Source organism: Salvelinus alpinus, chromosome 7, assembly GCF_045679555.1.
Source record: "Salvelinus alpinus chromosome 7, SLU_Salpinus.1, whole genome shotgun sequence".
Taxonomy (NCBI): domain Eukaryota; kingdom Metazoa; phylum Chordata; class Actinopteri; order Salmoniformes; family Salmonidae; genus Salvelinus; species Salvelinus alpinus.
The window spans coordinates 38,502,586-38,646,764 of NC_092092.1; positions in this window are offsets into that span (position 1 = coordinate 38,502,586).

Sequence of the window (144,179 nt, forward strand, 5' to 3'; positions counted from 1 at the left end):
ACAGTAAAACGAGTCCTATATCGACATAACCTGAAAGTGCGCTCAGCAAGGAAGAAGCCACTGCTCCAAAACCGGCATAAAAAAGCCAGACTACGGTTTGCAACTGCACATGGGGACAAAGATCGTACTTTTTGGAGAAATGTCCTTTGGTCTGATGAAACAAAAATAGAACTGTATGGCCATAATGACCATCGTTATGTTTGGAGGAAAAAGGGGGAGGATTGCAAGCCAAAGAACACCATCCCAACCGTGAAACACGGGGGTGGCAGCATCATGTTGTGGGGGTGCTTTGCTGCAGGAGGGACTGGTGCACTTCACAAAATAGATGGCATCATGAGGTAGGAAAATTATGTGGATATATTGACGCAACATCTCAAGACATCAGTCAGGAAGTTAAAGCTTGGTCGCAAACGGGTCTTCCAAATGGACAATGACCCCAAGCATACTTCCAAAGTTGTGGCAAAATGGCTAAGGACAACAAAGTCAAGGTATTGGAGTGGTCATTACAAAGCCCTGACCTCAATCCTATAGAAAATGTGTGGGCAGAACTGAAAAGGTGTGTGCGAGCAAGGAGGCCTACAAACCTGACTCAGTTACACCAGCTCTGTCAGGAGGAATGGGCCAAAATTCACCCAACTTATTGTGGGAAGCTTGTGGAAGGCTACCTGAAATGTTTGACCCAAGTTAAACTATTTGAAGGCAATGCTACCAAATACTAATTGAGTGTATGTAAACTTCTGACCAACTGTGAATGTGGTGAAAGAAATACAAGCTGAAATATATCTTTCTCTCTACTATTATTCTGACATTTCACATTCTTAAAATAAAGTGGTGATCCTAACTGACCTAAGAGAGGGGATTTTTACTATGATTAAATGTAAGGAATTGTGAAAAACTGAGTTTAAATGTATTTGGCTAAGGTGCATGTAAACTTCCGACTTCAACTGTAAGTGTTCACACCCATGAGACAATAGTTTGTAGAAGCACCTTTGGCCGTGATTACAGCTGTCTTTCTGGCTAAGTTTCTGGCTAAGATTACAGAGTATTTCTGGCTAAGTCTCTAAAAGCTTTCCACACCTGGATTGTGCAACATTTCCCATTATTATTTTCAACATTCTTCAAGCTCGGTCAAAGTGGTTGTTAATCATTGCTTGACAACTATTTTCAGGTCAGCCACACCTCTGAGAAACATAGACAATTAGACTTTTAGGTCCCGTTGATAGGGTAATCTCGAACGGAGCTCATCCAGTTTGTTCTCCAATGACTGCACGCTCGCCAATAGAACAGAGGGCAATGGTGGCCTATTTGCTCGCCAATGTCGTCTTTTCAGGATGCCGCCTCGCCTGCCTCTTTTTCGCAGACGCTTCCTCTTTCAAGTCCCGAGGATTAGGGCCTGGTCCAGAGTGAGCAGAACTTCCAGAGCTGCCGACTTGTTGAAGTAGACATTTTCCTCCAAATCGAGGTTAGTGATCAGTGTTCTGATGACCAAAAAGCTGTTCTTGGTCATAGGAAATAATGGCGGAGAAATGATGTACCAAAAAAGTTAAGATCAGTGTAAATAACAAACAAAATATCAGAATTGGTTAGGATCCCGCAAGACAGCTACTATACACAGCAGCGCCATCTTTTTGGCTGGCCAGTAGTCAAACCAGTATTCAAACCATGATACAGTAGTCAATGACCATCACACCATAACAATTCTGATTTGCAGGTTTCTGATTTGAGTGTGTTACTACATATATAAAGCAATGAGTGTCAAAATCTGTGTCGGAAGCTCCAGGACCTTCTCTGTGTCTGGGAGATAGTTAACCTTCTATGAATTATTGCTGAGAAGCCGAGAATTGATCCCTGGTGGTGTCTTTGGGAAGTTGTGTCGGGATGTCTATTCTCCTCTGCCTGTCTTTTTCCTCTTCTCATGTGGGGCTAGACACACAGCAGAGCAGGCCAGGAGAGACCTACGGCCCGGGTTTGGAGTGTGTGTGGAAGGTTGTGTGTGTGTGTCTCTGTCTGCTGGTGGCCATGTCGTGACATCTCCGCTTGTTGTTTTATGCTGTTTTACTCAAGGCAGTCGGCCCTGACATCATCCATTGTTAACAGACACTCCCCCCTCACCTCTTCCCCTCGCTTCTCTCCTCCACTCCCTCTTCCAACTCTTCTCCCCTCTCTCCAAATATATGAATTCATCAAGACCTTCAAGGTCTAGGGTGCATCGCTCCTTGGTAACAGCAACGCCAGACGCTCACCTACACACACCTTGCTGTGTGGGTGTTGTCGTTAAATGTTGCTAGTGAGTCATTCAACAAACGTACATCTTATCAAATGAGCTCAGCCGAGGTCCTGGAGGAATGGAAGGAAGGGAGGAGGAGGACCAGGAGGAGGAGGAGGAAGAAGAGAAAGATGAGGAGGAAGATGTGTACTATTCCTCCTCGTCTCTTTCCATCTCTCCAGGACCTAGGCCGAGCTCATTTGCTTCACCCGCGATAACATCTGCAAAATATGTGTACACGACCAATATAATTGGATTGATGGCGTTTGATGTGTCATACATGTCTACTCCTGGGAAAGGTACAAAGTTCAACTTTACTTAATAAAAGAAAGATTCAGCCATTATGAATTGTTTTTTGTGCATCTCAGCAATCTTTACAACATATCGACATGCTCTGAGCTCAGGCACAACGAATAAAACTAAATAAAAGTAACTTTGCGAATACAGCTACAGTGGGTACAGAAAGTCACCACCCCCTTTCAGGCAACAAAAGGTGAACATTTTGAAAGGGGGTGATGGCTTAGTTAATTAGTTCGCACTATTATAAGATTACAGTGGGTATAATCTTATAATACTGCAAACTAATTAACTAATCAGAGATAAGTGTGTGTGTGAGTCACTGTGGAAGCTAAGTTTGCATTACTGACATTGAAAAGCATCCAGTCAATTATTTTATTGTTATTTGTCTCCCATTCTCTTTGAAAATAGCACTTATCACTAGGCTATCAGAAAAATGTCACGCTGTCACAATGAAGTGTCAGAAAATGCCATCGAGCTGTCCTACTGCTGTCATTATTCTATTATAGCGCTGCCTCCTGTCTCTACATAATCATTGCTGACAAGGTCAGAATGATGACAGAAATATCAATAGATCATTTAATTGCTAGGTAAGAGTTTGGTCCCTGTGGTACAAAAGTCTGGAGTTGGCAAAGAAGTGTGAAGTGAAGAAAACTCTTGACTCGCTGGTTTGCATACAACATCTCTAATGAGATAGACAGTTGGAGAGAAGGAAAGAAGCCGGGCAAACAGACAAGTGCATTTTCAAAGCGGTAGAGAAACATTTTCCTTAATGGGCAATAGGCCATTCTAGGCATGTTCAAAGGGCTGATGTAGCTGAGAAAAGATGCATATGGACTAAGTGCCCTAATGCATCAGCTATGAGGGATACACAGGTAACTAATTCTGAAAAATAATGGCATATGGTTTCCTACCAGCTCTCGTCACTCTGAGCTCTAGAGATAATGAGCACTACTTTTCCAGGGAGGAGAAGTTTAATTACCATTCCTGTTCCTAGTATTGGGAGGGAAGCACATGTGGGGAGAGAGAGAGAGAGAGGGAAAGAGAGAGAGATGTACAAAAACACACTCAGCCATGTATAGTAACTAACTCTGTTCTTGTCTTCCTGCGTCTTCTCTGTAGGGAAATAATATTGTTATATGTTTCCATGTTCGTATTAGCCAAGCTGTAGCTAATTGATGTGGGAATTGATGTGTGCCAGCGAGGGGCCTGGCCCGGATCCTTCGTCCAGAGTAGCTTATCAAATCAAATCTTATTGGTCACATACACATATTTAGCAGATTCCAGATGTAACAGCATGGCAGGTGTAACAGCATGGCATGTGTAGCAAAATGCTTGTGTTCCTAGCTCCAACAGTGCAGTAGTATCTAACAATTCACAACAATACAGACAAATCAAAAAGTAAGAGTTCTGGCTTTGAGATAGAAGCTGGGACTCTCTGTCCCAGCTTTGATGTACCTGTACTGACCTCGCCTTCTGGATGTTAGTGGGGTAAACAGGCCATGGCTTGATGATCTTCATGATCTTTTAACTTCTTATGGCTGCAGGGGCAGTATTGAGTAGCTTGGATGAAAGGTGCACAGAGGTGCCCATAGTAAACTGCCTGATCCTCAGTCCCAGTTGCTAATATATGCATATTATTATTCGTATTGGATAGAAAACACTCTGAAGTTTCTAAAACTGTTTGAATTATGTCTGTGACTATAACAGAACTCATATGGCAGGCAAAAACCTGAGAAGTTCCACTTCCTGTTTGAATTTTTTCTGAGGTGGCAGATTTTCAACCAAGCTCTCATTGAAATTACAGTGAGATATTGATGAGTTCACTTCCTACGGCTTCCACTAGATGTCAACAGTCAATATAACTTTGTCTGATGACTCTAATGTGAAGGGGGGCCGAAGGAGACAGGAATTAGTCAGGTCTGCCACGAGCTGACCATGCTTTCACATGCGCATTCACATGAGGAGGACCTCCGTTCCACCGCTCTTCTGAAGTCAATCTAATTCTCCGGTTGGAACGTTATTCAAGATGTATGTTAACAACATTCTAAAGATTGATTCAGTACATCGTTTGACATGTTTCTACTGACTGTTACGGAACTTTTGGACATTTCGTCACGTTATAGTGGACGCGCTTTGTGACTTTGGAATTGTTTACCAAAAGCGCTAACCAAAGTAGCTAATTGGACATAAATAACGGATATTATCGAACAAATCAAGCATTTATTGTGGACCTGGGATTCCTAGGACTGCATTCTGATGAAGTTCATCAAAGGTAAGGAAACATTTGTCATGTATTTTCTGGTTTCTGTTGACCCCAACATGGCGGCTAATTTGGCTATTGTTCTGAGCTCCGTCTCAGATTATTGCATGATTTGCTTTTTCCGTAAAGTTTTTTTGAAATCTGACACAGCGGTTGCATTAAGGAGAGGTATATCTATAATTCCATGTGTATAACTTGTATTATCATCTACATTTATGATGAGTATTTCTGTTGAAACGATGTGGCTATGCAAAATCACTTGATGTTTTTGTAACTAGTGAATGTAACGCGCCAATGTAAACTCAGATTTGAAGTCCTATGAGTGTCATCTGATACTGCGATTTTTTGATATAAATATGAACTTTACCGAACAAAACATACATGTATTGTGTAACATGAAGTTCTATGGGTGTCATCCGATGAAGATCATCAAAGGTTAGTGATTCATTTTATCTCTATTTCTGCTTTTTGTGACTCCTGACTTTGGCTGGAAAAATAGCTGTGTTGTTCTGTGACTTGGAGGTGACCTAACATAATCGTTTGTGGTGCTTTCGCTGTAAAGCCTTTTTTGAAATCGGACACTGTGGTGGGATTAGATTACCTTTAAAATGGTATAAGATACGTGTATGTTTGAGGAATTTTAATTATGAGATTTCTGTTGTTTGAATTTGGCGCCCTGCACTTTCACTGGCTGTTGTCATATCGATCCCATAAGAAGTCATTAAAATCCCCAGCTACAATAAATGGGGCCTCAGGATATGTGGTTTCCAGTTTGCACAAAGTCCAGTGTAGTTCCTTGAGGACCGTCGTGCTATCGGCTTGAGGGTGAATATACACAGCTGTGACTAACCGAAGATAATTGTCTTGGGAGGTAATATGGTCAGCATTTGACTGTGAGGTATTGCTTATTGTTTTATTTCACTGTAGAGCACTTAGTCCAGATCAACATGCCTTAGATAGCTCTTTTGGCCCACCCCGACACATGCAGAGACCTCACCTGGCTTAAAACCTTTCACGAGTCACAAACCCGGATCCGGGATCCCCCCCATCAAAAAAGCTGACTAGCATAGCCTAGCCTAAAGCGACAGGGATATCATATAATCAAATGTTCATGAAATCCCAAGTCCAAGACACCAAATGAAAGATACAGATCTTGTGAATCCAGCCATCATTTCCGATTTTTTAAATGTTTTACAGGGAAGACAAAATATGTATTTCTATTAGCTAACCACCATAGCAAAAGACACAACTTTTTTTTGTCCACCATTTTTTTACTCCATCAGTAGCTATCACAAATTCGACCAAATAAAGAAATAAATAGCCACTAACCAAGAAAAAACTTCATAAGATGACAGTCTGATAACATATTTATGGTATAGCATATGTTTTTTTAGAAAAATGTGCATTTTTCAGGTATAAATCATAGTTTACATTTCAGCTACAATCAGAAATTGCACCGAAAGCAGCCATAATATTTACAGACACCAACGTCAAATACCTAATTACTCATCATAAAACATTTCTGAAAAATACATAGTGTACAGCATTTGAAAGACAGGCATCTTGTGATTCCAGACAATATTTCCGATTTATTAAATGTTTTACAGCGAAAACACCACGTATATTTATGTTAGCTCACCACCAAATACAAAAGAGGACAGACATTTTTCACAGCACAAGTAGCATGCACAAAGCCACCCTAACTAACCAAGATCCAACCAAACAAACCTAGAAACAACTTCCTCAGATGACAGTCCTATAACATGTTACACAATAAATCTATGTTTTGTTCGAAGAATTTGCATATTTGAGCTATAAATCAGTTTTACATTGATGCTACCATCATAGCTACAGTCAGAAATAGCACGGGAGTAGCCAGAGTAAATACAGACACCAACGTCAACTACTTCTAATTACTCATCATAAAACATTTCAGAAAAATATATGGTGTATAGCAAAATGAAAGACAAAGATCTTGTGAATACAGCCAATATTTCCGATTTTTTAAGTGTTTTACAGCGAAAACACAATATATCGTTATATTAGCTTACTGCAATAGCTAACACACAACAGCATTGATTCCAAGTAATCGGTAGCGATAGCACAGTTCGACAGATATATGAAATAGCATCCCAAATTGGGTCCTTATCTTTGTTGATCTTCCATCAGAATGTTGTACAAGGAGTCCGTTGTCCAGAACCGGCTTTGTTTGGATCCAAAACGAACTCTTTCCCTCTTGAAATAGCATGCGCACTGGCCATGCGGCGCTAACCTCTCCTTCTTGAACAAATTCTTCCACCGCATCACGTCTAAAGTCCCGAATAAATTTCAATACTATAATTAAACTATATTGAAAAAACATACTTTAGGATGATATTGTGACATGTATCAAATAAAATCGAAGCCGTAGATCATATTCACCTATAACGACGGTTTTCCAGGAGGTGATTCCAGGTCCAACTTCGCGCCTTCGAAAAAAAAAATAATGGCGGTCCTCTCACTCCAAGTCCTCTCATTGAATACACCCTGTATTCAATCCCAGAACAAGATAATCAAGTCATTTCTGCTCTCACTTCCGCTTGACACCCAGGGGAAGGTGTATGACGTGTTTCTATAGTCCCAAGTGACATGCCCTTTTATAGACAAGCTCTTGAAGAGAGACCTCGCTTTTGGAAATCTCACTTTCGGATAGGAAATGGGCTGTAAAAAGAGTTCTGTTTCACTTAGAGAAATAATTCAAACGGTTTTAGAAACTAGAGTGTTTTCTATCCAATAGTAATAATAATATGCATATTGTACGAGCAAGAATTGAGTACGAGGCCGTTTGAAATGGCCACCTCTTTCCAGGTTACTCGATGCTGCCCCTTCAGCCATAAAAGGTTAACATCAGAAGCCTCCTTCCTAAGTTTGTTTTATTCACTGCTTTAGCACACTCCACCAACCCTGATGTCCTAGGAGTCTGAATCCTGGCTTAGGAAGGCCAACAAAAACTCTGAAATTTCCATCCCCAACTACAACATTTTCCACCAAGATAGAACTGCCAAAGAGGGTGGAGTTGCAATCTACTGCAGAGATAGCCTGCAGAGTTCTGTCATGCTATCCAGTTCTGTGCCCAAACAGTTCAAGCTTCTACTTTTAACAATTCACCTTTCCAGAAATAAGTCTCTCACTGTTGCCGCTTGTTATAGACCCCCCTCAGCCACCAGCTGTACCCTGGACACCATATGTGAATTAATTGCCTCCCATTTATCTTCAGAGTTCGTACTGTTAGGTGACCTAAACTGGGATATGCTTAACACCCCGGCAGTCCTACAATCTAAGCTAGATACCCTCAATGTCACACAAATCATCAAGGAACTTCACAGGTACAACCCTAAATCCGTAAACACGGGCACCCTCATAGAATTCATCCTGACCAACCTGCCCTCTTTAACTACACCTTTGCTGTCTTCAATCAGGATCTCAGCGATCACTGTCTCATTGCCTGCGTCCGTAATGGGTCCGCGGTCAAACAACCACCCCTCATCACTGTCAAACGCTCCCTAAAACACTTCAGCGAGCAGGCTTTTCTAATCGACCTGGCCCGGGTATCCTGGAAGGATATTGACCTCATTCCGTCAGTAGAGGATGCCTGGTTATTCTTTAAAAGTGTCTTCCTCACCATCTTAAATAAGCATGCCCCGTTTCATATGTAGAACTAAGAAACGATATATCCCTTGGTTCACTCCAGACTTGACTGCCCTTGACCAGCACAAAAACATCCTGTTGCGTAGTGCATTAGCATCGAAAAGCCCCCGCGATATGCAACCTTTCAGGTAAGTTAGGAACCAATATGCACAGGCAGATAGGAAAGCAAAGGCTAGCTTTTTCAAACAGAAATTTGCATCCTGTAGCACAAACTCCAAAAAGTTCTGGGACACTGTAAAGACCATATAGAATAAGAGCACCTCCTCCCAGCTGCCCACTGCACTGAGGCTAGGAAACACTGTAAGCAATAAGCTTTTTTCTTCGGCTGGCCATGAATTTATACATGGCTACCCCGACCCCGGTCAACAGCTCTGCACCCCCCACAGCAACTTGCGCAAGCCTCCCCCATTTCTCCTTCACCCAAATCCAGATAGGTGATGTTCTGAAAGAGCTGCAAAATCTGGACCACCACAAATCAGCTGGGCTAGACAATCTGGGCCCTCTCTTTCTAAAATTATCCACCACAATTGTTACAAACCCTATTACTAGCCTGTTCAACCTCCCTTTCGTATTGTCTGAGATCCCTAAAGATTGGAAAGCTGCCGCGGTCATCCCCCTCTTCAAAGGGGGAGACACTCTAGACCAGGGGTGTCAAACTCATTCCACGGAGGGCCTAGTGTCTGCAGGTTTTTGGTTTTTCCTTTCAATAAAGCCCTAGACAACCAGGTGTGGGGAGTTCCTAACTAATTAGTGATGTTAATTCATCAATCAAGTACAAGGGAGGAGCGAAAACCCGCAGACACTCGGCCCCCCGTGGAATGAGTTTGACACCTGTGCTCTAGACCCAAACTGTAACAGACCTATTTCTATCCTACCCTGCTTTTCTAAAGTCTTTGAAAGCCAAGTTAACAAACAGATCACCGACCATTTCGAATCCCACCGTACCTTCTCCGCTATGCAATCTGATTTCTGAGCTGGTCATGGGTGCACCTCAGCCACGCTCAAGGTCCTAAACGATATCATAACCGCCATCGATAAAAGACAATACTGTGCAGCCGTCTTCATCGATTTGGCCAAGGCTTTCGACTTGGCATTCTCAATAGCCTTGATTTCTCAAATGACTGCCTCGACTGGTTCAACAACTACTTCTCAGATAGAGTTCCGTGTGTCATATCGGAGGGCCTGTTGTTCGGACCTCTGGCAGTCTCTATGGGGGTGCCACAGGGTTCAATCTCAGGCCGATTCTTTTCTCCGTATATATCAATGACGTCGCTCTTGATGCGAATGATTCTCTGATCCACCTCTCTCTAAGCAGACGACACCATTCTGTATACATCTGGCCCTTCTTTAGACACTGTGTTAACAAACCTCCAAACGAGCTTCAATGCCATACAACACTCCTTCTGTGGCCTCCAACTGCTCTTAAATGCTAGTAAAACTAAAAGCATGCTCTTCAACCGATCGCTGACCGCACCCTTCCGCACGACTAGCATCTCTACTCTGGACGGTTCTGACTTAGAAAATGTGTACAACTAAAAATACCTAGGTGTCTGGTTAGACTGTAAACTCTCCTTCCAGACTCACATAAAACATCTCCAATCCAGAATGAAATCTAGAATAGTCTTCCTATTTCGCAAATAAAGCCTCCTTCACTCATGCTGTCAAACATACCCTCATAAAACTGACTATGCTACCGATTCCTGACTTCGGCAATGTCATTTACAAAATAGCCCCCAACACTCTACTCAGCAAATTGGATGCAGTCCATCACAGTGCCATCCAATTTGTCACTAAAGCCCCATATACTACCCACCACTGCGACCTGTATGCTCTCGTTGGCTGGCCCTCGCTACATATCCGTCGCCAAACCCACTGGGTCCAGGTCATCTATAAGTCTTTGCTAGGTAAAGCCCCACCTTATCTCAGCTCACTGGTCACCATAGCAACACGCATCCGTAGCACGCGCCCCAGCAGGTATATTTCACTGGTCATCCCCAAAGCCAACACCTCCTTTGGCCGCCTTTGCTTCCAGTTCTCTGCTGCCAATGACTGGAACGAATTGCAAAAGTCACTGAAGCTGGAAACGTATATCTCCCTCACTAACTATAAGCATCAGCTGTCAGAGCAGCTTTCCGATCCCTGCATCTGTACACAGCCCATCTGTAAATAGCCCACCCAACTACCTCATCCCCATATTGTTATTTTTTTGCTCTTTAGCACCAAAGTATTTTTACTTGCACATCTATCACTCCAGTGTTAATGCTAAATTGTAATTACTTCGCCACTATGGCCTATTATTACTATATATATTACTATTGCCTTACCTCCCTAATCTTACTACATTTACACACACGGTATATAGATTTTTCTATTGTGTTATTGACTGTACGTTTGTTTATCCCATGTGTAACTCTGTGTTGTTTGTGTCGCACTGCTTTGCTTTATCTTGGCCAGGTCGCAGTTGTAAATGAGAACTTGTTCTCAACTGGCCTACCTGGTTAAATAAAGGTTAAATAAATGTTTTATAATAATAATAATCTAGGTCGGGTGAACAAAAGGACTTGAGTTTCTGTACGTTACCACAATCACACTATCATGAAACATACACCACCTCCTTTCTTCTTCCTGTAGAGATCTTTTTTCCTGTCAGCCCATTCCTGCATAATCAATGCTTGGAGTTTGTCAGAATTTGTGGGGTTTTATTTGTCCACCCGCCTCTTGAGGATTGACCACAAGTTCTCAATGGGATTAAGGTCTGGGGAGTTTCCTGGCCATGGACCCAAAATATAGATGTTTTGTTCCCCGGGCCACTTAGTTATCACTTTTGCAAGGTGCTCCATCATGCTGGAAAAGGCATTGTTCGTCACCAAACTGTTCCTGGATGGTTGGGAGAAGTTGCTCTCGGAGGATGTGTTGGTACCAGTCTTTATTCATGGCTGTGTTCTTAGGCAAAATTGAGAGTGAGCCCACTCCCTTGGCTGAGAAGCAACCCCACACATGAATGGTCTCAGGATGCTTTACTGTTGGCATGATACAGGACTGATGGTAGCGCTCACCTTGTCTTCTCCGGACAAGCTTTTTTCCGGATGCCCCAAACAATCGGAAAGGGGATTCATCAGAGAAAATTACTTTACCCCAGTCCTCAGCAGTCCAAACCCTGTACCTTTTGCATAATATCAGTCTGTCCCTGATTATTTTCCTGGAGAGAAGTGGCTTCTTTGCTGCCCTTCTTGACACCAGGCCATTCTCTAAAAGTCTTTGCCTCACTCTGCGTGCAGATGCACTCACACCTGCCTGCTGCCTTTCCTGAGCAAGCTCTGTACTGGTGGTGCCCTGATCTCGCAGCTGAATCAACTTTAGGAGACGGTCCTGGCACTTGCTGGACTTTCTTGGGCGCCTTGATGCCTTCTTCACAACAATTGAACCGCTCTCCTTGAATTCTTGATGATCCGATAAATGGTTGATTTAGGTGCAATCTTACTGCCAGCAATATCCTTGCCTGTGAAGCCCTTTTTGTGCAAAGCAATGATGATGGCATGTGTTTCCTTGCAGGTAACTATGGATGACAGAGGAAGAACAATGATTCCAAGCACCAAGCTTCCAGTCTGTTATTCGAACTCAATCAGCATGACAGAGTGATCTCCAGCCTTGTCCTCGTCAACACTCACACCTGTGTTAACGAGAGAATCACTGACATGATGTCAGCTGGTCCTTTTGTGGCAGGGCTGAAATGCAGTGGAAATGTTTTGGGGGGATTCAGTTCATTTGCATGGCAAAGAGGGACTTTGAAATTAATTGCAATTCATCTGATCACTCTTCATAACATTCTGGAGTATATGCAAATTGCCATCATATAAACTGAGGCAGCAGACTTTGTGAAAATTAATATTTGTGTCATTCTCAAAACTTTTGGCCACGACTGTACAGTTGAAGTCGGAAGTTTACATACAGCTTAGCCAAATACATTTCAACTCAGTTTTTCACAATTCCTGACATTTAATCCTTGTAAAAATTCCCTGTCTTAGGTCAGTTAGGATCACCACTTCCACACTCCGACAAAATTGAAACTAAATTGACGCCTTGTAGCATGCATGGCCTTGTCATGATAACATTGAGATATACCAGGCTAATGGTGTGTAATGATGTGTCTGTATGTGTATAGACTATAGTTTGTTAACAAGAAGTTTGTGGAGTGGTTGAAAAACAAGTTTTAATGACTCCAACCTCCAACTTCAACTGTATGTGCATGGTCAGGCACAGATGCACTCTTACACATACACACATGTACATCTATGCTCAAGCACACACACACACACACACACACACACACACACACACACACACACACACACACACACACACACACACACACACACACACACACACACACACACACACACACACACACACACAGTCAGCATGGAAAACAGAGATGTAGAGGAACATGAGAGAGAATACTCAGGGAAACAACTGAGTGAAGAAAAATTATTTAGATCAAATACAAATTACCTTCCAAACAATCTGTATCTAAGCATGTCTCTTTCAGTGTCAAGCACAGAGTAAACATGAAAACATTGCTTGGCGATAAAAAGAAGAAGAGACTATACACCTCAGAGGGCTAAATCCCAAAAGCTCTTATAAACATGAGTGCAGATTAAGCTGAGCAATGAAGCTTTAAAGAAAAGGCCACAGGCCCAGAGGACAAGCCTACAGCCAACCACTGTTGAGCATCGCCAGAGGGGGGGGGCTTTGTTTGGTCCGCTGAGCCTGGGGCAGAGCCTGGAGCTGGGCCACTGGACCAAAACGAGCTCATATGTACTCATCCTCTCACTATCTGTGTGTGTATGCGTGTGTGTGCCTGCGTCCGTGCGTGTGTGTGTGTGGGATCCGTATCCCCAACCGCTAGTGACCTCTCAGGGGGACTGTATTCAGCTGTCAATCGCACAGTCAAATGTGTTGCACGCCTTGTTGGTTAGTCAGAGAAAAGGCTTGCTTGGTAGTGTTCTGTGGCTTGCCAAGCTTCTATCATGTAAATGTGGCACACACACACAGCCAATTCTCAGGGGAGGACAGGGACAGTCAGAGACAGCAGCATGGCTTGGTGGGCTCAATGTGGGGAAGCTTAATTAACAGTGGACTGGTGAATGGCTCAGTGGGCTGACTACTGGGAACTGATAAGCCTAGGGAGGTTTCTGTGTTGCGGTTCAGATCAGTCCAGTCCACACCAGCCGAGGTCAGGAAACATTATACGATGAACAGTCATTTGTGTGTGTGTGTGTGTGTGTGTGTGTGTGTGTGTGTGTGTGTGTGTGTGTGTGTGTGTGTGTGTGTGTGTGTGTGTGTGTGTGTATCCATCTATCTCCACAATTATGTCTATTTGGGAAATGTAAATATTAATGATCTATATCAGAGAAAGTTATGTCGTCTAGGTCTAATTGCTATATATGTTGATTTTTGTTGTTGTTGAAGTGACTGGTAGCAGATATACATAAATACTTATGGTAATATACTAATGGTAATATATACATGTAAACACAAGTAATAGTGACCAGTAGCAGGATAAATAGATACTGTACACACTAATGCTCATGGAAATGAATAATCAATGAACAGCGGCGTAATGGTAGTAATACATCTAGTCAATAATCATTGATGACCAGAGAAGCATGACGATGGCTCTGGGAGAGAGAACTGGGGTCCGGTAGTATATTTGTACGCGTTCCAATGCTATCACGCTAATCCTCAGTAAGTTAAATTATGCCTTTGAGTGCTCCCATACCTGTCAGCTTTGAGCTGTTGATTGATTACATTTCCCCTGTCCCTGATCCAACACGATTACCAGACACACACACGCACAGACACACACACAGTCTTGTATAACTGACCTTGTGGGGACACTCAATTCAGTCCCATTCAAAATCCTATTTTCTCGAAACCCAACCTTAACCCTAAACCTAACCTTATCTCCTAACCCTAAAACTAACCCTAGCTCCTAACCCTAACACTAATTCTAACCTTAACCCTAAACCCCCTAGAAATTGCATTTGACCTTGTTTGGAAGAGCAAAATGTCGCCAGTTGGTCTGTCACAGCCGTTAAATGAAGAGGACCAAGGTGCAGCGTGGTGAGCGTACATTTTTCTTTTATTAATAAAAATGACCCCGAACAAAACAATAAACACTACAAAAACATACCGTGAAGCTAAAGGCAATGTGCCCTAAACAAAGTCAACTTCCCAAAAAGACAGGTGGAAAAAAGGGCTACCTAAGTATGGTTCTCAATCAGAGACAACGATAGACAGCTGCCTCTGATTGAGAACCACACCCGGCCAAACACAAAGAAATAGAAAACATAGAAATAAAGAAACTAGAATGCCCACCCTAGTCACACCCTGGCCTAACCAAAATAGAGAATAAAAGCCTCTCTATGGCCAGGGCGTGACATGGTCAAATATTTAGTTTGTTTACTATTCTTGTGGGGACTTCAGTTGAAGTCGGAAGTTTACATACACCTTAGCCAAATACATTTAAACTCAGTTTTTCACAATTCCTGACACTTAATGTTAGTAAAAATTCCCTGTCTTAGGTCAGTTAGGATCACCACTTCCACACTCAGACAAAATTGAAACTAAATTGACGCCTTGTAGCATGCATGGCCTTGTCATGATAACATTGAGATATACCAGGCTAACGGGGTGTAATGATGTGTCTGTATGTGTATTGTAATTGTCACTACGTTCTGTTTCAAATGACTACGTTTCACCAGCTCTGATATCCCCCCCCCCCCCCCCAATAAAAACTGCACTGAATTGACGCCTGTAACATGGCCTTGTCATGCTAACATTAAGACATACCAGGTAAATGATGTGTCTGTATAGTCTATAACTCATTGTTGCTATGCGTGCTGATTCAGATTACTGTATTTCACCAGCCATGATATCACAGACGGTACGTGTCACCAATTCATATGGATGAGCGTTCATCCGCACTTCCTGGAAAACACCGGCATTAAAACTCTGAGGTGTAATTCCCCCTAGGTACAGATCTAGGATCAGCTTCCCCTCCCCAACCCTAACCTTAACCATTAGCATTGAAAATGTAAAACTGACCCAAGATCAGCGTGTAGGGGCAACTTCACCCGAACACTGTCATTAAACTATGCACATCTGTTCACGTGGAGTTAAGCCAGACTGCCCGTGAACACAGGAATCAATTAAACTTCTCACGCTGACTTTTTCCTCCAATTAAAAGGACCACACTTTGGGGCGAGGCCATCAATTAGCTAACTATGTTTGTACATTGAATTAAAGGACAGTTTTTGTTGTTCTCATCCATATTTCACTAACACATGTGAAGTGACACAGGGATGCTCCTGCATCCTAAGCCGGTCACACTCTTATGACCACGGATCACACTCTCCCCCCTGAAACCTCTGAAAACACTGCTATCGATTCTCCCAGTTGGCGCAGGTCTAATTACGGTGAAAACACAGATAGGAGCAGACTTGCCTCAACAAGCAGGGGACGCCTAGCGGTAAGTGCATAGCCCCTTCAGGAAAGCACAACTCATTCTCATCAATACTCCATCATCAGTCAGACTAGTAGGGTTGGGCGGTATCCAGATGTTCGTATCGTCATACCGTCCTTCTCTCATCCCGGGATTTCAGTTTTATTACCGTTTTAGTACACAAGGCGGTGTTATAAACACAAAAAGCCCATTGGCCTCCTTATTAATTCAGCCACTTACTTTCCGAACTAGCAAGTTAAACCAAATACACAGCTGGACTCACCAGCTCCCGCTTTCTTCCGTGCTTTTTACAAACAAACACGTGAGTGGGTCAACAGTTCTGCGGAACTACTGTAAGCTTCATAATGTAAGATAACGTATTGCAAAGGTTGACTGCAGGTATTAACTTAAAAAGTGGCTACAAATATTCAAATTGATTGAAAAACCTCAAAGACATTGTTTTGATTATATTGAAAAACCATCCCGTGGCTTATTCCAAATACCCCGGTATACGGTATATACAGTATACCGCCCAAGCCTACCAACTAGAGGAGAAAGCTATAGCAAATGGTGTGTTAGCTCTTCAAAATCACTGCTACAGATATATCTTTAGCTATACTAAAATGACCCCTACCCACTACTCCCTCTGAGAGGATTGCTGAGGTGTAGCTTCAGTAATATGGGGAAAATTCCACAAAGGGAATCAGCCTGTTACCATATTACTGATCCTTAAGAACCTAACCTATCCAATTCAGATGTTGATGAAAATACTAGGGAAATATGATAGGGGCTAGGATCTAGAAGTTAGGGTGTAGGGGTTGGTTTGGGACTGAGCAACACAGACTGGGCTATGGTGGGTTCTTCTTCTCACCTGGGATGTTGTGGATGGTGATGGCCAGGATCAGGAGGACGATGCGCCTCCAGCTGCTTCCTGTTTGCCCTGCACCATCCTGTTGCCGACTGCCCACTTCCTGTCCCTCGGAGTCTGAAGAGCCAGCATCGGCATAGGGGCCTTTCCTCCTTTGGTACACGTCTCCTCTGTTCTCCAGCTTATCTGTAAAGAAGAAAAGACAACATTCAGACAACATTCCTACAACATACTGCGCTTGCCAATCAAGCAATCTTTCAGATTAGAATATGATTAATCAATGTTAGAAGACGATTAAGCAATGGTAACCATTATTTCAGCAAATGGGATCTAATGAAAAGTCCAAGTGAGACAGAGGTCTGATGAGAAGCTGATGAGTATGGTCTTCGTCACTTGTATTATGTTTTCAGTCTAAAGGCATGAGCACAATTCCATTATTTAGCTAACAGTAACAATTTACAAACAGCATGAATTTAATATCATGAAATCTCAGTTAATTAACTAAAACAATGTCATTACGGCAATTGTCTGCTTGAATCAGCATAAACAATACACAAAGAGAACAGCACTGGAAATGATCAAATGACTGCAAATTATTGTTAAATTGTTCGACACAAGAATAACGAGTGCGTCAATGCAATTAGCAAAAACAAATTGAACAAACTACTTTAAATTCAGAGAGTAAAGTGACTGCACACTCTGGAAATGACTAAATGATGATAATAAAACTGTTCATGCTGGTACATATGAAGAAGTGTATTACTGTAGTTATTTTGGTTGTTTCATTTTTGTCTTTGCTTCAATAACAAATCTCACCAGATAGGGTCTGCTGTATGGTCGGGATTTCTCCCTAAGGGTTAGCCCTCTAACTCCCTGACCCGGTAACTCTGCGGTGTGGTCACCAGTTTGATAAGGAACTTTAAGCCAATTTGCAAAATGGTTTCAACAGTGCGTTGGTATACCCTTTGACGTTTGTCTTAAGACATTTTGTATTAAAAAAAGTGTGGAATGTAATAATTAGTCATACGGGGAAAAATCTGTCTGGATTTCCTGAATCAGAAATGCATTCAACTGTTGTTCTGATCTGTCCTCTCTCGAAGTTATGGCGATAGTGACTACAGCCGGTATCTAGATGCATGGAAGGAATAATTCGACCGAGAACAGTGTGAGCCTCACCCCCTCTAACCAGCTGATGTAATGGCGACAATGTCGTTCATTTCGGCCCTGTCCTTCAACACTTCTACCTGAAGCTGAGTGCGGCATGTCCTGAGACCGTCCACGTGAAGTGCGCATGGAGAGACACCACGCCCAAACTCCAACGCTAGCCAGTTAGCTTGGGTGCTTGACTGCTGTTGTTAGGTCAGCTAGCTAACGTTACGTGTATGATCTGTGTTATAGCCTAGTTATAGCCTAATGTTAGCTAGCTAACATTGAACCTGGTTAGTTAGCTACCTGCAGATTTATGCAGGGTAATAATGTCATGAGTTGGGATTATAGTTCATTGTTTACCTAGCTAACTAGCTACATGTCTTAACAAAAGATTCTACTATGCAAGTAACCATTTCAAAAGAATGTCACTGCGACAACTGTAAATTTGCTCTGGCTATCTATTGCGATTTCAGAGCCCTTTCGTCTGAGTGTGCCAGAGTGCAGAATAACTGCCAAATTTCCGAACGTTCATCACCCGTTGAATACGGCCGGTGTCAGTAAACGTTGGCAAAAATGCATCGATTGTTGCCAGCAGCATAGTTGCATTCACCAACGCTCTGGATAACATAAAAACAGCCTAGCCAGCTCTGCTAGGGAGGAGTAAAGTGGATAGTGAGCTGTTTTCTCATTTGTGTCTGTAAACAGATAGCAAGCTAGCCAACGTTAGCCAGTTAGCTTGGGTGCATGACAGCTGTTGTTAGGACAGAACACTCGGAACAACCATTAAAGAGATGGATGGGGCTAAAACTTAAGAGGGCTCCAGAGTGGCGCAGTGGTCTAAGACACTGCATCTCAGTGCAATAGTGCAGCAGTGCCTGGTTCAAATCCAGGCTGTATCACACCCGGCTGTGATTGGGAGTCCCAAAGGGTGGTGCAAAATTGGCCCAGCGTCGTCCGGGTTTGGTCGGGGTAGGCCACCATTGTAAATAAGAATTTGTTCTTAACTGACATGCCTAGTTAAATAAAAGTTAAATAAACAAAAGAGGGTGTGAATGGGTGTAGACAAAGAGGAGCCCTACAGTAGGTACCAAGTTATTCAAAGACCATTTTCTCAAAAGCGAGGATAAAAGTTTATCAACTTTCCTATTGTTCCTCAACTATAGTGTATGATATATCATTTTCTAGCTCTGAGTCTCTACTTTTATCCAATGTAAAAAACACAATTTCACATTTTGTTACATAAGACCGAATCGAGCCGGTCGGTCACATAACTACTATGAAGTCAAGTGGAACGTCACACATACCCAGATCATGGTGGGAGTAGCAGAGATAGTGTTGTCATTTCAGACAGTATTGTCAACTTTCAGTGAGGGGTTCATTCAAGAAGGTAAAACACTTGTAAGACTAGCTACAGATCCCTGTATACAGGAGGCCACCTCAACGGAAGGAAAGTTCGCTGTAATTATAGCATCACATCTCCTGCAGAGTGTGCATAGTGTGATTATAGATCAGAGGCCTTAAGTTTACATACAAATCAACTGAGAATGTTAAGTATGTTTTATTTTCTGTTCATTTATAAGTAATTTCATAGTTTATATAATGTTGAACAGTATGGGGCTACTATTCAAAAAGGAGGGACTGTTGGATTCTAGCTTGAAATACTTGCTATACTAGAAGTTAATTATTACATGTATAAGGAATGTATATGGCGGGGTCAATGGAGGGTGGATAAGAGCTAGGGGTATGGAAAGTTACTGAGTGAGGAAAAAGACAATCACTTGGTTGCGGTCACTGATAAGGTTGAATAGCTGTGGATTAGGGAGTAAGGAATTTGGGCCGAGGTCAGGTCAGGTCAAATGAAATGAGACGGAACAGTTTTATTACACACATCACTTAACTTCCTGCCTAGCAACAGAGATGTATTGGCTGTCTAGATATGCAAGGAGTTGTTTCCGCCTAATGGGAGGGTATAAATACTTGTTCTGGTGGAAATATATCTTTGTTTTTTCAGCTGTTTGACACATTGGGTGAATGAAATTGGTTTGAGGTTTACTAGTTGTCCTGAGTTTTACTCTGTTCGTTTAGAACCTAACAGTTGGCATTGTCGGCAGGATTCACCACGATTTACAGTCGAACTAGAAAGTCTGAATCAGTGAAACAGGAGCCGGCACCAAAAACAAGCTAGCCACAGTTCCTATACCTGTTATCACTCATTCTGACTTATTGGGGAGATGAGAGTCGTAGGCTGAACAAATGATAGGATATTGACCTAGAAAACCAGAGCAGGGTAGTACCTGCAGAGGGTAAATCCTAGGGGGTAAATCCTGAGTGGGTTGGTTCCTGAGAGTACCATAAAGTATAGGGTAAGTCCTGGAATGTTATCCCGGGCAGGTTAGTCCCTGCGGTGGATAACTCCAAGGCGGTAAATCCCAAGTGGGTTGGTTCCTGCTAGCTTCATATAAGCATAGGGTAATTCCTGGAAGGTAATTAGGTTGGTACCTGCAGAGGGTAAGTGGGGTTAGTTCCCTACTAAACCCATAAAGGGGGGGGGGGGGGTAGAGTGTGTGTGTATGGATAAATTGTTATCCTTGTGAACTAGTACGGTAGGTTGTAGAGAAGTAGTCCATGGAGAAGGACAAAAGGAGGGAATGTGGATGGTTATAGAAGGTTGAAACACATTCATGGTTAGAAAAGCAAAAATGGTTAGAAAAGCAAAAAGATATTTGAACGTTGTTTGAACTGTAGCAGTAGCAATAAGGAGAGAGGTTGGTTTATGCCCTATTGGTGCGGACAACTGTGAATAATTTGGGTAATGTGTGTTGTCAACAACATTGATATTTGAAATGTGACACTGGTGTAAAGACATTAGGGCTCTGGTATTCTCCAGCATTAAATTGGCAGACTCTTCAGTTTTGGTTCTAAGGTATCAGGTGCCGTGGCCAATTAATAGGCACAAATACCATAACTACTCGCCGAAGTGGGTTTCACTAACTTGGAAAATTGTTAATAGTGGCCGTGTATCCGAGCCATGAATGAGGAAATTTGAACACCCTAGACACCGTCGCGAGAGGCACAGAAATCGATAAAATTGGGTACCTAAGAACATTATTTGTAGAGTTCTGAAAAGCAATTCTGTCAAGCGACAGCATTGGGGTTACCAAACTCCACAAACAATTACTCACAATATTATCTCCACTCTAATTTCTCGTGACCTCTCCTCCCTTTCGTCAGTTCTATAAAGCTATTTCAGAAGAAGACGGAATAAAGTGTCTCACGAGGTTAAAAAAAACGCCCAAGGTTCTCTGATTTTGAAGGAGTGCTTGCCCGTGCCAATTTCAACTTGTTACTTTTTAGAATCCATTCCCCTGGCATTTTGCATTGATTATCCAACCCCAAAATTGGTTCCACACCCGTCGCCATGTAAAATGATCCAGGTATTGTTACTGGTCCTATGGTCAGAGCCATGGGTAGTAGTTGTATCGCTTTCGATGAACCCCTCACTGAAAATTGACCATTGTGTCTGAAATGACAACACTATCTCTGCTACTCCCACCATGATCTGGGTATGTGTGACGTTCAACTTGAATTCATAGTAGTCTCTGTACTGTGCACAGTTAGCTGGCCTTCCTCTACTATGAGCTATCCCCTGTATCACTATACACAGATGAGTGGTATCGCTCCCCAGAGACTATTACCCACTTCCTTAATCTATGAGCCTCACAAATCTCCGCCCCAGTCATATTCAATTCCGCTTCCCCAATTCCCTGTAATGTTAACACTTTTGTTTTTGGGACTCCATAGAATATACTTATGTCGGTCCTGACAGACTCTGCAACTAACACCCCGTATGAAAATATTCTGTCTCAAATACTGGCCCCTTATGTACTTTGCCTCCGGCCTCAAATACATTTGCACCTAGATCATTCCATCTAAACCATAACACAATAATCACTACTGCGAGGCTATTTTGGACACACCTACTCATTCCAATGGTTCTTCTTTATTTTTACTACTACAATGAATGGGGTCATTTTTGTTTGTCTTTGCTGTTCTCCAAATAGAGTTTTAGGGGTTTTAAATTGTGTAGAAATGTAACAAATGAGCTTCAACTTTCTAATTTTGAGGGGATTGTTCCCAGACCTCAAAAGTGGCCTCCTGATGTGGTTTAAGCATTGTTGTGGTCTTAGTACATTCAATTGTTTTAGTTGTTCTACAAAAAAAGTGTGATTTCATAAAATAAAAACTAGGATACCTGGGAAAAATGAAACCGGGAAAAAGGAATTTACCATAAAGAAAACAAGCAAAAAGACAGGTGAAACAGATCAGGGCGTGAATGGAAAGTAGGTCATGATAGGCTACTTGCCCCAGCCCGCAAATTAAAGATAACATTTAAATTATGCATGCATCATCCACTTTCCCAGGCCAGTATTTTTTCATTTGGGCCAGTTGCTTTCAGTTGACACTGGCCCGGTCTGCCACTGGCAAATTTACCTGAATGTCAAGCCTTGCAAGGGCATGCTAATTTAAAAGATCGCTAGTCATTATAAGCCTGGATCTGTATGTAATGAATGTACATTATGGGACACAGGGCAGGTCATTATTGCCACGCAGCGGTGAAAAATAGTGGGACTAAATCATGTGCTGTTGCCATCAACTTAAAGTGGGTTGCACCAGTGCCACCAGTGGAAAGATTTAGTGTAGAGCCCTGAATCAGCTGAATAAATTCAAATAGAAATGTTGTTTTTCACAATTAAATTAGTTATGTGAGTAGGGGAGCCAAATAAAGCTCAATATCAGAAGGCTTCAAGGGCAGGATAACACTTGTCAGCATGACCCTGTGCCCGCTAATTAGCGTGTGGCCTGTACCTTATTCCCATATGGTGACTTTAGCGTGGGCAAACCTAGCATACGAGCTGGAGAGACGCATTTGTATGTGGCTGCCAGGAGCTCAGGTGCCCACTTCACTGGCTCTCATCTTGCATTAGAGTAAAAGTGGTCGGGAGATGGGGTTGTGTGTGTGTGTGTCTGTGGTGTGTGTGTGTGTGTGTAGGGGGGCTGATTGATTGCAGCTGGGCAATGGGTTCCAGGACCAACAGCCAACCCCCCCTAGAATAGAAAGTGATCTACAGGAAGAAGGCTCTGATTATACTATAATTAACCTACTCATCTCTCTGATCATTGGGAATAAGTGCCAGGAAGACACACACACACACACAAGCATCCCACACACAAACACACCCACAGGCACGCACACACACACACACACACGCAAAAGCATACCACACACACTTGAGAGCAATCTTGAGCATATTAAATAAGATCATATGCACGTACGCGCCATTGAGTGGGGAACGGAGGGACAAAGACCCCAATTACCCATCCACACAGGGTCGAAGGATAAGATACGGGGATGTTCTTCAGCCTTGGTTTAGGCTACTAATACCAGACTATGTGAGTGGAGCTGGAGCAGAGCGGAGCATGCCCAATTTTTCCTGGAGAGCAGAGCGAGATTCCCAAAGGCTGGAGCATCGGCCTTCTCGCCCGCTCCAATTTCGCTCCAGTAACGCTCACTTCACGAGCTCAGGGCATCCCCGCCCCAGCATGCATTTGTGGTCTACTTGTGTGCTTCTATAGCCCCATGCTTAACCTGTTTGGGCTATAGGGGGCGAATTGGAAAAACTGGAAAATATGCGCAAATTTTCAAACGGCCTTTTAATCAATTTCTGCTCTTACAATATGCATATTGTTAATAGTATTGGATAGAAAAGAGTCTCAAGTTTCTAAAACCGTTTTAATTTTTTCTCTGAGTGGAACACAAGTCCTTTGGCAGCACTTTCCCCGACCAGGAAGTAAAATGCAAGATGTTTATGCTCGCTTCAACGCTCTGCCTATACATGGTCATGCCACTTATGACCCGAAACACACCTCGTACGCCTTCCTCTGGGTGTCTAGAGGACTAAACTACATCCAATTTGCTGAGTAGAGTGTTGGAGGCTATTTTGTAAATGACATCGCCGAAGTCAAGGATCGGTATGATAGTCAGTTTTACGAGGGTATGTTTGGCAGCATGAGTGAAGGAGGCTTTATTGCGAACTAGGAAGACGATTCTAGATTTTATTTTGGATTGGAGATGCTTAATGTGAGTCTGGAAGGAAAGTTTACAGTCTAACCAGACACCTAGGTATTTGTAGTTGTCCACATATTCGAAGTCAGAACCGTCCAGAGTAGTGATGCTAGTCGGGCGGGCGGGTGCGGGCAGCGATCGGTTGAAGAGCATGCATTTAGTTTTACTAGCATTTAAGAGCAGTTGGAGGCCACGGAAGGAGTGTTGTATGGCATTGAAGGTCATTTGGAGGTTTGTTAACACAGTGTACAAAGAAGAGCCAGACGTATACAGAATGGAGTCGTCTGCATAGAGGTGGATCAGAGAATCACCAGCAGCAAGACGACATCATTGATGTATACAGAGAAAAGAGTCGGCCCGAGAATTGAACCCTGTGGCACCCCCATAGAGACTGCCAGAGGTCCGGACAATAGGCCCTCCGATTTGACACAGGTACGGTAGGATTCGAAATGGTCGTTGATCTTGCAAGGGCATGCAAGGGTAGGGCAGGGCAGGATGGATATAGGTCTGTAACAGTTTGGGTCTAGAGTGTCTCCCCCTTTGAAGAGGGGGATGACCGCGGCAGCTTTCCAATCTTTAGGGATCTCAGACGATACGAAAGAGAGGTTGAACAGGCTAGTAATAGGGGTTGCAACAACTTATTACGTGCACATGCTAAAATAAAGTAATGAGGTGGGTAGATAACTAAGTGTCATGGGAGCAAAGTATTTATAAACAAAAAATCTGATATTTTAAATGTTTCGTTCATTTTCGGTCTATTATCTATACATTAGGCCAAATAGGCCTAGAATATTCCTATGTTCAAGGAGCTTTCCGTTTTGATTGTGTTATTTTGAATTAAAACCTTTAGGCCTACCTTTTCTACATCTCTGCCCAGTCTAGCAAGAGTGGCAAAAGGGTGTTTCGCATCCCCACTGGCTCTGCAAGTGTGGAGAGGATATTCCCCGCTGCTGGCCGGCTCTCTAGGCAACATCGCATGAGCCTGAAGCCAGACTGGTCAAACTCATGTTTCTAAAAAGGAATTTTAAAATGTAATTCAAAGGTACTAAGTCTTTTTCATTTAATTTCTATTTAATTCTAAGTAAGTCACAGCCTACATGCACAATTTATAGACTATAATGATTTAATACAACAAAATGTTTAAATGCTGAGCGCCTTATGTCCCTTCCAGCCTATTGTGTCACACTTGCAAATGCTTCACAATGTATTTCTTTGTAGGCTATAGCTTTGAAATAATATAGCCTAAATAATTCATTTTCGTTCCTTCTTAGACTCCCTGTCTGGCTCATGACCTATTTAGAGTGTTTATATGCTGTTTAATATGACATGTAGCCTATTTGAAATGATATTCGCTTCATACACTTTCATTCAAATCCATATGGTTTGGTTTCAATACTTAGAGACTAATTGGTAGGTCCAGGTCATCACAAAAATAGATGGGTGTTGGTTAAATTGTGATTTTAATGAATGGAGTGTATTTGGAGCTGGAGCACGGAGCGGTTTTTAGCTGAGTGGTAGGAAAGGACATGGAGCGCTGAGCGGGATTTCCAACCATTAAATTCCGCTCCCATGCTCTTATTCCTACACAGTTATGAAAAGGGTCTAACCATCCTTATGTGTAATTGCTCTATTAGGAAGAAAATAGTGGGACAAATGAGAGCATTTAGTTCACTTAGATCCTTACAGACCATATACACTGAACAAAAATACAAAACGCAACACGTAAAGTGTTGGTCCCATGTTTTCATGAGCTGAAATAAAAGATCCCAGATATTTTCCATACGCACAAAAGGTTTAGTTCTCTCAAATGTTGTGTACAAATTTGTTTACATCACTATTAGTGAGCATTTCTTCTTTCCCAAGATAATCCATCCACCTGACAGGTGTGGCATATCAATAAGCTGATTAAACGGAATGATCGTTACACAGGTGAACCTTGTGCTGGGGACAATTAAAGGCCACTCTAAAATGTGCAGTTTTGTCACACAACACAATGCCACAGATGTCTCGAGTTTTGAGGGAGCGTGCAATTGGAATGCAGGAATGTCCACCAGAGCTGTTGCCAGATAATTTAATGTTAATTTCTCTACCATAAGCTGGCTTCTTTACCTGCGGGACTGTCTGAGACCAGCCACCGAGACAGCTGATGAAGCTGTAGGTTTGCACAACTAAAGAATTTATGTACAAACTGTCAGAAATCGTCTCAGGGAAACTCATCTGCATGCTTGTCGTCCTCACCAGGGTCATGACCGGACTGCAGTTGTGCTCTTCATGGATGAATCCCGGTTTCAACAGTACCAGGCAGATGGCAGACAGCGTGTATGGCGTTGTGTGGGTGAGCGGTTTGCTGATGTCAACATTGTGAACAGAGTGCCCCATGGTGGTGGTGGGGTTATGGTATGGGCAGGCAAAAGCTATGGACAACAAACAAATTGCATTTTGAATGCACAGAGATACCGTGACAAGATCCTGAGGCCCAGTGCCGTGCCATTCACCCGTCGCCATCACCTGGAAGCTATTCCCTGCATACTCACCAGACATGTCGCCCATTGAAAATGTTTGGGATGCTCTGGACCGCTGTGTACGACAGCATGTTCCAGTTCCCGCAAAATCAACAGCCTGATCAACTCTATGCGAAGGAGATGTGTCGTTCTGCATGAGGCAAATGGTGTCCACACCAGATACTGACTGGTTTTCTGATCCACGCCACTACATTTTTTAAAGGTACCTGTAACGAACAGATGCATATCTGTATTCCCAGTCATGTGAAATCTATAGATTAGGGCCTAATGCATTTATTTCTGTCACGCCCTGATCTGTTTCACCTGTCCCTGTGATTGTTTCCACCCCCTCCAGGTGTCGCTTATTTTCCCCAGTGTATTTATCCCTGTGTTTCCTGTCTCTCTGTGTCAGTTTGTCTTGTATGTTTAGTCAAGTCAACCAGCGTGTTCTTCCCCGTACTCCTTTTCTATTCTCTTTTGCTAGTCTTCCCGGTTTTGACCACTGCCTGACTCTGGACTACTTTCCCACCTGCCTGATCATCCTGCCTGCCCTGACCATTAATCTGCCTGCCCTTCGGTACATATTGGACTCTGAACTGGTTTAGACCTTTTGCCTGTACACGACCATTCTCTTGCCTACCCCTTTTTGGATTACTAAACATTGTAAGACTCCAATCATCTGCCTCCTGTGTTTCTGCATCTGCGTCTCGCCTTGTGCCTTGATAATTTCAATTGCCTGATTTCCTTATATGAACTGTAACTCAGTAAAATATTTGAAATTGTTGCATGTTGCGTTTAGATTTTTGTTCAGTGTAGATATTTGAGCTCAGGGTACATTTATTCATTCATAAATTGTATTATGAGCTGCTGAGAGAGAGAGAGAGAGAGCGATAAGATGAATGCTAAGGAGGAAGTAGCATCAGAGAGAGAGTAGAAAGCTTAAACTTTAATTATATGAAACTTAAGATATAACTGAGGTAGATTCAGGAGTCAACTAGCCTTTTCAATACAGATAATAACCTCTGGGGAATTCATACACTCCAATTACTAAACTCAGCAAAAAAAGAAACGTCCTTTCACTGTCAACTGCGTTTATATTCAACAAACTTAACATGTGTAAATGTTTGTATGAACATAACTAGATTCAACAACTGAGACATAAACTGAACAAGTTCCACAGACATGTGACTAACAAGAATGGAATAATGTGTCCCTGAACAAAGGGCTGGGGGGGTGGGTCAAAATGAAAAGTAACAGTCAGTATCTGGTGTGGCCACCAGCTGAATTAAGTACTGCAGTGCATCTCCTCCTCATGGACTGCACCAGATTTGCCAGTTCTTGCTGTGAGATGTTACCCCACTCTTCCACCAAGGCACCTGCAAGACATTTCTGGGGGGAATGGCCCTAGCCCTCACCCTCCGATCCAACAGGTCCCAGACGTGCCCAATGGGATTGAGATCCAGGCTCTTCACTGGCCATGGCAGAACACTGACATTTCTGTCTCAGTCCGATGATGCTGTGGCACACCGCCCCAGACCATGACGGACCTGAGACACACACACACACACTGAGACCCTCCCCCCACACACCAACATAGTACACACACAGCAATGACAGGTAGTACTAATGCTCTCTTTGTGAAACCATCTTCTCTCCACATCCAGTGACTAAAATACAGCTACGTCAAACGTCGGAAATAATGTTTGTCTGGCGTATTCGATCATATAGTCATCCCATTGAAAGCCATTCATTACAGCAGCCACTAGGGACCTTAGGGAGAAAAGGTGTTGAAGGATCACACTAATTAGTATGTGATAGATAGGAGCTTTCAGACATTGTCTGGGACCACATCCCTCTAAGAGCTGAGGGCTCATCAGGAGTGTGTGTGCTGTGGCTGAATGTCACTGTGGATTCTATTTGGCAAGGTTTGATTGACAATCTCTAGTACAGCCATTCTACCTGTCAATCACTTGTCACATCACACATGCACGAGCACACACGCACACTCCCCTGACTCATAATACAATCAATTTTCTCCACAAGCTAATGGGTCACATATTACAAAGTAAGGGGCTGGGAGGGGGGAGATGAAATTACATACAGACACTTGACCACAGTTCAACCACATTATTGGAATCACTGCTGTAGATAGTGACTTATAACGGTCCTCAAAATAAACCGTGTCGGACGTGTCACCTCTCCAGACTGTCATCTCCTCTCTGCTTTAAGTTTCAAGATTTTAATGTCACATGCACAAGTACAGTGAAATGCCTTTCTTGCTAGCTCTAAACCCAACAATGCAGTAACCAATGTCAATGTGGCACTACAAATAAAGTAGAACAAAAAACACACAGTAAATAAAAAATAAGAAGAACACGAGAAAGTAAGAAGCTACTAATAGAGTCAGTTCCAATATCCTATTTACAATGTGCAGGGATACTGGAGTGATAGAGGTAGATATGTATAGGGGTAAGGTGACTAGGCATCAGGATATATGATAAACAGAGTAGCAGCAGCATAAATTAAGATTGTATGTGAGTGTGTGGGTTTGTTTTTAGAGTCCGTATAAATGTGTGTGTTGGAGTGTCAGTGTGCGTGAGTGTGTAGAGTCCTGTGACAAAAAATATAAATAAATACAAGGATCAACTCAGATAGTCCATGTAGCCATTTTGTTAGCTATTTAACAGACTTTTGGCTTGGGGATAGAAACTGTTTAGGAGCCTATTGGTTTCTGACTTGATGCGCAGGTACCACTTGCCGTGCGGAAGCAGAGAGAACACTTTATGGCTTGGGCGGCTGGAGTCTTGAACAATTTTCAGTGATGTCCTGGGCTATCCGCACCCCTTGGTGCTGTTGCTATACCAAGCAGTGATGCAGCCAGTCAAGATGCTCTCACTGGCGCAGCCGTATAACTTTTTGAGGATTTGAGGGCCCATGCCAAACATTTTCAACCTACTGAGGCGGAAGAGGCGCTGTCGCACCTTGTTCACAACTGTGCGCATGAGTGTGTACCATTTTAAGTAGTCATTTGGACCTTGAAGGAACTTGAAGCTCTCGACACGCTCGACAAACCCGTCGATGTGGATGAGGGTGTAGTGAAACATACAACTATACTAAATATATTCATACGTCACCAAATAATTGATTAAAATGCACTGTTTTGCTATGAAGGTCTACAGTAACTTCAACAGCACTGTCTGGGGGAGCACCATGGTGTAGCCGGAGGACAGCTAGCTTCCATCCTCCTCTGGCTACATTGACTTCAATACAAAACCTAGGAGGCCTCACCCCCTTCCATAGACATACATGATAATTATGACCACTTCCGGAGGACCTCCAACCAATCAAAGCTTTTGCAGTATAAACTGACGTTGTCCATCCAATCATAGAATTAGGATCAGAGAATGAACCTAGTGTATTGTATTGGGATAGTGTCACAAAGCATTATGGGGCATTATGGGGTTTCTATGTGTTGAGAAGATGGGGATATTGTTGGATAGAGATTAAGAGTGAAGAGTAATCATTTTTTTCAAATTACAGGAGACGGAGAAGGTATATTATAAATTGTTTTCTTGGTTTTGAAACTTTATTTTTTGTGTCCAAATCTCAGTAGCTGGCTACCAGTGCGAGTGTGAAGTTTTCTCCGCCAGAATGGTAGACCGGCAAACCCCTGGGGTACACGGAAAAGGTGCGAATTAAAAGCGAGGGTCGACCTCTGCCTGAGATCAGTTTCATGGAGAAGGATGAGAAGGTGACGGTGTTCAATACCAACTGCAACTGGTATCAAAAGTATAGCTGGTTAGCAGGAAGCCTTTCATCAAGCCGCCTGTTTTGCTGGCCTTGCCTGCGTTTTTGGAAAGTCTCAGCCTTGGTCGAAAGGTGGGTACAGTCACCTGAAGAACATTGATCGTTCAGCTAAACGGGAAAACAAAAGCAGGGAGCATATAAATGTCCATATCAGATTGAAGCTTCTAGGGAAAAGCTGCACTGATTATGACAAAGGTATTTGTGTTCAAACTACGCAACACAACGAGAAAGTAAGAAGAAACAGAGATGTTATCAAGCGGCTTATCAACACCACTGCGTTTTTGGGCATGCAAGAATTTGCTTTCAGAGGACAAGACGAGAGGGAACGTTCCGCCAACGAGGGCAACTACAAGGAACTTGAAGAGGTAATTGCACGTTACGATGCCTTTACTTGCTGCACATATCGAACTTTCGACTGTCTTTTCTGGGATGTCGAAAAACATTCTGAATGATTTGATAGCTTCCATCGCATCATCCATTAAAAGCATTTTCCCGCGTGCGCTCAAGTAGGCATTCCACTTTCCTCTGTTATTTATTTAGCAAAGATGATAACACATAATCACTCCAGACAGACACAAGCAAAAATTCATGACATAAATGTTGCAGCAGCCTCGGCTACACCTAAACATGATGTATTGTTATGTATTTATAGTCCATGTGTGTGTTTGGAGACAATGTGATTGTGATCAAATTTTGTTTATATTCAAAATTAGGCTGACTAGGCTGCCTACACGTTTTTAATCAAAAAATTGATTAACTGGAATGAATCAATTAACATAATAGTGATGACATATGTGAGTACATTTTGTATTACATTTACATTTAAGTCATTTAGCAGACGCTCTTATCCAGAGCGACTTACAAATTGGAAAGTTCATACATACAGTGGGGAGAACAAGTATTTGATACACTACCGATTTTGCAGGTTTTCCTACTTACAAAGCATGTAGAGGTCTGTCATTTTTATCATAGGTACACTTCAACTGTGAGAGACGGAATCTAAAACAAAAATCCAGAAAATCACATTGTATGATTTTTAAGTAATTAATTTGCATTTTATTGCATGACATAAGTATTTGATCACCTACCAACCAGTAAGAATTCCGGCTCTCACAGACCTGTTAGTTTTTCTTTAAGAAGCCCTCCTGTTCTCCACTCATTACCTGTATTAACTGCACCTGTTTGAACTCGTTACCTGTATAAAAGACACCTGTCCACACACTCAATCAAACAGACTCCAACCTCTCCACAATGGCCAAGACCAGAGAGCTGTGTAAGGACATCAGGGATAAATTGTAGACCTGTACAAGGCTGGGATGGGCTACAGGACAATAGCCAAGCAGCTTGGTGAGAAGGCAACAACTGTTGGCACAATTATTAGAAAATGGAAGAAGTTCAAGATGACGGTCAATCACCCTCGGTCTGGGGCTCCATGCAAGATCTCACCTCGTGGGGCATCAATGATCATGAGGAATGTGAGGGATCAGCCCAGAACTACACGGCAGGACCTGGTCAATGACCTGAAGAGAGCTGGGACCACAGTCTCAAAGAAAACCATTAGTAACACACTACGCCGTCATGGATTAAAATCCTGCAGCGCACGCAAGGTCCCCCTGCTCAAGCCAGCGCATGTCCAGGCCCGTCTGAAGTTTGCCAATGACCATCTGGATGATCCAGAGGAGGAATGGGAGAAGGTCATGTGGTCTGATGAGACAAAAATAGAGCTTTTTGCTCTAAACTCCACTCGCCGTGTTTGGAGGAATAGAAGGATGAGTACAACCCCAAGAACACCATCCCAACCGTGAAGCATGGAGGTGGAAACATCATTCTTTGGGGATGCTTTTCTGCAAAGGGGACAGGACGACTGCACCGTATTGAGGGGAGGATGGATGGGGCCATGTATCGCGAGATCTTGACCAACAACCTCCTTCCCTCAGTAAGAGCATTGAAGATGGGTCGTGGCTGGGTCTTCCAGCATGACAACGACCCGAAACACACAGCCAGGGCAACTAAGGAGTGGCTCCGTAAGAAGCATCTCAAGGTCCTGGAGTGGCCTAGCCAGTCTCCAGACCTGAACCCAATAGAAAATCTTTGGAGGGAGCCGAAAGTCCGTATTGCCCAGCGACAGCCCCGAAACCTGAAGGATCTGGAGAAGGTCTGTATGGAGGAGTGGGCCAAAATCCCTGCTGCAGTGTGTGCAAACCTGGTCAAGAACTACAGGAAACGTATGATCTCTGTAATTGCAAACTAAGGTTTCTGTACCAAATATTCAGTTCTGCTTTTCTGATGTATCAAATACTTATGTCATGCAATAAAATGCAAATTAATTACTTAAAAATCATACAATGTGATTTTCTGGATTTTTGTTTTAGATTCCTTCTCTCACAGTTGAAGTGTACCTATGATAAAAATTACAGACCTCTACATGCTTTGTAAGTAGGAAAACCTGCAAAATTGTCAGTGTATCAAATACTTGTTCTCCCCACTGTATTCATCCTGGTCCCCCCGTGGGGAATGAACCCACAACCCTGGCGTAGCGCCATGCTCTACCAACTGAGCCACACGGGACCGTATAAGGCCTACAGTTGCATAGGCCTGCATGATGCAAACGTGCATAAAGCAAGCTCAGCCCCTGTGAGTTATATTGTCTATCAGTTGTTGTCTATGTGTCTGGGCAGAGGAAATCCCCCTCCTAATCGAGTCTAAATATAATTGATATGAACAAATATAAGGTAGGTGCAGTTTGACAGAGCCATCCCCCTCAGGGCCAGGAGTTAAAAAAAAACGTGATTTGATTAACAAAAACTGGTTACATCATAACCCATATAAAACCTTTTTACAACTGATTAATCACTGTCATATCTTATAGGGTCCCGAGTTTTCTTAGTTAGGTTAGCATAGAAGGAAAAACGACAGGCCCCACGCCGCACTGGGACCTATGGTGCCAACAGTCTGCGTGCAGGTATGTGGATGACCAGGGCTTTATTCAGGAACGTTTCTTGGGATACTTTGATGGGTCAAGTGGGCAACATGTGTAGTATGTGTTCTAGTTTATGAATTTTGAGATGTCTGAGTTTAACTTCGTAGAGAAACGTGTGGTTCAAACCTACAATGGAGCAGCTGTAATGGAATGTATCTGCTATTTGTATTTACAGCTAAGTACCCTTCTGTTTTTTGATTGAGGTGAGGACTACTCCACTCCACTACCATTGTCAACTTTCTCCTGAAATTAACTGAAGCCACGTCTCATGTGCCCGCTCATTCACTGACACATTGAATGTTTCCCCTCCAAGCACTGTGAGTACCCCCTGTCAATTTTCTCTCATTACTGTATGTAGAGTCAATCACAATCACATTATTACACATCAGTGATTTTACTCCTTGCTTGGACTAACTCGTTATTAGCTCTTTTATCTAACCGTGTAAAGTGTTGTGTTCGTTTTTTGTCTTCCCAGCCAAATCCAGTCCTGCACTGGTCATGCCTCTGAACACCTCATTCAATCACTGCTGTGATCTCTTTCCGACACTGTGTAAGTTGCCCACTCATTCCCATTCCCCGTAATATTGTACTATAAATGTCTTTATTCAATTCGTTAGGTTAAAATAATTTGTCTTTGACGATTTTTGAAAAACACTTTGTCGTCCTATACCGTGGCTCTCCCATCCTCCTAAATTTTTCAAATCACCAGCCTCCACTGATGAAGAGGCACAGAATCCATCAAATTGGATAGCCATGGGGGTATCTTGTCCGAAAATATTGCAGTTACGAGAGTCCCGTTGACAGCAAATCCACGATCGGAGGTCATTCATTTTATTATCAAGTGACTGTACATTGGCCAATTTTCACGTTGGTATGAAGAGATTCGGGAGACAGACGCAGGAATGCGTAATAGTATATTGTACCCAAATTACGGCGTGTCGTGTAAAGGCACGGGAACGTAGACCAAACAAACACCATACAAAAACACAGGGTTGAAACCCAAACAAAAGAGCGAGGAGTACCTCGAATAAATAACACACGTGCACAATGATTATCACACAATGATTATCACACTGGACAGAGACTAAGTGCAGGCAAATATATTCAAATATTCCTTTCTGGTGGAGCTTCAGCATGAAACAGGTTTGTGTGTGTCTGTTTGAGTCTGTGTGGCATGCACATGACGGAGCAAAGTGACAATCAACTAATGAGGAACGGAATGTCTTGCCATAATCAAATCAAATCAAATGTTATTGGTCACATACACGTGTTTAGCAGATGTTATTGCGGGTGTAGCGAAATGCTTGTGCTTCTGGCTCCGACAGTGCAGTAATATCTAACAAGTAATATCTAACAATTTCACAACAAATACCTAATACACATAAATCTAAGTAAGGAATGGATGAAGAATATATATACATACACTACCGTTCAAAAGTCCTTGTTTTTGAAAGAAAAGCACATTTTTTGTCCATTAAAATAACATAAAATTGATCAGAAATACAGTGTAGAAATTGTTAATGTTGTAAATGACTATTGTAGCTGGAAACGGCAGATTTTTTATGGAATATCTACATATGCGTACAGAGGCCGATTATCAGCAACCATCACTCCTGTGTTCCAATGGGACGTTGTGTTAGCTAATCCAAGTTTATCATTTTAAAAGTCTAATTGATCATTAGAAAACCCTTTTGCAATTATGTTAGCGCAGCTGAAAACTGTTGTGCTAATTAAAGAAGCAATAAAACTGGCCTTCTTTAGACAAGTTGAGTATCTGGAGCATCAGCATTTATGGGTTTGATTACAGGCTCAAAATGGCCAGATACAAAGAACTTTCTTCTGAAACTTGTCAGTCTATTCTTGTTCTGAGAAATGAAGGCTATTCCATGCGAGAAAATGCCAAGAAACTGAAGATCTCGTACAAGCAAACTGGCTCTAACCAGAATAGAAAGAGGAGTGGGAGGCCCCGGTGCACAACTGTTTGAGAAACAGACTAGTTTGAGAAACAGACGCCCCACAGGTCCTCAACTGGCAGCTTCACTAAATAATACCCGCAAAACACCAGTCTCAACGGCAACAGTGAAGAGGCGACTCCGTGATGCTGGCCTTCTAGGCAGAGTTGCAAAGAAAAAGCCATATCTCAGACTGGCCAATAAAAATAAAAGATTCAGATGGGCAAAAGAACACAGACACTGGACAGAGGAACTCTGCCTAGAATGCCAGCATCCTGGAGTCGCCTCTTCAGTGTTGATGTTGTGACTGTGACGTATCCATTATAACGACCTACAACTACAACAGACTTTGATCTCTGGAGGACAAGCCAGAGGCTTTCTGTCGAGTGACTATCCAGCAGACGGACCAGAGATCGCAGAGAGGGACAACAAAGGCATACACTTGTAAATGTGTAAATTGCAATTTATTTTCGAATGAGCGGTTGTTCATGTTAAAAGTAATAGCATTTCCATGAGAGTAGTTACAAACTCTGAGTTTCTCGCTCTTGTGCTGTTCCCACCCCTTTCCTTTGTCTACCAAGCTGTCATATCGGTTTCGTCCACTAAGGACTTTTCCTTGTGTGTGTGTTTATGTAATTCTGTGATTGATTAGTTAGTTAGTAAATAAATAATTGAGCCAATTTGTATATCGCTGATTCATGATTTATGTTAGGGTTCGTGCAGATATCCAAGGGTTTGTGATGTTCAGGAATGAGACTGATGAGGTAACAATACATTAATAGAAGACTGTAATCGATAAGATAATAAAATATCTGAAGCGTTACATTCGGGAAATTGAAACTCTATAAACAACATTTTCCCGTAATTAAACTAATCACGGAATAATTACACATAGAGAATTGATTTTGATAAAATAACAGTCTTCACATTTAATGATAGTCAACGCTACGACATACATATATATATATATTTTTTTTAAATGAATAGGTTAAGGCTATAGCCTAAAGCCCATGCACCAGAAAGAGAGAACGTGAGAGTCTCTCTTGTGTGCTCTTTATTACGCAGCACAAGGTCAAGTTCAAATAGGCTAAACCATCGTCTGTCACGTCCCAATTTCGTCAACCATCGTCGATAGACAATACTATTGTAATATCCCCCAACCTTAGTGTCTTGTCTCCATGGCACTTGTGGATGTTAACTTTCATCATGCTACCTACAACGATTGTTGCCAGGCAACAATCAACCCATTACAACAGTAGGTCAGTAGTATGCCCTCTTCTCAGGACGGCCAGTGACGCACACATACAGATGCTCACACAAAGTTGAGTATACGAGCGCATGTCGTACGCACACACACTTGAGCACACAAACAAACAAAACACACCACATGCTGGGCAGAGAGAGGAGGGACGGATATGAGCAATACTCCCGTTGTGTGCTCCTGTTAATGTGTAACTGGACTACAATGTGTTCTGTGATGATAAGGGTATACAGCACCCCATTGAGCCCTCATCCCCTCCTGTAAAACCTCTTCTACAGCGAGACATAAAGAATAGTATGAAGAGAGAATAAGAGTGAAAAGAGAGCAAGACAAAGTGGAGAGAGAGAGAGAAAGAGCTAGAGAGAGAGAGAGAGAGAGAGAGCGAGAGAGAGAGAAAACCACTGTGACTGTGCAACATTGGCTACACTCCTGTGTACACCTTTCCCCCTGCTTCTTTCTCTGTGTACTGGTGCCATGGCTAGGCAAAGCGTGGAGCAAATCATACTGTGATTGTGTTTGCTCTTTCAATATGAAAATAAATCAATTGAAAAACATATTTCTGGCTGCTTCAAATGTTCTGTGATTCATAGATTACCTGTGTTTTTCCCTCAGTCAGTCCCAAGGTCTCCCTCTGCTCATGCTTTAGGTCTCCTCCAATCAGACTGTCAGTTGATGTCACTGAGCATTCTTGGTAGACTGGGCATCCTGTCTCCTCAACGACATGCAGAGGGAGGAGTCATCCCACTCCAACCTTTCTCCTCTCCTCTACTCTCATTTCGGTTAATCTCACCTGACAGGTCACCCGCAAACACTCAGACATGAACCACGACTCCCATACAAAGTTAAAATAGCAACCGATAACCTGAACAAATCTAAAATCAACTTGTTACACAATGATGTGGCGTAGTCGGTAAAAATCTGAGAAAATACTGCTCTGTATGACATAAGATGATATGGTAATATAATACTTGGCAGAAGTGGATTGTGTTTACCCCCCAGTCCCTACTCCTTACTTAGTCATTCAATACTTTGGCGATACTATCTTCTCTGTCCCCTTAGTTAAATGGATGACAGCGTTCTAAAAGGGTGTGACCAAAACAAGCTTGGAGATCCTGTCCTGTTAACAGCTCTTTAAGAGAAGGGGTGGGTAGCTGTGACGTACTGAAGCGGCGCTAAAACTTTAAAGGTATAGTTCACTTTTACGAAGTTGCTAAATATTCCAGCAAGCATTTTAAAATGCTTTGTAGGAAATGACAACACCCTAAGGAAGTCTAAAATATGATAGAACCACAAAGTGACCTATTCATTTTCTCTCCAAATGCAGACTGAATTATTCAGTAAGTCTCATACATAAAGTATAAGGGATATATCTTGGGGTTAGTCCCAAGATGGCTTAGCAGTTCAGACGTCATTTCTGTTTCGTATTGTCGTGTCCTGTATATATATATATTTACACCTTTCTTCGCATATCTTTTATATATTTTATTATCCAAGAAGTCAACTACAAAAGCTTCCCTGCAAAAGCTTTCCTGCAACCCGCTTCACCAATTACAAAAAAGTATTATTTACCTCAAATCTGAAAAACCACCGTGGAAGCTAGCCAGGGGCTAATTCAGAAGCTAGCCAGAAAGCTAACCAGAAGCTATCCGATAGCTAGCCAGAAGCTAATCTGTAGCTGCCCAGAAATTAGTCGGTCTGCTGGCTAGCGTTGGTGTTTCAGCTGCCCACGTTTTGTGGTCATCAGCTATTCCTTTAGCTCGATAATCTACCGGCACTTTTGTGCAACGCGACTCGGACCGGAGCATTCCGGGACTTTTTTTCTCTCAGTTTCCCCGGATTTCAGCCGCAGGCTCTGGACATTTGCAGCTAGCTAGCTGCAAACCATGTGACTATTGGCTTACGTCGATCCCGGAGCAAACTCAAATCATTCCGGAGCTAGCCAGCTGAGGAGTTCCATCAGCCATTCCTGGGCTACAGTCACCTATCCGGACCCGTTTTTTTTTTTGTTTTGTTGTTGCTGCAGATACGGAGCCCCACCGGGCCTTCACGACTGACTGCCGACGTTATCTGCCCGAGGGAGTTATCCAACTGGCACCTCCGTCCCGACGTTACCTGAACGCTCATCTGGGGCCCGCTAACCGTTAGCTGTCTTATCGGCTGCTATCTGAATAAGTATATCGGACAATTATTATTATTATTATTATTTTTTTTTTTTTTCTTGGGTCACTATATCTATTTTGCCAATTTGGATTGATCCCCTCTACCACACGGAACCCCACTAACCTACCGACGGAAACGCACGAGGTATCTACAAATAGACTTCCATACTATGCTATCTTGCTACCGATAGCCATCTACCCGGCCAGCTGTCTGGATCGCCGTGACCCCAACCAACCTCTACTCACTGGACCCTTATTGATCACTCGATTAAGCATGCCTCTCCTTAATGTAAATATGCCTTGTCCATTGCTGTTCTGGTTAGTGTTTATTGGCTTATTTCACTGTAGAGCCTCTAGCCCTGCCCACTATACCATATCCAACCTCACAGTTCCACCACCCACATATGCGATGACATCACCTGGTTTCAATGATGTTTCTAGAGACAATATCTCTCTCATCATCACTCAATACCTAGGTTTACCTCCACTGTATTCACATCCTACCATACCTTTGTCTGTACATTATTCCTTTAAGCTATTTTATCGCCCCCAGAAACTTCCTTTTACTCTCTGCTCTAGAAGTTCTAGACGACCAATTCTCATAGCTTTTAGCCGTACCCTTATCCTACTCCTCCTCTGTTCCTCTGGTGATGTAGAGGTGAATCCAGGCCCTGCAGTACCTAGCTCCACTCCTATTCCCCAGGCGCTCTCTTTTGATGACTTCTGTAACCGTAATAGCCTTGGCTTCATGCATGTTAACATTAGAAGCCTCCTCCCTAAGTTTGTTTTGTTCACTGCTTTAGCACACTCTGCCAACCCGGATGTTTTAGCCGTGTCTGAATCCTGGCTTAGAAAGACCACCAAAAATTCTGACATTTTCATCCCCAACTACAAGATTTTCAGACAAGATAGAACGGCCAAAGGGGGCGGTGTTGCAATCTATTGCAAAGATTGCCTGCAGAGTTCTGTTTTACTATCCAAGTCTGTTCCCAAACAATTTGAACTTCTACTTTTAAAAATCCACCTCTCTAAAAACAAGTCTCTCACCGTTGCCGCCTGCTATAGACCACCCTCTGCCCCCAGCTGTGCTCTGGACACTATATGTGAACTGATTGCCCCCCATCTATCTTCAGAGCTCGTGCTGCTAGGCGACCTAAATTTTAACATGCTTAACACCCCAGCCACCCTACAATCTAAGCTTGATGCCCTCAATCTCACACAAATTATCAATGAACCTACCAGGTACCACCCCAATTCCGTAAACACGGGTACCCTCATAGATATCATCCTAACAAACTTGCCCTCCAAATACACCTCTGCTGTTTTCAACCAAGATCTCAGCGATCACTGCCTCATTGCCTGCATCCGTAATGGGTCAGCGGTCAAACGACCTCCACTCATCACTGTCAAACGCTCCCTGAAACACTTCAGCGAGCAGGCCTTTCTAATCGACCTGGCCGAGGTATCCTGGAAGGATATTGATCTCATCCCGTCAGTAGAGGATGCCTGGACATTTTTTAAAAATGCCTTCCTCACCATCTTGAATAAGCATGCCCCATTCAAGAAATTTAGAACCAGGAACAGATATAGCCCTTGGTTCTCTCCTGACCTGACTGCCCTTAACCAACAGAAAAACATCCTATGGCGTTCTGCATTAGCATCGAACAGCCCCCGTGATATGCAACTTTTCAGGGAAGCTAGAAACCAGTATACACAGGCAGTTAGAAAAGCCAAGGCTAGCTTTTTCAAGCAGAAATTTGCTTCCTGCAACACAAATTCAAAAAAGTTCTGGGACACTGTAAAGTCCATGGAGAATAAGAACACCTCCTCCCAGCTTCCAACTGCTCTGAAGATAGGAAACACTGTCACCACCGACAAATCCACTATAATTGAGAATTTCAGTAAGCATTTTTCTACGGCTGGCCATGCTTTCCACCTGGCTACCCCTACCCCGGACAACAGCACTGCCCTCCCCTCTGCTACTCGCCCAAGCCTTCCCCATTTCTCTTTCTCCCAAATACAGTCAGCTGATGTTCTAAAAGAGCTGCAAAATCTGGACCCTTACAAATCAGCCGGGCTAGATAATCTGGACCCTTTCTTTCTAAAACTATCTGCTGAAATTGTTGCCACCCCTATTACTAGCCTTTTCAACCTCTCTTTCGTGTCGTCTGAGATTCCCAAAGATTGGAAAGCAGCTGCGGTTATCCCCCTCTTCAAAGGGGGGGACACTCTTGACCCTAACAGCTACAGACCTATATCTATCCTACCCTGCCTTTCTAAGGTCTTCGAAAGCCAAGTCAACAAACAGATTACCGACCATTTCGAATCCCACCATACCTTCTCCGCTATGCAATCTGGTTTCAGAGCTGGTCATGGGTGCACCTCAGCCACGCTCAAGGTCATAAACGATATCTTAACCGCCATCGATAGGAAACAATACTGTGCAGCCGTATTCATTGACCTGGCCAAGGCTTTTGACTCTGTCAATCACCACATCCTCATCGGCAGACTCGACAGCCTTGGTTTCTCTAATGATTGCCTCGCCTGGTTCACCAACTACTTCTCTGATCGAGTTCAGTGTGTCAAATCGGAGGGTCTGTTGTCCGGGCCTCTGGCAGTCTCTATGGGGGTGCCACAGGGTTCAATTCTTGGACCGACGCTCTTCTCTGTATACATCAATGATGTCGCTCTTGCTGCTGGTGATTCTCTGATCCACCTCTACGCAGACGACACTATTCTGTATACTTCTGGCCCTTCTTTTGACACTGTGTTAACAACCCTCCAGGCGAGCTTCAATGCCATACAACTCTCCTTCCGTGGCCTCCAATTGCTCTTAAATACAAGTAAAACTAAATGCATGCTCTTCAACCGATCGCTGCCTGCACCTGCCCGCCTGTCCAACATCACTACTCTGGACGGCTCTGACCTAGAATATGTGGACAACTACAAATACCTAGGTGTCTGGTTAGACTGTAAACTCTCCTTCCAGACTCACATCAAACATCTCCAATCCAAAGTTAAATCTAGAATTGGCTTCCTATTCCGCAACAAAGCATCCTTCACTCATGCTGCCAAACATACCCTTGTAAAACTGACCATCCTACCAATCCTCGACTTCGGTGATGTCATTTACAAAATAGCCTCCAAAACCCTACTCAATAAATTGGATGCAGTCTATCACAGTGCCATCCGTTTTGTCACCAAAGCCCCATATACTACCCACCACTGCGACCTGTACACTCTCGTTGGCTGGCCCTCGCTTCATACTCGTCGCCAAACCCACTGGTTCCAGGTCATCTACAAGACCCTGCTAGGTAAAGTCCCCCCTTATCTCAGCTCGCTGGTCACCATAGCAACACCTACCTGTAGCACGCGCTCCAGCAGGTTTATCTCTCTGGTCACCCCCAAAACCAATTCTTCCTTTGGCCGCCTCTCCTTCCAGTTCTCTGCTGCCAATGACTGGAACGAACTACAAAAATCTCTGAAACTGGAAACACTTATCTCCCTCACTAGCTTTAAGCACCAGCTGTCAGAGCAGCTCATAGATTACTGCACCTGTACATAGCCCATCTATAATTTAACCCAAACAACTACCTCTTTACCTACTGTATTTATTTATTTATTTTGCTCCTTTGCACCCCATTATTTCTGTCTCTACTTTGCGCTTTCTTCCACTGCAAACCAACCATTCCAGTGTTTTTAGTTTTATTTTACTTGCTGTGTTGTATTTACTTCGCCACCATGGCCTTTTTATATTTTTATTTATTTATACATATATTTGTTTGCCTTCACCTCCCTTATCTCACCTCACTTGCTCACATTGTATATAGACTTATTCTTTTTTCACTGTATCATTGACTATATGTTTGTTTTACTCCATGTGTAACTATGTGTTGTTGTATGTGTCGAACTGCTTTGCTTTATCTTGGCCAGGTCGCAATTGTAAATGAGAACGTGTTCTCAATTTGCCTACCTGGTTAAATAAAGGTTAAATAAAAATAAAAAAGATATATATGTTTTTGATGGAGTAGTGGGGAGAATACGAGTTAGCTGTTCTAAGTGCTGCTGTCGGGTCCACAGGTAAGCAGCTCAGAAGCTCTCTGTGCACTTGTGCAGAGGAGAAGATTAAGAAGACACGATACTAATGTTGGCTGCCACCCTCACATGCACACACACACATATGCAGTCACACACACACACACACACACGTACAGTACTGTGCAAAAGTTTTAGGCAGGTGTGAAAACATGCTGTAAACTATGCTTAAAAAATAGACATGTTGGTAGATGATATTATCAATTAACTAAATGCAAAGTGAGTGAACAGATGAAAAATCTACATCAAATCCATATTTGGTGTGACCACCTTTTGGCTTCAAAACAGCATCAATTCTTGTAGGTACACTTGCACAAAGTTAGGGATTTTGTAGGCATATAGTCAGGTGCATGATGAAACAATTAAACCAAACAGGGCTAATGATCATAAATTCAATATGTAGGTTGAAACACAATCATTAACTGAAACAGAAACAGTTGTGTAGGAGGAATGAAACTGGGTGAGGAACAGCCAAACTCAGCTAACAAGGTGAGGTTGCTGAAGACAGTTTCCTGTTGAAAGTCATACACCATGGCAAGACTGAGCACAGCAACAAGACACAAGGTAGTTATACTGCATCAGCAAGGTCTCTCCCAGGCAGAAATCTCAAGGCAGAAGGGGTTTCCAGATGTGCTCTCCAAGCTCTTTTGAAGAAGCACAAAGAAACGGGCAACGTTGAGGACCGTAGAAGCAGTGGTCGGCCAAGGAAACTTACTGCAGCAGACTCCCTTCGCAATCGGAAGATGTCCAGCAGTTCCATCAGCTCAGAATTGGCAGAAAACAGTGGGACCCTGGTACACCCATCTACTGTCCGGAGAAGTCTGGTCAGAAGTGACCTTCATGGAAGACTTGTGGCCAAAAAGCCATACCTCCGACGTGGAAACAAGGGTAAGCGACTCAACTATGCACGAAAACACAGGAACTGGGGTGCAGAAAAATGGCAGCAGTTGCTCTGGACTGATGAGCCAAAATTTGAAATAGTTGGATGTAGCAGTTTGTTTGCCGAAGAGCTGGAGAACGGTACACAAATGAGTGTCTGCAGGCAACAGTGAAGCATGGTGGAGGTTCCTTGCAAGTTTGGGGCATTTCTGCAAATGGAGTTGGGGATTTGGTCAGAATTAATGGTCTCCTCAATGCTGAGAAGTACAGGCAGATACTGTCGTGGAAAATCATTTTCAAATACAACGCTTACCAGAACTTTTAAAATCAAACATGCTCTTTATTACAACTGTACAGCCCACTGGCATGTCCCCGCGGAACACACCCCGCGGAACACACCCTGCGGAACACACCCTGCGGAACACACCCTGCGGAACACACCCCTGCGGAACACACCCTGCGGAACACACCCCTCTCTTCCCAGAGCCTTAGCTCCTATATTTATACACACATAGTATTCAAGCTTCCTACTTGTTCACGCCCAATAACGCCCATATCTGCTTTCAATTAGTTTATAATGGTGACCGGACCCTCCATCCTAGTGTGTCAGCATAATGTGTCAATGTACTCTTTGTTTTGTTTGCCTTTATTGGAATCAGCAGATTCAGCCCTATAGGCCTTCCTTTTAGAAGCAGCTGACTATGGATCCCTCTATCTTTAGTGTGTCAGCATAATGTGTCAATGTACTCTTTGTTTTGTTTGCCTTTATTGGAATCAGCAGATTCTGTCTTATAAACCTCTGTTTAGAAGCAGCTGACTATGAATCTCTTTATCATTAGTGTCAGGTCAGCAGACCATGTGTTCTCTCCCTTTCATTAGTGTCAGGTCAGCAGACCATGTGTCTAATTGTCCTAGGCATATTTCTCTGATATGTGTCTTATTGGAATTGTCAGACTATATGTCTCTTCTACCATTAGCATCCAGTTGCCTTATGTTACTACTACAATCCCCCCTCTGGGGCTATTTAGCCACATAAATGATACAAATAAGACTTTGGGATAGTAAAAGAAAATACCTATGATAAACAAGAAAATACAAAAAATAAAAACAAAGTGAAGCATATAAACCAACTAGACCAAACATCTCCAATGTGAAATAGGAGTAAAAGATCCAATCAGAAACATTAAAGAAAACCAACTAGACCAAACATCTCCAATATTCATAAGAGTAAAAGATCAAATTTGGTATAAAAATATAATTAATCCATTCTAAGTTCATATTTGGTGTTATCCACAAAAATATAGATTCAAATCCTGATTTAACCTCATCTCTGGCCTTGAAATCTCGAGGTACACCTCTAGGCTGTCCAATTGTATCAAGGTATACCTCAGGGTCTTTCTCATACGCCCTTTTAACCCTAGGATTAACATAGTCATCATGGGGTGATTTAATAATGGTAACCTGTTGAATTGTTCTAACTAAGGCACAAAGACCAATCCATTCATTATGCAATACATTCAACAGTTAGTTTCTGGATGTGTGGAAAGAACAATCAGCAATACCTCTGTCTTGATTTTTCAACATAGTAAGAGATGATGCAACCTGAGTTATTTTACCACACAACCCTTATCTATTCATTATCAACCCTTTATCATTATTTCTACGTACTCCTGTAGTCTCTAGCACCCAAATAGTATCACATTCTACAGTAGTTTCCTACATCAATTCCTTCGGTGTCATGGCTGTAAAAACATTCATATTTTCCTTTAACCACGGTACCTCTGTCTAATTGAGGTACAGTTAATTCAGTTCTAATGTTATAGGCATCACAATCATTGTCTCCCAACATGGTCTTATTCAACATAGTTTTACCCCTAGTGCTTACCCAGAGCAAACCTATATTCTATGTCACACAAGGGAATAGAATACTTTCTATTGGTATAATGGTCATTTTTCCAACTTACACAGTTTTTAAATGATGACAGTTCAGAGACTATTAAAAGATCAGACAAATGTGATTTTCTACACAAAATACAATTGTCCATTCTGTGTTTGTTTGCCATATTCTTAGCCCATTCGTATCACTTCTTCTTCACTACTTCTTCTCGTGTGGTGTCCTTGAGTGCTTCTGATTCTGATATATCTAATTCTGTTGCTTTTTCAATGTTCTTATTTTGAGGTAGATCATTAGAGTTTATCAGAAAGTTTCAAATATCAGTAAAAATTCTCCTGACTGATGTCTCAGGTTGCTTTGTTGGCACGGTGGTCTGCTTGGTAAGGGCAGTCGATGTCATCTAGTGGTAACTACTGTGGTCGTCACAGCAGCCGCCACCCTTGTTGTTGTCACAGGTTCTTCCTGTTCAGGTGCAGGGGTAGGTCTTCACCTTCCACTGGTTCAATCTTGTTCATGATGAGCACCTACTCGTCTTTTTCTTTGATTCATGTCAGGTCACATCCTTTCGGGTCCCAAACGACTTCTCCCTTTGTTTGGTGATGTGTCCATCCACAGAGTGCAATCTCCGATAAGGGTTTGATCCTTATGATTGAGATAGACTTCAGTTCTCCTGCTTCTGTTATACATTGAGGTGGAACATAGATTCTAACCTTGTCAGTCTTTTTGGATTGTTCGGCTGATTCCATTCTTCTCTTCCTGCTCCCACCATACATCTTGATTGTGCATTAGTCTGTTGTTTCTATACTAGCATTCACTGTTGCTTCTGTTATGTCAATGTCATTATTCTTTTGTTGTTCTAACATCAATTGTCTGTAAAGGAGGCCATTCAAAAGTTTAAAAGTCAATTGTGGGGTAATCCCCATTTTCTTCAGCTTGCGGGACTTTTCCTCCTCTTTCTTCACCTGAAGCTCCCTCCTCAGGCCGGACTTAGCTTCCATCTGGAAGGGTTTCAATTTTAGGAAAGAAACGTTCTTATTCTGTTCCTTGTGAGGCCTCTCCTCCTCTTCTGGGTGCATTAGTCGGTGCACGTGTCATATTTTGGCTTTCACTTGATTTACTGTTTTCTTGGCTCCTCCCTGGCATCTCAATCGTTTCCGCTGCTCCTGCTCCCTCCAGGCTCCCTCCTGGTGAATCAGCATCCTCTGTGTCCTCATCTCTATGTGGTTGTGTCCTTCTCTCTGTTGGGACTCAGCTGCAGTGGTTCAGATGGTATCACGTCTGGCTTCTTTTCACTTGGACGGCCGTTCTTGTTGCTTTGGCCACCTCATAGGGTCCATCTCTCCTCGGTTGATCCCACTTCCTCCGGATCCCTTCAACGTGGACTAGATCTCCTGGTACCACTGAGAGAGGTCCTTCTGGTCCCCTTGGATCATCAAACGCAGAACCTCTCATCCTGGTTCAGGTTTCTGCCTACTTTCTGTGAAGCATTCATACTTAGAGACTTATGGCCTCTGTTCTAAGATTGCACCATACATCCTCTTACTTCCATCACTCATCACACAACAAACAGACATTCAGGCTGAAGCTGGCGAACCCCTCTCCTTCTGGTTTCCTAAACATAAGACTTGGAAAACAACAGACAAAACATAACAGCATTGACAATGTTATGTGTTATGCATAAATATATTCATGCAAACTGAAATCTGAGACCATGACAATTCCCACTCTCTCTTTACCTGACTCTATGCCTCCAGGATACTTTTCTGCTGGACTCCACAAAAATAAAAGCCCTAAAAAGCTTCCTCATGCTTCCACCCAGTCTTCCCCTTTCGGCCACAGGTTCTGAGAGGTGTTCCCAAATCATGTCATTTTTACTTAGTTTCCCATCTACTCCATTTCAACTGATAATCATGTGCATAACCTACAATTAACATTCTCTCTTCTTGAATTAATTCAACACTGTATATGCTTTCATATCAATCCCTTTAACATGTTTGTTTAGAGTATAATATCCTATCATCCATTCTCTTTCACATGATGTATTAAAAATAAAACATGTAGCCTCCAAACTCAACCCAGTATGTCTATAGTGGAATCTAATCTCTCTCTCTTTCTCTCTCTGATTCCACATCCTCTGTCATGGTGTTTTCAAGCTCACCCATTATTCAGCTGGACCTTACTTCTCGTGAGACTTATGCACCCACCAAAGAGAGACATAAAGAACTTTACCACTGCAGTGTTGTAAGAAGTATACCACCAGCCTGGTGTATCTTGATGTACACTCAGTCTCCAGAATGCAGTCCAAGCCCTTCCATTTCTGGCTGTTTTTTCCTGAGGACATACACACTAACACATGGGTTATTCCCTGACAACAGACTTCCTTCTTATAGCAAGATCACTAAATCTTAATTTTTAATAACAGCCCTATGTAAACATTCTGCCTCAATACCTGGCCTCCTGCCACAGAAATATTCATAATGATAGTTAAATGATGGTCCCTACGGCAACTGCTGTAAAATAACATGTAATCAGTCAAGCGTCTTCCAGTTGGAAGAATATCCAATCCTAACAAAACTATGTCATAAGTTTCTTAAACTTTTGCTCTAATGTTCAAAATGCCACCACTTATTCTTTTTACCATATCTTTAGATATGTGAATTGTTCTATTTACTTTTAGAATTGTCCCTATATTTTACACAGCCAGCTATCTTTCCTTTTCTGTGAATTATCTCTATTTTTATACATATTTCTAGAAATAACACCCCTTTACTACCATTACCTTCATTTATAAGTCCCCTAACCCATAACTGCCATTGTTTGATACATACTTAAAACATCCTTAAGTCAATTTATATATCATTTATATCAGTCCCTCCTCAGGAACATATACACAACCTTATGTTCCTCAAAACAAAAATAAATTGACCAAACGAGAAAAAGAGAAATTAAAATAAAAAATAAAAAAAATAAAAAAAATAATAATAATAATAATTGCACATTTGCAATATTACCACTATTTGTAATGTAATGGAAAACGTCCATCCGTTTCATTCTATGCCAATGTTATTGTTGGTCTCTTTCTTCTTCATTCATGGGTATCTTCGCACAACAGACTACCTATTTATTCAATTGAACATTACATTTTATCATCCCAATTCCAATGACATTATAAAACGAAAGAAACAAAAAACCTTTAATCTAAAATTCTGTAAGTTCTGTCAACCTCCTTGTCTCAGGATTAGTTTCCAGAGCTTCCCTAAGCCTATTAACGTTAAACAGTTCTATATCCAAATAACTAAACAGTTATATTTTTTATTTTATACATTTTCCAACCCAATATTCATGATAACAATCCTTAGTGTTTACTTTAACTCAAATTTGACCTTATCTATTCAATACACAACATCCCTTTAATAATTAACATTTATACTAAACACTTTAAATACCAGTACTATCTATTTTCCCAATAGCCCTTTTGTCTCAGTTTCTCTCATGAGTGGCCTGATAATATTATACAGTTTGAATAGAGTCTAGTGTCTTAAACATTTTATAAGTATATCCCACCTGTTCCAACAATTTCTAGTAAAAGGTGATCAGTCTTTCACAAGAAATTCCTAGGATTCAGGGCATTTTGAGACCATTAATATGTTTCCACTCCCCCTTTCTTTAGGAGCAACTTAAATACATTTTTCAAAAACATATTCATCCTTTTGCATACCCAATTTGAAACTGAATTGGAAAAAACCCTTCCAATATATCTACTAATGCATATTCATTCCCAGTACATGGTGTACTCACTAGTGAATCATAACCAATAGCACACAGGAACTGGACTCACTTATCCAGAACTCCATTTTTTAGCCTTATCCAGATATTTTTATTTTTAAAGCGGCTGACTTTAACTAACTGCTTTCCACAGTAATGCAGTCTCCAATGACATTGTTGACCAGAGAAGATTAAAAAACCCTTTTTTTCCCTTATTCTTTCTGGAAAAGAAAGTGTACATATTGTTAATATTCACAACGTTACCTTTTAGTCAGCAAACCAATAATTTTACTTATCCATAGATTTTATTCTAAAGCGTCTTTAACAGTTCCAGAGAATTGTGGTATAGAATGTCTAACAAGTAAAATTCCATCGTTATTTTACTAGATGTCAAACGTGATCCAATACTTCTTCTTGACCACATATAAACTGTAATCTCTATGAAACACTCATTGTTCGCTCAGAGACTATACACCGACAAGTAAAAAATTCCATTCTCACTAACCTCAAACCAATTAGTTGTTTGTTATTTTGACAAGGAAATAAACTCTTGTATAGCGGCATTTCCTACTACCGCACTAAGTTCTAATGTACACTACCCGATATACCTATATCCAGAACAGAGAGCTATTTTCTTATTGGTTCTTAGATCTTGTCAATAGTTCTGCCAATCACCCGCACGTCTGCGAGGACTAGAGGAACCACACACACAACCTCATCGCAATGTATTTTCTGATGATAGAATGTTGACATCAGAACGCCTACAAATCGAGCTTCACATTTTGGTCCCATGCGACTATTTATTTATTTATTTTTCCTAAATACTCCCATGTATTTCTACACCTTTTATTTACTATTTTTCCGAGTTAGAGCCAATCTCCTTTCCAATTAATAATTCATTTGTCACATCACTTAATTTCTTTTATCGAAGCCTACTCTATACAGTACATACATTATTTCTGAATACTACAGCATCAACTCTACTCTGTCACAGGAGAGCTGCGCGCTCCCTCTCCTGGACGTTCTGCCTACATACACACACAACTCATCTTTCCTTCCTAATCTTCTATTTTTACACAGATCTACTCATTTCTTACAACATTATCATTCATCCTTTTATGTTTCATCCGTTCATTCAATCCCTTTGTTTTTACCTCAAAACAACTCAGTCTTTCTTTATTGACTTAATTCACTTCCTTCTACATAAGCCTAGACTTCTACAATATGACGAGACTACTGTCTAATCGGATCAGCTTGTCTTCATATCCTATTCAACCCCCAATACTTATCTTTTCTTCTATTCTTAGAGTAGTATTGTGGCGTGACCTACTGAATTACCAAACCCTGGTAGCTAGACAGAGCGGTTTTTTATTCGCAGGATTTCTTTTGCATTTGAACGCCGCACAATCGGGCCAACGTTTTTCCTGCACCTACTACTTCACTCATACAGTCCTCCTTTCAGAGCGGAAACTATGAATATTTATTTAACTACTGATTTATGTTTTGACCGTATAAGTTACTTTTGCAGTTGAACGCCGCACAATCGGGCCAACGTTTTCCTACAACCTACTAATTTATGCTTTGACCGTATAAGTTACTTTTGCAGTTGAACGCCGCACAATCGGGCTAACGTTTTCCTACAACCTACTGTTTTATGCTTTGACTGTATAAGCTACTTTTGCAGTTGAACGCCGCACAATCGGGCTAACGTTTTTCCTGCCTTCTAAATATTTCATCCGTTCAGTCCTTCTTTCAAAGCGGTAACCATGAAATATTAATTTAACTACTAAATATTCACCAACAGACCCTTCTGCCGCGCTGTGAATATCCCACCCAAGCAGACCTTTTCAAAAATGTTAACCAGCCATCTCAGCCAGATGCGCAAACAACCGCATCATTTAAGCTACACATTCGAACGGTCTGATCTGAACGAGCGCATGCATGCTCACTCTACATCTAACACAAGCAAAGTTCACAGCACCTATTCACTCAGTCTCTATACATGCGCATACATTTACATTTAATACCATTCCCCAAATTACACATACATGCAAATTCATTGAATTTAAAAGTTCTTTTGTATTTACTGGTTTCATTTTAGGAAATTTGAAAGAGAGACTTACGTGGCGCTCCTCTCGCTGAGACAGTATCTCTGGAGCAATCTTACACAAACATTTCAACTATTGTAAGAACTTGCTTACCGTCTAGTTGGGCGGCCACCTCTGTTTGTTTAGATTGTCCAAAGAACCCATCATCAGCCAAGAACGTCCCAGTCCCTATCAGCTCCTGGCTAGCTCGCCAATTATGTCGTGGAAAATCATTTTCAAATACAACGCTTACCAGAACTTTTAAAATCAAACATGCTCTTTATTACAACTGTACAGCCCACTGGCATGTCCCCGCGGAACACACCCCGCGGAACACACCCTGCGGAACACACCCTGCGGAACACACCCTGCGGAACACACCCCTGCGGAACACACCCTGCGGAACACACCCCTCTCTTCCCAGAGCCTTAGCTCCTATATTTATACACACATAGTATTCAAGCTTCCTACTTGTTCACGCCCAATAACGCCCATATCTGCTTTCAATTAGTTTATAATGGTGACCGGACCCTCCATCCTAGTGTGTCAGCATAATGTGTCAATGTACTCTTTGTTTTGTTTGCCTTTATTGGAATCAGCAGATTCAGCCCTATAGGCCTTCCTTTTAGAAGCAGCTGACTATGGATCCCTCTATCTTTAGTGTGTCAGCATAATGTGTCAATGTACTCTTTGTTTTGTTTGCCTTTATTGGAATCAGCAGATTCTGTCTTATAAACCTCTGTTTAGAAGCAGCTGACTATGAATCTCTTTATCATTAGTGTCAGGTCAGCAGACCATGTGTTCTCTCCCTTTCATTAGTGTCAGGTCAGCAGACCATGTGTCTAATTGTCCTAGGCATATTTCTCTGATATGTGTCTTATTGGAATTGTCAGACTATATGTCTCTTCTACCATTAGCATCCAGTTGCCTTATGTTACTACTACAATACTTATCCATCATGCAATACCATCAGGGTTGGCCCCAAATTTATTCTGCAGCATGACAACGACCCCAGACATACAGTGAAAGTCATTAAGAACGATCTTCAGCGTAAAGAAGAACAAGGAGTCCTGGAAGTGATGGTATGGCCCCCACAGAGCCATGATCTCAACATCACCAAGTCTGTCTGGGATTACATGAAGAGAGAGAAGCACCTGAGGCTGCCTACATCCACAGAAAAACTGTGGTTAGTTCCCCAAGATGTTTGGGCCAACCTTCCTGCAGAGTTCCTTCAAAAACTCTGTGCAAGTGTACCTAGAATAATTTATGCTGTTTTGAAGGCAAAGGGTGGTCACACCAAATATTGATTTGATGTAGATTTTTCTTCTGTTCACTCACTTTGCATTTTGTTAATTGATAAATATAGTCTATTAACATGTCTATTTTAGAAAGCATTTTTACTTTACAGCATTTTTTCACACCTGCCTAAAACTTTTGAACAATACTGTATGTGCAGACACTCGCAAACACGCACACTCCCTTCCCCGTTTGTTCTTTGCGAATCATAGGTGCCACCTTGCATCTAGTCTCTCAGTGCTGAGAAGTTGGCATATAGCTGTGCCACCTCTGGCCTGTTTCTCCACCACCTGTTCCTGCAGCCTAGTTTAGTGCAGTCACCTGACACATGACCTTTCACAGGCAGCCTGGCCACCACTGCGTGTCCAGCTCTATTTAGGTAGGTGCCCTCAGACCATCAGGGAGCCCCTACCCCTCCCCGCAGGCTCCACTGGTATACAGTGTTTGAGTGTCTGTGTGTGTGTTTTCATATTGCTGAGGCAGTATTTGATGAACAGCGGGGCACAGATCGGAGCACACCACCTGGTAGGAGCGATCTGCCATGTATGATGAAATACACGAGCGTGCAGAGCCTGAGACGCCCAACCCTAAGAGGTGGAGACGAGGATCTGCCGGTTCACGAAGTCAAAGGCAGCGGATAGATCTAGAAGTATGAGAACAGAGGAGAGAGAGTCAGCTTTGGCAGAGCGGAGACCATCTGTGACACAGATGAATGCAGTCTCAGCTGAGTGACCCGTTTTGAAGCCTGACTGGTTAGGGTCGAGAAGATCTTCCTGAGAGAAAACGAAAGAGTTGGTCAGAGAGAGATCAGAGGGGTTGAGTGATTGTTACTTAATGAGGGGAGCGATATATCCTTTTTCTGTTATCCCGACTTAAAGACCCCCCAGAGTGACTTCAACCCGACTGGCCAAATAACTGCAGGATATCATTAGTAGACACATGGCTGGAGCAGGACATCATCAGGGGATGCATGACTGGAGTAGGTCATTGTGACAGTACAGTGGGGTGATGTCACAGTAAATTAGTCACTTACAGTGCCTTCAGAAAGCATTCCTTCCCCTTGACTTATTCCACATTTTGTTGTGTTATGGCCTAAATTCAGAATGTATTCAATTGTTTTAGGTTATTGCCCTGCTGAAAAGTGAATTAATCTCCCAGTGTCTGGTGGAAAGCAGACTGAACCAGGATTTCCTCTAAGATTTTGCCTTTGCTTAGCTCCATTTCATAAATTTTTTATCCTGAAAAACTTCCTAGTCCTTAACGAGTACAAGCATACACATAACATAATACAGCCACCACTATGCTTGAAAATATGGAGAGTGGCACTCAGTAATGTGTTGTATTGGTCAAACATAACACTTCTTATTCAGGACAAAAAGTGAATTGCTTTGCTACATTTCTTGCAGCATTACTTTAGTGCTTTGTTGTAAACAGGATACATGTTTTGGAATATTTTTTATTCTGTACAGACTTCCTTCTTTTCACTCTGTCAATTAGGTTAGTATTGTGAAGTAACTACAAAGTTATTGATCCATCCTCAGTTTTCTCCTATCACAGCCATTAAACTCTGTAACTGTCTTAAAGTCACCATTGGCCACATGGGGAAATCCCTGAGCGGTGTATCTTTGTAGTGACTGGGTGTATTGATACACCATCCCAAGTGTAATAACTTCACCATGCTCAAAGGGATATTCAATGTCTGCTTTTTTATTTTTACCCATCTACCAACAGGTGCCTTTCTTTGCAAGGCAATGGAAAACCTCCCTGGTCTTTGTGGTTGAATCTGTGTTTGAAATTCACTGCTCGACTGAGGGACCTTACAGATAATTGCATGTACACTAAAGAATCATGTAAATCATGTAAACACTATTATTGCACACAGAGTGAGTCCATGCAGCTTATTAAGCACATTTGTACTGCTGAACTTATTTAGGCTTGCCATAACAAAGGGATTGAATACTTATTGACTCAAGACATTTCAGCTTTACATCTTTTATTCATTTGTACAAATGTCCAAAAACATAATTCCACTTTGACATTATGGGGTATTGTGTGTAGGCTAGTGAAGAAAAAAAAACGACATTTAATCCATTTTAAATTCAGGCTGTAACACAACAAAATGTGAAAAAAGTCAAGGGGTGTGAATACTTTTATGAAGGTATTTGTATATATGCTTGTCGTCTAATTCAATCGTTCAGCTAGTTTGGCTCAGTTAATTAACCAAGCTGGACTCCATTTGCAGGGATCAAGTTCCTAATTGCTGTGGGCTTCATTATTATTCCAGCAACTAGCATCCAGAACATTGAATAAAACCAAAGCCGAAAGCGATGGGCACGCTAAAGGTATCCAATTTTCTATCCCGTTATCATATTGTCACGGTCTGGATAAACCCATTTTCGATATCCGTTTTAAACAAACTCACTATGAAATTGGAAATTGTCCATTAAAGCTAAGAGTGCAATAGAGCTCTGTGGCTCTGAGATGAGTAACCTTTCCCATGTCTTAGACGAGCGTCTGCTTTTATGTTTCAAAAAAATATATATATATATAAAACTAGAAGGAAAACATGAAACACAAAAGAACACAGGTGAGACGATAGCGAGGAGAATGCCCATTTTCAAGCAACCCAGGCCAGTGTAGATATTGATTGGTAAGATGAGAAAAGGGAGAGAATGAAGAGAGAGAGAGTGAGACAGAAAGAGCAAGAGAGCGAGTGAGAGAGAGAGAGAGCAAGAGAAAGAGAGAGAAAGAGAGAGCTATAATATGGCATTTGAAATGTCTCATTTTCTTTGGAACTTGTGTGAGTGTAATGTTTACTGTTCATTTTCTATTGTTTATTTCACTTTTGTTGATCTATTTCACTTGCTTTGGCAATGTAAACATACAGTGCATTAGGAAAGAATTCAGACCCCTTGACTTCTTGCACATTTTGTAGGTTACAGCCTGATTCTAAAATGGATGAAGAAAAAAAAATTCCCTCATCAATCTACACACAATAACCCATACTGACAAAGCGAAAAAAGATTTTTAGAAAGTCTTCCATTTTTTTCATTTTCATATCCTGAAATACCTTATTTACATACACTACCGGTAAAAAGTTTTAGAACACCTACTCATTCAAGGGTTTTTCATTATTTTTTACTATGTTCTACATTGTAGAATAATAGTGAAGACATCAAAACTATGAAATAATACATATGGAATCATGGATAAACCAAAAAAGTGTTAAACAAATCAATGAATATTTTATATTTGAGATTCGTCAAACAGCCACCCTTTGCCTTGATGACTGCTTTGCACACTCTTGGCATTCTCTCAACCAGCTTCACCTGGAATGCTTTTCCAACAGTCTTGAAGGAGTTTCCACATATGCTGAGCACTTGTTGGCTGTTTTTCCTTCACCGACTCTTCCCAAACCATCTCAATTTGGTTGAGGTAGGGGGATTGTGGAGGCCAGGTCATCTGATGCAGCACTCCATCACTCTCCTTCTTGGTCAAATAGCCCTTACACAGCCTGGAGGTGTGTTGGGTCATTGTCCTGTTGAAAAACAAATGACTGTCCCACTAAGCCCAAAACAGATGGGATGGCGTAACACTGCAGAATGCTGTGGTAGCCATGCTGGTTAAGTGTGCAACAGAGGTAACTCTGGGTCTTCCATTCCTGTGGCGGTCCTCATGAGAGCCAGTTTCATCATAGCGCTTGATGGTTTTTGTGACTGCACTTGAAGAAACATTCAAAGTTCTTGAAATTTTCTGGATTGACTGGCCTTCATGTCTTAAAGTAATGATGGACAGTTGTTTCTCTTTGCTTATTTGGGCTGTTCTTGCCATAACATGGACTTCTACCAAATAATCTTCCGTATACACTCCCACCTTGTCACAACACAACTGATTGGCTCAAACGCATTAAGAAGGAAAGAAATTCCACAAATGAACTTTTAACAAGGCACACCTGTTAATTGAAATGCATTCCAGGTGACTACCTCATGAAGCTGGTTGAGAGAATGCCAAGAGTGTGCAGAGCTGTCGTCAAGGCTGTCATGACTTCCGCCGAAGTCGGTCCCTCTCCTTGTTCGGGCGCTGTTCGGCGGTTGACGTCACCGACCTTCTAGCCATCACTGATCCATTTTTCATTTTCCATTGGTTTTGTCTTGTCTTCCTTCACACCTAGTTCCAATCCCATCAATTACATGTTGTGTATTTAACCCTCTGTTTCCCCTCATGTCCTTGTCTGAGATTGTTTCGTTTGTATGTGATGTGCTATTTAGTGTTGGTGTGCGACGGGTTTTGTACCCACTTGTTATTTTGTACATTTTGGTTGTTTTGGAGTTGTCAGTATTTATTAAAAAACTCTGTTTTTACCAAGTTCGTTCTCCTGTGCCTGACTTCCCTGCCACCAACACGCACCCCTTACAAAGGCAAAGGGTGGCTATTTGAAGAATTTCAAAAACAACATATATTTTGATTTGTTTAACATCTATTTGGTTACTACATGATTCCATATGTGTTATTTCATCATTTTGGTGTCTTCACTATTATTCTACAATGTAGAAAATAGTACAAATAAAGAAAAATCCTTGAATGAATAGGTGTTATAAAACTTTTGACAGGTAGTTTAAGTATTCAGACCCTATGCTATGAAACCAAAAATTGAGCTCAGGTGCATCCTGTTTCCATTGATCATTCTTGAGATGTTTCTACCACTTGATTGGAGTTCCCCTGTTGTAAATTCAATTGATTGGACATGATTTGGAAAGGCACACACCTGTCTATATAAGGTCCCACAGTTGACAGTGCATGTCAGAGCAAAAACCAAGCCATGAGGTTGGAATTGGTACCAAAAAATGTCTGCAGCATTGAAGGTCCCCAAGAACACAGTGGCCTCCATCATTCTTAAATGGAAGAAGTTTGGAACCACCAAGACTCATCCTGGAGCTGTCCGGCCAAACTGAGTAATCGAGGGAGAAGGGCCTTGGTCAGGGAAGTGTCCAAGAACCCGATGGTCACTCTGACTGAGCTCCAGAGTTCCTTTGTGGAGATGGGAGAATCTTCCAGAAGGACAACCATCTCTGCAGCACTCCACCAATCACGCCTTTACCATAGAGTGGCCAGACGGAAGTCACTCCTCAGTTAAAAGCACATGACAGCCCACTTGGAGATTGCCAAAATCTACAAAAGACACTCAGACCTTGATAAACAAGATTCTATGGTCTGATGAAACTAAAATTGTTAGTTGGCCTGAATGCCAAGCGTGACATCTGGAGGAAACCTGGCACCATCCATACGGTGAAGCATGGTGGTGGCAGCATCATGCTGTGGGGATGTTTTTCAGCAGCAGGAACTGGGAGACTAGTCAGGATCCAGGGAAAGATGAACAACCTTAAGCACACAGATCCTCGATGAAAACCTGCTCCAGAGTTCAGAACCTCAGACTGGGGCTAAGGTTCACCTTCCAACAGGACAACGACCGTAAGCACACAGCCAAGACAATTCAGGAGTGGCTTCGGGACACGTCTCTGAATGTCCTTGAGTGGCCCAGCCAGTGCCTAGACTTGATCCCGATCGAACGTCTCTGGAGAGACCTGAACATAGCAGTGCAGTGACACTCCCCATCCAACCTGACAGAGCTTGAGAGGATCTGCAGAGAAGGGAGAAACTCCCCAAATAGAGGTTTGCCAAGGTTATAGCATCATATCCAAGGAGACTCAAGGCTGTAATTGCTGCCAAAGGTGCTTCAACAAAGTACTGAGTAAAGGACCTGAACACCTATGTAAATGTCATATTTCTGTTTTTTATTTTTACTACAATAGGAAAAATTTCTAAAAAACTGGTTTTGATTTGTCATTATGGGGCTTTGCGTGCAGGTTGATGAGGATTTGTTTTCCCCCATCCATTTTAGAATAAGGGCCAGGGCTATGTGGGGGTCCACCCCTATGCCCTAAAAAACACAGGCAGGGAGACAAACAAACATACATGGTTTAACAGGTTATAGAGAATGAGAATGCATTCTCTTTTGCTATAGACCTGGCCATGAGTGTACAGTGGTACAGCAACAGTAGACGTTCACAGTCAGTTAGAAATACTTTGGCATGCACAAATAATCAACTTGGCTCTGCTTTTATTTGTTCATGAAAACCCAATTACATCAAGTGCTGCTTGTCAACTTAAAATAACGTTACGTAACCTATGATCAATTCATTCTGGAACAAAAACGAACGTTCAAAGAAGACATTTGAAAAACAATTGATCATCTAACCTCACACTTATTCAAAGCCTGTTCGCACCTCCATTTTGAAGGCTCTGCTTTAAAAAGCAGGTAGAGACAGAGAGAAAGGCTTGATTAAAGCTTTTAGTCTGTAGGTGTGTCGTGTTCAAATAGGCTACGTTGTAAGCATACGCGGCAAAGCTTCTCTTTCCAATGTTCCCCACCTAGTTTCTGAAAAAAAGCATGCCAACAAGCAGATCAAAACCACTTATACATGTATTAATGTTCCCATTAACAAAGAATATTACCTTCGAATGCGCTGTTAAACTCCACACAAAAGTACCAATCAATAATCGTCAGCACATCCATAAAACTGTGGGATTCTAAACTGGAAATAATCACAATCAGTAGTTGTTTTTTGCCTTTGTTATTATTTCCGCCAGGGTAAATCAGGTGGCAAAGAGACTAATACTGTCCATTCATAACAAACAAAAAAACAGACATAAAAGTGCAGCAGTGGGCTGGAGGAGCCAAAATGAACCAGTAGTGTGGGCTTGTTGGTTTTTGAATATGAAGTGTTGTAAGACCGCAAAATACCTAGAAAATAAATCAGGCCCATTTGGGGATTGAGAGAGAGCTTATTGCAGAGAAGCCACAAAAAAAGGCTTTGACTTCTTCACAATTTAAAACAAGCTTTACACAACAAGGATTCAACATCATTTGTGTCTTCATGTCTGTCTGTGTGTGTGTGACTCCGTGCGTGAGTGTGAGTGTGTGCCTGCCAGCATGCACGCATGCCTTTGGGGAACTGGAGATGGCAGGCCTGACACAATGTTATCAGCGGGAAGTTATTACTGTAACTGTTAAACACTGCAAACAAGGGCCTGATGGGAAAGCTCAGGGGCATTCTAGTGTCTGCAGCTGTAGCATGGGACCACAGCCAGATTACACTAATACTACACCCTGGTTGTTCCCAAATGGCACCCCTTTCCCTATAACGGATATGAATTCGGAGGGCAGAAATGATTAAATATTTAAGCATTAGACCTCTCACTAAAGGCATCAGTCATACAAAAGTCATACTTTAATCAAAAATGGTTCTCTAGTAAATTAGTAAGAATGTCTCATCCCATGTTCAAGACTGGCCTTTTTCCCTTTCTTCAGATTACAACTGCTCACTTTCAGTTAATTGAAAACAAAATCATCTCCAAAATATCGTTATTGTTATAAATATTGTGGTTAAACTCAAATATACTAATTGATTAAAAAACACGTATTTTTCAATAAAATGTTAATAAAAGGTAAACTTTTTCTAAATTATATCATAAATAGGACTGGTGGAGTTATATCACACATGCAGCTAACACAGAGATATGGAAATGTCTGCTCTACCCAAAATTACAACCAACGCATTACCACAAAAATGGAATAGGCAAGTAGAAGGTGGAAAAAGTACGGAACTTGTCTGTTGGCCCTGCATTAAAGACCATAAATGGTTAAAGAAAATAGTGATAAATAAAAACATACCAATTTCATTTAAGGACCAAAAAAATGGAAAGAGATTTTCGATGTACAGATTCCATGGCACATGGTGTATGAATTGACACACAAAACAACGCCGGATTCAAAACTTCAAATTGTTCAATATAAATTCTTATACAAAATTCTTGCAACCAATAGAATGTTACATATATGGGGGATACAATCTTCCCAGCTCTGCAGATTTTGCAGCGAGGAGGCAGAGTCATTAGATCATTTATGTTGGAACTGTCCATATGCAGCTCGTTTTTGGTAACAGGTCCAGGAATGGCTGACGAATTGCAACCTTTTCCTAGAACTAATGCTGCAGATAGCAATACTGTGTGATTTGAAAAGTCATAGTCAATCAATCAATAATATAAAAATGTTATCTTTAATTTACAATCTGTAGAAGCTATGAGAATAGAAAGGTTCAGTACTTTTGTGAAGCATCACAGCACAGTTGAAAAATGTATGGCAAATAGAAATCCAAAATGGATGGTGTTAAGAGATAGATGGGAGGGGTTGAATGGAGCTGAAGAGTGGGACTAATAACAAGATAACCAATGTAAAACTTTCAGGGTCTGTAAAATATATATGGGTTCAGAAATGTTGTGAAATAGCACAGTTACACATAGAAATCAAAATGGATGGACATTAGAAATAGAGGAAGGACTAAAAACAAACTAAATATAACTATTGTAAAACAGATTGAGTCCGTAAAATGTGTATAAGATGTATAAACTGAAGGTAGAAGCCTAAGTGTTATTGTTTATTAGTTTACTCCAATTGGGGGAGGGGTGGTAGGGTATGCTTGAAATAATAAAGGTATATTCTAAAAAAGTGTGTATATGTATGTATGTATATACAGTTGAAGTCGGAAGTTTACATACACCTTAGCCAAATACAGGAAACTCAGTTTTTCACAATTCCTGACATTTAATCCTAGTAAAAATTCACTGTCTTGGGTCAGTTAGGATCACCACTTTACTTTAAAAATGTTACATTTCAGAATAATAGTAGAGAGAATGATTTATTTCAGCTTTTATCTCTTTCATCACATTCCCAGTGGGTCAGAAGTTTACATACACTCAATTAGTATTTGGTAGCATTGCCTTTAAATATTTTAACTTGGGTCAAACGTTTCGGGTAGCCTTCCACAAGCTTGGGAGAATTTCGGCCCATTCCTGTTGACAGAGCTGGTGTAACTGAGTCAGGTTTGTAGGCTTCATTGCTCGCACACGCTTTTTCAGTTCTGCCCAAAAATGTTCTATAGGATTGAGGTCAGGGCTTTGTGATGGCCACTCCAATACTTTGACTTTGTTGTCCTTAAGCCATTTTGCCACAACTTTGGAAGTATGCTTGGGGTCATTGTCCATTTGGAAGACCCATTTGCGACCAAGCTTTAACTTCCTGACTGATGTCTTGCTTCAAAATATCAACATAATTTTCCTCCTTCATGATGCCATCTATTTTGTGTGAAGTGCACCAGTCCCTCCTGCAGCAAAGCACCCCCATAACATGATGCTGCCACCATCGTGCTTAACGGTGGGGATGGTGTTCTTCGGCTTGCAAGCCTCCCCCTTTTTCCTCCAAACATAACAATGGTCATTATGGCCAAACAGTTCCATTTTTGTTTCATCAGACCAGAGGACATTTCTCCAAAAAGTACAATCTTTGTCCCCATGTGCAGTTGCAAACCGTAGTCTGGCTTTTTAATGGCGGTTTTGGAGCAATGGCTTCTTCCTTGCTGAGCGGCCTTTCAGGTTATGTCGATATAGGACTTGTTTTACTGTGGATATACTGTAGCTACTTTTGTACCTGTTTCCTTCTTCACAACGTCCTTTGCTGTTGTTCTGGGATTGATTTGCACTTGTCGCACCAAAGTACGTCCATCTCTAGAAGACAGAACGCGTCTCCTTCCTGAGCAGAATGCTGGCTGCGTGGTCCCATGGTGTTTATATTTGCGTACTATTGTTTGTACAGATGAACGTGGTACCTTCAGGCGTTTGGAAATTGCTCCCAAGGATGAACCAGACTTCTGGAGGTCTGCAATATTTTTATGAGGTCTTGACTGCTTTATTTTGATTTCCCCATGATGTCAAGCAAAGAGGCACTGAGTTTCAAGGTAGGCTTTGAAATACATCCACAGGTACACCTCCAATTGACTCAAATAATGTCAATTAGCCCATCAGAAGCTTCTAAAGCCATGACATAATTTTCTGGAATGTTCCAAGCTGTTTAAAGGCACAGTCAACTTAGTGTATGTAAACTTCTGACCCACTGGAAATGTGATACAGTGAATTATAAGGGAAATAATCTGTCTGTTAACAATTGTTGGAAAAAATACTTGTGTCATGCACAAAGTAGATGTCCTAACCGACTTGCCAAAACTATAGTTAGTTGACAAGAAATTTGTGGAGTGGTTGAAAAACAAGTTTTAATGACTCCAACCTAAGTGTATGTAAACTTCTGACTTGAACTGTACGCAGAGACTGGAGAAACTCTCCGGTGAGGATATGTTGTTATGGCAGAGAGATGAAAAATGATGAAGAGAGAGACTAAGGGAGGAAGGGATGGAGGGAGGGAGAGAGAGAAAGATGGAGGGAGAAGGGGAGAGAGAGAGCGAGGCAGAGAGAAAGAAAGAGGAGAGGGACAGAGGAACAGAGAGAGAAAGAGAGAGAGGTTGCTTCTTTTTAGACCATTCTCAATAGCCAGCCACTGTTTGAATAATTCAGAACATTCCTCAGTGTGTCTCACAAAACAATGCACACTATGTTGGAGGGGTGTCATACTTTACAAAATTAAGTGCACCCAAGTACAAAACACGATGCTAGATTATATACAGTGCATTCGGAAATTATTCAGACCCCTTGACTTTTTACAAATTTTGTTACGTAACAGCCTTATTCCAAAATGGATTAAACTGTTGTTTTCTCTCATCTATCAACTCACAATACCCCATAATGACAGAGCAAAAACAGATGTCTAGAAATTTCAGCAAATGTATAAAAAATAATAATGAAATTATTAAAGGGCTATTTGATTTGATTTGTACTGTAAATGTATTTATATAGCCCTTCTTACATCAGCTGATATCTCAAAGTGCTGTACAGAAACCCCGCCTAAAACCCCAAACAGCAAGCAATGCAGGTGTAGAAGCACGGTGGCTAGGAAAAACTCCCTAGAAAGGCCAAAACCTAGGAAGAAACCTAGAGCAGAACCAGGCTATGAGGGGTGGCCAGTACATAAGTATTCAGACCCAACTGGTGGCCTGCCAGCAAAATTATTTGGCCCCCCAAAGCCACTCAAATTATAATAATAAAAATATAATTTTGTGATGCTGAAACGTAAATCTGCAACCGCAGCGCAATCAATGAGAGGTGAACAGCGCCTGGTGCTGAAAATATAGCTAACTTGTTAGGCAAGTGTTGCCCAGCAACAGATGGAGAAACCCTACACCAGTCGAGTAATTCATATCAACAATAATCTTCATTTTAATTTGACTCTACAAACAACAAGAGGGTGTAATTGGAGTCTATTTCTTCCGAGCCTAGGCCTATATAAAATAACTTAACTGGCTGAGGCTGGCAATGAGGCTTAACAGCATTAAAAAATATATATGGCCTGATATAAGTGAGATTGTTTTTTATTAGGTCTACTTAAAATTGCAACTGGCCAAAAATGTTGCATTCTACATAAAACCTTTTTTAGGCGATGTCTGTATCTGAATGTCTGTATGGGAATAGCCTGCTCCTGTAACGACAGAACAAGCAGAAAATACTGTCAGCTTGAGACCTAAATATCCCTGGATAAGCACTCACAACAATGCTAGTATTTACTAAATACCGTCATATAGGCCACTAAGTAAAATGTATTTCCGATCAAATGTATTTATAAAGCCCTTCTTATATCAGCTGATGTCACAAAGTGCTGTACAGAAACCCAGCCTAAAACCCCAAACAGCAAGCAATGCAGGTGACTTTGCTTGTGCAATGCAAGTGACTTACTCAATGGGATAAGTTGCGTTACCCCTCGGACGCGATCTTGTGGATGTTGAGAAAGATGCATGTGATTTTGATGCGCAGGCAGTCCTCGATTGACTTGAAAATGAAAATGAGGACTCGCAGGTGTAAGTCGATCCAAACATTTTTAGCACATAAAATGCAAGTTTCTGTATTGTGCCGTATTCCTCTGACCATGCCACCAAAAATGCACACAAGGACACGGCACTTCCGAGCGCATCCCTGATTTGGCTCGATGTCTGGAATTCAATCAGCTCAGTTTGAATTGCGGCCTCATCCAGGGAGGGTATTGCTTTCTTAGCAAGGGAGGAGAATTCTCCACCTGGGCGGACTGTGAGAGGATCACATACAAACGCAATGATATCCTTGGGAATGCTGTAGTCTTCAAATCTGGTGGAGAATTTGTCCGGTCCCTCTGCCTGTAGATCTTCAGTGTGCTGAAGTGCAGTAGCCTTCCAGATGACAAGTCCAAATCGAACAACTAACGCTTCCTAGTAAAGGCCTCAAGTTTTTCCACCATGTCCACGACTATTTTCCCTCTTTCTTGTAACTGCAGATTTAACCCGTTTAAGTGACAGAATATTTTAGCCAAAAAAGCCGTGTGTGTAGCTTGCAGTTAACACTTCAATGCCTCTGTGTCGGGCCTCTGTCTGGGGCGGAAAGGCCACTTTGAAAGTTCCATGATTAGATTCATAATGATATCTGAGATCGAATTCTTTGCAAACCTCAACATTTTCATGGCAAATAACACACACTGGCTTGGCATTGGGAAAATATGGTAAGGTGAACGTATTATATCTCTCTGTACATTCTTCCCTGAAACTTCGATTTTCATTATCCACCTTTGTTTTGATACTTGCTATCAAGCTAATTGTTCTGAATAAATGCTGACGTTACAAAAAGTAGTGGAGCCTACAGAAGGCTAGGTAGACCTGTTTTTTCCCCACCAATCAAGGCACAGGCAAATAGACAAAAATAATAATTGAATAGAGACCTGGTGATTTTATGAGCGTAATCAGATCAAAATAATTATGTTACTGTCACTGAATGTATTATGTACTAATCATATATGTTAAAAATGTTGTTCAATTTGCAGTGTAGGCCAATTCTTTGTGCTAATATTATATACTAATTATGTTCTGGCCTGCCGACTATTAGCTCAGAACCTAGTTGACTGCTTTTCTCAGTACTTTGTTGAAGCACCTTTAGCAGCGATTACAGCCTTGAGTCTTCTTGGGTAAGACACTACACGCTTGGCACACCTGTATTTGGGGAGTTTATCCCATTCTTCTCTGCAGATCCTCTCAAGCTCTGTCAGGTTGAATGGGGAGCGTCTCTAAACAGCTATTTTCAGGTCTCCAGAGATGTTCAATCGGGTTAAGTCCGGGCTCTGGCTGGGCCACTCAAATACATTCGGAGACTTGTCCCGAAGCCACTTCTGTGTTGTCTTGGCTGTAGGGTCGTCCTGTTGGAAGGTGAATCTTCACCCCAGTCTTAAGTCCTGAGCGCGGCTTCCATCTGGCCACTACCATAAAGACCTGATTGGTGGAGGGGTGCAGAGATGGTTGTCCTTCTGGAAGGTTCTCCCATCTCCACAGAGGAACTCTGGAGTTCTGTCAGAGTGACCATTGGGTTCTTGGTTACCTCCCTGACCAAGGCCCTTCTCCCCCGATTGCTCAGTTTGGCCGGGCGGCCAGCTCTAGGAAGAGTCTTGGTCGTTCCAAACTTCTTCCATTTAAGAATGACGGAGGCCACTGTATTCTTGGGGCATTGAATGCTGCAGCCATTTTTTGGTACCCTTCCCCAGATCTGTGCCTCGACACGATCCTGCCTCAGAGCTCTACGGACATCTCCGTCGACCTCACGGCTTGGTTTTTGCTCTGACATTTCCTGTCAACTGTGGGACCTTATATAGACAGGTATGTGCATTTCCAAATCATGTCCAATCAATTGAATTTACCACAGGTGGACTCCAATCAAGTTGTGGAAACATCAAGGATTACATTTTTTTATAGATGTGCAACATTTTCTAAAAACCTGTTTTTGCTTTTTCATTATGGGGTATTGTGTATCATGACACAAGGCGAGACCCTGATGCAGACACAGGAGGCAGATGGTTGGAGTCTTACAATATTTATTAATCCAACAGGGTAAGGCAAGAGAATAGTCGTGGACACTGGGGAAAATAAGCGACACCTGGAGGGGGTGGAGACAATCACAGGAACAGGTGAAACAGATCAGGGCGTGACAGTGTGTAGATTGATGAGGAAAAATATGAATTTAATACATTTTAGAATAAGGCTGTAACGTAATAAAATGACGAAAAAGGGGAAAGGGTGTGAATACTTTCCGAATGCAATGCATGTAATATGATAAAAATGTACTCGATAGATGAGACGCTAGTGAATACACTCCTTATAATTTTAAACATCACGCTAGTGAGAGCACAACTTAGACCAATTTACCAGCCATGTTGTCAACTGGGAATTAAACTAAAGATGTGTCCCTTGGGCCAGGTGGTGTTTTAATTGTCCACTAAGGCCCCATCTGTCTATTCAGTATGGCACCTTCCTTCATCCACCAGTTGTTTAATTGCTCTGGACCCAGATTAATTCCCCTCAGTCCCCAGAACCTGTTGTCGGGAAACTCTGTGTATGTGTTTGTTTTTTTGTGTGCATAGGTGCGTGCGTGCGTCCGTGAGTGTGTGAGTATTCATGAGTGCATAGGTGTGTAATTATACACTACCGGTCAAAAGTTTTAGAACACATACTCAATCAAGGGTTTTTCTTTATTTGTACTATTTTCTACATTGTAGAATAATAGTGAAGACATTAAAACTATGAAATAACAGATATGGAATCATGTAGTAACCAAAAAAGTGTGAAACAAATCCAAATATATTTAACATTTGAGATTCTTCAAATAGCCACCCTTTGTCTTGATGACAGCTTTGCACACTCTTGGCATTGTCTCAACCAGCTTCATGAGGTAGTCACCTGGAATGCATTTCAATAAAACAGGTGTGCCTTGTTAAAAGTTCATTTGTGGAATTTCTTTCCTTCTTAATGCGTTTGAGACAATCAGTTGTGTTGTGACAAGGTAGGGGGGTATACAGAAGATAGTTGCAAAGAAAAGCCATATCTCAGACTGGCCAATAAAAATAAAAGAATAAGATAGGCAAAATAACACAGACACTGGACAGAGATATGGCTTTTTCTTTGCAACTCTGCCTAGAAGGCCAGTATCCCGGGGTCGCCTCTTCACTGTTGATGTTGAGACTGGTGTTTTGCGGGTATTTAATGAAGCTGCAAATTTTGGACTTGTGACGCGTCTGTTTCTCAAACTAGACATTCTAATGTACCTCCCACCCCCCTTTCTATTCTGGTTAGAGCCAGTTTGAACTGTTCTATGAAGGGAGTAGAACACAGCGCTGTACGAGATCATCAGTTTTTTGGCAATTTCTCGCATGGAATAGCCTTCATTTCTCCGAACAAGAATAGACTGACGAGTTTCAGAAGAAAGTACTTTGTTTCTGGCCATTTTGAGCCTGTAATCGAACCCACAAATGCTGATGCTCCAGATACTCAACTAGTCTAAAGAAGGCCTGTTTTATTGCTTCTTTAATCAGGACACAGTTTTCAACTGTGCTAACATAATTGCAAAATGGTTTTCTAATGATCAATTAGTCTTTTAAAATGATAAACTTGGATTAGCTAACACAACGTGCCATTGGAGCACAGGAGTGATGGTTGCTGATAATGGGCCTCTGTACGCCTATGTAGATATTCCATAAAAAATCTGCCGTTTCCAGCTATTACATTTACATTTACATTTAAGTCATTTAGCAGACGCTCTTATCCAGAGCGACTTACAAATTGGTGCATTCACCTTATGATATCCAGTGGAACAACCACTTTACAATAGTACATCTAACTCTTTTAAGGGGGGGGGGGTTAGAAGGATTACTTTATCCTATCCTAGGTATTCCTTAAAGAGGTGGGGTTTCAGGTGTCTCCGGAAGGTGGTGATTGACTCCGCTGACCTGGCGTCGTGAGGGAGTTTGTTCCACCATTGGGGTGCCAGAGCAGCGAACAGTTTTGACTGGGCTGAGCGGGAACTGTACTTCCTCAGAGGTAGGGAGGCGAGCAGGCCAGAGGTGGATGAACGCAGTGCCCTTGTTTGGGTGTAGGGCCTGATCAGAGCCTGAAGGTACGGAGGTGCCGTTCCCCTCACAGCTCCGTAGGCAAGCACCATGGTCTTGTAGCGGATGCGAGCTTCAACTGGAAGCCAGTGGAGAGAGCGGAGGAGCGGGGTGACGTGAGAGAACTAGGGAAAGTTGAACACCAGACGGGCTGCGGCGTTCTGGATGAGTTGTAGGGGTTTAATGGCACAGGCAGGGAGCCCAGCCAACAGCGAGTTGCAGTAATCCAGACGGGAGATGACAAGTGCCTGGATTAGGACCTGCGCCGCTTCCTGCGTGAGGCAGGGTCGTACTCTGCGAATGTTGTAGAGCATGAACCTACAGGAACGGGTCACCGCCTTGATGTTAGTTGAGAACGACAGGGTGTTGTCCAGGATCACGCCAAGGTTCTTAGCACTCTGGGAGGAGGACACAATGGAGTTGTCAACCGTGATGGCGAGATCATGGAACGGGCAGTCCTTCCCCGGGAGGAAGAGCAGCTCCGTCTTGCCGAGGTTCAGCTTGAGGTGGTGATCCGTCATCCACACTGATATGTCTGCCAGACATGCAGAGATGCGATTCACCACCTGGTTATCAGAGGGGGGAAAGGAGAAGATTAATTGTGTGTCGTCTGCATAGCAATGATAGGAGAGACCATGTGAGGATATGACAGAGCCAAGTGACTTGGTGTATAGCGAGAATAGGAGAGGGCCTAGAACAGAGCCCTGGGGGACACCAGTGGTGAGAGCACGTGGTGCGGAGACAGATTCTCGCCACGCCACCTGGTAGGAGCGACCTGTCAGGTAGGACGCAATCCAAGCGTGGACCTTGCCGGAGATGCCCAGCTCGGAGAGGGTGGAGAGGAGGATCTGATGGTTCACAGTATCAAAGGCAGCCGATAGGTCTAGAAGGATGAGAGCAGAGGAGAGAGAGTTAGCTTTAGCAGTGCGGAGCGCCTCCGTGACACAGAGAAGAGCAGTCTCAGTTGAATGACTAGTCTTGAAACCTGACTGATTTTGGATCAAGAAGGTCATTCTGAGAGAGATAGCAGGAGAGCTGGCCAAGGACGGCACGTTCAAGAGTTTTGGAGAGAAAAGAAAGAAGGGATACTGGTCTGTAGTTATTGACATCGGAGGGATCGAGTGTAGGTTTTTTCAGAAGGGGTGCAACTCTCGCTCTCTTGAAGACGGAAGGGACGTAGCCAGCGGTCAAGGATGAGTTGATGAGCGAGGTGAGGTAAGGGAGAACGTCTCCGGAAATGGTCTGGAGAAGAGAGGAGGGGATAGGGTCAAGCGGGCAGGTTGTTGGGCGGCCGGCCGTCACAAGACGCGAGATTTCATCTGGAGAGAGAGGGGAGAAAGAGGTCAAAGCACAGGGTAGGGCAGTGTGAGCAGAACCAGCGGTGTCGTTTGACTTAGCAAACGAGGATCGGATGTCGTCGACCTTCTTTTCAAAATGGTTGACGAAGTCATCCGCAGAGAGGGAGGAGGGGGGAGGAGGGGGAGGAGGATTCAGGAGGGAGGAGAAGGTGGCAAAGAGCTTCCTAGGGTTAGAGGCAGATGCTTGGAATTTAGAGTGGTAGAAATTGGCTTTAGCAGCAGAGACAGAAGAGGAGAATGTAGAGAGGAGGGAGTGAAAGGATGCCAGGTCCGCAGGGAGGCGAGTTTTCCTCCATTTCCGCTCGGCTGCCCGGAGCCCTGTTCTGTGAGCTCGCAATGAGTCGTCGAGCCACGGAGCAGGAGGGGAGGACCGAGCCGGCCTGGAGGATAGGGGACATAGAGAGTCAAAGGATGCAGAAAGGGAGGAGAGGAGGGTTGAGGAGGCAGAATCAGGAGATAGGTTGGAGAAGGTTTGAGCAGAGGGAAGAGATGATAGGATGGAAGAGGAGAGAGTAGCGGGGGAGAGAGAGCGAAGGTTGGGACGGCGCGATACCATCCGAGTAGGGGCAGTGTGGGAAGTGTTGGATGAGAGCGAGAGGGAAAAGGATACAAGGTAGTGGTCGGAGACTTGGAGGGGAGTTGCAATGAGATTAGTGGAAGAACAGCATCTAGTAAAGATGAGGTCAAGCGTATTGCCTGCCTTGTGAGTAGGGGGGGAAGGTGAGAGGGTGAGGTCAAAAGAGGAGAGGAGTGGAAAGAAGGAGGCAGAGAGGAATGAGTCAAAGGTAGACGTGGGGAGGTTAAAGTCACCCAGAACTGTGAGAGGTGAGCCATCCTCAGGAAAGGAACTTATCAGGGCGTCAAGCTCATTGATGAACTCTCCAAGGGAACCTGGAGGGCGATAAATGATAAGGATGTTAAGCTTGAAAGGGCTATAATAGTCATTTACAATATTAACAATGTCTACACTGTATTTCTGATCAATTTTATGTTATTTAAATGGACAAAAAAATGTGCTTTTCATTCAAAAACAAGGATATTTGTAAGTGACCCCAAATTTTTGAACGGTAGTGTATCTACACACAGAGCTCATAGATTTCTGTGATTATGTATTCATATCCTGTAGGGGGGACATCTATCAGGGACGGACAAGCGTGTTGAAAGGCCAGTCAGACTGGGGAAGGAAGAGAGAGACGAAGCAACAAAAAAAATTGCTACAGAGACTCTGCCAACAAATACCCCACTGGACTAGTAAAGCCTGAGCTCACAGTTGGCTTTGGCAAGCATCTGTTACTGCTGTGAACCACCCAGGAGCAATGTGCACTCATTGTGTGTGCGTGCTTGTGCATCACATCTGAATGGAAACGTGTCTTGCAGCCGGCCGCGACCGGGAGACCCATGGGGCGGCGCATAATTGGCCCAGCGTCGTCCAGGTTAAGGTAGGGTTTGGCCGGTAGGGATGTTCTTGTCCCATCGCGCACTAGCAACTCCTGTGGCGGGCCGGGCGTAATGCACGCTGACAAGGTCGCCAGGTGTACGGTGTTTCCTCTGACACACTGGTGTGGCTGGCTTCCAGGTTAAGCGGGCATTGTGTCAAGAAGCAGTGTGGCTTGGCTGGGTTGTGTTTTCGGAGGATGCATGGCTCTCAACCTTTGCCTTTCCCGAGTCCGTATGGGAGTTGCAGCGATGGGACAAGACTGTAACTACCAATTGGATACCATGAAATTGGGGAGAAAATGGGGTAAAATAATATAAAAAATAAATAAAAGCAAAAGAGTCTTGAACATATTCAAGTTCGTATACACATAATATTTGTCTGAATTGATATTCTGAATGGGTTTGTATCATTTCAGAAGAACACCTGTCGCCTTCTTAACAGCTACAGCTCAGAGCTAGGTCTAACAACAGCCATTCCAGTGGATGACATCACACTCCCCAGGATCTTTGAACGCACTAACAAATCCACCTGTTGAGACATCCAGTCCACAATAATTGCTTCCTGCCCACTAAAGACATGTATTGTGCCCAGATGATTGTGGCTTTTCACCAGAGGTGGGACCAAGTCACTATTATTCGAGTCACAAGCAAGTATCAAGTCGAGTCACATGTAGAATGTGTCGAGTGTCGAGTCAAGTCCAAGTCCTAGTCGTGCAATTTGTCTATTTATCGAGGCTACCAGAAAGATGTTTTCATTATTTTGTCTACAACACATTTTGATTATGCAATAATTAATTTGAACAACAAATTCCAAATACAAGCTTCATGAGTAAACTAGCAATTTCAAGAAAATGTGACATACCAAAAAAACAGTAGGCCTATGCTAGTAATTGTTGCTTGATGCCCCATTGCTGGTGAGTCTGCAAAGTAAATGGTTAATATTCTTGATCACCAATATTTTGGGGAGCTGCATATTCATTTATGGCAATTCTCTCTCTCTAGAATTTGACGTTTGTGCTGCACCCGATCCTGTAGCTGTAAAGCAAATTCAGCTCAGTGGATTTGAAACTTTTTGACCCACAACCCCCAAAAAGGAGTGGATCAAAGTTTGCGAACCCTGCGCACGCACAGGGTGTACAATCGCTGTGCAAATGTTGCCTGTCATTACAGCCATAAACAGTGATGCATTTTCCAAATGCAAGACAGATATAAACTACGTTTTACACCTGCATTTTGAGCTCCAAGTCATTCATTCATTAGCAGTCAATATCAACGAGGGATATCATGCCACACTGTCACTTCTCTGAAGTCCAGAGCCAGCAGGATCACTAGTACTACCTGTATGCAGTGGAGGTTGTAGGATCGGAAGGAAAGCATGATCTGTTCCTCACAATTCACCAGAACGTTACATCTTCATCCCATAAGTATTGAAAGTAGTGCAATGTTACAGCTATCTTTAGATAGACAGTAGCACCACTGAGGTATATTATTATGAGGGAAAAGGGATGCCTAATCAGTTGCACAACTGAATGCATTCAACAGAAACGTGTCTTCCCGCATTTAACCCAACCCCTTTGAATCAGACAGGAACAGGGAATGCCTTAATCGACATCCACACAGTCGTTTTTGGGAGTTAACTGCCTTGCTCAAGGGCAGAACGGCAGAATTTTTCACCTTGCTGGCTCAGGGATTCCATCCAGTGACCTTTTGGTTACTGGCCCAACGCTCTAAACCACTAGGCTATAAAAACGATAAATGAAATGACCAGGTAGCCTATTGTTGTGGCAAATATGCTTCCATACAGTTTGCTAAATAGTCGTTTACAGTGCCATCGCAAAGTATTCAGAGCCCTCGACTTTTTCCACATTTTATTCTAAAATCGATTTTTTTTTAAATCCCCAGCAATCTACACAAAATACCCCATAATGACAAAGCGAAAGGTTTTTAGGAATGTTTGCAAATGTATTAAAAATTAAAAACAGAAATTCCTTATTTACATAAGTCTTCAGACCCTTTGCAATGAGACTCGAAATTGAGCCTGGGTGCATCGCTTCCATTGATCATCCTTGAGAACTTAATTGGAGTCCACCTGTTGTAAATTCAATTTATTGGACATGATTTGGAAAGGCACAAACCTGTCTATATAAGGTCCCACAGCTGACAGTGCATGTAAGAGCAAAAATCCAAGCCATAAGTTCGAAGGAATTGTTCGTAGAGCTCCGAGACAGGATTGTGTTGAGGCATAGATCTGGGGAAGGGTACCAAAAAAAGTCTGCAGCATTGAAAGTCCCCAAAAACAGTGGCCTCCATCATTCTTAAATGGAAGAAGTTTGGAACCACCAAGACGCTCCCTAGAGCTGGCCTCCCAGGAAAACTGAGAAATAGGGGGAGGTGACCAAGAACCCAATAGTCACTCTGACAGAGCTCTAGAGTTCCTCTGTGGAGATGGGAGAACCTTCCAGAAGGACAACCATCTCTGCAGCACTCCACCAATCAGGCCTTTATGGTAGATTCTCTGGTCTGATGAAACCAAAATGGAACTCTTTGGCCTGAATGCAAAGCTTCACGTCTGGAGGAAACCTGGCACCAGCCTTACGGTGAAGCATGGTGGTGGCAGCATCATGCTGTGGGGATGTTTTTCTGCAACTGGGAGACTGAGGCAAAGATGAACAGAGCAAAGTACAGAGAGATTCTTGATGAAAACCTGCTCCAGTGCACTCAGGACCTCAGACTGGGGTGATGGTTCACCTTCCAACAGGACAACGACCCTGAACACACAGCCAAGACAACGCAGGAGTGGCTGTCCTTAAGTGGCCCAGCCAGAGCCCGGACTTGAACCCGATCGAACATCTCTGGAGAAACCTGAAAATAGCTGTGCAGCAACGCTCCTCATCCAACCTGACAGAGCTTGAGAGGATCTGCAGAGAATGGGAGAAACTCTCCAAATACAGGTGTGCCAAGCTTGTAGCGTCATACCCAAGAAGACTCGAGGCTGTAATCGCTGCCAAAGGTTCTTCAACAAAGTACTGAGTAAAGGCTCTCAATACTCATGTAAATTTGATATTTCCGTTTTTAATTTGTCATTATGGGGTATTGTGTGTAGATTCACGAGGGGGGAAATTATTTAATACATTTTAGAATAAGGCTGTAACCTAACAAAAATGTCGTAAAAATAAAGGGGTCTGAATACTTTCTGAAGGCACTGTCATTTCAATATTGCCATGCAAAACCGATGAAATTTAAAGAAGTGCTTTCTGGTCATTAATCTCTGGACATGTGCAACCGCCTTGGTGCGCCAATGCTGATGACTGGTCATCGGTCAACAAGACCGGCAGCTTTTTGTTTCTGAAGCACAGATTAGATGTTTTTGAAACAAGAATTTGGTGCAATGTCATAGGCCTATGTTAGTGACCAGACGAAGCAAAGGTATAAATATAGAATACAAATGGTAGGCTATATGTAGCCTATTAAAATATTTATGAAACAAAATACAATGAACAAAAATATAAATGCAACATGCAACAATTTCAAAGATTTTACTGACTTACAGTTCATATAAGGAAATCAGTCAATTGAAATAAATTCATTAGGCCCTAATCTATGGATTTCACATGACTGGGAATACAGATATGCATCTGTTGGGTTGAGAACAGATATCTTTAAAAAATGAAGTGGCGTGGATCAGAAAACCAGTCAGTATCTGGTGACCACCATTTGCCCCATGCAGTGCGACACATCTCCTTCGCATAGAGTTTATCAGGCTGTTGATTGTGGCCTGTTGAATGTTTTCTCACTCCTCTTCAATGGCTGTGCCAAGTTGCTGGATATTGGCGGGAACTAGAACACACTGTCGTACACATCGATCTAGAGCATCCAAAACATGCTCAATGGGTGACATGTCTGGTGAGTATGCAGGCCATGGAAGAACTGGGATATTTTCAGCTTCCAAGAATTGTGTACAGATCGGTGCGACATGGGGCCGTGCATTATCATGCTGAAACATGAGGTGATGGTGGTGGATAAATGGCACAACAATGGGCCTCAGGATCTCGTCATGGTATCTCTGTGCATTCAAATTGCCATCGATAAAATGCAGTTGTGTTCATTTTCCGTAGATTATGCCTGCCAATACCTTAACCCCATCGCCACCATGGGGCACCGTCATGCTTATCGGTCTATATGTTAATTTTATAAATGTTATGGAATAAACTGGGGCGTGTATTTTTGTTAGTGATCATTTTGTGCAAAATAATTATACAAAAATATCTAATTTACAGATTATTCACACCCCTGAGTCAATACATATTAGAATCACCTTACAGCTGTGAGTCTTTCTGGATAAGTCTATAAGAGCTTTATAGACCTGGATTGTGCAATATTTGCCATTTATTTCTTTCAAAATTCTTCAATCTCTGTCAAATTGGTTGTTCAACATTGCCAGACAAACATTTTCAAGTCTTGCCATAGATTTCCAAGCAGATTTAAGTCAAAACTGAAACTCGTCCACTCAGGAACATTCAATTTCTTCTTGGTAAGCAACTCCAGTGTAGATTTGGCCTTGTGTTTAAGGTTATAGTCCTGCTGAAAGTTTTCTTTTTTTATTATTTCACCTTTATTTAACCAGGTAGGCCAGTTGAGAACAAGTTCTCATTTACAACTGAGACCTGGCCAAGATAAAGCAAAGCAGTGCGACAAAAACAACAACACAGAGTTACACATAAACAAACGTACAGTCAATAACACGAAAGAAAAGAAAAATAGAAAGATATTTGTACAGTGTGTGCAAATGTAGAAGAGTAGGGAGGTAGGCAATAAATAGGCCTTAGAGGTGAAAATAATTACAATATAGCATTAATACTGGAGTGATAGATGGGCAGATGATGATGTGCAAGTAGACATACTGGGGTGCAAAAGAGAAAGTGGGTAAGTAATAATATGGGGATGAGGTAGTCGGGTGTGCTATTTACAGATTGGCTGTGTACAGGTACAGTGATCGGTAAGCTGCTCAGACAGCTGATGCTTAAAGTTAGAGAGGGAGATATAAGTCTCCAGCTTCAGAGATTTTTGCAATTCGTTCCAGTCATTGGCAGCAGAGAACTGGAAGGAAAGGCGACCAAAGGAAGTGTTGGCTTTGGGGATGACCAGTGCAATATACCTGCTGGAGCGTGTGCTACAGGTGGGTGTTGCTATGGTGACCCGTGAACTGAGATAAGGCTGGGCTTTATCTAGCAAAGACTTACAGATGACCTGGAGCCAATGGGTTTGGCGACGGATATGTAGTGAGGGCCAGCCAAAGAGAGCATACAGGTCGCAGTGGTGGGTAGTATATGGGGCTTTGGTGATACAACGGATGGCACTGTGATAGACTACATCCAGTTTGCCGAGTAGAGTGTTGGGGGCTATTTTGTAAATGACATCGCCGAAGTCAAGGATCGGTATAATAGTCCGTTTTACGATGGTAAGTTTGGCGGCATGAGTGAAGGAGGCTTTGTTGCGAAATAGGAAGCTGATTCTAGATTTAATTTTGGATTGGAGATGCTTAATGTGAGTCTGAACCGTCCAGAGTAGTGATGCTCGTCGGGCGGGAGGGTGCGTGCAGCAATCGGTTGAAGAGAATGCACTTAGGTTAACTAGCATTTAAAAGCAGTTGGCAGCCACGGAAGAAGTGTTGTATGGCATTGAAGCTCGTTTGGAGGTTTGTTAGCACAGTGTCCAAAGAAGGGTCAGAAATATACAGAATGGTGTCGTCTGCGTAGAGGTGGATCAGAGAATCAACAGCAGCAAGAGCGACATCATTGATATATACAGAGAAAAGAGTCGGCCCGAGAATTGAACCCTGTGGCACCCCCATAGAGACAGCCAGAGGTCCGGACAACAGGCCCTCCGATTTGACACACTGAACTCTATCTGAGAAGTAGTTGGTGAACCAGGCGAGGCAGTCATTTGAGAAGCCAAGGCTATTGAGTCTGCCGACAAGAATGCGGTGATTGACAGATTCGAAAGCCTTGGCCAGGTCGATGAAGACAGCTGCACAGTGGTGTCTTTTATCGATGGCGGTTATGATATCGTTTAGGACCTTGAGCGTGGCTGAGGTGCACCCATGACCAGCTCGTAAATCAGATTGCCTAATGGAGAAGGTATGGTGGGATTCGAAATGGTCGGTGATCTGTTTATTAACTTCTTGCAACTATAGGGGGTGCTGTTCCGCATTAGCATTTTTTGGTCTCCAAATTAAACTGCCTCGTGCTCAATTCTTGATCGTACAATATTCATATTATTGTTATTATTGGATAGAAAACACTTTCTAGTTTCTATAGCCGTTGGAATTTTGTCTCTGAGTGGTACAGAACTACTTCTACAGCACTTTTCCTGACAGGGAGTCAGATTTCAGAAATTTTGACCCCTGATCTGGGGTCGGTTTTAAGGTGCCTGTAAATGCTATGGAGAAACCGACACTGCCTACGTCTTCCTCTGGGTGTCAGTACGTCATCACGCTTTGAATGGAGTCAATTGCGCAATCAGAGCCACTATAAAACAACAAAACGTGGAAGTACCGTTCTTTCCCTTCGCGCGTCTTACGCAAGATGGACATCGGACTTGCCTCCTTCCAAATGGTTGTTTAGCCAGTAATATTTCTCCGGTCATGTTTTTACTCGTTATAGTTGTTAAAAACATCATAATGTAGTTAATTTGAACCGTTTTATAGCAATTTATATCCATTTAGTGCAATTTTGAGGAATTTCTTTGTCGTGCACTTTGAAGCTTTGGGCACGTTTCGGGGTCTCGGTCGATGTTAGTGGACATTTCGAAGGACAGAGGACATCTATCGACCAAAAGAAGATTAGACCCAAGAAAGGATACATTGCCCAAGAATCTGATGGAAAATCACCTCATAGTAAGAAATATTTAATATGATAAATCGTTGTTCTGTCGAAATATTTTAAACGCATATTCCGCCATTTTGTTTGTTATCGCTTCACTTGGCGAACCCTGTATTGCACAGTAAGGATAATTTTAGAAATGTAAATCAGCGGTTGCATTAAGAACTAATTTGTCTTTCGATTCCTGTCAACCCTGTATTTTTTAGTCAAGTATATGATTAGCTTTCGATTAAACTAGATCACTCTGAAAGATGACGTCCGACATTTTGAGGCTTGATTTGCTACTATTTTCATTGTATAACCACGGTTTTGTATGGCTAAATATGCACATTTTCGAACAAACTCTATATGTATGTTGTAAAATGATGTTACAGGAGTGTCATCGGAAGAATTCTGAGAAGGTTAGTGAAAAAATTAATATATTTTGGCGATGATTACGTTATAGCTCTCTTTGGTTTGAATCGATGCTCTGGTAACGTTTGCACATGTGGTATGCTAACTTATCGATTTATTGTGTTTTCGCTGTAAAACGCTTAGAAAATCTGAAATATTGTCTGAAATCACAAGATCTGTGTCTTTCCATTGCTATGCTTTGTCTATTTTTATGAAATGTTTTATGATGAGTAAATTGGTCATACACGTTGCTCTCTGTAGTAATTCTAGTCGAGTTGTGATGGTCGGTGCAATTGTAAACTGTGATTTCTACCTGAAATATGCACTTTTTTCTAAAAAAACATATCCTATACCATAAATATGTTATCAGACTGTCATCTTATGAAGTTGTTTCTTGGTTAGTGGCTATATATATCTTTATTTAGTCAAATTAGTGATAGCTACTGATGGAGTAAAAAACTGGTGGAGTAAAAAAAGTGGTGTCTTTTGCTAACGTGGTTAGCTAATAGATTTACATATTGTGTCTTCCCTGTAAAACATTTTAAAAAACAGAAATGATGGGTTTATTCACAAGATCTGTATCTTTCATCTGGTGTCTTGGACTTGTGATTTAATGATATTTAGATGCTACTATCTACTTGTGAAGCTATGCTAGCTATGCTAATCAGTGTGTGGGGGGGTGGGGGGTGATCCCGGACCCGGGGTAGAGGCTCGTGAAAGGTTAACTTGGCTTTCGAAGATTTTAGAAAGGCTGGGCAGGATGGATATAGGCCTATAACAGTTTGGGTTTTTAGTGTCTCCCCCTTAGAAGAGGGGGATGACCGCGGCAGCTTTCCAATCTTTGGGGATCTCAGACAATTCGAAAGAGAGGTTGAATAGGCTAGTTATAGGGGTTGCAACAATTTCGGCGGATAATTTTAGAAAGACAGGGGCCAGATTGTCTAGCCCAACTGATTTGTAGGGATCCAGATTTTGCAGTTCAGCATCAGCTGTTTGGACTTGGGTGAAGGCGAAGCGGGGGGGGGGGGGGGGGGGCTTGGACAAGTTGCTGCAGGGGGTGCTGAGATGTTGGCCAGGGTAGGGGTAGCCAGATGGAAAGCATGGCCTGCCGTGGAAAAATGCTTATTGAAGTTATCAATTATTGTAGATTTATCGGTGGTGACAGTGTTTCCTAGCCTCAGTGCAGTGGGCAGCTGGGAGGAGGTGCTCTTATTCTCCATGGACTTTACAGTGTCCCAAAACTTTTGGGAATTAGTGCTACAGGAAGCAAATTTCAGTTTGAAAAAGCTAGCCTTTGCTTTCCTAACTGACTGAGTATATTGGTTCCTAACTTCCCTGAAAAGTTGCATATCGCGGGGGCTATTCGATGCTAATGCAGAATGCCACAGGATGTTTTTCTGCTGGTCAAGGGCAGTCAAGTCTGGGGTGAACCAAGGGCTATATCTGTTCTCTACATTTTTTAATGGGGCATGCTTATTTAATATGGCGAGGAAAGCACTTTTGAAGAGCAACCAGGCATCCTCTACTGATGGGATGAGGTCAATATCCTTCCAGGATACCCGGGCCAGGTCGATTAGAAAGGCCTGCTCGCTGAAGTGTTTTAGGGAGCGTTTGACAGTGATGAGGGGTGGTCGTTTGGCCGCGGACCCAGTACACACAAAGGGAATGAGGCAGTGATCGTTGAGATCCTGGTTGAAGACAGCAAAGGTGTATTTAGAGGGCAGCTTGGTCAGGATGAAATCTAAGAGGGTGCCCATGGTTACGGATTTAGGGTTGTATCTGGTAGGTTCCTTGATGAATTGTGTGAGATTTAGGGCATCTATCTTAGATTGTAGATTAGATTGAAGGCCGGGGTGTTAAGCATGTCCCAGTTTAAGTCACCTAACAGTACGAACTCTGAGGATAGATGGGGGGGGCGATCAATTCACATATGGTGTCCAGGGCACAACTGGGGGCCGAGGGGGGTCTATAACAAGCGGCAACGGTGAAAGACTTGTTTCTGGAAAGGTGGATTTTTAAAAGTAGAAGCTCAAATTGTTTGGGCACAGACCTGGATAGTATGACAGAACTCTGCAGACTATCTCTGCAGTAGACTGCGCCCCCTTTGGCAGTTCTATCTTGTCGGGAAATGTTATAGTTAGGGATGGAAATTTCAGGATTTTTGGTGGCCTTCCTAAGCCAGGATTCAGACACGTATAGGACATCCGGGTAGACGGAGTGTGCTAAAGCAGTTAATAAAACAAACTTAGGGAGGAGGCTTCTGATGTTAACATGCATGAAACCAATGCTTTTACGGTTACAGAAGTCAACAAATGAGAGCGCCTGGGGAATGGGAGTGAAAATAAAGCCAATATATATTAAATATATACGAAGAAAAACTATATATACAAGGGAAGGGACAATACAATCAAAACAGACATCCCCACTGCTACGCCATCAAAGGTGAATTAATCTCCAAGTGTCTTGGTGGAAAGCACACTGGACCAAGTATTCCTCCAGGATTGATCCGTTTATTTTTATCCTGAAAAACTCCCCAGCCCTTAACGATTACAGGCATACCCATAACATGACGCAGCCACCACTATGATTGCCATAACAAAGGAGTTGAATACTTATTGACTCAAGATTTTTCAGCTTTTCATTTTTCATTAATTTGTAAAATACATATTTAACATAATTCCACTTTGACATTATGGGGTATTGTGTGTAGGCCACTGACAAAAAATCTAATTGAATCCATTTTAAATTCATTAGCATAATCTAAATGTGATTTCTGTTGTTCTGAGCGGGTGCTCAGAATGGAAACCCTGACGCATGCATACGCATACACACACACGACCCACCAGAAAACCCCCACAAAGGATACCACAAAGGATACATGATAGGCAGAGCATCAGACGAGACACATAAGGAAGTAGTTAGCTACCAGGAGAAAGTAGAAACAAAAATAGCTCTCTAGAGGCGGCTGTGTCTCGACACCTGTCGATGGCCGGCCTTTTAAGATGTCCGTTGATTAATGACGGCATCAGGGAGGGAACCGGGGAGACATCCTGTCAGGAAATCAATGTCTTCTACCTCCTAATTAATAAGATGGTAAACAGAGAGTGGAGTAAGGGGGGTGGGGGATGGTTTGCGCACAGGGAGACAGACAGCCAGACAAACACACACACGCAGAGATGTGAACACACAGAGACACAAACAGAGAGAGAGACAGAAACCCAAACTAACAAACACACTGGTTGTGTAGACTGCACACTAGAGCGTATTACACTACATTTACATTTACATTTTAGCAGACGCTCTTATCCAGAGCAACTTACAGTAGAGTGCATACATTTTATTACATTTGTTTTACATACTGAGACAAGGATATCCCTACCGGCCAAACCCTCCCTACCGGCCAAACCCTCCCTAACCCGGGACGACGCTATGCCAATTGTGCGTCACCCCACGGATCTCCCGGTTGCGGCCGGCTGCGACAGAGCCTGGGCGCGAACCCAGCCCAGCCTGGGCGCGAACCTAGAGACTCTGGTGGCGCAGCTAGCACTGCGATGCAGTGCCCTAGACCACTGCGCCACCCGGGAGACACACACACACACACACACACACACACACACACACACACACACACACACACACACACACACACACACACACACACACACACACACACACACACACACACACACACACACACACACACACACACACACACACACACACACACACACACACACACACACACACACACACACACACACACACACACACACACACACTCTCCAGCTCCCTTACCATAGGGTTCCACAGAGATGAAACATTAATCAGTAAGGACACTGCTCTCAGATGCAGCACTAGCCTACACACTGAAAAAAGTGTTTTTACACATCTCAGTGCTGTATTCTGGACGTGGACCCCTCGCTGGGCCTGTTCCGGATCAGTGTGGGAGATTTCTTCCCTCCCTGCTGGGTGGAAAATAGAGACCGTAATCTCCAGGCCGGGGTGTGCCATACTGCCAGTATTACCACAAATAGGCTGCTCTTTAAGCCCTCAGTGTTAAACCAACTGCCCATGTAAAAGGAAAGAAGCATAGAATTACATATAGAATCGATATATATATATATAGCAATTTAATAGGATCTTTGTGGAAATGAGTTTCACAGAAACTGACAATCCATAGGCTTACATAAAATGCACAAGCAATAGGTTACACCGCTACTACGCCATGGTCATTCATGTCACAGTGTCGTTGACTTATAGAATGGGATTTAAATGCATGCATAACAAATACTGTACAGTGCCTTCAGAAAGTATTTACACCCCTTGACGTATTCCCCCAAAAAGTATGTTACAGCCTGAATTCAAAATGTATTAAATATATGTTTTCTTTCACACATCTACAAACAGAACATCCCATAAAGACAAATTGAAAAAAATATATATATATTATATATTTTTTCAAATTTTCTGAAAATTAAAAACAGAACTCTCTCGTTTACATAAGTGTTCACTTTCCTGAGTCAAAACATGTTAGAAACACCTTTGGCAGCGATTACAGGTGTGAGTCTTTCTGGGTAAATCTCTAAGAGCTTTGCACATCTGGATTGTACAATATTTTCTGTTTAAAATTCTTCAAGCTCTGTCAAGTTGGTTGTTGATCATTGCCAGACAGCCATTTTCAAGTTGCCATAGATTTTCAAGCCGATTTAAGTCAAAACTGTAGCTAGGCCACTCAGGAACATTCAATGTTGTCATGGTAAGCAACTAAGTGTATATTTGGCCTTGTGATTTAGGTTATTGTCCTGCTAAAAGGTGCATTTTTCTCCCAGTGGTAGAAAGCAGACTGAACCAGGTTTTCCTCTACGATTCTGCATGTGCTTTGTTCTATTCCATTTCTTTTTATCCTAAAACACTCCCTATCCCTCGCTGATGACGAGCATTCCCATAACATGATGCAGCCACCACCATGCTTGAAAATATGAAGAGTGGTACTCAGTGCTGTGTTGTGTTGGATTTGCCCCAAACATAACTTGTTGTATGCAGCACAAAGTTAATTTCTTTGCCAATTTTTTTGAAGTTTTACTTTAGTGCCTTGTTGCAAAAAGGATGCCTGTTTTGGAATAGCTTTATTTTGTACAGGCTTCCTTCTTTTCACTTTGTCAATTAGGTTAATATTGTAAAGTAACTACAATGTGGTTGATCCATCCTCAGTTTTCTCCTATCACAGCTATTAAACTCTAACTGTTTTAAAGTCCCTATTGGCCACATGGGGAAATCCCTGAGCTGTTTCCTTCCTCTCCGGCAACTGAGTTAAGAAGGTCACTTGTATAGTTAATTGACTGAATGTATTGATATAACATCCAAAGTGTAATTAATAACGTTACCATGTTCAAAGGGAAATTCAATGTCTGCGTTTTTTTTTACCCATCTACCAACAAGTGCCCTTCTTTGTGGAGTATTGGAAAACCTCCCTGGTCTTTGTGGTTGAATCAGTGTTTCAAATGTATTGATCGACTGAGGGACCTTACAGGTAATTGTATGTGTGGGGTAAATTATGAGGTAGTCATTCAAATATCAATATTAAACACTATTATTGCATATAGAGTGAGTCGATGCAAGTTATTATGTGACTTGTTAAGCACATCGTACTCCTGAACTTATTTAGGCTTGCCATAACAAAAGGGTGGAATACTTATTGACTCAAGACATTTCAGCTTTTCATTTTTTATGAATTTGTAAACATTTCTAAAAACATAATTCCACTTTGACAGTATGAGGTGTTGTGTGTAGATCAGTGACACAAAATCTAAATGTAATCAATTTTACATTTAGGCTGTAACACAACAAAATGTAGAAAAAGTAGAGAAAAGGGGAAGTGAATCATTTCTGAAGGTACTGTACAGTCGTGGCCAAAAGTTTTGAGAATGACACAAATATGAATTTCCACAAAGTTTGCTGCCTCAGTGTCTTTAGATATTTTTGTCAGATGTTACTATGGAAAACTGAAGTATAATTACAAGCATTTCATAAGTGTCAAAGGCTTTTATTGACAATTACATGAAGTTTATAAAAAGCGTCAATATTTGCAGTGTTGACCCTTCTTTTCAAGATCTCTGCAATCCGCCCTGCATGCTGTCAATTAACTTCTGGGCCGCATCCTGACTGATGGCAGCCCATTCTTGCATAATCAATGCTTGGAGTTTGTCAGAATTTGTGGGTTTTTGGTTGTCCACCCGCCTCTTGAGGATTGACCACAAGTTCTCAATGGGATTAAGGTCTGGGGAGTTTCCTGGCCATGGACCCAAAATATATATGTTTTGTTCCCCGAGCCACTTAGTTATCACTTTTGCCTTATGGCAAGGAGCTCCATCATGCTGGAAAAGGTACCAAACTGTTCCTGGATGGTTGGGAGAAGTTGCTCTCGAAGGATGTGTTGATACAGTTCTTTATTCATGGCTGTGTTCTTAGGCAAAATTGTGAGCCCACTCCCTTGGCTGAGAAGCAACCCCACACATGAATGGTCTCAGGATGCTTTACTGTTGGCATGACACAGAACTGATGGTAGCACTCACCTTGTCTTCTCCGGACAAGCTTTTTTTCCGGATGCCCCAAACAATCGGAAAGGGGATTCATCAGAGAAAATTACTTTACCCCAGTCCTCAGCAGTCCAATCCCTGTACCTTTTGCATAACATCAGTCTGTCCCTGACGTTTTTCCTGGAGAGAAGTGTCTTCTTTGCTGCCCTTTTTGACACCAGGCCATCCTCCAAAATTCTTCGCCTCACTGTGCATGCAGATGCACTCACACCTGCCTGCTGCCATTCCTGAGCAAGCTCTGTACTGGTGGTATCCGATCCCACGGCTGAATCAACTTTAGGAGATGGTCCTGGCGCTTGCTGGACATTCTTGGGGGCACTGAAGCCTTCTTCACAACAATTGAACCGCTCTCCTTGAAGTTCTTGATGATCTGATAAATGGTTGATTAAGGTGCAATCTTACTGGCAGCAATATCCTTGCCTGTGAAGCCCTTTTTGTTCAAAGCAATGACTACGGCACGTGTTTCCTTGCAGGTAACCATGGTTGACAGAGGAAGAACAATGATTCCATGCACCACCCTCCTTTCGAAACTTCCAGTCTGTTATTCGAACTCAATCAGCATGACAGAGTGATCTTCAGCCTTGTCCTCGTCAACACTCACACCTGTGTTAACAAGAGAATCACTGACATGATGTCAGCTGGTCCTTTTGTGGCAGGGCTGAAATGCAGTGGAAATGTTTTGGGGGGATTCAGTTCATTTGCATGGCAAAGAGGGACTTTGCAATTAATTGCAATTCATCTGATCACTCTTCATAACATTCTGGAGTATATGCAAATTGCCATCATATAAACTGAGGCAGCAGACTTTGTGAAAATTAATATTTGTGTCATTCTCAAAACCTTTGGCCACGACTGTACATTATGCATACATTTTGCATAGGTTATTTCCAAGCATAAACAAGTGGCATTTTGGCATTCAGTCTGTGAATGTTGCCCATCTTGATCCATTAGATCAGGTTTGTGTGATCACTGTCTTTGTACACTGAATTCTAATCTAAATGTTTTGTAAAAAGCCATGTAATAAGGGTCCCCTAATAAGAGTCCCCTTGGAAACTCTGATCAATACTTTTTTTCCTACCCTGTCACAACAACTTCTGATTTTTTCCTTAGTTGTCATGTCAAACACCAAAAATAGTCTGATTACTCATTTTATTTCTATGTTTCCAACAGTTCACCGAAGTGTTTTGAAAATCGCAATATCTATTCTGGTTAAAGCCAGTTTGCTCTGTCGTGTGAAGGGAGTAGTACACAGCGTTGTACCAGATCTTCAGTTTCTTGGCAATGTCTCACATGGAATAGCCTTCATTTCTCCGAACAAGAATATACTGACGAGTTTCAGAAGAAAGTACTTTGTTTCTGGCCATTTTGAGCCTGTAATTGAACCCACAAATGCTGATGCTCCAGATACCCAACTAGTCTAAAGAAGGCCAGTTTTATTGCTTCTTTAATCAGGACACAGTTTTCAGCTGTGCTAACATAATTGCAAAATGGTTTTCTAATGATCAATTAGTCTTTTAAAATGATAAACTTGGATTAGCTAACACAACGTGCCATTGGAGCACAGGAGTGATGGTTGCTGATAATGGGCCTCTATACGCCTATGTAGATATTCCATAAATCTGCCATTTCCAGCTACAATAGTCATTTACAACATTAACAATGTCTACGCTGTATTTCTGATCAATTTGATGTTATTTTAATGGACAAAATTGTGCTTTTCTTTCAATAACAAAGAAATGTCTAAGTGACCCCAAACTTTTGAACGGTAGTGTACCTCAAAACCACAGGTCCCCAATTCACAGTATGAGCTGGGAGCTGAAAGGGCACGAGTACTATATGAAAGTATGAGTGACATTGGTCTATGTGGTCACATGATCCACAGTGTTGGATATCCTAGGACCTATGTCTCAACATGTAACAATGCTTAAGATTAAATTAGGCTTGGGCCCATGTCTATTTGCAGACACAGGCCTTTGAAAACCACCACATCAGAAAATAGCCTCCATTTGTAATAGCCATCTCTTCAGCAAGAATTGGATAGGCTGACCAGTTATCACATGCCTGTGAAAGTGTTGGCCCCAAACAAGAGAAAAGAGCTGAACATTTAGTTGTGAAGTTACTTAAGCATCACTAGCAAACAAAATACCAAGGCTACAGCGAAGAGAGTGGGTCTACATTGGACTAATGGGAGCAGAGGCTTGGCTGGCATCATCATTATCCTGTTGGGGAAACAGCTTCAAGGTACAGACTAGTATTTTCTTACCCAAATTCTCAAGTGTTTAAACTTTAAACTAAACATTATAGAATGTTGTTTTCAAAAAATGTCAAATACCTTTGCAAACCAATAAAGTACATTGAGATCTAGTGTTGGGGATGAGGTACATCTTATTGTTGTTCTGTGGTGCTTGTTGCGCCCCAGACATTAAAATAATAACCAGGCTAAAGACTTTCTGATAATTTCCATCAACAGGACAAGATTGTGATTCTGGACGCAGAATACCTCCAAACACGGTGTTTAACTTTCATCAACAAGTGTCTGGAAATGAAATGCACTGTCATATTCTGCAGTGTCCTACCAAAAATCACATGGTCAAAACAGAAGGACTTCAACAACTTCACTACTCTGAGCCGAACAGCTAACATCCATGTCCAAACCCAGTGGACAAACAGATCTGGCATTTCGTTCCTGCATTTCAACAACACATCTGTGGACGATGCAGGACTGTACAGGTGTGAGGACACGTCCTCGGTAAGCCATCCCATCGAGGTCATGGTCAACGATGTGAGAGATTGTGAAATGGAGATGTCTGAGGGTTGTTGGGGGAGTGCCCCAGTCTCCGGCTCCATCACTCTGTCCTGTAGGGTGAGATGGTACATCAACAAGGTGGAGCCCACAGTGGCATGGTGCAGGGACGAAGGCAACTCTACCTGTGTGCCCCTGCAGGTTGTTGCTGAAACCCAGGCTAGACACACCCTCACCTGGAACCACACTGGCCCAGCGACAGGGGTGTCCTGTTGTGTGCTATATTAAAAAAAAGGTTAGTTCTAGCCATACAATCTGCTTGGTTAACTTGTGTTCTTGTTTTATGTATTTGTATCCTTTATTTAGCTAACTGTGCACCCTTGGCCTCATACCTTTGACTGCAACACAGCAATACCAACAAGCAACATAACGGAACCCCTCATATCTTGTTGCTTCATTATCGAATGACTGGCTTGGAAAGCAGCTACAACCATTTAAAAAACAGTATAGTGAAGGAAATGTTGTTTAGTAGCCATTATAGATAAAGCAGACAGAAATTCTGGATGAGTGCTCATGTTTTTCCAGTCAATATCAAATAACTGGTACCTTTGAATGTAATGTCTCAGGGAGAATAAAAAGGAGATCGAAAAAGAATGAAGCATTTTACGAACATGTCATTATTTTAACTTTGTGGTAATCTGAGATGAACGACTAAAACCCTGCGTTGCAGTCCTAATGACCACCTGATCCCTCCCACAGGCTACACAGGAAGTGGGAGGGAGAGGGTGGTTAATTAGCAGAATGCCGGTTAGGTCTGTGTAATTACCAGAAACAATCTCTTCACAGGACCACAAGACCCCTGGCACTGAACAACCACCTTAACTGAAACATATTATATGAAGCTAACGTGAAACCTAACTTATATGAAATGCATACCATAATCACTAGCAGGATTTGGACTCAATTCAGCCACTAGATATAGTATTAAATGTAAGAATCGTTAAAACTTTTTTAAACACACCTTTAATGTAAAAGTATTACTGAGAGGTGTGGAGTGGGATTTTCATAATCCTGATAGCAATTGATCAGAATCTCACAGGCTTGCTTTTCCTGGTTTATAAGATAACAGCTCAGCAGAAGATGGAAAGTCACTGAGCCACAACCACTTATGGTTTGTATTGTAGTTGATATCACTACTGTCAGAAGAGCTATAAACCTGAGATTCCAGCATACTTGGGTTGAGGAGATACTGAAAAGTCAGTTTGCTATACGTGGTATACATCACATAGCCATGTGAGGGGACAACTAACGTGCATCTGAAAAGCATAATGTAACACCCTGATCTGTTTCACCTGTCTTTGTGCTCGTCTCTACCCCACCCCAGGTGTTGCCTTTCTTCCTCATTATCCCCAGTGTATTTATAACTGTGCTCTCTGTCTGTTGTCTGTTCGTTTTGTTTCGTCAAGCCTACCAGCGTTTTTTCCCATGCTCCTTTATTTCTCTAGTTCCTATTTTCTAACTTTCATGGTTTTGACCATTCTGCCTGCCCTGACCCTGAGTCTGCCTGTCGTTCTGTACCTTTCGGACTCTGCTCTGGACTACTGACCTCTGCTGGCCCTTGACCTGTCATTTGCCTGCCCCCCTGTTTTTGTAATAAACTTTTGTTACTTTGAAAGTGTCTGCATCTGGGTCTTCTCCTGAGCCTTGACAGCACGAACTGGCCATGACGGACCCAGCAGACTCAGACCAGCACCGCAACACCGTCTCCTCCCAAGGAGCCACCATTGGAAGGCACGAGGAGTTGTTTCGTGGTCCTATGGAAGGGTTCCAGACCTTGACCGAACGCCATGACCGCGCGTTGAACACCTTGCTGGAGCAATTCCACGGGTTGTCTGTCAGGCAGCCTACCACGACTGAACCTCCCAGCCCCTCAGTAACCCGGCTGTTAGCAGCAGGGCCTCCTCAGCCACCCCGGTTTCCCGAGAGCCCCGGGAATGCTTCACTGGAGAGTCGGGAACCTGTCGGGCGTTTCTCGCGCAGTGTTCTCTCATCTTCAAGCTGCAGCCCTCCTCCTTCCCCTCGGACCGCTCAAAGATCGCGTACCTCATCACGCTGATGTCACCTGGGCTAGAGCTGTGCGGAACAACACCCGGTCGTATGCTTCAGTCTGGAGGAGTTCGTGGCTGAGGTGAAGAAGGTTTTGATTCTCCATTGTCCAGGAGAGAGGCTGCCCGGAAGTTACACTAGCTTCGGCAAGACTCCCGCTGTGTGGCAGACTATGTGGTGGATTTCCGCACGTTGGCAGCTGAGTGTGCCTGGAACTCGGAATCGCTATTCGACACGTTCGTGCACGGAGTATCGGAGGAGGTTAAGGATGAACTAGCAGCCCGGGAACTACCGACGGATCTCGACTCACTCATTGCCTTGTCCATCCGGATTGATGGGCGGCTACGGGAACGCAGGAAACTAAACAACTTCTTTGATCGCTTTGAGGACAATACAGTGCCACTGATACGGCCCGCTACCAAAACCCTCCTTTACCGCAGCCAACGTGAGTAAAACATTTAAACGTGTTAATTCTGCTGAATCACCTCTTTCTCAGCCGATGCAACTAGGCAGTTAGGCTGTCCCCAGCCGAATGTCACACTGGCTTCACACTACTGGTCATTTTGTGTCCTCCTGTGGGCATCCCCACTCAGCCCCTCTCCATTCCCATGTACGTTAGAGCGCTGGATGGGTGTTCTATAGGCCGGGTCACCCACAATACCCCTCCCATCAACCTACGAGTGTCAGGGAACCACAGTGAGGCTATCCAATTCATGCTAATTAAGTCTCATGTTCCCGTGGTATTGGGATGTTCCCGTGGCCCGTTCTGCCACGCCATTGCCTGAAGTCAGCGCTGCCTGCCCTGCGACATCTTCCGGTGGGCCCGGAAGTTGCCCCGGGCCTCTCCGCCATTCCCACCGAGTACCAGGACCTCCGGTAGGTTTTCAGTAAGGCCCGGGCCACTTCACTTCCTTTGGACCGACCCTATGACTGTGGGATCGACCTTCTCCCAGGTACCACACCGCCCCGGGGACGACTGAACTCTGTCGGATCCGGAGACCAAGGCTATGCAGGAAGCTGCAGGAAGTATCCGTCCTTCTTTGTGGTGAAGAAGGTCAAAACACTCTGCCTGTGCATTGACTACCGGGACCACAATGACATCACGGTGAAGAACTGCTACCTGCTACCACTCATTGCCTCGGCTTTCAAGACGCTTCAGGGGGCCACCATTTTTCTCCAAGTTGGACCTGCGGAACGCCTACCACCTGGTGCGGACACGGGAGGGGATGAGTGAAAGACTGCATTCAACACGGCCAGCAGTCAATACGAATATCTGGTCATGCCATTTGGCCTTACCAATGCCCCAGCAGTGTTTCAGGCCCTGGTCAATGACGCTCTCCGCGACATGTTGAACCAGTTCGTCTTCATCTACCTCGACGACATCCTCGTTTTCCCCCACTCAGCCCAAGAACACATGCTCCACGTCCGACAGGTCCTCCAGCGCCTCCTGGAGAACCAGCTTTTCATGAAAGCGGAGAAATGTGAAAACCATCGTTCCACCATCCCCTTCCTTGGTTACATCATCACTACAGATGGATCCCGGGAGGGTGAGAGTGGTGGCCCCAGCTTACATCCAGAGTGCAGCTGCAACGTTTCCTGTGATTTTCCCATTTTTATCGACGCTTTATCCGGACCTACAGCACCCTGGTTTTCCCCCGTCTGCACTCACCTCTCCCAAGGTTCCTTTCACGTGGTCCCCAGCTGCTGACCAGGAGTTCCGGGACCTCAATAACCGGATGTTTGTTCCTGGCGCTCTGTCCGCTTCTCGGTCCTGGAGTGGGCCCACTCCTCCAGGCTTGCCTGCCACCCGGGCTCCCGTCGGACTCTTGCCTTTGTGCGGCAATGCTTTGGTGGCCGACCATGGTCCCGGACGTCTCCGCGTTCGTCACCGCCTGCACGGTCTGTGCGCAGAACAAGACTCCTCAGCAAGCTCCAGCTGGTCTCCTTCAACCACTGCCTGTCCCTCACTGTCCCTGGTCTCACATATCCCTGGACGTCGTAATGGGTCTTCCTCTGTCTGATGGCAACACCGCCACCCTGACAGTAGTGGACCGGTTTTCCAAAGACGCCCACTTCATTCCCCTCCCCAAGTTACCCTCTGCCAAAGAGACGGCTCATGGTGCAGCACGTCTTCCAGATTCATGGACTCCCAGTGGACATGGTCTCCGACCGGGGTCCTCAGTTCTCGTCCCAGTTCTGGAAGGCACATTGGGTCGTGGGTCAGCGCGTTCTCAGTGTTCCACCCTCAATCCAACGGCCAGTCGGAGCGAGCCAATCAAGACCTGGAGACGACTCTTCGCTGCCTCCGCCAACCCCACCACCTGGAGCCAGAAACCCGTGTGGGTTGAATATGCCCGCAACACTCTCCCCTGCTCTGCCACTGGGCTCTCGCCTTTTGAGTGTTCCCTGGGTTATCAGCCCCCGCTCTTCCTGGAGAAAGAGGTCGGCATACCCTCTGTCCAGATGTTTGTCCGCTGCTGTCCCCGTACCTGGAAGAGAGCCCGGTCGGCTCTTCTCAAGACCACCTGCAGGTATCGATGACAAGCGGACCGCCACCGGACCCCAGCATCGACTCGGGCAGAGGGTATGGCTGTCCACTCGAGACCTACCCCTACGGGTGGAGTCCCGCAAACTGAGCCTTGACTGAGCCTTGACAAAGCAACCTTTTTTGAGGACAGTTCTGTGACGTACACACTCACCGCCCCTGCTCTTGCTGACATGTCTTCATTCCCACAAATAGTGAGTTAGTCATGTTAGAGTGTGTCAAGGGAACATGCACATAACACATTTATCACTTTATATGTTTATATTCCCCTCATTATCTTGACGTAGTATGCTCTGGGTCTCTGACCTGCTTGTTCACGAGACGATATGCACTTATTACAGAAAAACAAACAAACCACACTGTCTTCTGTCCTTTATTGGTCCCTTGGTTACTGAGTACAGTGCCTTCAGAAAGTACTCACACCCATTTACTTTTTCGACATTTGTTGTGTTACAACCTGAATTTAAAATTGATTACATTGAGATGGTGTGTCACTGATCTGCACACAATAACCCATAATGTCAAAGTGTAATTATGTTTTTAGAAATGTTTACAACTTAATAAAAAATGAAAAGCTGAAATGTCTCGAGTCAAAAGGTATTCAACCCTTTTGTTATGGCAAGCCTAAATAAGATCAAGAGTACAAATGTGTTTAATAATAAGTTGAATGGACTCACTCTGTGTGCAATAATGGTGTTAAACATGATTTTTAAATGACTACCCCATCTCTGTACACCACACATACAATTAGCCGAGCAGTGAATTTCAAGCACAGATACAAAGACCAAGAAAGTTATCCAATGATTCGCAAAGAAGGGCACCTATTGGTAGGCAGCTAAAAGTCCCAGCCCAGTCGATTACAGGGCAAAAAAGCAGCTGGACACTGGGTGCTGTACAGGGACCACCAGGGAGTGTGTTTGAGGTCTGTGGGGGTACTGTGGGGCCCCTTTCAACAGCAGCCTCCCAGACCTTAGCCCTCCTGATCAAAAGCTGCCAACAAACAGTGTTTACATCCAGAAAACCCACACGCAAGAAGCTACAGTATATATACAGGTCTTTGGGGTACAACAGAGAGATAGAGAGAAGGTATGAGGGACAACAAAGAGGAGTTTGGGAACCCATGAGTAGAAGGACAAAGTGAGAGAGAACCATTATAAACCAAACGTACCATTATAAACTGTTTACCACAATAATCAGTAAAGCACTTACTTATACTTAGCCCTGTGATGGATGTGTCACGTTCTTAAAAACAACATGGAATCCCCTGAGAGAAGAGGGGGTCACAGAGGACAACATGTTCAACATTTTGACCTTGTTAAGATAAACGCTGTCCTTGAGTAGAAAATAATTCAAATCAAATACGTTCTGTAACGAATGTGGACCCTCATAAGGCACTTCATACACATAGGGCTAATAGATACAGCAGTTGCTGTTTTAAATCGGTCACCAGGAAGTAGGCCTAATGTGCAGCAAACTGGGAAATAGCAACATTGCTAAAAGAAAAGCTAAAAAAGTCAGCCTATTAGGAATGGTGATGGTCACCATCAAATTATTACCTATGAATACTACGATCTTGTAAACAACAGCATTGAAATGATGCAGCTTGTGTTCCTTCATCCCATCTAAAATGCAATTATCTACTCCAATTTTTAAACCAAATAGGCCCCCCTCAGTGCAAACAATGAGAGGGATCGTCTTGTTTAACTGTCAAACAGAGTTGATGGTGGATGAGCCGACTAACCCGACAAAGAAATACAGTCGAAGACAGCTGCCAGGCTGAAAGACCCGTAGAATGCTCACACTGCGAAAAGCATTCAACGAGCTACATTAGAAAATGTCCCTCCTAACTGCACATAAACGATATACAGTGAATCTTCAGAGAGGATACAATAATGTAATGTAGTCTACAGTGCTTTTGGAAAGTATTCAGACCCCTTGACTTTTTCCACATTATATTAAGTTAGTCTTATTCTAAAATGGATTAAATAGTTTTTTGTTCCCCCTCATCAATCTACACACAAAACCCCATAATGACAATTGCAAGAGGTTTTTAGAAAATGTTGCACATTTATTACAAATGAAAAACTGAAATATCAAATTTACATAAGAATTCAGACCCTTTGTTGAAGCACCTTTGGCAGCGATTACAGCATCAAGTCTTCTTGGGTATGACGCTACAAGCTTGGCACACCTGTATTTGGGGAGTTTGTCCCCTTCTTCTCTGCAGATCCTTTCAAGTCTCTCCAGAGATGTTCGATTGGGTTCAAGTCCGGGCCCTGGCTGGGCCACTCAAGGACATTCAGAGACTTGTCCAGTAGCCACTCCTGTGCTGTCTTGGCTGTGTGCTTAGGGTTGTTGTCCTGTTGGAAGGTGAACCTTCGCCCCAGTCTAAGGTCCTGAGCACTCTGGAGCAGGTTTTCATCAAGGATCTCTCTGTACTTTACTCCATTCAGCTTTGCCTCGATCCTGACCAGTCTCCCAGTCCCTGCCACTGAAAATATCCCCACAGCATGATGCTGCCACCACCATGCTTCACCATAGGGATGGTGCAAGGTTTTCTCCAGACGTGAGGCTTGGCATTCAAGCCAAATAGTTGGCTTGAATGGTTTCATTAGACCAGAGAATCTTGTTTCTCATGGTCTGAGAGTATTTAGATGCCTTTTTGGCAAACTCCAAGCGGGCTGTCAAGGGCCTTTTACTGAGGTGTATCTTCGGTCTGGGACACTATACCATAAAGGCCTGACTGGTGGAGTGCTGCAGAGATGGTTGTCCTTCTGGAAGGTTCTCCCATCTCCACAGAGGAACTCTAGAGCTCTGTGAGAGTGACCATCGGGTTCTTGGTCACCTCCTTGACCAAGAGCCTTCTCCCCCGATTGCTCAGTTTGGCAGGCAGACAGCTCTAGGAAGAGCCTTGGTGGTTCCAAACTTCTTCCATTTAAGATTGATGGATGCCACTGTGATCTTGGGGACCTTCAATGCTACAGACATGTTTTAGTACCCTTCCCCAGATCTGTACCTCAACACAATCCTGTCCCGGAGCGCTACGGACAATTCCTTCAACCTCATGGCTTGGTTTTTGCTCTGACATGCAGCTTGGGACCTTATATAGACAGGTGTGTGCCTTTACAAATCATGTCCAATCAATTGAATTTACCACAGGTGGACTCTATTCAAGTAGATGATGATCAATGATGATTATCAATGGAAACAGGATGCACCTGAACTCAATTCGAACCAGCGACCTTTCGGTTACTGGCCCAACGCTCTTAACCGCTTGGCTACCTGTCGCCCTGTAGCCGAGCAGTGGTCGTTTACATGCTCAGATTGCTCTTTCAAAAAAAGCTCAAGCATAACCGTACATTGGCTGGGCCTGGGTCGACTCGTTACGATATAGACCCCAAGGCTGGCCAGGGGACTTATGCATTGCCGAAGCATGAGTAGACACACAGAGATGCACTTTAAAGGTCATTCCCCATATGGCCAGTTACTCCACCAGGTCATTATGCAGTTGCAATCATAGTACGACACGCTAATAACAGTGTGCCTCAGACCATTACAATGGCCATGGGCTGTTGGTCATAGTGAAGTGGCTTGTAAAAACAGAATTACTATTGGAGCTTCAATAAAAGAAGGGATTTCTATGCAACCGACCACTCAAATAAAAAGTGATTATAAGTTGGAACGAGGTGTGTGGGTGTCTGTGCATACGTATACATGTGTGAGCGCCACAGAGAATTCCATAGTTGAGACGACAAACAGCCAGCTAGATCAATTCTGATTAACCGGTCCGTGCCTTTGAGAACCTTGTCCCTGAGCTTCTGTTATTCCTACACACTGAGCCCCTCTGCCACTCGTAAACCCTGGTAACTATAGACTCAGGTAAAAGCCACAGTGCTTTGATCTTTCGAAGATGATGCCACTTTGTCGATCAAAGACGGACAAGGGAAGGACTGTGAGAGGGTTATGAGAGGCTCCCCCTCAGGGATGGAAGCCTGAGAGGCTGTACTGAGGCTCTGTTCCAAACAAAAACCAAACAGGTCTCCAGCGTTAGTCTGTGTGTGGCTGTCGTTATTTGAAGGCTGTCATTACATAAAGGAGAAGATGATCACAGGAAGCAAGAGCAGGACTACTCAAAAGTCCTCAGTACCTCTGGTTTACTTTTGTACCTGGTAGTTCCATTGATTGGGTTTGGGTTTCATTGATTAGCCAAGGTGAGAGTCCACTCACCTGGTGTCCCAGGTCTGAATCAGTCCCTGATTAGAGGGGAAGAATGAAAAACTGCAATGCTTTGGACCTCAAGGTCAAGATTTCAGAAAGGGGGAGCTATAGGGTAGTATGAGTTTTACAGGTGGCAAAAAACATGGACAATTCTATGTCAGACACCAACATATGCAGGAGTTAGTTAACCATCTGGTCTCCATGGTGCCAGGTATCCACGTATACATGCAGATGGATCATGTATAGCCAGGGGCGGACTAGCCATCTGGCATTTCAAGCAAATGCCAGAAAGGCTGGTCTATTTTTGTCCCAGTGGGCCTGTCTAACTTGAGTGTTTTTGCACAAAAGGATCATTATCTGGCTAATAATGGGGGCCTCACGGAAAACAATGGGCCAGTGTGGGGAGCCTTTGGGAAAGAAATAGGACGTTATGGGGGCCACAAGGGAAAAAATGGTCAGGAGTGTTAGAAATGCCAGGGCTAAGTTTTGGTCCCAGTCCGCCCCTGTGTATAGCTACTGTATGGAATAAGGTGGTTGTAAAGCAGGGCTCTCTAACCCTGTCCCTGGAGAGCTACCATCCTGTAAGTTCTCACTCCAACCCTAATCTAGCACACCTGATTCTAATAGTTAGCTGGTTGATAAGCTAAATCAGGTTGTTACAACTGGGGTTGGAGCGAAAACCTAGAGGAGGGTAGCTCTCCAGGAACAGGGTTGGAGAGCCCTGGTGTAAAGGGTATGGGTATGAGTTGCTGTAGCAGTGTCGCTTGTCAGTTTTCTCAAATGAGCTCACAGACAACTCTGCAATCAGTCCACGGATCTCTTCAAATAACTCTGTACTGAGAAGATTACAAACTGCCCACTCAAGCCTCCCACAGCCTTCTAGAGAGTTTATCTAATAAGAAACATGCAACCAAAGTTCACCCTGTATCAAACACTTCTACAGTCACTTTCATAGCTGGTATCCTTTATCTCCCAACCAATTAGTTTCACCGCAAGAGAAATGTATCATGTTCCTGTCTTTAGCAGGAACCTAAAGGTCAGAAAACGATATCCCCCTGACAGAAAAGTCTTAGCCCAGGACAGACTGAAACATCCAAGAATCCTGTTTCTTGTGACTGACTGAGCAGACACAAAGTCACTACAAGCAGCTAGAGTGCTTATCTACTCTGTCAGAGATGGACGAGAGAGAAACAGAGGCCCGACCTTGATTATAGATGCAATGTGTTCTTAGAACAAGGCAGTACTCATCACCAGATTGACAGAGAATCAGCGAGAGAGAGAAAGAAAGAGAGAGCAAGTTAGCAAGCAAGAGACAGCTTGATAGACAGTGAACACGTGAGAACAGGAATGATTAAAAGCTCAGGTCAGATGCTTGGAGTTTGTTCTGTTCCCCAAATGGACACGGCGATGGCCTGGAGCGAGGCCTCAGCGAGGCCTCAGCTCGAGGATTAACAAGGTTACCTGGGGCTGTAATCATAGTCAAACATGAGCGCCTGTCAAGTGCCTGCCGCCACGCATTCTATCAGCCCATTGGTGAGGACAGCCCCCCCACCGACATCGTATGACTAAATCTTAATCAGTGCCAATTGACAATGCATTGAGCAGAACGATCAGTCGGGAGTCAGTCTTCAAAAGGACGTTCAATACAAAAATGCAACCCATGAATACCCTGTCTCAATGGTAAAAAGAAAAATGTAAAAGTAATCTTCATCCCTCACTTTCATATTAGACATTAGGCAGAGAACTAGGGAGCTACTGGGTTTGTGAGCTGACATTTAAAAAAGGTGGATGACTATTCAGAGCAGTGGCGGTAGGAAAAACACAGGATGGCGTGTTGCAGATCCCTGCTTTAAGGTTATGTGATATTCAGTGTGCACAATGAGCTCTGTATCCACGGCATTAATAAACAAAGCCACCAGCAACGCTACCGACCGCAGCCACCACAGCAGCATGATGCATCATGGAAGCTTTCCCCTCGTTAAAACACTACTAAAGCGACAGACCAGTTTCTTCCTCTTCCTCAACGGAAGCCTAAGCCACCCCATCAGAACAGCAGATGGAATGGAACCGGTTATCTCCTCTTTCGAAGATCACTATTCTTACGTCACAAACAGCTTTTTTTTACCAAGAGTTTGTACCCAGTTTTTTTCACTCTAACTTTAAGAGCACCATTATTCCAAGTCACATTCAACTTCTTTACACCTTAGTCATTTCGCAGACTAACATTAGTGAGTGCATTAGGGATGGGCACGGTTATTCGAATATCCGAACGGATGTGAGTGTTTGATTATTTTGGAAATATAGGCCTAATTTAACAATGAAAAGGCTTTGTCTAAAACGTAATAAAATGATCTATGTCACATTGCTACATCGACTATAGGGATAGACCATTACGTTCAACATTTTAATAAAACAATAGTTTTATGAAAGTTTTTATGAATGTGTCCCATTAAAAAAAACACACTGGTAGCATACACACATTTCACAGTGTAGCTTGTTATTACTGTCCATACATCAAAGCGGCGCTACAGTCAGAGGCCCCATGTGTAGCAAGTGAAGTGTGAGATTTATAAATCAGTACAAAATGCAAATGGACTTAAAATAACAGAATTAAGTTGGCTAAATGAGAAGGCGCAGAGTGCAATGGTCAACCAACAGGTAGGCTGTTATTTCATATGAGTTGTTTTAGACAAGTACAGGAAGCATAGCAAAAATAGCCTCAATTCGTTTTGCAACTCTAGCTAGCTACCTGGCTAACTTAGCTGGCTACTGCAGCTAGCTAGCTAGCTTGATTCTTTACAATGATTTGATGCAGTGAAGACAGGCACTACCAGATGGTATGATAGATAACCTACGTCTAACTAGCGCGAGTCCGTTTGGCTACTCTCTCTCGCTCCTTCTGTGCCACACACACAGACCGTCACACACACCAGCCCCTGTGCCTCTCTCACCCCTCCCCCACCCTTCGGCTGGAACGAGCCAAACGCAGCGCACATGCTCTCTCACGAGTCACGCAAGTCTCCATTGAAGTTTAAATATATCTGAATAGAATGGGCATTCCCATTCAAGTCAATGAAGGCATAATGTCCGGCCGTCCAGTCTTCAGTCAGCTGTTCGTAAAATAAATTGAATAAATACATCTCTAAATAATTTTTTTACGGTTATTTTATTTTCAATATGGTCTTCATCCATAACCATCGGTTACATGGTTAGGCATATACAGTACATTCAGAAAGTATTCAGACCCCTTGACTTTATCCACATTTTGTTAGTTTACAGCCTTATTCTAAAATTGATTAAATCGTTTTTTTACCCTCATCAATTTACACACAATACCCCATAATGACAAAGCAAAAACAGGATTTTAGAAATGTTTGCTAATTTATTCAATTTAAAAAACTGAAATGTCTTTCTCTCGATCCTGACTAGTCTCCCAGTCCCTGCCACTGAAAAACATCCCCACAGCATGATGCTGACACCACGATGCTTCACTGTAGGGATGGTGCCAGGTTTCCTCCAGAAGTGATCCTTGGCATTCAATCTTAGTTTCATCAGACCAGAGAATCTTGTATCTCATGGTCTTGAGAGTCTTCGGGTGCCTTTTGGCAAACTCCAGTGGGCTGTCATGTGCCTTTTATTGAGGAATGGCTTCTGTCTGGCCACTCTATCATAAAGGCCTGATTGGCGGAGAGCTGCAGAGATGGTTGTCCTTCTGGAAGGTTCTTCCATCTCCATAAAGGAACTCTGGAGCGCTGTCAGTGACCATCGGGTTCTTGGTCACCTCCCTGACCAAGGCCCTTCTCCCCCGATTGTTCAGTTTGGCCGGGCGGTCAGCTCTACGAAGAGTCTTGGTGGTTCCAAACTTCTTCCATTTAAGAATGATGGAGGCTACTGTGTTCTTGGGGACCTTCAATGCTGCAGAATTATTTTGGAACCCATAGCCAGATCTATTCAGATCGACACAATCCTGTCTCGGAGCTCTACGGACAGTTCCTTCGACCGCATGGCTTGGTTGTTGCTCTGACATGCACTGTCAATTGTGGGACCTTATATAGACAGGTGTGTGCCTTTCTAAATCATGTCCATTCAATTGAATTTAACACAGGTGGACTCCAGTCAAGTTGTAGAAACATCAGGATGATCAATGGAAACAGGATGCACATGAGATCAATTTCAAGTCTCATAGCAAAGGGTCTGAATAATGTAAATAAGGCATCTGTTTTTTATTTTTAATACATATTAATTATTGAGAATTGTATGTAGATTGTAGAGGATAATTTAAAAAAATCCAGTTTAGAATAAGGCTGTAAAAGTCAAGGGATCTGAATACTTTTCAAAGGCACCATACGGTAATTGTGCCAGCCCTAAGCTCCATGCTCTACCAACTGAGTCACACGGGACCTTTCTCTGTTTCGCTCTCTCTCGTCATCTCTTCCTCTCCCTCTCTTCACTTCCACTCGTTTGAGATGAAAGGCCTTGGTGGCTAGCTTCTCTTTCCTTGCGAGGGGGCAGCTGAGCTTTATAAGGAGGTTCTCCTGTTAGTATCGAACAGAAGCCGATGCGGGGCAGTGGACCCCTGGTGTTTTTAACGACAGCGGCGCAGGAGGCTGGTTCTAATGCCGACCGACGGGTCATCATTAATTCTGTATCTCACATCCTAAATCCTGACACACAGCGGGGGCCGGGTTGGCTGAGGCAATCTAACCGCCCCGGGCCAATTAGTTAAGCATCTCACCTGGGCTCTTCCTGGAGCCGTACCTCACAGACACACACTGGATTAGCCCACTGTGGCCCCTTAATGCTTAAAGACAGGGCCCCGTGGAGACGGCAACCCACAAACAGCTTGGTGTTGCCTGTTAAGTGAGAGACAAAATCTGACAGCTAGACAACTGAAAATCATTTTGGACCAAAACCTAAAACATGTTTTAGAAATGTTTGCACTTTATTGAAAATGAAATAGAGAAATCTAATTTACATAAGTATTCACACCCCTGAGTCAATACTTTGTTGAGCACCGTTGGCTGTCATTCCAGCATTGAGTCGTGATGGGCATGTCTGTATCAGCTTTGCACATCTGGATTTGCTCCCATTCTTCCTTGCATATTTTCTCAACCTCTGTTACTGTAGATGGGGAGTGGCAGTGAACAGCAATCTTGAAGTCTTTACACATATTTTCAATGGGATTCAAGTCTGAGCCACTCAAGGACTTTCTCATTCTTGTTATGAAGCCATTCCAGCATTGCATTGGCTATATGTGTAACGGCGTTCCTCCTCCTCTTCATCCGAAGAGGAGGAGCAGGGATCGAACCAAAATGCAGCGTTTCTTGTAGACATAATATTTATTAAACAAAACGGAAAAACACTTACACAAACTACAAAACAACAAACGAAGTAGACAAACCTGAACGTAAGAACTTACATGTAACGAAGAACGCACGAACAGGAAAATGACTACACAAAACGACGAACGAACGAAACAGTCCCGTATGGTGCAAACAAACACAGACACAGGAGACAACCACCCACGACAAACAATGTGACAACACCTACCTTAATATGATTCTCAATCAGAGGAGATGAAAACCACCTGCCTCTAATTGAGAACCATATTAGGTACCCATAAACCAACATAGAAACAGAAAACATAGACTGCCCACCCAAACTCACGTCCTGACCAAATAACACATACAAAAACTAACAGAAAACAGGTCAGGAACGTGACATAACCCCCCCCCCTTAAGGTGCGAACTCCGGGCGCACCAGCACAAAGTCTAGGGGAGGGTCAGGGTGGGCATCTGACCACGGTGGTGGCTCAGGCTCTGGGCGAGGTCCCCACCCCACCATAGTCAATCCCAGCTTACGTCTCTCCCTCAGAATGACCACCCTCTTACTCCACCCACCTAATATACCGGGTAACATCAAAATAAGGGACAGCTCCGGGACAAGGTAGCTCAGGACAGATAGGTAGGTCAGGATAGAGAGGTAGCTCAGGATAGAGAGGTAGCTCAGGATAGAGAGGTAGCTCAGGATAGAGAGGTAGCTCCGGACTGAAGGGCAGCTCCGGACAGAGAGACAGCTCTGGACTGAGGGGCAGTTCTGGATACATGGCAGCTCTGGGCTGAGGGACAGCTCATGGTTGGCTGACGGCTCTGGACGCTCATGGCTAGCTGACGGCTCTGGACGCTCATGGCTGGCTGACGGCTCTGGACGCTCATGGCTCGCTGACGGCTCTGGACGCTCATGGCTCGCTGACGGCTCTGGCTGCTCATGGCTGGCTGACGGCTCTAGACGCTCATGGCTGGCTGACGGCTCTGGACGCTCATGGCTCGCTGACGGCACTAGACGCTCATGGCTGGCTGACGGCTCTGGCGGCTCATGGCTCACTGGCGGCTCTAGCAGATCCAGTCTGGTTGGCGGCTCTGGCAGATCCTGTCTGGTTGGCGGCTCTGGCAGATCCTGTCTGGTTGGCGGCTCTGGCAGATCCTGTCTGGTTGGCGGCTCTGGCAGATCCTGTCTGGTTGGCGGCTCTGGCAGATCCTGTCTGGTTGGCGGCTCTGGCAGATCCTGTCTGACGAATGGCTCTAGCGGCTCCTGACTGACTATCGGCTCTGACAGCTTGGGACAGACGGGCGGCTCTAATGGCTCGGGACAGACGGATGGCTCAGATGGCGCTGGGGAGACGGATGGCTCAGATGGCGCTGGGGAGACGGGTGGCTCAGATGGCGCTGGGGAGACGGATGGCTCAGATGGCGCTGGGGAGACGGATGGCTCAGATGGCGCTGGGGAGACGGATGGCTCAGATGGCGCTGGGGAGACGGATGGCTCTGGCCGGATAAGGCGCACTGTAGACCTGGTGCGTGGTGCCGGAACTGGAGGCACCGGGCTAAGGACACGCACCTTCATGCTAGTGCGGGGAGCAGGGACAGGGCACACTGGACTCTCAAAGCGTACTATTTGCCTGGTGCGTGGTACCGGCACTGGTGGCACCGGGCTGAGGGCACGCACATCAGGACGAGTACGGGGAGAAAGAACAGTGTGTACAGGGCTCTGGAGACGCACAGGTGGCTTAGTGCGTGGTGCCGGAACTGGAGGCACTGGGCTGGAGACACGCACCATAGGAAGAGTGCGTGGAGGAGGAACAGGGCTCTGAAAACGCACTGGAAGTCTGGTGCGTGGTGTAGGCACTGGTGGTACTAGGCTGGGGCGAGGAGGTAGCGCCGGAAATACCGGACCGTGCAGGCGTACTGGCTCCCTTGAGCATTGAGCCTGCCCAACCTTACCTGGTTGAATGCTCCCCGTCGCCCGCCCAGTGCGGGGAGGTGGAATAACCCGCACCGGGCTATGTAGGTGAACCGGGGACACCATGCGTAAGGCTGGTGCCATGTATGCCGGCCCGAGAAGACGCACTGGAGACCAGACGCGTTGAGCCGGCCTCATGACACCTGGCTCAATGCCCAATCTAGCCCTACCAGTGCGGGGAGGTGGAATAACCCGCACCGGGCTATGCACACGTACAGGAGACACCGTGCGCTCTACTGCGTAACACGGTGTCTGCCCGTACTCCCGCTCTCCACGGTTAGCCTGGGAAGTGGGCGCAGGTCTCCTACCTGCCCTTGGCCCACTACCTCTTAGCCCCCCACCAAGAAATTTTTGGGGTTTCTTCTCGGGCTTCCAGCCACGTCTCCTTGCTGCCTCCTCATACCACCGCTGTTGGGCTCTCGCTGCCTCCATCTCCTCACGAGCGCGGCGATATTCCCCAATGTGCGCCCAGTGTCCTTTTCCCTCCAATACTTCCTCCCAAGTCCACGAGTACTGTATACTTGGCCGCTGCTCGAAATTACACTGCTTGGTTCTGGTGTGGTGGGTGGTTCTGTAACGGCGTTCCTCCTCCTCTTCATCCGAAGAGGAGGAGCAGGGATCGAACCAAAATGCAGCGTTTCTTGTAGACATAATATTTATTAAACAAAACGGAAAAACACGAAAACACTTACACAAACTACAAAACAACAAACGAAGTAGACAAACCTGAACGTAAGAACTTACATGTAACGAAGAACGCACGAACAGGAAAATGACTACACAAAACGACGAACGAACGAAACAGTCCCGTATGGTGCAAACAAACACAGACACAGGAGACAACCACCCACGACAAACAATGTGACAACACCTACCTTAATATGATTCTCAATCAGAGGAGATGAAAACCACCTGCCTCTAATTGAGAACCATATTAGGTACCCATAAACCAACATAGAAACAGAAAACATAGACTGCCCACCCAAACTCACGTCCTGACCAACTAACACATACAAAAACTAACAGAAAACAGGTCAGGAACGTGACAATATGCTTGTGGTCATTGTCCTGTTGGAACGTAAATCTTCGCCCCAGTCTAAGGTCGTTTGTACTCTGAAGTAGCTTCTCATCAAGGATTTGTATGTATTTGGCTCCATTCATTGTTCCCTCTTTCTTCAACAGTCTCCCAGTCCCTGCCACTGAAAAGCATCCCCATAGCATGATGCTGCCACCACTAGGGATGCACGATATATCAGTGAAGATATCGGAATCGGCTGATATTAGCTAAAAATGCCAACATCGACCCGATGTCTAGTTTAACGCCGATGTGCAAAACCGATATCAAAGCTGACATGCATACCTATATAACGTAGGTACATGACGTAATGACAACACGTAAGATTTTGCACTACACGTGCAGAACAGTATTCCTAACCTAGCCCACAATGTCTGTTGTGTGGATCAAGCAGCCAACAAGTCGAACAGTCATTTGAAAGAGTAAGAAGATTTCAGCGAGACGACTCTAAGGCGAAATCCATTAAAGCCAAGATAATGGAATTCATTGCCCTTGACAATCAACCGTTCTCTGTCGTAGGTGATGTTGGCTTTCACCGACTGGTCGAACACTGGTACACACTACCAAGTGCGCTACTTTTCAGATGTTGCTCTACCGCAGTTACACAGTAATAGCGTCACTGCTAATAGCTTCACGACTGACATTTGAACCAGCAATATCAACCCCATGAGCATGCTGAGTCTGACAGCACAGTGGGTCATCGAGGATTTCGATACAGAGGCAAGTTGTATTTCATGCTCATGAATGTGCTGGTTGTCATACCGCTGCTGCCATTTCAATGGCATATAAGAACATGTTTGAAACTTGGAAACATGAACACTCTAGCTAGCTCCATTCAAACAACTGACTCGAGAAATAAGCTCAGCAACTGCACCTGCAGCAGAGGTGATATCCTCTGTCATGGCAACAAAACTGAGTCTCTACAGCAAAACTGCAGACAACAAAACTGCAGACACAGGCTGTGAACAAGCGATTCGGTGGCATTCTCTCTTTACTGTGCCACCATGCTCGATGCCATGTACAAGGACTGCTACTTCGATGCAGACAAGAAACGGATGCAGCTGGACAAGATGGAAACGGACACAGCGACAGTGCGCACCGAGGAAGAGAGGCCATGGACAGACAGAGCTGAAACTTGACACAATGAAATCCTGGTTGAGAATGAAACGACTGAACAAATGAACAACGAAACATCACAGCAAGTAAGTGAAAGAAATAGGGTTTGATTATGTGTTACTGGTAATGTGGACATACGTAAATGCCAACAAAATAATTTTTGGTTCAGTGGTGTGTGTGTGTGTGTGTCCTTTATTTAACTAGGCAAGTCAGTTAGGAACAAATTCTTATTTACAATGATGGCCTACCCCAGCCAAACCCGGACGACGCTGGGCCAATTGTGTGCTGCCCTATAGGTTACTTCCAATTACGGCCAGAAGTGATACAGCCTGGATTCGAACCAGGGATTGCGGTGACGCCTCTTGCACTGAAATGCAGTGCCTTAACACACACACGGACGCAGCGGTCTAACTATTTAACTGTAGTAGAATGCTTAAAAGGCCGCAAAAATTTTAAATATCGGTTATCATTATCGGTTTTTTGGCAAGGAAAATATTGAATATCGGTAGCGGCCAAAAATGTAATATCGTTGCATCACGAGCCATCACCATGCTTCACGGTAGGGATGGTGTTCGACGGGAAATGAGCTCTGCCTGATTTTCTCCAGACATGAAGCTTTGCATTCAGGCCAAATAGCAACATTTTTGTCTCATCAGACCACAGAATATTTTGCCTTATGCTCTCAGTCTTTCACGTGCCTTTTTGCAAACTTCAGGCGTGCCGTCATGTGCCTTCCGGCTGGCCACTGCCATACAGCCCAGATTGGTGAAGTGCTGTAGAGACTCATCCAAGAAATGCAGTACTTCTGTCTGAGTGGTCAATGGCTTCTTGGTCCTTCTTGCCCGGTTGCGCAGTTTGGTTGGATGGTCACCTCCATGCAGAGTCTGAGAAGTTCCATATTTTTCGCATTTCCCAATGATGGAGACCACTGTTCTCAGGGGAAACGTTCAACAGTCTAGACATTGTTTGATACCCTTCCCCCTCTTCACAATTCTACATTGGAGAGCTACAGAAGGTTCCTTGGACTTCATGGCATAGTTTCAGCTCTGACATGCACTGTCAACTGTGGAACCTTATATAGACAGGTGTGTTTCTTTCTAAATGATGTCCAAACTATTCAATTGGCCATTTTGGACTCCAATCAAGCTGTAGTGACATCTCAAGGATGATCAAAGGAAATTGGATGCACCTGAGCTCAAAAGGGGTGTGAACACTTACCTAAATGAGATATTTCTACAGTGCATCTGGAAAGTATTCAGACCCCAAATATGACATTTACATAAATATTTAGACCCTTGACTCAGTACTTTGTTGAAGCACCTTTGGCAGTGATTACAGCTTCGAGTCTTCTTGGGTATGACGCTACAAGCTTGGCACACCTGTATTTGGGGAGTTTCTCCCATTCTTCTCTGCAGATCCTCTGAAGCTCTGTCAGGTTTGATGAGAAGCCTAAGCTACATCTCATAGCTGTAGTATGAACTCAGACCTGGCTGATCTGTTAAGTTCAAAATTCTGTGGAATTCATAACATTGTTGGACAGGTTTAAACGTTTTTGTTATTTGTACCCATAGTGCCAGTTATTTTTATCTACAGCTGAAGTCGTAAGTTTACATTCACCTAAGCCAAATACATTTAAACTCAGTTTTCCACAATTCCATTAATTCCTCTAATTTAGAATGCGCCTGTGGGTGTACACGCAGAACATTAATAAAAGGGAGTAGGCCTACCTACTTAAACATTGGGAGCATTAATAGCTGTATTTTACAGCCAAAACGTTTTCAGTGTGAACTTAAACGATTAAAACCAGATATAAAGTATGTAGAAAAGATAATGGCGCTATATATTTGCAACAATATCATATTTTAGAACAAAAAAAAATCACAAAAATTAAAACTAGACAGTCAGGGAGAATCTAAAATTCAAAAAATGTAAGATTTCTTTATATAATGTCAGATTGCTTATGCTGTGTTTTTACGCTATGGCAAAAAGTGTAGAATTGAATTAAAATAGCAACTTTTTGTCTCTGCGAGCCGTTCAAATCTCCGGTCGGAGACGGCGCCATTGCCCATGCCCAATACATTTAGACTTGCAGTGAGGCAAGAATAAATACTGGAAATTCAAACGAGAACTTGACCAATTATCAACAGATACCAAGTAGAAAGTACAAGACTCTTTCTAAAAGGCGACAAATTCAAATGTCACCAGGCATAAGTTACACCCCACTAGTTGTGGAGTCTTAAAGGCAAATTAGCATAATTGCTAGCCACAAGAGAGAAGAGGGGGAACAGAGTCCAGTTCCAGGGGAAATCTGATGGTGTGACAAGGAGAGAGGGGAGGTTAATGAGGTGTTCCTCTCCTCCTTTCAAACATACATTGTCTGACATGCATTTTTTAAGACACCCCTGCCTCTACGTTAGATGGGTGTGTTATTAGCCATCGGGAAGTACAGGGAAAGTCAAAAGTGGAAAGCACTGCTTCCATCAATGTAATTGTCTGCATCATTTCCAATCCCCCATATTTTGGGGGTAAATATATATATATATATATCCATATACAGTTGAAGTCGGAAGTTTACATACACCTTAGCCAAATACATTTAAACTCAGTTTTTCAAATTTCCTGACATTTAACCCCAGTAAAAATCCCATGTTTTAGGTCAGTTAGGATTACCACTTTATTTTAAGAATGTGAAATGTCAGAATAATAGTAGAGAGAATTATTTATTTCATCACATTCACAGTGTGTCAGAAGTTTACATACACTCAATTAGTATTTGGTAGCATTGCCTTTAAATTGTTTAACTTGGATCAAACGTTACGGGTAGCCATCCACAAGATTCCCACAATAAGTTGGGTGAATTTTGGCCCATTCCTCCCGACAGAGCTGGTGTAACTGAGTCAGGTTTGTAGGCCTCCTTGCTCACACACGCTTTTCCAGTTCTGCCCCCAAATTTTCTATGAGATTGAGGTCAGGGCTTTGTGATGGCCACTCCAATACCTTGACTTTGTTGTTCTTAAGCCATTTTGCCACAACTTTGTAAGTATGCTTGGGGTCATTGTCCATTTGGAAGACCCATTTGAGACCAAGCTTCAACTTCCTGACTGATGTCTTAAGAGGTTGCTTCACTATATCCACATCATTTTCCTGCATCATGCTGCCATCTATTTTGTGAAGTGCACCTGTCGCTCCTGCAGCAAAGCACCCCCACAACATGATGCAGCCACCCCTGTGCTTCACGGTTGGGATTGAGTTCTTCGGCTTGCAAGCCTCCCCCTTTTCCCTCCAAACATAAAGATGGTCATTATGGCCAAACAGTTCTATTTTTGTTTCATCAGACCAGAGGACATTTCTCCAAAAAGTATGATATTTGTCCCCATGTGCGGTTGCAAACCGTAGTTTGGATTTTTAATGGCAGTTTTGGGGCAGTGACTTCTTCCTTGCTGAGCGGTCTTTCAGGTTATGTCATTATAGGACTTGCTTTACTGTGGATATAGATACTTTTGTACCCGTTTCCTCCAGCATCTTCACAAGGTCCTTTGCTGTTGTTCTGGGATTGATTTGCACTTGCACTTTTCCCACCAAAGTCGTTCATCTCTAGGAGATGGTATAATGGCTGCGTGGTCCCATGGTGTTTATACTTGCGTACTATTGTTTGTACAGATGAACGTGGTACCTTCAGGTGTTTGAAAATTGCTCCTAAGGATGAACCAGACTTGAGGTCTACAATTTTTTTCTGAGGTCTTGGCTGATTTCTTTTGATTTTCCCATGATGTCAAGCAAAGAGGCACTGAGTTTGAAGGAAGGCTTTGAAATACATCCACAAGTACACCTCCAATTGACTCAAATTATGTCAATTAGCCTATCAGAAGCTTCTAACGCCATGAAATCATTTTCTGGAACTGTTCAAGCTGTTTAAAGGCAGTCAACTTAGTGTATGTAAACTTCTGACCCACTGGAATTTTGATAGAGTGAATTATAAGGGAAATAATCTGTCTGTAAACAATTGTTGGAAAAATTACTTGTGTCATGCACAAAGTAGATGTCCTAACCGACTTGCCAAAACTATAGTTTGTTAACAAGAAATTTGTGGAGTGGTTGAAAAACGAGTTTTAATGACTACAACCTAAGTGTATGTAAACTTCCGACTTCAACTGTATATAAAAAAATAAAGGTATATTCTAAAATATATATATATATATATACATAAACATTCATACATATACACATATATGCACACACTTTTTTGTTGTTGAATATACCTTTAAAATGTCCTGTAAACCCTACCACCCCTCCCCCAATTGGAATAAACTAATTAACAATAACACCTTAGGCTTCTACCTTCAGATTATACATACTATACATATGCATATACATCTCCAGTATGCTAATCTTTTTGAGTGTGAACTGTATTACTGCACTGTATTGTGTTATAATATAATACATCAATAAAATCAATTTAGCCTCAAATAAATAATGAAACATGTTCAATTTGGTTTAAATAATGCAAAAACAAAGTGTTGGAGAAGAAAGTAAAAGTGCAATATGTGCCATGTAAGAAAGCTAACGTTTAAGTTCCTTGCTCAGAACATGAGAACATATGAAAGCTGGTGGTTCCTTTTAACATGAGTCTTCAATATTCCCAGGTAAGAAGTTTTAGGTTGTAGTTATTATAGGACTATTTCTCTCTATACCATTTGTATTTCATTAACCTTTGACTATTGGATGTTCTTATAGGCACTTTAGTATTGCCAGTGTAACAGTAGAGCTTCCATCCCTCTCCTCGCTCCTACCTGGGCTCGAACCAGGAACACAACGACAACAGCCACCCTCGAAGCAGCGTTACCCATCGCTCCACAAAACGTCACTCGCTCTGAGACTTGGAGTGGTTGTTCCCCTTGCTCTGCAAGTGACGTTTGAAACGCTATTAGCGCACCCCGCTAACTAACTAGCCATTTCACATCGGTTACACGAGCCTAATCTCGGGAGTTGATAGGCTTGAAGTCATAAACAGCTGCTGGCAAACGCACAAAAGTGCTGTTTGAATGAATGCTTACGAGCCTGCTGCTGCCTACCATCGCTCAGTCAGACTGCTCTATCAAATCATAGACTTAGTTATAACATGATAACACACAGAAATACGAGCCTTAGGTCATTAATATGGTCGAATCCGGAAACTATCATCTCGAAAAACAAGACGTTTATTCTTTCAGTGAAATATGGAACCGTTACGTATTTTATCTAACGGGTGGCATCCATAAGTCTAAATATTCCTGTTACATTGCACAACCTTCAATGTTATGTCATAATTACGTAAAATTCTGGCAAATTAGGCGGCCCAAACTGTTGCATATACACTGACTCTGCGTGCAATGAACGCAAGAGAAGTGACACAATTCACCTGGTTAATATTGCATGCTAACCTGGATTTCTTTTAGCTAAATATGCAGGTTTAAAAAGATATACTTCTGTGTATTGATTTTAAGAAAGGCATTGATGTTTATGGTTAGGTACACATTGGAGCAACGATACGCACCGCATCGATTATATGCAATGCAGGACACGCTAGATAAACTAGTAATATTATTTTTAATATATGTATTTTTTTACACCTTTATTTAATCTTTATTTAACTAGGCAAGTCAGTTAAGAACAGTGCCTAGGAACAGTGGGTTAACTGCCTTGTTCAGGGGCAGAACGACAGATTTGTACCTTGTCAGCTCGGGGATTCGATCTAGCAACCGGTTACTGGCCCAACGCTCTAACCACTAGGCTACCTGCCGCCCCAAATGGACTTGGTATTTTACCAAATAGGGCTATCTTCTGTATACCAACCCCACCTTGTTACAACACAACTGATTGGCTCAAACGCATTACGGAATAAATTCCACAACTTTAACAAGGCACACCTGTTAATTGAAATGCATTCCAGGTGACTACCTCATGAAGCTGGTTGAGAGAATGCCAAGAGTGTGCAAAGCTGTCATCAAGGCAAAGGGTGCCTACTTTGAAGAATCTTACATTTTGATTTGTTTAACACCTTCTTGGGTATTACATGATTCCATATGTGTTATTTAATAGTTGTGATGTCGTCACTATTATTCTATAATGTAGAAAATAGTACAAATAAAGAAAAACCCTGGAATGACGAGCTGTGTCTTAACTTTTCACTGGTACTGTATTAATATGGGCCGCTTTCAGCCCTTTCCTGGGTAGCTTATGAAAAAGAGTAAACAAAGCAAGTGAAAAAAATATACATTCAGCAGTTCATTTATTAGTTGGTGTGTGTAAGTGTGTGTGTGCTGCGGGGTTGAAGCTACAAACCCATAGGCTTGGCTCTCTCCTCATCTTTTGCGAGGGAGGGTGCTAACTGATCTTCAGGTCCTGGACCTCTCTGTCATTAGTCGACTCGACCAGTATTAAACAAAACCCTTGAAGCTATTTTCTTGTTGTTGTAACAACTGCTGGTAGAACTATTTTTGTTCATTTTTTAGATCCCTCACCTTTGATAGAGAGACACTACTGTCCTCAATGGTACCCCCGCCAGTGTTGGTCTTTGTCATGAAAGCAACGTAGGTTACGCTGTTACTCCTCGCAGTTCCAGACAGGGCAGGTCGCAGGGAAGATTGAAAACAACAACCAACAGCAGGGATCTAGACAACCACAAGCCCATGACAATCCGCAGTCCCAGCCACAACGGCTAACTGCGATGCAGGCTGCGTTCAAGCCCTCAAGAAAACCCTGCTAGCTTGATAGGCAGCTAGCTAGCGGCTAGGCTAGCTGATACGCCAAACCCCTCCTCAGACCCGGCTTTGGTTGGCAGCATCTCTTTGGCACATGACATGGAGTAGGTTAGCTAAAGAAATTGGTACCCAGGCTACTGGTAAGTTGGTTTAGATGTAAATTCTCCTTCTCCTGAAATAATGACCAGAGAAAGTGTTGCAAGGGAAAATAGGGATTCCTTGGTCTGTAGGTGTAGTGATGGGCATTAATCAAAAGCTGTGGTATAAATATTCTGAAAGTGAACACTGACAGTGATCAACAGGGTACTATAGTAAATCTGGGCCACAATGACTTGGACTAAACATTCTAACCATTCATTTTAAAGAGACAGGCACCCGAGAGATGCCAAACATGGAAGACGTCATCTGTGTGAGGGGGCCGAACCTGCATTGTTACACTTGGCCCTTGGCTGTGTGCCACAGGAAGCTATGGATGGGAGCTAATGTTATCTCCCATGATGCAACACTCCCATTGCGTGGGTCAACATCCTGTTACCCGACTTGTACCTTGTGCATAGCTGTGGCTGCCATGGATACCACCAGAGGTGTGGTAATTAGTGTGCTTATTACACAGATGTGTGTATCATACAAAATGCTAATATCATACAAAATCCAGTCAACACAACTGCCTGGATAGGTTAGTCAAATCAAGAAGGATGTTCTTTTAGAAAGAAGAGGACAGCAGAGGTGAGCAGATCAAGGCAGAGGAGAGCAAATGTGCAAGAGAGGTAGTATAGAAAAGACAAGAAAAAGATATAGAGGCCTAAAGTGTTTGACCAGGTCCAGTTAAGTCAGTATCATCTCCATGACAAAGCCTTTGCTCCCACATACGGAGATACAGTTCATGGTCCTATGACACTTAATCCTGCAACAGCTTGCTCCACAGTCACCCAACCACCTGACGTTTGTTTTCCCTTATCCTAGAAACGCTGCTGGCGCACAAAAGACCGGGACTGGGGAAACAGTAGTGTTGATAGGGAAGAGAAAGGGAGAGAGAGATCGATGCAGATACAGAAATTTCCAGGAACAGGGCAGCCTCATCACCAGGTTGAGGGGGGTCAGAATGGGGGTTGACGGACTCGGGAGCTGCTGCCGCTAGGCTGGCACTGTCTCCACCACCGTGCTGCACTCCCCCTCTCTCCTGCTATCATTCAGGGCCCAGTGTTTGCCCAGGAGCCAGTAAAAGTGACACCAGCAGCTGTCCAAACAGCCCGGTCCGACCCCCCAGAGGGGCACCCCAGCCCACAGCCAAGACTCCTGCATCTCCCCCCCGATTCCACTCTGCTCTGTCCTCCCACTGTCATCACTGGGGAAACCAGGGGAGAGGGGCAGGAGATGTAGTGGGAGAGAGAGAGAGATGGAGGAGAGGAGGAGCGAGAGGAGGAAGAGGATGGTGGGGACAACCGTAATGACTTGTGTTAAAGCCTGTTATCGCTGTGAAAGGATGTATGTAGGGTGTTAGGATGATGTTTAAGGAATAGCCTACTTGTCAGTTTAGCTGACAGTACATCAATTGACCACCAACTGCAAATGTAACCTAAACCAAGATTGGCCTCATTGCACCATCCTACTTACCTTTTTGATACATTTACCAGTGATGGTCCACTGCGCTAGTACAGACTGGAAACCACTGTATGTAACAATATCATATAACCTAATTTGCCATCTAAATGGGAGCATCTGCTGCCATGTAAAAATAGGTTGTTGATGCGACTTAGTGAAGCAGAAAACCTTTAATAGGAGCGATTATACTTAATGGCCTTCAAACCCCTCTCTCACGTCACTACTGTCAATAATAACAAGGCCAGCATATAAGTGTGGCTTATAACTCACCCTCCAACCCTCATCCTGTCCTGATTTCTTTTCCCGCCTTTACCTAATTTCCAACAGGTAGACCTACCTTTTATTTGTCAAGCACTTTAAATTGTAAATTGCATTTGGTGTAAGAAATGTGCTATATGAATAAAGCTTCATTGATTGATTGATATTACCTGTGGTGTATGGGCAAACAATGTATAGAGGCCAACCTCTTAGGCTATTGTGTTTGACATGACATGACAGAGTGGTATGTACTGTATGTTTTTTATTTATTTTATTTTATTTAACCTTTATTTAACCAGGTAGGCAAATTGAGAACACGTTCTCATTTACAATTGCGACCTGGCCAAGATAAAGCAAAGCAGTTCGACACATACAACAACACATAGTTACACATGGAGTAAAACAAACATATAGTCAATAATACAGTGAAAAAAAATAAATAAGTCTATATACAATGTGAGCAAGTGAGGTGAGATAAGGGAGGTGAAGGCAAACAAATATATGTATAAATAAATAAAAATATAAAAGGCCATGGAGGCGAAGTGAGTACAACACAGCAAGTAAAATAAAAAATAAAAATAAAATAAAAATAAAAATAAAAAAAATAAAAAAATAAATAAAACAATGGAATGGTTGGTTTGCAGTGGAAGAAAGTGCAAAGTAGAGACAGAAATAATGGGGTGCAAAGGAGCAAAATAAATTAATAAATAAATACAGTAGGTAAAGAGGTAGTTGTTTGGGCTAAATTGTAGATGGGTTATGTACAGGTGCAGTAATCTATGAGCTGCTCTGACAGCTGGTGCTTAAAGCTAGTGAGGGAGATAGGTGTTTCCAGTTTCAGAGATTTTTGTAGTTCGTTCCAGTCATTGGCAGCAGAGAACTGGAAGGAGAGGCGTCCAAAGGAAGAATTGGTTTTGGGGGTGACTAGAGAGATATACCTGCTGGAGCGCGTGCTACAGGTAGGTGCTGCTATGGTGACCAGCGAGCTGAGATAAGGGGGGACTTTACCTAGCAGGGTCTTGTAGATTACCTGGAACCAGTGGGTTTGGCGACGAGTATGAAGCGAGGGCCAGCCAACGAGAGTGTACAGGTCGCAGTGGTGGGTAGTATATGGGGCTTTGGTGACAAAACGGATGGCACTGTGATAGACTGCATCCAATTTATTGAGTAGGGTTTTGGAGGCTATTTTGTAAATGACATCACCGAAGTCGAGGATTGGTAGGATGGTCAGTTTTACAAGGGTATGTTTGGCAGCATGAGTAAAGGATGCTTTGTTGCGGAATAGGAAGCCAATTCTAGATTTGACTTTGGATTGGAGATGTTTGATGTGAGTCTGGAAGGAGAGTTTACAGTCTAACCAGACACCTAGGTATTTGTAGGTGTTCACATATTCTAAGTCAGAGCCGTCCAAAGTAGTGATGTTGGACAGGCGGGCAGGAGCAGGCAGTGATCGGTTGAAGAGCATGCATTTGGTTTTACTTGTATTTAAGAGCAGTTGGAGGCCACGGAAGGAGAGTTGTATGGCATTGAAGCTCGCCTGGAGGGTTGTTAACACAGTGTCAAAAGAAGGGCCAGAAGTATACAGAATAGTGTCGTCTGCGTAGAGGTGGATCAGAGAATCACCAGCAGCAAGAGCGACATCATTGATGTAAACAGAGAAGAGAGTCGGTCCAAGAATTGAACCCTGTGGCACCCCCATAGAGACTGCCAGAGGCCCGGACAACAGACCCTCCGATTTGACACACTGAACTCGATCAGAGAAGTAGTTGGTGAACCAGGCGAGGCAATCATTAGAGAAACCAAGGCTGTCGAGTCTGCCAATGAGGATGTGGTGATTGACAGAGTCAAAGGCCTTGGCCAGGTCAATGAATACGGCTGCACAGTATTGTTTCCTATCGATGGCGGTTACGATATCGTTTATGACCTTGAGCGTGGCTGAGGTGCACCCATGACCAGCTCTGAAACCAGATTGCATTGCGGAGAAGGTGTGGTGGGATTCGAAATGGTCGGTAATCTGTTTGTTGACTTGGCTTTCGAAGACCTTAGAAAGGCAGGGTAGGATAGATATAGGTCTGTAGCAGTTAGGGTCAAGGGTGTCCCCCCCTTTGAAGAGGGGGATAACCGCAGCTGCTTTCCAATCTTTGGGGATCTCAGACGACACGAAAGAGAGGTTGAAGAGGCTAGTAATAGGGGTGGCAACAATTTCAGCAGATAGTTTTAGAAAGAAAGGGTCCAGATTATCTAGCCCGGCTGATTTGTAAGGGTCCAGATTTTGCAGCTCATTTAGAACATCAGCTGACTGTATTTGGGAGAAAGAGAAATGGGGAAGGCTTGGGCGAGTAGCAGAGGGGAGGGCAGTGCTGTTGTCCGGGGTAGGGGTAGCCAGGTGGAAGGCATGGCCAGCCGTAGAAAAATGCTTATTGAAATTCTCAATTATAGTGGATTTGTCGGTGGTGACAGTGTTTCCTATCTTCAGAGCGGTTGGAAGCTGGGAGGAGGTGTTCTTATTCTCCATGGACTTTACGGTGTCCCAGAACTTTTTTGAATTTGTGTTGCAGGAAGCAAATTTCTGCTTGAAAAAGCTAGCCTTGGCTGTTCTAACTGCCTGTGTATATTGGTTTCTGGCTTCCCTGAAAAGTTGCATATCACGGGGGCTGTTCGATGCTAATGCAGAACGCCATAGGATGTTTTTCTGTTGGTTAAGGGCAGTCAGGTCAGGAGAGAACCAAGGGCTATATCTGTTCCTGGTTCTAAATTTCTTGAATGGGGCATGCTTATTCAAGATGGTGAGGAAGGCATTTTTAAAAAATGACCAGGCATCCTCTACTGACGGGATGAGATCAATATCCTTCCAGGATACCCCGGCCAGGTCGATTAGAAAGGCCTGCTCGCTGAAGTGTTTCAGGGAGCGTTTGACAGTGATGAGTGGAGGTCGTTTGACCGCTGACCCATTACGGATGCAGGCAATGAGGCAGTGATCGCTGAGATCTTGGTTGAAAACAGCAGAGGTGTATTTGGAGGGCAAGTTTGTTAGGATGATATCTATGAGGGTACCCGTGTTTACGGAATTGGGGTGGTACCTGGTAGGTTCATTTATAATTTGTGTGAGATTGAGGGCATCAAGCTTAGATTGTAGGGTGGCTGGGGTGTTGAGCATGTTCAAATTTAGGTCGCCTAGCAGCACGAGCTCTGAAGATAGATGGGGGGCAATCAGTTCACATATAGTGTCCAGAGCACAGCTGGGGGCAGAGGGCGGTCTATAGCAGGCGGCAACGGCGAGAGACTTGTTTTTAGAGAGGTGGATTTTTAAAAGTAGAAGTTCAAATTGTTTGGGAACAGACCTGGATAGTATAACAGAACTCTGCAGGCAGTCTTTGCAGTAGATTGCAACACCGCCCCCTTTGGCCGTTCTATCTTGTCTGAAAATCTTGTAATTGGGGATGAAAATGTCTGAATTTTTGGTGGTCTTTCTAAGCCAGGATTCAGACACGGCTAAAACATCCGGGTTGGCAGAGTGTGCTAAAGCAGTGAACAAAACAAACTTAGGGAGGAGGCTTCTAATGTTAACATGCATGAAGCCAAGGCTATTACGGTTACAGAAGTCATCAAAAGAGAGCGCCTGGGGAATAGGAGTGGAGCCAGGTACTGCAGGGCCTGGATTCACCTCTACATCACCAGAGGAACAGAGGAGGAGTAGGATAAGGGTACGGCTAAAAGCTATGAGAATTGGTCGCCTAGAGCTACTAGAGCAGAGAGTAAAAGGAGGTTTCTGGGGGCGATAAAATAGTTTAAAGGAATAATGTACAGACAAAGGTATGGTAGGATGTGAATACAGTGGAGGTAAACCTAGGTATTGAGTGATGATGAGAGAGATATTGTCTCTAGAAACATCATTGAAACCAGGTGATGTCATCGCATATGTGGGTGGTGGAACTGAGAGGTTGGATATGGTATAGAGAGCAGGGCTAGAATCTCTACAGTGAAATAAGCCAATAAACACTAACCAGAACAGCAATGGACAAGGCATATTTACATTAAGGAGAGGCATGCTAATCGAGTGATCAATAAGGGTCCAGTGAGTAGAGGTTGGTTGGGGTCGTGGCGATCCAGACAGCTGGCCGGGTATATGGCTATCGGTAGCAGCATAGGATGGAGGTCTGTTTATAGATACCTCGTGCGTTTCCGTCGGTAGGTTAGTGGGGTTCCGTGTAGTGGGGTTCCGTGTGGTAGAGGGGATCAATCCAAATTGGCAAAATAGATATAGTGACCCAAGGAAAAAATAAAATAAATAAATAATAATAATAATAATAGTTGTCCAATATACTTGTTCAAATAGCAGCCGATAAGACAGCTAACGATTAGCGGGCCTCAGATGAGCGTTCAGGTAACGTCGGGACGGAGGTGCCAGTTGGATAAATCCCTCGGGCAGATAACGTCGGCAGTCAGTCGCGGCAGTCAGTCGTGAAGGCCCGGTGGGGTTCCGTATCTGCAGCAGCAACAAAAGAAACGGGTCCGGATGGTGATGGAACTCCTCAGCTGGCTAGCTCCAGAATGATTAGAGTTTGCTCCGGGGTCGACGTAAGCCAATAGTCACACGGTTTGCAGCTAGCTAGCTGCGAAATCAAGGTACAAGTGTCCAGAGCCTGCGGCTGGAATCCGGGGAAACTGAGAGAAAAAAAGAGTCCCGGAATGCTCCGGTCCGAGTCGCGTTGCACAAAAGTGCCGGTAGATTATCGAGCTAAAGGAATAGCTGATGACCACTAAACGTGGGCAGCTGAAACACCAACGCTAGCCAGCAAACCGGCTAATTTCGGGGCAGCTACAGATTAGCTTCTGGCTAGCTATCGGAGTAGCTTCTGGTTAAGCTTTCAGGCTAGCTTCTGAATTAGCCCCTGGCTAGCTTCCACGATGGATTTTCAGATTGAGGTAAGTAATACTTTTTGTAATTGGTGAAGCGGGTTGCAGGAAAGCTTTTGCAGGAAAGCTTTTGTAGTTGAGTTCTTGGATAATAAAATAGATAAAAGATATGCGAAGAAAGGTGTAAATATATATATATACAGGACACGAACAATACGGAACAGAAAAAGACGTCTGAACTGCTAAGCCACCTTGGATTGTGTGAATTAGGTTCATGTCCGGGAGGCTGCAGCACCAGCAGGACTCACCAGAACAGGCATCATGAGGTCAGCCAGGTAGACGAAGGCCGCGCCCAGGGCAAAGCCCACCGCCACGGGAACGAACGCAAATGAGCCATACTTTCCCGAATCCTCTGCCGGCGCCAGCAACGACCAATAGAACGCCGCCAACATCGCCTGAGGACGAGGCAAAAAAAGTAACAGTTAGCGGGCATTATTATTTGCTGTGTGCAGTCGGCTTCTGCTCGGAGTGGGGAAGTTCAGATGGCCGCAAAATAAAAAAAAACTAACAGAGAAAGTCCTCGGGGGATCTCACTCTTTTGGAATGGGACTGTTGTGCAATGATAAAGGTGACCCCCATTCCCTCAGCAACATTTGGCATGAATTTTATGCAGTAACACAAATAACGAAAAGGGACAGAGGACAGAAAATAAACACTGCCTCCAAAACTCAAATAGGCCTGAAGAAATCTTGCTAAAGAGATACAGCTCTCCAAGTTGTATCTGCAACTGTGAGTTAGTGAAAGGTTTCCGTCGAGTGATGAATTTTGAGTGGACAGTAAGACCTTAGCTAGAGATGTCTCTGTTTACACATGGACATTTTGATTTCACTTGTACACACACGCAACTAACACACAAACACACAACCTCTGGAATACGTCACAAACACATCGCTATAGGCCCTGGCACTTTCCTCATTCCTCTTGATCCAGCAGGGAGTGTGAGTGTGTGTAAGGGCTCTACAGTGCTACCATTTTGGTCGCATACACTCCTAAATATTTTACTGTGCTACTTGGAATTTTAATTTGGGAGCATTGTGCTCCAAAATGTATTGTAAGCAATGTCAGCACAGAGCCCTGTGTGTGTGTGTGTGTGTGTGTGTGTGTGTGTACTGTTCAGTTCACAAAGCCCCACAACATCCAACAACGCACTACTTCCCAATAGCTTGATCAAAGACATTCATTCCACCTTTTACTAGGGAAGAGCTAGCCTTGTTGACGCGACCCACAAGACCACACAGCAAGGAAGACCTGTGACTAGCTGGTCTGGAAAGGAGGCCATTTGTTAATGCAATAGTCACTCAGAAATTAAGCGGATGCATTGATTGGTTCTCTCAAATGTTTTTTCTTCCTGGGGTGTTGAGACCTCTCCTTGTTTGGATTTGAAAATTCAACAGATGTAATGGAAGGGGCCGGTGCTCGGGGGATGCATGTGGATATGACTGTGGGTGTTTGAGTGAGAAAGACACGGAGGAGAACCAACCAGAAAAAGCCCAGTCCACTTCATTATCAACGCATCGTGCCGACAATATGAAAATAGCCTTTCAAGACTCTGAAGTCAGGACCGGAGGACTACGAGTTTGGAATCAGCCATACTAGGGGCGAGCAGAGAAATAATAAGAGGCAAAGGCTGCTGACAGGAGTGTGTTGCTTGTGAGTTCCTGTCTCAGCGGTGGCATTATGCCGGCTTACTCTGGGAACATAAGCAATAGCTGAGGATAGAACTCATGGCAAGAACAGGATTGGTCACCAGCCGAATCTCTTCGGGCAATGGGTTTAGACATGGTTCTGAGTCATCAACATTACTTATTCCTTCATAGTACCTCCGGTACCGGAAGGGGGCACATGTCATCTGATGCAGCACTCCATCACTCTCCTTTTTGGTAAAATAGCCCTTACACAGCCTGGAGGTGTGTTTGGTCATTGTCCTGTTGAAAAACAAATGATATATATACACATACTGAACAGAAATATAAATGCAACATGCAACAATTCAACCATTTACTGAGTTATAGTTCATATAAGGAAATCAGTCAATTGAAATGAATTCATTAGGCCCTAATCTATGGATTTAACATGACTGGGCAGGGGCACAGCCACTCAGAATCCGTTTTTTCCCACGAAAGCGCATTATTACAGGCAGAATATCTCCTCAGTTTCATCAGCTGTCCGGGTGCGGTGGTCCTCTGTGTACTCAGCAAGCGAGAGAGAGGAGCGAGAGAGAGAGGAGGAAGAGGGCTTTGGCACTGGGAGAGATGGATGTGTTAATTAGCTACAGGTAACGAGCGTGCCAAGTTGCTTATTTATTCAGGTGTCAAGAATGGCATGCCCTTCTTTCAGGAGAAACGGTGCTTCTGAAGCTTCTGCATCAGACACCAGAAATGGAGCTGTCAATAGAATGCAAAACATTCCTTTGAATAAGAAACTTGTACAATAACAAAATGAGATAGAAAAGATAGGTAAGTGTGAACCATAGTGACGGAAGAACTGAGGTTTATGTTCATTTCTTTCTTCACACAAGGTTGAAATTGAATCACTGATGATCTTACTGGATACAATAGCCGATGTTTCAATCCTTCATCGGGTGCAAATTGGAATTTGAAATGAAGGAAGTTGTTCGTAGTGGCTTCACATGATTGGATTCTTGTATGAAAGAGTTTCTTACAATGCGTTCGCATTTCACTTGAGTGTATATGATATTACGTATACATATACATATATATATATACACATACATACATACACACACATATATATATTTACACATATATACACACACACACACATATATATATATATATATATATATACACATATATACATACACACATATATATATACATACACACATATATACATATATATATATATATATATATATATATATATATATATATATATATATATATATATACATACACACACATGTATACAGTGGGGAGAACAAGTATTTGATACACTGCCGATTTTGCAGGTTTTCCTACTTACAAAGCATGTAGAGGTCTGTAATGCAAATGAATTACTTAAAAATCATACAATGTGATTTTCTGGATTTTTGTTTTAGATTCCGTCTCTCACAGTTGAAGTGTACCTATGATAAAAATTACAGACCTCTACATGCTTTGTAAGTAGGAAAACCTGCAAAATCGGCAGTGTATCAAATACTTCTTCTCCCCACTGTATATATATATACACACACACACATGTACATATACATACACACATATATATATACATATATACATATATACACACATATATACACACATATATATATACACACACATATATATATATACACTGCTCAAAAAAATAAAGGGAACACTTAAACAACACAATGTAACTCCAAGTCAATCACACTTCTGTGAAATCAAACTGTCCACTTAGGAAGCAACAGTGATTGACAATACATTTCACATGCTGTTGTGCAAATGGAAGAGACAAAAGGTGGAAATTAGCAAGACACCCCCAATAAAGGAGTGATTCTGCAGGTGGTGACCACAGACCACTTCTCAGTTCCTATGCTTCCTGGCTGATGTTTTGGTCACTTTTGAATGCTGGCGGTGCTCTCACTCTAGTGGTAGCATGAGACGGAGTCTACAACCCACACAAGTGGCTCAGGTAGTGCAGCTCATCCAGGATGGCACATCAATGCGAGCTGTGGCAAGAAAGTTTGCTGTGTCTGTCAGCGTAGTGTCCAGAGCATGGAGACGCTACCAGGAGACAGGCCAGTACATCAGGAGACGTGGAGGAGGCCGTAGGAGGGCAACAACCCAGCAGCAGGACCGCTACCTCCGCCTTTGTGCAAGGAGGAGCACTGCCAGAGCCCTGCAAAATGACCTCCAGCAGGCCACAAATGTGCATGTGTCAGCATATGGTCTCACAAGGGCTCTGAGGATCTCATCTCGGTACCTAATGGCAGTCAGGCTACCTCTGGCGAGCACATGGAGGGCTGTGCGGCCCCACAAAGAAATACCACCCCACACCATGACTGACCCACCGCCAAACCGGTCATGCTGGAGGATGTTGCAGGCAGGCAACGTTCTCCACGGCGTCTCCAGACTCTGTCACGTCTGTCACATGTGCTCATGTGCTCAGTGTGAACCTGCTTTCATCTGTGAAGAGCACAGGGCGCCAGTGGCGAATTTGCCAGTGGCGAGTTCTCTGGCAAATGCCAAACGTCCTGCACGGTGTTGGGCTGTAAGCACAACCCCCACCTGTGGACGTCGGGCCCTCATACCACCCTCATGGAGTCTGTTTCTGACCGTTTGAGCAGACACATGCTCATTTGTGACCTGCTGGAGGTCATTTTGAGTTGTTCACTTTCATTAAATAAGATGAACAATTACCACGCTGCGCATTGGTCCTCCTATCCTTCTAACTTCTCCTCCTCAGACGAGGAGGAAGACGACAGCCGTTACAATTACACTTCTTTTTTATTATACCAGCCTCTCTGGTATTATTTCTACTGTATTTATTGTTGTTTACACTGTTCCAAACTGTCAGAAAAATTATATTTATAATAACCCTCCTTTTCCTTGATCTCCTTCTTATTGTTATTATTACGATCATCATTATAATAATAAGTAATGTCATTATCATTGGTAGGCTTAGTTTAACAACCTTGTATAATTATCATCAAGCTGTAGGCCTAAGAGCGCATCCTGTTTAGTTTAAACACTGTATCTTACTTAGGCCTATATTTCTATACTTATATAGGCTACAGTATCAATCAATCATTTATTTGTTCACGTCATCACACAGCATGAGTCATTCATGATTTGTAATACAAACAAGCACTTTGGTTAAAATAAAATAACAAAGCAACCATTGAATAATTAGCGTAAACACTTAATAGCCCTAAACCGTTCCATTTCAAAAATTGCATTCACGAAGGAATGCGACTGTTTTTAGTCTTTGCTGTAATAAAGGCTTACAACAGACTCACTGGTACGCTTATCATTTATTTAGTGTTGTTTACATTGTCCCAAACGATTAATTATAAATATAACAGTACCTGTTTGGCACACATAATATGCACGCAGCGCTTGCTCCTTATTTGATTTTTCTAGATCTCCAGTATTTTCCACAACTAGTCAAATGTATTCCATACATCTGACTTCCCCTTTACCTCCTGAGAAACCAGTAAACATTCCCACGTTTTGAGTCTATTTGTCACGTCCTCTGTATCCATTTCGCTGTCACGTGTTACGGTTTTCGGAGTTTGTTTTACCCAATTTATTGATGCGATTATGATATGCTATAGGTCATGCCCTATTGGTCACATGTCACGTAAAGAGAGCAAGGGTTGAGGGAATAGGGAATGTTTTTCCTAAACATAACTGACTGAAATGTTGTTGCATCCTCAGCAATATGGGCAGCTCGATACACACTGTTAATGTTCTGTGGTCATTGCTGAAGCAGGGAGGAGAGAGAGATAACGGGTGCTAGTCAAAGGCACTTGCTGTCTTTATTTATTTTTTTACACAGTGCAGCAAGTCAGTCCTGGCACAAGCAAATAAATTGCGCTCGGACTCTCTCTAGACATTTGAGCGTCTTAATTATTTCATCAAACAGTTCGCTTGAAGCATCAGACAAGCTCAGCGCATATAGTAGATTAGACTAAAACACATAGGATGTGTCTATATATGGAGAAATACATGATTGGTCAACAGAACAGAGATATTGGTAAGTCGGGGACAGCCCTATACTAAGGTGAGTCTTCTATTATCGTTTGTTGAGGTGAGCAATAATACCTTATTCATCTATTCCTCTTCTTTCATTCTAGGAGACAGTGGGATGTATAGCCTTACTCAGATGTATTATTGAGATCGAGAATGATATAATAACTGTCAGGAAGGCAGCAATGCTTCTGACAAACTTCCCAGAAAGTTACACTTCTTCTTATGAGACAGTAGGGAATACTTTGGAAAAGTCTTACCCATCCTTTGACTTTGAGTCCACCACAACAACTGAAAAGACTGTCACATCTGACATCTGCTTGTATTCACATATTAGATAGCAGGGCAATCCTGGATTGGGTAAAGGTGGGTCGACAGGTGTGTGTGAGTGAGAGAAACAGCTCTCGTCCTGCCGAACTGTAGGATTGTATTGGCATTTTTGTGTGTGTGACTGGTTCAAAAGCATATTTTCTTACCCCAGCTGCAAAGCCCAGACTTCCATCCAAGATCTGCATCTAATGGGGGGGGGGTGGGGGGGGGAACTATCAATCAATTTCTATCAGGGGTTGGAACGGGTTCAGGAAACAGAACCCAAAACTGGAAAACTAAATTATTCGAGAAACATAATCAGAACTGGGAACGAAAGTAATCTATACTGTTCGTAAACAGAATCGTTATTTTAATCTTTTCACGTGTGAATTCCAAATAACAGTCACCCCAGCGTGAGTTTTTTTTATGCGTGTGATGTCAGAATGCTCTCACTGTTCCAAAATGTGATTGTTATTCAACAGGACAGTTAAACCGCGCTGCTCTCAAACCAAGGCATGCTGCTTGCTAATTATCTATAGGCTATGTTCAACTTGTCAATTTTTTAAATTATTTTCTAACCATTTTTATTTTCATACAACAATTTGAATTGAGGTGTGTTCCGCCTCGCCATTAATTCACATAGAAGTACTGCACACACAAGCTTGTTAGCTAGGTAGTAACGTTAGCTCTGGTCCAATGTTAAACCAACTGTCAGAAATTCAAGACATTCAAAGTTCTTCCATAGAAGCCACTCTTCCGTAGGTATAATTCTGTGGGCCTAATTTAGAAAATGCATGTCATAACAAGATGCCCAGTGCGTGAAGCCAAGCCTCCTCCTCCACCTGCAAAATTTCAGTCGCATCTCACGCTCTACACTTATCTGTCCATAGTGACTGGCAGCACAGTGCACAGTGTGTGTTTGTCTTTCATTATGATTAAACCATGCCGTTATGGCAAAAATAGCCTACCTTCTCCATAGCAAGCTGCTCTATCCGCACTGATTGGTGAAGGAATTTAATGTCTTGCTATATGTAAAAATAAAAATAAATACAAATTTAAATAGGAAATGAAAGGAACGATATAAACCGGTACTTTTGGGGAGTTCGAACCGGTTCAGAACTTTATTTTGCTGTTCAGAAGGGAACAGAAAACATAATGGTTCTGTTTAGAACAAAACAATTGGAAAATTATTTTGGTTCCAACCCCTGATTTCTATGGAACTATAGAACTGCTGAAACCATTCAAATACACTGCAATTGGTTTAGTGAAACAAAGGGATACATTGCAGTACACACCAGGAATAACAAACCATATATGTGTGCATTTGCCAGTGTCACAAAATATCATTCTGCATTACCACACAGAAATGTCGTGTCAGTTCCTCACCTGTTGGCTGGAAAAGATGAAGACCAGGGCAGCCAAGGCAGCAGTCAGGCCCCAGGTGAACAGAGTCCCCAGCAGGGCCTGGGTCACAGGACTGTAGCCTGGAAGCATGGTGCCAATCCTGGGGACAGAGAGATACACACAGTAGAGGGGTGAGGAGAGCAGAGCAGCACAGGTTACTTTTAGGTTGTGTTTATGACTCAGAGTGTAAGGTACATTGTAAGACAATCCCAGTAATATGAATGCTTCAAATAACTCAGATCTATGTAGAAGAAAGGGGTGTGTGCCAAATCCTCTCTGGATCAGGAGCTTGACAGGATGGCATGTTTGCGAATTACTGCCCAACCTACAAGTTTAGTTCTCTAGCTAAATAAACTTGCTTGGCAGGCAAGGGACAATTAGCCTTTGCCTTTCATTGAATTGTTCCATCTTTCTTTGTGTCCAAAAATAGCTGTCTCTACTGACATGCTGTCTCTGAAATCAATGTGCTTTGCTAGTTAGCTAATGTCAATGAGGAACGTGATTCAATAGCTATTCTACATGTAGCAAGCTAGCTAGTATTGTTCAATGAGTTAGAATACGTGCTGTATACTGTAAGTTCACAGTCAAACAACACCATGATGATGCTGAGACAACACGTGCTTTACGGCATTACTAAGATACATGCGCTATCCGGGTCCAGAATAATATATTCTAATTTGGTTTTAAGTAATTGAAAAAGGTAAATTACTGACTGTCACTCCTGCACCAAAAGTCTAACCTATTTACTTCCTACCTCCCTGTACGCATGTCTGTAACAGGTTGAGCACCGCCCCTCGCAAGATGCCATTGGCTAGTCCATGTTGGAGGCGTTGGAGGCGTTAATTGAAATGAGATAGGACAATGAGCCTTCATTCACAAAGACACAGACCGCCTTCACTAACTTTTGACATAGGCCTTCTTGAATTTAGAAATGTAGCTGCCAAGTAAAAAAATGTATGTGGACAATTCAAACTGAACATATACTACTAGGGTGTAACTGCGCCCGCATTTCGGGGCGTTCCTACATATGGGTATCCATCAGTGGAGGCTGGTGGGAGGAGCTATAGGAAAACGTTCACATTGTAATGGCTGGAAAGATAAAATGGAACGGAGTCAAACATATAATGTACATATAATGTATATGTATATACTGTCCTCTATATCATCTACTGCATCTTGCTATCTTTATGTAATACATGTATCACTAGCCACTTTAAACTATGCACTTTTATGTTTACATACCCTACATTACTCATCTCATATGTACAGTGGGGAGAACAAGTATTTGATACACTGCCGATTTTGCAGGTTTTCCTACTTACAAAGTATGTAGAGGTCTGTAATTTTTATCATAGGTACACTTCAACTATGAGAGACGGAATCTAAAACAAAAATCCAGAAAATCACATTGTATGATTTTTAAGTAATTAATTTGCATTTTATTGCATGACATAAGTATTTGATACATCAGAAAAGCAGAACTTAATATTTGGTACAGAAACCTTTGTTTGCAATTACAGAGATCATACGTTTCCTGTAGTTCTTGACTAGGTTTGCACACACTGCAGCAGGGATTTTGGCCCACTCCTCCCTACAGATCTTCTCCAGATCCTTCAGGTTTCGGGGCTGTCGCTGGGCAATACGGACTTTCGGCCCCCTCCAATGATTTTCTATTGGGTTCAGGTCTGGAGACTGGCTAGGCCACTCCAGGACCTTGAGATGCTTCTTACGGAGCCACTCCTTAGTTGCCCTGGCTGTGTGTTTCGGGTCGTTGTCATGCTGGAAGACCCAGCCACGACCCATCTTCAATGCTCTTACTGAGGGAAGGAGGTTGTTGGTCAAGATCTCGCGATACATGGCCCCATCCATCCTCCCTTCAATACGGTGCAGTCGTCCTGTCCCCTTTGCAGAAAAGCATCCCCAAAGAATGATGTTTCCACCTCCATGCTTCACGGTTGGGATGGTGTTCTTGGGGTTGTACTCATCCTTCTATTCCTCCAAACACGGCGAGTGGAGTTTAGAGCAAAAAGCTCTATTTTTGTCTCATCAGACCACATGACCTTCTCCCATTCCTCCTCTGGATCATCCAGATGGTCATTGGCAAACTTCAGACGGGCCTGGACATGCGCTGGCTTGAGCAGGGGGACCTTGCGTGCGCTGCAGGATTTTAATCCATGACGGCGTAGTGTGTTACTAATGGTTTTCTTTGAGACTGTGGTCCCAGCTCTCTTCAGGTCATTGACCAGGTCCTGCCGTGTAGTTCTGGGCTGATCCCTCACCTTCCTCATGATCATTGATGCCCCACGAGGTGAAATCTTGCATGGAGCCCCAGACCGAGGGTGATTGACCGTCATCTTGAACTTCTTCCATTTTCTAATAATTGCGCCAACAGTTGTTTCCTTCTCACCAAGCTGCTTGCCTATTGTCCTGTAGCCCATCCCAGCCTTGTGCAGGTCTACAATTTTATCCCTGATGTCCTTACACAGCTCTCTGGTCTTGGCCATTGTGGAGAGGTTGGAATCTGTTTGATTGAGTGTGTGGACAGGTGTCTTTTATACAGGTAACGAGTTCAAACAGGTGCAGTTAATACAGGTAATGAGTGGAGAACAGGAGGGCTACTTAAAGAAAAACTAACAGGTCTGTGAGAGCCGGAATTCTTACTGGTTGGTAGGTGATCAAATACTTATGTCATGCAATAAAATGCAAATTAATTATTTAAAAATCATACAATGTGATTTTCTGGATTTTTGTTTTAGATTCCGTCTCTCACAGTTGAAGTGTACCTATGATAAAAATTACAGACCTCTACATGCTTTGTAAGTAGGAAAGCCTGCAAAATCGGCAGTGTATCAAATACTTGTTCTCCCCACTGTATATACTGTACTCGATACCATCTACTGCATCTTGCCTATGCCGTTCTGTACCATCACTCATTCATATATCTTTATGTACATATTCTTTATCCCTTTACACTTGTGTGTATAAGGTAGTAGTTGTGGAATTGTTAGGTTAGATTACTCGTTGGTTATTACTGCATTGTCGGAACTAGAAGCACAAGCATTTCGCTACACTCGCATTAACATCTGCTAACCATGTGTATGTGACAAATAAAATTTGATTTGATTTGAACATATAGTTTCTATATTTTTGATGCCGTTTCAATGTATTCCATTCCAGACATTACGATGAGCCCGTCCTCCTATAGCTCCTCCCACAGCCTCATCTGGTCTCTAAATATACATGAACCACTGAGGTAGGGTTTCCCCTAGTTAACACAGCCACAAAGTCAAAATGGGCTATATCAGACACGAGACGTATGTGGCAGGGTCTACAGGAAATCATGGGCTACAAAAACAAAAACAGCCACGTCATGGATACCGACGTCACGCTTCGAGACAAACTTAACACCTTTGCCCGCTTTGAGGATAATACAGTGCCACCATCACGGATCGCTAACAAAGACTGTGCACTCACCCTCTCCTTCTCAGTAGCTGACATGGGTAAAACATTTCAATTTGTTAACCCTCGCAAGGCTGCTGGCCTAGACGGCATCCCTAGCCGCGTCCAAAGAGCATGCGCATACCAGTTGGCTGGTGTGTTTACAGACATATTTAATGCCTCCCTATCCCAGTCTGTTGTCCCCACATGCTTCAAGATGGCTACCATTGTTCCTGTACCCAAGAAGGCAAAGAAAACTGAACTAAATGAATACCGCCCCGTAGCACACACTTCTGTCATCATAAAGTGCTTTGAGAGGCTAGTCAAGGATCATATCACTTCCACCTTACCGGCCACCCTACACCCACTTCAGTTTACATACCGCCCCAACAGGTCCACAGATGAAGCAATTGCCATCACACTGCACACTGCCCCATCCCATCTGGACAAAAATAATACCTATGTTAGAATGCTGTTCATTGACTACAACTCAGCATTCAACACCATAGTACCCTCCAAGCTCATCATCAAGCTGGAGGCCCTGGGTCTCAACCCCATCCTGTGCAACTGGGTCCTGGACTTTCTGACGGGCCGCCCGTAGGTGGTGAAGGTAGGAAACAACATCTCCACTTCGCTGACACTGGCGCCCCAGAAGGCTGTGTGCGCAGCCCTCTCCTGTACTCCCTGTTCACCCACGACTGCGTAGCGATGCACGCCTCCAACTCAATCATCAAGTTTGCAGACGACACAACAGTAGTGGGCTTGATCACCAACAACGATGAGACAGCCTACAGGGAGGAGGTGTGGGCACTCGGAGTGTGGTGTCAGGAAAACAACCTCTCACTCAACGTCAACAAAACAAAGGAGATGATCGTGGACTTCAGGAAACAGCAGAGGGAGCACCCCTCTATCCACATCAAAGGGACAACTGTGGAGTAGGTGGAAAGTTTTAAGTTCCTCGGCGTACACATCACAGACAAACTGAAATCGTCCACCCACACAGACAGCGTGGTGAAGAAGGCGCAACAGCGCCTATTCACCCTCAGGAGACTGAAGAAATTTGGCTTGTCACCCAAAACCCTGACTAACTTTTACAGCTGCACAATCGAGAGCATCCTGTCGGGCTGTATCACAGCCTTGTACATCAACTGCACCGCCACAGGAAGGCGAAAAAGATCATCAAGGACAACAACCACCCGAGCCACTGCCTGTTCACACCACTATCATCCAGAAGGCGAGGTCAGTACAGGTGCATCAAAGCTGGGACCGAGAGATTGAAAAACAGCTTCTATCTCAAGGCCATCAGACTGTTAAATAGCAATCACTAACTCAGTGAGGCTGCTGCCTACACTGAGACCCAATCACTGGACACTTTAATAAATGGATCACTCGTCACTTTAAACAATGCCACTTTAAATAATGCCACTTTAATATGTTTACATATCTTACATTATTCATATCACATGTACATACTGTATTTTATACCATCTACTGCACCTTGCCTATGCCGCTCATCCATATACTGATATGTACATATTCTCATTCACCCCTTTAGATTTGTGTGTATTAGGTAGTTGTTGGGGAATTGTTAGATTACTTGTTAGATATTACTGCACTGTTGGAACTAGAAGCAAAAGCATTTTGCTGCACTCGCATTAACATCTGCTAACCATGTGCATGTGACCAATAAAATTTGATTTATCGTAAAGAATTCATGAAAACAAAAATTTGCTTTTTGGTCTTGTAGAAATAGGCGGGGTTTATGACTTTGTGGCTGTGGTAACTAGTAACGACCCTGAAGGAGGAACTCCTCTTTATACTTGATCCAATTTTAAACGACCTCCCCATAAGAATTTGCCGCCACTATTTTAACGTAATTTCCTGTATTAAAGAGGAAATGCAACTTTAGGTTCCACCTCTGAAGAGGTTTGCACTAGTTACCACAGCCACAAAGTTAAAATAGTCTATATCGTAAAAATGTATGCAAACGAAAATGACCTTTTTGGTCTTAATTTAAGGTTCGGCCTAGGCATAATGATAGCAGTGTGGTTAAGGGGATGGTTAATGTTAGGGTTAGGTTTCAAATCTGATTTTAACAAGATCAATTGTAGAAATGGGCGTATCTGTAGTAATTAGTGATGACCCTTCAAGATTAGCTAGCATGCTAACCTTATCCATCTATCTAGCTAGCTAACTTGCTAGCCTTATTTAGCTAATTATCTGTTGTTGCTGGGTTGCTAGCTTGCTAGGACGCCGCCACACAGAAGGTGACACTGGCAGCTAGCTAGGACACCAGAGGGCAGTGTCCTTTTGCCCCCGCCTGTCGGGCACTGCTTTCCTGCAGTTCTGTTAACGACGGCGAGGGCAGGTGTTCGTAAGGCGGGAGCGAAGGACACTGTGTGCTAGCTAGCTAAGACTCCAGTAGACAGTGCCCTTTCCCCCCGCACGACGGGCACTGCTTTCCCGCAGTTTCTATTATATAATTGTAAAGGATCCATAACTCTGCAACTCTTTAGGCTAGAAACAACCTGTAAAAGGCACAAGAAAGATATGTCTCGAGTGTACATGGGGATATCTTTGTTAAGTCTCTATGGTTGAGTGATACGACCTTCAAAAGTCAATGACTTAAAACCGTTTTCTTTTAATTGCTTTAAATGAGAATTGAGTCATATTTTACCATTTAAGACTGCCACAATGAGCTATTCACCTTCTGAAAACTGCAGACAATTACTTTTGACTATATATGGTAAATTCTACACATACTTTAATAGTTAGTTCAAAATAGATTTGAGCTATTAGAGGGTAACAAGGCCAGAAGACCAGTGTTCAAACCAACGATGTCTATAAACTCTGGATGACTGACAGGGACACTGTATTGAAGCCAACGCGCAGCCATCTTGGTACTCCTCCTCCGGTGTCCAAAAAATATTTTGGACGCTATAGAAATTAATTTATTGAATCATCTACATTCGTTTTGACACGTGTATTCTATTACAGACACCTTAATAGATACTTTTAAAATATATTATGTGAGCTAAACATAACAATAAGAAATATATTAAAACATTTTCTTTAAAGTATTATTTTTTTGGTACTAATGTTATTGTCCCCACTACAACAACAAAAAATACTTAAATACTTGTAATTTTGTCATTGAAACATTTAATTGAAATACTGTAGAATTCCGTTCATTCCTATGGTGTACTGCTCCTACTGGGGAGCGCCAAGATGGCCGACCGGTCGCTTCAAAGCCTCTCAACGGGTGGGTAAATTTTGGCCCATTCCTCCTGACAGAGCTGGTGTAACTGAGTCAGGTTTGTAGGCCTCCTTGCTCACACACACTTTTTCAGTTCTGCCCAAAAATATTCCATAGGAATGAGGTCAGGGTTTTGTGATGGCCACTCCAATACCTTGACTTTGTTGTCCTTAAGCCATTTTGCCACAACTTTGGAAGTATGCTTGGGGTCATTGTCCATTTGGAAGACCCATTTGCGACCAAGCTTTAACTTCCTGACTCATGTCTTGAGATGTTGCTTCAATATATCCACATAATTTTCCTGCCTCATGATGCCATCTATTTTGTGAAGTGCACCAGCCCCTCCTGCAGCAAAGCACCCGCACAACATGATGCTGCCACCCCCGTGCTTCACGGTTGGGATGGTGTTCTTCGGCTTGCAATCCTCCCCCTTTTTCCTCCAAACATAACAATGGTCATTATGGCCAAAAGGTTCTATTTTTGTTTCATCAGAACAGAGGACATTTCTCCAAAAAGTTTGATCTTTGTCCCCATGTGCAGTTGCAAAACGTAGTCTGGCTTTTTTAATGGCGGTTTTGGAGCGGTGGCTTCTTCCTTGCTGAGCAACCTTTCAGGTTATGTCGATATAGGACTCGTTTTACTGTGGATATACATACTTTTGTACCTGTTTACTCCAGCATCTTCATAAGGTCCTTTGCTGTTGTTCTGGGATTGATTTGTACTCTTCGCACCAAAGAACGTTCATCTCTAGGAGACAGAACGAGTCTCCATCCTGAGCGGTATGACGGCTGCGGGTCATATGATGTTTATACTTGCGTACTATTGTTTGTACAGATGAACGTGGTAACTTCGGGCATTTAGAAATTGCTCCCAATGATGAACCAGACTTGTGGAGGTCTACAATATTTTTCTGAGGTCTTGGCTGATTTCTTTTGATTTTCCCATGATGTCAAGCAAAGAGGCACTGAGTTTGAAGGGTGGCCTTGAAATACATCCCCAGGTACACCTCCAATTGACTCAAATTATGTCAATTAGCCTATCAGAAGCTTCTAAAGCCATGACATAATTTTCTGGAATTTTCCAAGCTGTTTAAAAGAACAGTTAACTTAGTGTATGTAAACTTCTGACCAACTGGAATTGTGATTCAGTGAATTATAAGTGAAATAATCTGTCTGTAAACAATTGTTGGAAAAATGTCTTGTGTCATGCACAAAGTAGATGTCCTAACCGACTTGCCAAAACTATAGTTTGTTAACAAGACATTTGTGGAGTGGTTGAAAAACTAGTTTTAATGACTCCAACCTAAGTGTATGTAAACTTCCGACTTCAACTGTAGTGAGTGAGTTTTCCTTATTTTTTAGAGAAATATTATAATCAAGGTGCCATTATCCAGTTAACCAACTTGAATTAGTTTGTATTCAGTTGGTTCGATTCAAGAAGGTCACATAGCCCTATATTCCATTCTGTGGAATCTTCTGACAAAACACAAGAAAGAGAATGGAGGGAAGCTTAGCTTTTTAGTCTACCAGTTAAAAGCATTAAAGGGATTGTTCACCCAAATGACAAAATGACATATTGGTTTCCTTACCCTGGTAGTAGGCTATGGACAAGGTTTGACACCAATCCATGCTTTGGTTTTATTTCCCTGGTACTGTCTAATATTGGTACCATGGCTTGAGTGGAATTTGTGACACAAATGCCACAAAGTCATGGTACCAATATTAGCATTTTTCATGCATCATGATAAATCATCTATAAGTGACTTTGTTGAGCTTTACAATCAATTTGAGATACTTTTGGATTTGGACATAATGCATGAAAAATGCTAATATCGGAACCGGTACTTGGATTTGATTAGTGCCACAAATTCCAAAACGTTAGCATTTGGAAACAATGCCAGGGAAATAAAGCCAAAGCATGGATTGCTGTTATACCTTGTCCATAGACTGCTTACAAGGTAAAGAAATCAATGTGTAATTTAGAAATTTAGGTGAACTATCCCTTTAAATAGTGTGTGTGTGCTGTCGAAATTGCTTCACAGCTCTGCTTAAGTGGTCCATGCTGTGTTTTGATAAAGATAGGAGGTGATGTAAACGTAGTGGCACTCAGGAATGTTCTTTCCACACAGACCCGGTGGGAATTTTTAGAATTTCTTTCCAGTTTGGATCTCATTAACGTGTTGGCCAGTAAATCCTAATGGATCTTTAGAATTCCCCTGACCTCGAACCCCTGAAGCGGTCGTACATCATAGATATGACTTCACAGCTCAGCACCTGCCGTAAACGAGAGCAGAGGACACACTTGGATGCCCACTAAGACATACTTGTTGGTTATTTATTTACAAAAGGTACATCAATTTCCTTCTTTATAATACAGGAAGACAATTACTGCTCTGGGGATTAAAGAACCTAGAAAAAGGTCAAAACTATGCTTGATCATGTGGGTCAGTCTACGAAAATGGTGGTTTCCAGTCCCCCCTCTTAATCACCAGGACAATGTTCAGATAATGACACAAAATATATGGAAATTGAAGTGTTTGTTTGTACATTGAAGTGTTCTATTGTCAATAAATCATATGTAAGGCACTTATATTGCAAACCCTTTTTATACAGTATACAGTACCTATCAAAAGTTTGGACACCTACTCATTCAAGGGTTTTTCTTTATTTTTATTATTTTCTACATTGTAGAATAATAGTGAAGATATCAAAACTATGAACTAACACATATGGAATCATGTAGTAACCAAAAAAGTGTTAAACAAATCAAAACATATTTTATATGTTATACTTTTCGAAGTAGCCACCCTTTGCCTTGATAACAGCTTTGCACACTCTTGGCCTTTTCTCAACCAGCTTCACCTGGAATGCTTTTCCAACAGTCTTTAAGGAGTTCCCACATATGCTGAGGACCTGTTGGCTGCTTTTCCTTCACTCTGTGGTCCAACTCATCCCAAACCATCTCAATTGGGTTGAGGTCGGGTGTTTGTGGAGGCCAGGTCTTCTGATGCAGCACTCCATCACTCTCCCTAGTCAAATAGCCCTTACACAGCCTGGAAGTGTGTTTTGGGTCATTGTCCTGTTGAAAAACAAATGACAGATAGGATGGCGTATTGCTGCAGAATGCTGTGGTAGCCATGCTGGTTAAGTGTGCCTTGAATTCTAAAGAAATCACAGACAGTGTCACCAGCAAAGCACCCCCACACCATCACACCTCCTCCTCCATGCTTCACGGTGGGAACCACGCATGCAGAGATCTTCCATTCACCTACTCTGCATCTAGAATACGGCGGTTAGAACCAAAAATCGAACATTTGGACTCATCAGACCAAAGGACAGATTTCCACCGGTCTAATGTCCATTGCACGTGTTTCTTGGCACAAGCAAGTCTCTTCTTCTTATTGGTGTCCTTTAGTTGTGGTTTCTTTGCAGCAGTTATACCATGAAGGCCTGATTCACGCAGTCTCCTCTGCACAGTTGATGTTGAGATGTGTCTGTTACTTTACCTCTGTGAAGCCTTTATTTGGGCTGCAATCTGAGGTGCAGTTATTCTAATGAACTTATCATCTGCAGCAGAGTTAACTCTGGGTCTTCCTCTCCTGTGGCGGTCCTCATGAGAGCCAGTTTCATTATAGTTCTTGATGGTTTTTGCGACTGCACCTGAAGAAACCTTCAAAGTTCTTGAAATTTTCCGAATTGACTGACCTTCATGTCTTAAAGTAATGATGGACTGTCATTTCTCTTTGCTTATTTGAGCTGTTCTTGCCATAATATGGACTTGGTCTTTTATCAGATAGGACTATCTTCTTGTCTCAAACACATTAAGAAGGAAAGAATTCCACAAATGTACTTTTAACAAGGCACACCTGTTAATCGAAATGCATTCCAGGTGACTACTGTCACGTTGTATACTGATTGGAGACAGGCACAGGAATATGAAATAGATTTTTTTATTTCGCTACCCAAAAATAGTGCACATCATGAACATGACTGGGACGAAGCCCAAAACAAACACGTATATATATATCACACAGGGCTGTAACCCAAACCAAAGAGCGAGGTGTAAACCTCTCATAAATACATGGGACGAGACCCGTAATAACAAGTGCACACTAACACGGTACGTAAACCGTAATAACAATGTACAGTAAACATCGCCCAAAAGCCGATACCACAGAGCACAGGTACTCACAAGACCAAAGGACATGGAACAATAATGGACAGGGACAATGGGAACAGAGGGCACAATTATACACATACTAATCAGGGGGAATAGGAACCAGGTGTGCGTAATGAGACAAGACAGTCCAGGGTTGGTGGTGATGATCCAGTTCAGTGACGCCTAGAAGGCCGGTGATGTAGACCTCCGGTGCTGGTGAACGGAATGAGCAGCAGGACCGGGTGAATCCGTCACAGGGGCCGGTGTTGACGGCGGGACGACACCGGCCTCGGGAACAACCACAGGGATGCGGTGCGGGGCGGTCAGGGCGCCGACGGTGAAAATCACATGTCAGCGAAGCATCCAGGATATCCACCGCAGGAACCCAGCACCACTCCTCTGGGCCGTACCACTCCCAGTCGATGAGGTACTGGAGATGCCCCGCCCGCCGCATCGAATCCAGGACTTCACGGACCAAGTACTCCGGACCTCCCTCAATGTCCAGAGGAGGAGGCGGGGCATCACTGGGTCCAGCTTCATCAAGGGGACACACATGAAAAGTCTGGTTAATGCGGTAATCAGCAGGGAGTTGAAAATGGTACGTTACCTCCTTAACCCTCCTCAGGACTTTAAACGGCCCCACAAATTGCGGGCCCAGCTTCCAGCAGGTCAGGCGGAGGGACAGGTTGCGGGTGGAAAGCCAGACACGGTCGCCTGGAGAGAAAACAGGCGCCTCACTGTGGTGGCGGTTGGCCTGTTCCGTGTGCCGACGCACGGCCCGCTGGAGACGAGTGTGTACAGGGTTCCAGATCTCCTCAGCGTGCCGAAATCACTCGTCCACCGCAGGGGCCTCGGTCTGGCTTGGATGCCAAGGGGCCAGGGCCGGCTGATACCCCAACACACACTGGAAAGTAGTGAGGCTAAAGGAGGAGTGGTGAAGAAAATTCTGCGCGTACTCAGAAGATTAGAAAATCCACCCACTCCCCCGGCCGGTCCTGACAGTAACACCTCAAGAACCTGCCCACTTCCTGATTTACCCTCTCCACCTGCCCATTTTCTTGAGGACGGTACCCGGAGGTGAGACTGACCGTGTTCCCCAGGCATTCCATGAACGCTTTCCATACGCGTGAGGTGAACTGAGGGCCACGGTCTGACACAATGTCCTTCGGGATCCCGTAGTGCTAGAAGACGTGTGTAAAAAGAGCCTCCGCGGTTTGCATGGCCGATAGGAGCCCAGGCAGAGGAAGAAGGCGACAAGCTTTGGAAAACCGGTCCACAATGACGAGAACGGTGGTGTTCCCCTGGGAGGGGGGGGGGGGGGTCAGTGAAAAGTCCACTGAGAGGTGAGACCAGGGTTGTTGTAGAACCGGCAAGGGAAGGAGCTTTCCATAAGGGAGGTGTCTGGGTGTCTTAGACTGGGAACAGATGGAGCAGGAAGAGACGTCCCTAGCCAAGGTGGGCTACCAGTACCTTTCAGTCAGGCAAGCGATGGTACGGCCTTATCCAGAATGACCCGACACAGGCGCCGTGTGCGCCCAGGTAAGGAGGCGGTCCCGCACACCCATGGGCATGTAGGGCAAAGTGCATGTGCGGGTTCTGTATGCAGGGCCTGCTGTATGTCAGCCTCCACGTCCCACACCATTGGCACGGTGATACAGAACGGAGGGATGATGGGGGTCTCCTCTCCCTGCCTCTCCTCTGCGTCATAGAGGTGAGACAGGGCATCCGCCCTCACGTTCTTCGAGCCTGTCCTATAGGAAAGTGTGAATTGAAACCTGGTGCAGAATAGAGCCCACCTGGCCTGTCTCGGGTTGAGGCTCGAGACTGTACTCCAGGTTGTGGTGGTCCGTCCACACCAGGAAAGGGTGTTTGGACCCCTCCAATCAGTGCCTCCATGCCTTCATAACCTTCTTGACCGCCAAAAGTTCCCGGTCCCCTACATCGTAGATCCTCTGGGCGGGGCTCAGCTGCTTGGAGTAGAAGGCGCAGGGCCACAGCTTTGGAAGGGTTCCGGTGCACTGACACAGCACTGCCCCGATTCCTACTTCAGAGGCATCCACCTTGACGATGAAGGGGAGTGAGGGGGCAGAATGTGCCAGCACGGGAGCAGTAGTGAAGCGTGCCTTCAGTGTCTCGAATGCCCTCTCCTCCTCCGCCGTCCAACGAAGCCGCTGGGGACCTCCTCTCGGCAGGGAGGTAAGAGGCTCGACCACCGTGCCGAAGACCCAGATGAATCTCCGGAAATAGTTGGCAAACCCCAGGAATCGCTTGACTGCTTTCCTGGAGTTGGGGATGGGCCTTGACCTGACTGTGCTGACACGTTGCTCCTCCATCTCCACTCCCTCCGTGGATATGAGGTAGCTCAAAAAGGACAAGGACCGCTGGAAAAACATTTTATTTTCTTGTTTAACATATAGATGATGCTCCAACAGTCTTCCCAGCACAGACCTGACCAACGAGACATGTTGGGTGAGGTCAGCAGAATAGACCAAAATGTTGTTTATATAAACCACAACGCCCCGTCCTAGCATTTCCCAAAACACTTCGTTAATAAATGCCTGGTAGACTGAAGGAGTATTAGATAGGCCAAAGGGCATTACGAGATACTCATAATGCCCCGTTGTCATGGAAAAGGCTGTCGCCTGCACGAATGCGCACCAGATTGTAGGCGCTCCTCAAGTCCAGTTTGTGAAGTACTGCGCCCCATGCATTTGTTTAAAGATGGTTGGGATGAGGGGTAAAGGATAGCTGAACTTAACAGTGGCTTTATTCAGTGTTCGATAATCAATGCAGGGGTGCAGTCCCCCATCTTTCTTCTTAACAAAAAAGAAGCTAGAGGAGGCTGGTGACGCAGAGGGGCAGATAAAACCCTGCTAGAGGCTCTCTTGTACGTAGGTCTCCATGACCTCAGTCTCCGCATAGGAGAGGGGGTAGACGTATCCTTATCGGTGTGCAAAGTTTTAGACTGATCCAATGAACCATTGCATATCTGTTCAAAATGTTGTATCAAGATGGCCCAAATGTGCCTAATTGGTTTATAAATACATTTTCAAGTTCATAATTGTGCACTCTCCTCAAACAATAGCATGGCATTATTTCACTGTAATAGCTACTGGAAATTGGACAGTGCAGTTAGATTAACAAGAATTTAAGCTTCCTGCCCATATCAGATATGTCTATGCTTGAAAACATGGAGATTGATACTCACTATTTTTTACACTATTTAGTTGATATTAAAACATTTTAAGTACTTGGGAGATTTTCAGGATAAAAAAGAAATGGAATGGAGCTAAGCACAGGCAAAATCCTAGAGGTAAACCTGGTTCAGTCTGCTTTCCACCAGACACTTGGAGATTAATTTACCTTACAGCAGGACAATAACCTAAAACACAAGGCCAAATCTACACTGGAGTTGCTTACCAAGAAGACAGTGAATGTTCCTGAGTGGCGAAGTTACAGGTTTTAGTTAAATCTGCTTGAAAATCTTTGGCAAGACCTGAAAATGGTTGGTTAGCCATGATCAACAACCAACTTGACAGAGCTTGAAGAATTTTGAAAAGAACAATGGGCAAATGTTGCACAATCTAGGTGTGGAAAGCTCTGAGAGACTTACCCAGAAAGACTCACAGCTGTAATCGCTGCCATATGTGCTTCTACAAAGTATGGACTCCGAGGTGTGAATACTTATGTTAGTTAGATATTTCTGTATTTAATTTTCAATCCCTTGGCAAATATTTCTAAAAACACGTTTTCACTTTGTCAGTATGGGATATTGTTTGTAGATGGGTGATACAAATAATCAATTTAATACATTTTAAATTCAGAATGTAACACAACAAAATGTGGAATAAGTCAAGAGATGTGAATACTTTCCGAAGGTACTGTATGTTAGCAATTTGATGATTTAATTTGGTAATTTCATGCAAAGCCTTAAGATTATAGTAAGGGGAAATGACATTTGATTAAAATAATTGCCCAAATCACATGATTAGGTGATTTATTTACAATTTAAGAAGTTTGGTTTGAGCTACTGTGGCCGCCATCTTAAATATTCAATATTTTCTGCAGATTTGGCACAGGTGTTACCGTCACTGGTGTAATGGTTCCTGCTGGTTTAATGAAGTAGTCGGAAGATTTGTCACTGGTGTTACTTGTCACTGGTGTTACTGCCACTGGTGTTATTATAGAAAAATGTGTTATGGTGAAAGGAAATTATTACTAATCAAAAATTAACAAATTTTATCATGAAGTTTTTCTGTCTTTTTTTATATATGTGAATTAAATAGTCAAGTTACATTATGGAAAGCCTGAATTTGTCACGCCCTGATCTGTTTCACCTGTCCCTGTGATTGTCTCCACCCCCTCCAGGTGTGGCTGGAGGGGGTGTCTCTCTGTCTCTCTGTGCCAGTTCGTCTTGTATGTTCAAAGTCAACCAGCGGGTTTCCCGTTCTCCTGCTTTTTGCTATTCTCCTTTTTCTAGTCTTCCTGGTTTTGACCCTTGCCTGTTTCTGGACTCTGTATCCGCCTGCCTGACCATTCTGCCTGCCTTGACCATGAGCCTGTCTGCCACTCTGTACCTCTTGGACTCTGATCTGGTTTTGATGTTTTGCCTGTTCACAACCATTCTCTTGCCTACTCCTTTTGGATTAATTAACATTGCAAGACTCCAACCATCTGCTTCCTGTGTCTCGCCTTGTGCCGTGATAGAATTGTCAAATCAAATATACTGTACAGTTGAAGTCGGAAGTTTATATACACTTAGGTTGGAATCATTAAAATTCGTTTTTCAACCACTCCACAAATGTTTTGTTAACAAACTATAGTTTTGGCAAGTCGGTTAGGACATCTACTTTGTACATGCCACAAGTAATTTTTCCAACAATTGTTTACAGACAGATTATTTCACTTATAATTCACTGTATCACAATTCCAGTGGGTCAGAAGTTTACATACACTAAGTTGACTGTAACTTTTAACAGCTTGGAAAAAGACAGAAAATTATGTAAGGGCTTTAGAAGCTTCCAATAGGCTAATTGACATCATTTGAGTCAATTGGAGGTGTACCTGGGGATGTATTTCAAGGAATACCTTCAACCTCAGTGCATCTTTGCTTGACATCATGGGAAAATCAAAAGAAATCAGCCTGAACCTCCACAAGTCTGAACCTCCACAAGTCTGGTTCATCCTTGGGAGCAATTTCCAAACGCCTGAAGATACCACGAACAATAGGACGCAAGTATAAACATCATGGGACCACACAGCCATCATACCGCTCAGGAAGGAGACGCGTTCTGTCTCCTAGAGATGAACGTACTTTGGTGCGAAAAGTGCAAATCAATCCCAGAACAACAGCAAAGGACCTTGTGAAGATGCTGGAGGCAACAGGTACAAAAGTATCTATATCCACAGTAAAACATGTCCTATATCGACATAACCTGAAAGGCCGCTCTGCAAGGAAGAAGCCACAGCTCCAAAACCGCCATAAAAAAAGGCAGACTACAGTTTGCAACTGCACATGGGGACAAAGATCGTACTTTTTGGAGAAATGTCCTCTGGTCTGATGAATGATAATGACCATCATTATGTCAAATCAAATCCAATCCAAAATCAAATGTAGAATCGGCTTTCTATTTCGCAACAAAGCCTCCTTCACTCACGCCGCCAAACTTACCCTAGTAAAACTGACTATCCTACCGATTCTCGACTTCGGCAATGTCATCTACAAAATAGCTTCCAATACTCTACTCAGCAAACTGAATGCAGTCTATCACAGTGCCATCTGTTTTGTTACCAAATCACCTTATACCACCCACCACTGTGACCTGTATGCTCTAGTCGGCTGGCCCTCACTACATATTCGTCGCCAGAC